Raw genomic sequence first — 142649 nt, 5'->3', positions numbered from 1 at the left:
TAGTGCTAGTAGTCGTAAATTCTCTTGCATTTTCTAGTAGCCAGTTATATCTACTGCATATAATGATAGCTTTTCCTATTCCTCTCTAATTCCTTCCTCCTTTCCTTTCTTCTAGAAAAAAAAACCTTAGCCACTAAAGTTAACAGAGTTTAATTGAGCAAAGTTTAATTGAGCTTGCAAATGGGGCAGCCTCCCGAGCCAGAACAGGCTCAGAGACTCTGGCACAGCCACGTGGTGGAAGACAATTTAAGGACAGGAAAAGGAAAGTGACATACAGAAAACAGAAGTGAGGTACAGAAATAGCCACCTTGGTTACAGCTCGGCATCTGCCTTATTTGAACATGGTTTGAAGAGTTGGCCACCTTTGATCGGCCAAAACTCAGTGACTGGCACGAGAGTAGGCTATGGTCTGCTTACAACTCCATTTAGGTTATAGTCACCAGGTACAGAGAAACCTTTGGGCTGAACTTAAAACATGTAAGGAGCAGCTTGAGGCTAAACTTGATTTAACCCTTCCTTCCTCCTTTCCTTTCTTTCTCTTTCTTTCTTTCTCTCTCTCTTCCTTTCTTTCTCTTTCTTTCTTTCTTTCTTTCCTTCTTTTCTTTTCTTTCCCTCTCTCTCACCTTCCTTCCTTCTCTCTTTCTCTCTTTCTTTCCCTTCTTTCCTTCCCTCCTTTCCCTCCCTCCCTTCCTTCCTTCCTCTCCTCCAGTTTTTCTCTTTTCTTTCTTTCTTTTCTTTCCCTTCTTTCTTTTTCTTTCCTTTCTTTCCCTTTTCTTTCTTTCTTTTCTTTCCTTCTTTCTTTCTCTCTCTCTCTCTTTCCTTCTTTCCTTCTTTCTTTCTTTCCCTCCCTCCCACCCTCTCTCTCTCCTTTCTTCCTTCTCTTTCTTTCTTTGCCTTCCTTCCTTTCTTCCTTTCCCTCCCTCCCTGCCTCCCTTGCTTCCTTCCCTCCAGTTTCTTTTCTTTCTTTCTTTCTTTATTGCTTGCTTGCTTGCTAGAATCTAGCACAATATTGACCAGAACTGGTAATAGAGAGCATCTGTAAAGATAGTTTATAAAATTAATAGACTTTTGCATTGCTATGATAAATGCTACTTGGTCTTAAGTTTTTTAAATATATACTGCTGGATCTAGTTTGCTGATATTTTATTTATGTATATAAATAAAATATTTGCATCTAAGTTCATAATTGAGATTAGTATCTAACTTACACTGCTTTCATTTGGTTTTGGTGTTCAGACCCAAAATGCTTCAACTTTCTTTTCTAGTCTATGTAACTGTTTGCATAAGATAAGCATTCTTTGAATTCTTGATAAAAGAAAAAAAATTCTATAAATTTGGGCTTAGTATCTTTTTAGGCTGTAAGGAGGTATTTGATGCAGATTCAATTTCTTTAGTGGTTGCATTGATTTATTCAGGCTTTTACTTTCTTCTTGAGTTAATTCTGGTGATTTGGTTTTTTTTTTAGAAGTGTACACATTTTGTGCAAGTTTTAAAATGTACAAATATAAAGTCATGTATATATTTTGTTAAAATGTTTAATCTCTCTTTTTATCTTCCTTATTATTCTTATGTAGTTTGTGCCTTTCCTCTTGTTTCTTTGGTCAGTCTTGATGGGAAATTATCTATTTTATGCTTTTTGTTTGTTTTAAGAACCAGTTTGATTGATTCTCTTTATTGTTTTGTAGGTTTCCATTACATTTACTAACTTGTATAGGTAACTCTATTAATTGTTTCCTTACAAAGTACTTACATACTTTGTAACATGTTATGTAATCAATTTTAATATATGTTACATATATCCTTTAAAAGATTGTAGATTGCCATTTTATTCTTATATGGAGTTCTTTATCCCTGCTTATGCCTTTTCCTTTAAAATCTAATAGGGGAGAAAAAGTAATATATTTTTCTCACCCATCGCTAGGTTCACAGCCCAAACCCCTATAACGAAAGACAGATGTAAGAAGAGAAAAGCATACAAAATTATTTAGTGTCATACAAAATTATTTATGTCACATGAGTGCCTTCAGAAATAAAGACCCACAGAAGCAGGGAAATGGTGTATTTTTTGTTTCGTTTTGTTTAGAGATGATGTCTTGCACTGTCGCTCAGGCTGGAGTGCATTGGTGCCATCATAGCCCACTGCAGCCTCAGCCTCAAATGCTGGGGCTCAAGTGATCCATCTCAGCTTACCCAGTAGCTAGGACCACAGGCATGCACCAGCACACCCAACTTTTTTTTTTTTTCTTTTTTCTGTAGAGACGGGATTTCACTATATTGCCCAGGCTAGTTTCAAACTCCGGGGCTCAAGCAATCCTCCTGCCTCATCCTCCCAAAGTGCTGGGATTACAAGTGTGAGGCACCATGCCTGGCTGAAACTGTGTATTTCTATAAACAGTTGTGGAAAACTATGACAGGGGACAAACGGGGTTTGATCTAATGGTAATACAGTGAACGTTTATGAAGTTTTTTAATACGTTTAATGAAGGTTAAGGGAGCTTAGCCAGACCTGTTTGTTCAGATCCTTCTTGGCATCTCTGTGTCTTCCTTCCTTTCTTCCGGGTAGAGGAGGACTCCTCTGGGATGAGGGTCTTATGACCTATTCCAGGAGAGAAGGAAGGAGGAAGCTCAGAGAGCGAACGTCCTGCTTCTGCGAGATTCTCAATTTCCTTCAGCTTAAAATACTCAGTATGCCAGTGTGTCCTATTCTGGGGCAGCATATTCTGAGCCCTGGGATTTTATTTGTCTAATTTTCATATGACTACAGCAGCTTTCTTTAGGTTATTGCTCACAAACACATTACCTGGGCTTACATCTTTTAAACAGCATATGGCTGGATTTTGTTTTTGTATTCAATCTGATCATTCCTATCTTTTGTATGTGATTTACATTTTTTTGTGGTTGCTAATACATTTGGGATTTCTGTAGTTCATCTTTTGTTTTCTGACTGAATTTTTTCTTCATTCCCTTTTTCTCTCCTCTTCTACTTTCTGTTGAAGTAATAACATTTTTGCATTCCCTTTTCTCCCTTCTCCTGCTTTGGAGCTTTATATGTTTCAATTCCTTTAGAGATGGTCCTTCTTTAATATGCTTAAGTCACCACAAATTTTCTTTAAACTATTAAGAAAATCTGGCTGGGTGTGGTGGCTCACGCCTGTAATCCCAGCACTTTGGGAGGCCAAGGCGGGCAGATCAGCTGAGGTCAGGAGTTTGAGACCAGCCTGGCCAACATGGTGAACCCCATCTCTACTAAAAATACAAAAATTAGCCAGGCGTGGTGGCACGCACCTGTAATCCCAGCTACTCAGGAGGCTGAGGCAGGAGAATCCCTTGAATCTGGGAGGTGGAGGTTGCAGTGAGCCAAGATCGCACCACCGCACTCCAGCCTGGGCAACAAAAGTGAAACTCCATCTCAAAAAAAAAAAAAAAAAAGAGAAAAGATTAAGAAAATCAGCATTTCTATTCTCCTTCTCAAGAAGACACTCTTAGCCACGCCTCTGCAGACCTCCTACTGCTACTGTCCCCTGACGCTTAGGTTTAACCATTTTTAACACACTAAAAAGGTGTGTGTGCCAAGTTCATATGGAACCAAAAAAGAGCCCGCATTGCCAAGTCAATCCTAAGCCAAAAGAACAAAGCTGGAGGCATCACGCTACCTGACTTCAAACTATACTACAAGTCTACAGTAACCAAAACATCATGGTACTGGTACCAAAACAGAGATATAGATCAATGGAACAGAACAGAGCCATCAGAAATAACGCCACATATCTACAACTATCTGATCTTTGACAAACCTGAGAAAAACAAGAAATGGGGAAAGGATTCCCTATTTAATAAATGGTGCTGGGAAAACTGGCTAGCCATATGGAGAAAGCTGAAACTGGATCCCTTCCTTACACCTTATACAAAAATCAATTCAAGATGGATTGAAGACTTAAACGTTAGACCTAAAACCATAAAAACCCTAGAAGAAAACCTAGGCATTACCATTCAGGACATAGGCACGGGCAAGGACTTCATGTCTAAAACACCAAAAGCAATGGCAACAAAAGCCAAAATTGACAAATGGGATCTAATTAAACTAAAGAGCTTCTGCACAGCAAAAGAAACTACCATCAGAGTGAACAGGCAACCTACAAAATGGGAGAAAATTTTCGCAACCTACTCATCTGACAAAGGTCTAATATCCAGAATCTACAAAGAGCTCAAACAAACTTACAAGAAAAAACCAAACAACCCCATCAAAAAGTGGGCAAAGGACATGAACAGACACTTCTCAAAAGAAGACATTTATGCAGCCAAAAAACACATGAAAAAATGCTCACCATCACTGGCCATCAGAGAAGTGCAAATCAAAACCACAATGAGATACCATCTCACACCAGTTAGAATGGCAATCATTAAAAAGTCAGGAAACAACAGGTGCTGCAGAGGATGTGGAGAAATAGGAACACTTTTACACTGTTGGTGGGACTGTAAACTAGTTCAACCATTGTGGAAGTCAGTGTGGCGATTCCTCAGGGATCTAGAACTAGAAATTCCATTTGATCCAGCCATCCCATTACTGGGTATATACCCAAAGGACTATAAATCATGCTGCTATAAAGACACATGCACACGTATGTTTATTGCCGCATTATTCACAATAGCAAAGACTTGGAACCAACCCAAATGTCCATCAATGATAGACTGGATTAAGAAAATGTGGCACATATACACCATGGAATACTATGCAGCCATAAAAAATGATGAGTTCATGTCCTTTGTAGGGACATGGATGAAATTGGAAATCATCATTCTCAGTAAACTATCGCAAGAACAAAAAACCAAACACCGCATATTCTCACTCATAGGTGGGAATTGAACAATGAGAACACATGGACACAGGAAGGGGAACATCACACTTCGGGGACTGTTGTGGGGTGGGGGGAGGGGGGAGGGATAGCACTGGGAGATATACCTAATGCTAGATGACGAGGTAGTGGGTGCAGCGCACCAGCATGGCACATGTATACATATGTAACTAACCTGCACATTGCGCACATGTACCATAAAAGCTAAAGTATAATAATAATAATAATAATAATAATAAAAATATTTTAAAAAAAGGTGTGTTTGGGGGGGTGGGGAGTGGGCGGGTGAGTGGGTGTATTCGTTTTGTTTTTCCTATTGCTTCTGCAATAAATTATTACAGATGGAGTGAGCTAAACAATACAGACTTATTATCTTATAGTGTTGCAGGTCAGAAGTCTGACATGGGTCTTGCTGGGCCCAAACCAAGATGCCAAAGGGGTTATGTTTCTTTCCAGAGATTCCAAAGGGGACCCTGTTTCCTTGTCTTTTCCATCTTCTAGAGGCTGCCCCATCCTCTTTCCTCAAAGCCAGCCGCATCGTGTGTCTCTGACCATTCTTCCATAGTCACACCTCTCTTCTCCTGACCCTGGAAAGGTTAATTTCTGATTATGTTAGACTCACCTGGAAACCCCAGAATATTCTCCTGTCTCAAAATTCTTAATCACATTTGCAAAGTGCTTTTTGCTAAGTAAGGGAACATACTCACAGGTTTTGGGATTTAGGGCCTGGACATCTTTTGGGGGCCGTTTTTCTGCTTACTACTCCTTCTGCCAACAGGAAATTTAATTTCCCATTATTTTATCCGTTTCTATGTTTACCTTCATTTCTTCAATCACTGGTCTTTTCCTAGCTTTCTTTCTCTTTTTTTTTTTTTTTTTTTTTTTTTTTTGAGACGAAGTCTTGCTCTCTCGCCTGGGCTGGAGTGCAGTGGCATGATCTCCACTTACTGCAACCTCTGCCTCTCAGGTTCAAGCGATTCTCCTGCCTCAGCTTCCTGAGTAGCTGGGATTACAGGCATGCACCACAATGCCCAGCTAATTTTTTATTTTTAGTAGAGACAGAGTTTCACTGTGTTGGCCAGGCTGGTCTCGAACTCCTGATCTCAGGTGATCTGGCTACCTCGGCCACCCAGAGTGCTGCGATTACAGGCATGGGCCACTGCGCTCAGCCCTTCCTAGTTTCAATTTGCTTCTTACTCAAGGACTTATACTAATATCCCTTTAATGGGAGACAGTGAGTGGGAAAACCACTAATTTTTTATTATCTGAAAATATTTTTATTTCCACTCCACTCTTGAATCAACTATTGCTGGGTGTAAGATTCCACTGGGTGGGTTTTTTTGCTCAGTGCTTTGAAGCTCTTCCTCTTTCCAGGGTCTGCTTCTGGTGATCCAAGTTCACTGACTGCTATCGTTTGTTCCTAAATCCATCTGTTCCCTCTGGTGGTCTTGGGATTTCCCCACTGTCCTTAATGTTCTGAAGAATCGCTGCAGCATCCCTCATCAGACCTCGATTTTTTTCAGGTGGTTAGCACTTGGAGGCCCCTTGGGTGTCACAGACAGAGCGAAAGCCCTCACTGATGGACTGTGAGGACAGTGACAACGTGGCCTGGGTGGATCACCCCCGCTTGCTTTGAATATGAAATTGTTTTACTTGATAGGTAAGTGATTTTTAACCCTGGGAAAGTCTTTGAAGAAACATAGAAATTATAGGTGAATTTACCATGAAATCAATGAAGTTGAAGCTTCAGGCCCTTTAACAGTGTGTGCCCCTCCTGAGTCCCTGGAGCTCGCTTCATAGTCATGAATGTGTTTTCTTTCTCTTAAAGAGAGCCCCTAAATTGTACAAGCTGCAGGCCCCGAAAAGGGTGAATTTTATCAAATCCCCAACAAAGACAATGAAAAATCAAGAGAACCAACGCTTAAAAAATTAAGTTAAGGAATAACCTGTGTAGATTAGGGGTTTAAAATGTTTGTAATATTTAAGACAGTTTGGACTACTTGAGAATATAGCAAATTGGACTTGTGATTGCAATTTAGTGTGTTTTTGAGGCATTAATTTAGATCTTTGCTATCAAGCTGAAAACATACCTCTTCTGTTTCTCGAAACAATACTAAACTATTTAAGACAGCTTACAAATAACTATATTTATAAATGAATGCTATTAAAATTACACATGTACTTGAAAAAGTTTTGTTAGACAACTGAAGTACTTAAAATGAAACTAAAAATATTTAAAAATGATAAATGCAATTCAAAATATTTGAGAACATTTAATAAACAAAAATTGTAAAGCCCCTTTTCTGAGTGATTATCAAAATTCTCCAGATTTCTAAGTAGAACAAGAGGAGTTAAACACAAAAGCCTAAGGAAAAACCATGTTTTAAAATTTGTAGCTATTGAAACATCAAATATATTTTTTTAAAAAGTCATTGCAAATCATCTTTCCTATGCATAAAAGATACTCCGGGGCATCATGAAATCCAAACAGAGAAATAGAAGTTATCTCTGTGAGTGGACTTCACATACCTATTTTAAAGTCTATGTCAGATTTTCCGTAAAATTAATTTTCCTAGAAAGAATGCCTATTTTTTTTTTTTAATTGAAGTCAAGCATGGTGGCTCATGCCTGTAATCCCTGCACTTTGGGAGGCTGAAGTGTGAGGACTGCTTGAGCCTAAGGGTTTGAGACTAGCTTGGGCAACATAGTGAGACCTCATTTCTATAAAAAAATAAAAAATTGGCCAGGTGCGGTGGCTCACGCCTGTAATCCCAGCACGTTGGGAGGCCAAGGTGGGCAGATCATGAGGTCAAAAGATGGAGACCATCCTGGCCAACATGGTGAAACCCTGTCTCTACTACAAATACAAAAATTTGTATGTGTATTGAGGCAGGAGGATCCCTTGAGCCAAGGGGTTGGAATCCAGCCTAGGCAATATAGTGATTATTTGTTTATTTATTGAGATGGAGTCTCACTCGTTGCTAGGCTGGAGTGCAGTGGCGCGATCTCAGCTCACTGCAACCTCTGCCTCCTGGGTTCAAGCAATTCTCCTGCCTCAGCCTCCCGAGTAGCTGGGACTATAGGTGCGTGCCACCACACCCAGCTAAGATGCATATTCTAATGATGGCTTTTCTCATCTGTGCCCTGCATTGGCATTTATTCTGGAGTTGTGGTGCCCCACCCCATTTGAGGAGTGCCATCTCCTTATGCAATTTCTTTTCTCTCTGTGGATTTCCGTGGCTGCCTCCTCCTGCCTGCTGGTCTCTGTCCAGGACCAGGTCTCACCGTGACATTCGCAAGCCCTGCCTAGAAGTCAGCGGAGTGTCCCTGGCCCAGCATCTCAGTTTTTCCCATCCTGCTGAGACACCTTCTTGTCCCCAGGCCTGCTTGGGACCAGTTTGCTACAAACATTTCAGGAGGGAGGTCTGCAGCAGTCTTATTTCAACCTGCACTCCCAGAGTCTGATTCTGACCCTGACTCCTTGTCTCTCTGGAAGCCCTCTTGGCCCCATGACCCCTAGACCCAAACCATGCAGGACCCCTGGAGCAGGAGCCCTTCTTCAGCTGGTGGCTGCAATGTCCCTCGCTGCTGCTGCTAAGCGTTTCTGTTCCATTTCTGCCCCACAAAATGTGTCCCTCTGGATTTTCGGTAGTGTTTTTTTTTTTTTTTCTGGCTTGCATTGTATTCATTGGACAGTGCTTATCTAGGCAATGGAAGTAAAACTAATAAAAGTTTAATAAAGGGCTAATAAAATGTTCCCAGTGGGCTGATCGCTAGCAAGGTGGCAGACAGAAAACCGAGTGAGGAATTCTCTTCTCGTTGTGTCCACAGCAGATGAGAAATTGCATGCTAAATGCCTTGGTAACAACCAGATCTGTTTTCCAGTCTGTGTCTTCTTGTTTTCTCTTTATATAGTTTATCTATCTGTGTGTTTTGAGGCAAACAAATATGTGAAGCACCAGTCATAGTACCAGATTTTAAACTATTTCCAAACATATCTGTTCAGTTATTATCAGAAAACAATTCAGAACGCTCATGGGGAAGGAGGGACATTCCCAGCCTTGCTCTCATTTGGTCCCCAGCAGCAGTGGCCTCCTGGGCCCAACTCTGCCATGCAGGATTTTCCCAAGTTCCCAGGCCCCCACCTGTATGGAGCGGCAATAACAAATCCCACAGGTGGGGAGCTTCAACGTACGTGTATTGGTTCAAAGTCCTGGAGGCTGAAAATCCGAGATGAAGTTATTGTCAGGGCTGGTTCCTCTGAATCCTCTCTCCTCGGCTTGCAGATGGCGTCTCCTCCCTGTGTCCTCACAGGGTCATCCCTCTGTGTGCATCTGTGTCCTCATCTCCTCGTCTTACAGGACATCGTCAGATTGGACCAGGCCCACCCTAATGCCGTCATTTGAGCTTAATCACCTCCACAAAGACCCTGTTTCCAAATAAGGTCACATTCTGAGGTATGGGGTTAGGACTTCAACATATGGATTTTGGGGGCCACAATTTAGCCCAAGCACCCCCTTCACCTTGTTTTCCTCCTGTCCCTCCTTAGAGCTTTCTGCTGTGCCCCAGGGAACTGCATGGGGCTCTTGTCTCCAGCTTCATTTCCTGGGAGATCTCAGCCAGCATTACGGCATTAAATACTGTCTTGATACCCACATGGGAAAGACTCCTGTGTTCCTGCCCCCAGCCCGGGCCTCTCTGCAACTCCAGACTTGGATATTCAGTTGCCTCCTTGATGTCTCCCTTTGGGAATCCAGAATTCATATCAGATCTAACTTGTCTGAACCCCAGTGATCATTTCACCACCAATTTACCCCTGTCTGCTCCACCCTTCCTGGACTAGAAACACCAAATGCTGTCTCTTCACTAATAAGGAGAGAAAGGCAATGAGCTACCTGTGCCTCTTCTGAACTAATCAAATGAGGTGGCTGACAAGTAAAGACACGGAAAGGAAGAGAAAGGGTGGGGACCATGCACTGGTGCAGAGCGGGTGGGCTGCGCTGGCCTTGGTCTCCTCCTCCCGCTTCACCTGCAGAAGCAGAGACAGATGGGCTTGCAGGGGTCCAGGTTGCAGGAGTCCAGGTAAAGGGCCCGCCCAGGTCTCACTGGCTTGGGAACAATGGGTTCAGACCTCCCAAGCACTGCAGAGAAGCTAGGTTGGTTCCAGAACTTTCCTGTCGAGCTCAAATGGGAGATTTCCTGGAAAGCTGGAGCCTAGAAGTCCTGGGAGAAAGCTGCATGGCTGTGGCATTTTGCGAATATTGCAAGAGTAAGCTATTTTCATGGCAATCCTGAGGATGGCTGTCTGTTTCTGTTCATGCTCTCTCTCCTCTCTGGGTGTCCTGGCCGTAGTGCAGTGGTCTCAGGCACACTGGCGCGGTGCTAAGGGAGTGGGAGGTGCACCGAAGTTGGGACCAGTGATTAGTTCTTATGTTGTCAGCAGTCATGTGCAGGTAATTTGTGGTTAACTCTGAGCCGTGGGAATGGCTTCTAGGAATACACGTAACACACACAGTGACTGCTGGGTGGCAAAGTGCAGGGCCAGGTGTCTCCCCACCACAGAGGTACAGTATGCCCCATGGTGCCCAGCACTTTCAGTTTTCGGGAAACAGAGCAGAGAAGGGAGTTTTAGAATTCCAGAGCCAGAAGCTACCATGTCAAGAGAAGGCTGAAGTAACCTTCCAAGTGCTCAGCAGGAATGCTATTTTTATAATTATTGTCCTAAGAAGTAAGCAAAGAGTATGCACCTCAAAGCTGTAGTTTAAAAGGAATTATAAAATTAATAAAATTATTATATTATTTTTGTGGATTTGTGATATTATGATACTGTTAGCTTTTTAGAATTTGTAATCCATTATATTTTCATTTCTCATTTTAAACAAATATGATCTGCTTTGGATCTGCTCTTATATTTATAATTTTGTATACTATTCCTTAGGGAAGTTCCCCAACATTGTATAAGCTTCATCCTCTACAAAACTAGCATGGGCCCCTTGTAGGCTCCTTGCAAATATGCCGCATCCTCCCTCCAGCAGCTCTGAGCGCCCAGAGTTTGTGCAGAGTGGGTGCGTCTTGCTAGTGTTGACACAGAGAATGAGCCGGAATGAGCCAAGACCAGAGAAAACCCGGCCCACCCAGCCAGCTGTGGACTACTTTGGTGCTTCCTTCTCTCTTCAAAGCATTCTCAGATCTATTATTTCATGTGGCCACTGGCTGGGCAGATCACCAAATCCCCACGTTACAGAGGTGAGGCTGAGGCTGAGGGCTCGGTGGCTGGCAGACAGCCATCTCGCTGGAAACCGGGGGCCTGGACCTGAATGCAAACATCCTGGGCTCTGGTCCCTGCCTGGATGTGCACATGAGTCCATATAACGCCCGGCGAGGCTGGCATTTCTGGTGGCAGCCGAGATGTGCCTAAGGAAACATTCTCTCCTCCAGGCCCAGAGGCTGATGCAGCTCCGATGGGTGCATCTGGTCCAACTGGAAAAACCAGCAAGCCAATCCCCCGGGGTGACCGCAGGCTGACCAGGGACGAGAAGTATTTTCAGATGCAAGTAGTGAGAAAAGTAGCAGAAAAAAATGCTGAATCGTTCAGCAAGTGGACAAATCATTGCAATCCCAGCTGGCAGAATGACAGAAGCGGATCCTGGGGCCAGTACGGGGCCATCACCTCGACCCCCAGGGCAGTGGATGCACAGCATGCAGGCACGAGCAGAGGACAGGTCAGGACTCACTTCCATCTCTGTGCTGCCACTTCCTCACTGAGTCCCCTGTTCCTGCCAGCTCTCCCAGCTTCTCAGCTTGCCCCTGGCTACCAACCCAGCTCCCACGTGGGACAGGGAATGCTCTTCCAACAGCCTTACCCCGGCCAGTGCTGCCTTCTGGACCCAAAAATAAAGCTGGAGTTTTGGGAACCGCCCCCCCACCATACTGGGTTGTCTGGGTACAGATGGATCGCCCCTAGGGTTCATGCCCGGGCACAAGTCTGCTGGCACCCACTCAGGGTGGCACTGGCCTGGCTGGTGCCTTCTCCGCATCCCTACCCACCTTGACTGCACTGTCCCTGGCTACACAGTGTTCAGCCTGACTATACTGAAGGTAGACACAGCCCCGTCCCCCTCCCCTCTCCAAATCCAGCCCAGCCCCCAAATACCAGGCAACATTGAACAACAAGCTCAGACCCTGTGCTTCCTCTGGAAAACAGGGCCACTAACCCCACCTCCCAGTGTTATTCCAAGGATGGAATGAGAGAATATTCAGGAAGCATTTATCAAAATACTGGATCCATGACACATCACTTAAAATCAAACCTATTTGATTACAGTTCTGTTATGAATGATGAAAATTTTAAATTGGAATATTTATTGTAATTACTTTTTATAGTAGGCTTCACAGGTTCTACATATCAAAAATATTGACCATAAACTGTCTCTTCTATGGCTTTGCTCCTGTTGCTCTGGGTGTCTTTTATTGATTGCCACAAAACCAGAGCGGATGTGGCACCATGAAATCCACTCACACTCCCAACTCCTCCCAATAAAATGGTACTCAGCTAATAATGTCTTTCTTAGGGAAGTTATATGACTCTAGAATTTGTAAAAACAATAGTGCATGTAGTTCTTCTGTCATTTTCTCTTTATTGAATTTCAGGACAGGGAAGGCATTTTCCATATACAGATCAAGCTATCGCCGGGTGGGGGTCCAGCTCCATGTCTCCATCATCGATGCCATGGGTGAAATTATGAGTTTAAAACTTATTTATTTATTTATTTATTTATTTATTTTTATTTATTTTTGAGAGAGTCTCTGTCACCCAGGCTGGAGTGCGATGGCATGATCTCGGCTCACTGCAACCTCGGCATCCTGGGCTCAAGTGATTCTCCTGCCTCAGCCTCCCGAGTAGCTGGAATTACAGGCATACACCACCACGTCTGGCTAATTTTTGAATTTTTAGTAGAGACAGGGTTTTACCATGTTGGCCAGGCTTTTCTTGATCTTCTGACCTCAAATGATCCACCCACCTTGGCCTCCCAAAGTGCTGGGATTACAGGCGTGAGCCACCGTGTCTGGCCAATGAGTCTAAAATTTAGAAACAGGGCTGGGTGCAGTGGCTCACACCTGTAATCCCAGCACTTTGGGAAGCCGAGGCAGGAGGATTGTTTGAGCCCAGGAGTTCAAGAACAGCCTGAGCAACATAGCAAGACCCCGTCTCTACAAAAAATAATTTTTAAAAACCTAGCTGGGTGTGGTGGTGCGTGCCCATAGTCCCAGCTACTCAGGAGGCTGAGGTGGGAGGATCACTTAAGCCCAGGAGTTCGAGGCTGCAGTGAGCTATGATCGTTCCACTGCACCTAGCCTGGGTGGACAGAGCAAGACTCTGTCTCTAAAAAGACACAAAGATTTAGGAAAAAAAGACAGACAAAAATGCTCAGGATCGAGCCACAGGCTTGTTTCCTAAGTCCTGGCCCTTGGCATTTTAATTCCTCCAACTGGTTCCATTGTCTCCCACCCCTTGGTTTTACATCAAGCTATCATCACGGGTATTCTCTAAAAGTAGAAACACTTTTTCTTCGTCTCTTTATCTTGGGGTTGACCTGAGGTCTGAAAAACACACGTGAAAGAATTTTGACCATTGTTAGATGCTGCCCAAGTATGACAAGGAGAGGCTGTGCTTCCTCAGAATCCAGCGAGCACCATGCTGTTGCCTTAGGTACCTCATGGCTTTCATCTTTTCAATCAACCTACAGCATAGACAGTCTTTGTCCCATCTCATGGATGAGGTAACCGAGGCTTAGGGAATTTAAGCAACTTTTCTAGATTACACATCTCAGGAATGACGGTTCTAAGGGTTAAGACCACTTGCCTGATGTCAAAATCAATGTTGTAACCAACTTGAGCAGAACACACTGGTCAGCCAGTCCCTCTTTATAGAGCACATAATTGTCCTAAGCACAGAGTGAATTCCTGGAATCAAGAGGTGTCAAGGGGGTTATAGTGTCTGGACTCCAGGAGCTTTTATCCTCAACAAAACTGTCTCCCAAATGAAGAACTGTGGCGTTGATTACCAGAAATCCTCCTGGTCGCTGACTGCATTTCTCTCTGCTCTCCTACTGTCTTACACCCCAGCAGCCAGCACTGTCCCTGCTACCGAACTGGGAGTGCCCTGATGGATTCTGCTCCCCATCCCTTCTCCAAGCATCCTTCAGGTGCTGTCCTCCGCCCCTCACCCCCACCATGCCCAGCAGCCCCCTCCAGCTGGTCACAGCCACCCCCACATGCCAGCCAGCCGCCTGGCCAGGTGATGCCTGTCTGGTTGCTTCTCACTGCTCCCATGCAGCATCGGAAAGGGAGATCCCTTTGGCTTTCACTAACTTGTGAAATAAATGCAAGAGTGCTCAGGACTTGTGGATGTGGACCCGTTGACTCTTTGCCCTTGGGGTGGGATCTATATTCTCTCCCTTTTAAGCTTCATGCTGAGGGCGGTGCAGGGGCAGCAGGCTGAGGGAGAAGTGGGGAGCTTTGTCAGAAAATTGCCTACGACCCAGAATTCCAGCTTACAATCACAGCATCAGTATAAGAGCCACGAAGCAAAAGACGGGGCTCGAATACATCATTTCTTTTCTGGTGGTTTTTTTTTTTTTATTAAAAGTAATACAAGAAATCCAGGAAGGGCCAAGTGCAGTGGCTCATGCCTGTAATCCCAGCACCTTGGGAGGCCAAGCTGGGTGGATCACCTGAGGTCAGGAGTTCGAGACAAGCCTGGCCAACATGGCGAAACCCCATCTCTACTAAAAATACAAAAATTAGCCGGATGTGGTGGCACACGCCTGTAATTCCAGCTATTCAGGAGGCTGAGGCAGGAGAATTGCTTGAGTCTGGGAGATGGAGGTTGTAGTGAGCTGAGATAGTGCCATTACACTGCAGCCTGGCCGACAGAGCGAGACTCTGTCTCAAAAACAAAAAGACAAAACAAAACAGAAATTCAGGAAGACAGTAAGCTCTGGGTGCATGCACTATGCAAAAATAAAATAAAATAAAATAAACCGTAATGTTTAGAAGCAGAGGCAGATTCCAGGGTCTTTCCTAATGAAAGAGGTGATATTTTTTCCCTGATGGTGGAGAAGATACTGAGGAAATGACCAAGACTTTCTTCCCTGGTGGCCGCATGGACACCCTCTTTATTTTTCACCTCTGGATTAAGAGTGGCAGGGCCTAGACTCCAGGATGCCTACAGCTTCCTAGCAACAGCAGGAGAGGAAGACAGATATCTCTGGGGGATGTCACTCCCCAGGCGCCCCAGGAGTTTGTCCATGAATGTGCACCCCTCAGAGAGGTTCTCTCCAAATCTAGGTGGGGTTCTGAGAAGCCCAGGACCCCTCCCTGCATTTCAGTGGACTCAGTAGCTGTCACTGGAGTCCCTGTCTTACCTTAAAGTCATGTTTCCAAACCATTTCAGCCTTGGACATCGGGCTCTGTGTCCAGGTCTAAGAAGAGAAGGAGCCAATAGCCAGTGGTGTAAGGTTATTTTTACAGCCAATCTAACTCAGATGACTTAAGAAAGGAAATGCACCATTAAATTATAAACTCTTCATCTTTGGTGAACTAAGGACTAAACTCTGATTTCTTATCTTGCCCAAATTCCTATCTAAGGGGTCTGGGAAGTCATTTCCTACAAACCGTAAATTTTTGTCGGATGGGTTTTATTTAACCCTATATATCGTGACTGACTTTCCAATCTGACTCTGGCATAACATTATGTGACAAATAAGAAAATCAAAGTATTTTACCCTGAAACGTGTTTCTTTGCCATATTTTGAAATGCCCTGCAAAGATGTCCTTTGTGGGAGAAAATTTGTGTCTGTAAATAATCTCTATTAACACAGCTAGATCTTTTTTCTTCCAGGCCCTCCCAGTCCTGAAGAGATTAAGAGCCTAGCACCTTTTAAAGGTCTGAACAGGAAGCATTTTGCATCGATTGTCTCTAAGGGCAGCCACTATGAGACTTTGGAAGAACCTTGGTCTCCACAGTCCTTTATCTTAACCTGAGCATTTCCTTTCTATGGATCCCAGGTCTTTAGACAAACACAACCAGTTGTCAACCAGAAAATGTTTAATTTGGCCGGGTGCAATGGCTCACACCTGTCATCCCAGCACTTTGGGAGGCCAAGGCGGGCGGATCACCTGAGGTCAGGAGTTTGAGACCAGCCTGACCAACATGGAGAAATCCCATCTCTACTAAAAGCACAAAATTAGCCCGGCGTGGTGGTGCATGCCTGCAATCCCAGCTACACGGGAGGCTGAGGCAGGAGAATCGCTTGAACCTGGGAGGCGGAGGTTGCCGTGAGCTGAGATCACGCCATTGCACTCCAGCCTAGGCAACAAGAGCAAAACTCCATCTCAAAAAAAAAAAGAAGTGTAAATTCACCTATAGCCTGGAAGCACCCTCCACCCATCCTCCACCCCACCAACTTTGAGTTGTCCCGCCTTTCTAGACCAAACCAATGTATTTCTTAAATGCATTTGATTGATGTCTCATGCCTCCCTAAAATGTATAAAACCAGGCTGCACCCCAACCAGCTTGGACACATGTTCTCAGGACCTCCTGAGGGCTGTGTCATGGGCCATGGTCACTCAGGTTTGGCTCAGGATAAAATTCTTCAAATATTTTATAGCGTTTCACTTTTTTTGTTGACACATGGCTGTGTTTTTATGTATTTATCAACAATGGAAGCAAAAGAAGAGGGTACAGGGGGCTCACAGACCGTCTCACAGTGGGTGACCTTCAGGTAGAGGCACCTAGGGCGCGTGTGTAGGGAGGGGTGGCCTGGGCCCGCCCCCTAGGTGAGGCTCTCATAGACAACAGGGAGATGCCCCCCAGAAGTCACAATGCAGAGCTGCTCCTCACTCTTCCAGGCTGAGATCTGACTCCTCAGCCCACCAGGGGCAAAAAGAGGACAGTCTCACGGTCCCCAAGCCCAGAGACCACTGGGAGGGGAGCAAGTGGGGTCTGGACCACCGACCTTAGCTTCACCTCAAGAACACCTGCCTCGCTGGAGGCAAGGTCTGGAAATTTGCATTTTTTTTTAAAGTCTGGCTTTCTCAATAACTCTTATATGGAATGACAATTGAGAATCACTGGAGATATTACCTATACACCCCCAACACACACACATACACACGCACACACACACATGCATACACCCACACATGTGATTGTTCTGACCAGAACCTTGAGCATTCTGTCCCTTATATGAGGTGCTTCTGTCTCCAATCACAGCCACCCTGGCCAGGAGACCCCTGCTTCCCATCTGGGTCCCCTTTCCCTCACTGACAGCAGGCCCGGCTAGCACTGATCCCCGTGATGGCATTTTCTAAACTCCTGTGGCCAGCCAACCCTGCTCGTCCATGGTACATTCTTCTGTTTTTGTTTGTGTGTTTAGTTGTATGCTTACTTTCGATCCATGAAGATAAGATCTCATTGGCATTAAGCTATTTTTATCTTTTAAACATGACCTTGAATACCTACACTCTGATCCTGCATGAGCTGCCTTTGCAGTTTTATTGTCAGAAAGCAATTATGTCATTACTTTCAACTTTTGGGGCAACAGCCTTGTCAGTCACTTCATCTAGAACAACAACACTTTATTATTATTATTAATTCTGTTATTTTGCTTAATCTCATGCTATAGGCAAGATCATGGCCTATGATCCTGCCCGGTCCTATGCTGTGATTTTATATGTGGTTTTGTATGTGCCCAGTTATTTTTGGATATTAATTTATGTATTTTTCTTTTGTTTTTCCCTTTTCTCTCCCTCAGGCAGACTGGAGCTGGCTGTGGACTTTATTTCTCAGGAGAAGGAGGCGGGAGCTGGACAGAGTGATGCGTGCGTCTTTCCGGCTTTTCCTTGGCCACCTGGATGGCATGGGAGCTGGGAGGCAGAGTTCTGCTGAGCTGTAGGACCGAAGGCCACTGGCTCCCCTGCATCTGCGGACTGAGACGCCCACCTGCTGAGACCCAGCCTCTGCGTGCTTAGGGGTCCCCTGCTACAGGGCATTGAGGTGAGGTCCACTTTTGCCCAGTGTGAGAGTGCTGCTTTCAGAGCTTTGAGAAGGCTGTTATCATTTGTTTCTTTTTGAACTTGCCACCTCCCCACTTAGAGAATATTTCTGGGGACAGAGTTTCGTAACTCCTGCCGCATAGTTGGTGCCTGCTCTCGACTACATTAAATCTATCTTCAGGGCCCCTCCTGCAAAAAAATAATGCTTTTATTTCTCACATCCCTGGCAACACTGGGTTTATTTTTATTTATCGTTACTGTCTCAAGTACATGGGATTTTAATACTTTAATATCGTCCTCATTCCTTTTCTTCCACGTCTGTGCCGTGCACTTTTTTCAGGTGAACGGAAATCATTTTCACAGCTTCTTGCTGATTCATGTCTTTCCTGGAATCCCCCCGTTCTGCCTCTGTTCACTGGCCGACCCTCCCTCCCTGAGGAGCTCCCCTGGGCCCCGGCTCTAAGTAGCACTTCCCTGCTGGCGCCCCCCAAGTTCACATCTCCATCCCCTCAACTCCAACTGCCTGCCACCACCTGCTCTTCCTGGTTTAATTAGCACCTCAGGTTGAACATGTCCAAGGCCAAGTTCTTGATGTCATTTTGCACATCCGCTTTCCCCATCTCCATTGGTGGCGGCTCCATTCCTTCAGTTGTTCAGACTAAAATCCCTGGGGGTTACCTCTGACTGCCCAGTTCCCCTCAGTCCCCACATTCCATTTGCTAGTCCTCCATTCCCACCCCCCGCTCTAGGATGTCTTGAGCACTATTGAACAAGCCTTTTGCTCGGACCTCCCTTCCTTGGCACTACTCCTAGCACGTCGTTTGTAACACAGCAGATAGGCTGGGCAAGGTGGCTCAGGCCTGTAATCCCAGCACTTTGGAAGGCCAAGGTGGGCGGATCACTTAAGGTCAGGTGTTCAAGACCAGCCTGGCCAACATGGTGAAACCATCTCTACTAAAAAAAAAGTAACACAGCAAAGAGCAGACTGTTTCTTCTGAAGTGTTAACCAGGATATGTAATTTTTCTGGTCCCAGTCATCCAGAATACAATTCTGAATCCTTCCTGCAGTGTTCAGGGTCTTCCATAATGCACTCTCATCGCCCTCCTGAAAGCTCCTCCCCTAGCAGAGGCACCTGCTGCTTCTCCTGCGCATGGACACCCTCCCAGACTCCTGCCGGAGATGGAGCCCCTTCGATGGTCAGGCTGGCCTCTTATCCTGGCTTTACTTTTTTTTTTTTTTTTTTTTTTTTTAGCACTGGCACTGCACATTCATTATGTGTTAGTTTCTGCCTTCCCTGCTGGGACACAAGCTGCAGGAAGCTGCATGTTCTGCTCTCTTTGAACTTCCCAGCACAGGTGGGCAGTAAATGTGTGCAGCCATCCTGCAGAGCAGATGCAGGGGTGCAGGTGTGGGGCCTCCATCGTTTTCCTTACTGTTTCTTTTCTTTTTCTTTTTCTTTTTTTTTTTTGAGACAGTCTTTCTCCATCAGCCAGGCTGGAGTGCAATGATATGATCTCGGCTCACTGCAACCTCTGCTTCCCGGGTTCAAGTGATTCTCCTGCCTCAGCCTCCCGAGTAGCTGGGATTACAAGCGCCTGCCACCACACCCAGATAATTTTTGTATTTTTAGTAGAGATGGGGTTTCACCATGTTGGCCAGGCTGGTCTCGAACTCCTGATCTCAGGTGATCCACCAACCTCGGCCTCTCAAGGTGCTGGGATTACAGGCATGAGCCACTGCGCCCAGCGTTTTTCTCATTGTTTCTAAGCTAGGGAAGTTAGGAAGTGGAGAGGGTGCACAGAGGGAAGCCAAGATGGTTCATGTGCTTGGCGGCAGCTTCTGACCTCCATTCTGCGGGGAGACGGGGTCTCTGGAACTTGCTGCTGGGCATCAGGGGTTGACCAGACCCCAGCATCTCCTGGAACAGCCTAGGAGAGTGGAATTTCAGTTGCCTGCAGGGCTGCCACTCAGATGCCCGTAGGGCTGGGGAGCTCCTTCCTGCTCCTCTAAAAGGTGGCCCAGTGAGCCAGGTCTTCCATGTTTTAAAGAGAAGCTGGAAAGCTGAATTTTATGTGAAGTCTCCTAGTTTTAAGATGTCAGTTCAAATGTTTGTAAACTTCTGTGTTTCTAGTAAGACACATTGTACCTGGTTTGGCCCACTACAATCAACTGACAGCTTTGTTCTGGATCAATCTAAAGTTGATTGATGCATTTTTAAAAGCTGATGCTTTTATTTCTGGCCTCCAGCTGTATATGTAAGTCAAAGAACAATTAAGATACAAAACTGTGATTCAGTGTTACAACCCATGTAGAAGAGAGTTCAGCCTTAAGGTTTAATTTCCTTCATCTTACAAAATAGAGCATGGACAGATAATCTCACCATGAGTTTGTTCAACATTTTCTTATGAATATGAATACATCATCCTTTCCATAAGACATTTTAAGGCATCTGCAGGAAAATATCATGTTAAATATACATATCCTTCATGACTACAAATGTGAAAGTCATCCCTACATTTGTACAGTATACAACCTGAACAACTACATGTGGCAACCCTAGATATGGGTGTCTCTGTCCAGCCCAGTCCAGCCCTAGACTGCTTTGCAAGTTGCATGAATTCTCTGCTTCTTGGAAAATATACCTTGTATTTGTCTAGCTCTTTGTAGTTCACGAGTCTCTCTCTATTCATTGGTTAATTTAATTCTTCATCACCCGGAAGTATGTTATTATGCCTATTTTGTGGATAAAGCAACTAATTCTCAGGGAAGCTGAGCAATTTGTGTATGAGATTACGGAAGTGGTTACAGGTACAGTGAAGGGCAAATCTGTGCTCTGATCTAAGGGGTCCCTGGAGCTGATATGCTCCACCCTGCATGATTTGGTGCATCTTCCTTATCCTTTGGGCAGGTGGGTATCCTCACCCCTACCCCAGCACCTACAGTCCACCCAGGGGGTAAGCTCCAGTCCCTCCCAGTGTGCTGCCTAGGGTGACCAGGAATCAGTGTTCCAGTGAGCAGTTAAATGCCTGGCTGAGCCAACTCACAGGTGCTGAGCACAGGTGCTTTCACCTTCCACGTGCATCTCACACAGGGGGCTGGGTGACACCCAGGAGGCGAGCATAATCACTACACACATGCCTGTGACCTCCTGTCACCTGTGACAACCTCATCACCTAAAAGCTCTAACTCAACCTTGTGCAGGAATCTTGAAATTCTTGACCATTTTTTTAGGATCTCAGATATTAAAACAATTTTCAAACTGCCATTAGCCTAAGGGTTTGCAGGTGATTTTTGAAGGACAGAGTAGGTAAAGAAGGAAGTAGCTTCCCCACACCCCGCTTTCTTTTTATAGTAGAATTCTTTACTATTTTACAGCAGACATTTTGTTCCCGTGATTGGAAGACCTTTACAACCAGGAACATAGCCAGTTTTATTTTCTTTGTTAGTTTTATTGAGTAGTTTATCACTGTATATTTACATATGACATTGGTTATTGGCAGACATAGGCTCTCCAGATCCCTAAGACACCAACAAAAAACGAGCTTATTAGTCACAGTGATAAGCGAAGCCACACAGTGCCTGGGAGGCAGGAGGGCGAGGTTGGAACCCCCTGAAGATTGGAGTTGGGATAAGGTGGAACATTCCCTGTCGAGGGGTCGAGGGGTTGAGGGGTTAATGAGGAGTGGGTGTGGACCATGTTACACCAGCCCAAGCTTGGTGGAAACAGCCAGGCAAGGGGTTTAAGTGAGAGATTCAAAGAATCTTAGAGCACAAAGTTGCTGCTTTCCATTGAAGAGCTGATGGGTCTTTCTGGAGGTTTCCATGAGAAATTTGCCCCATTCCATTTACTGGGGCTGGAGTCTCCTGGAATGACTGCCAGTCACGTGAATGGAAACAGTGAAAGAGCAAAGTCTCTCCTTAATTACACAGGGAGCTGTTTGGGGTGTGGGGCACAGGTGGTTTAAGCGTTCATTTCTGTTTTTTTTTTTTTTTTTGAGACAGAGTCTCACTCTGTCACCCAGGCTAGAGTGCAGTGGCACAATCTCTGCTCACTGCAACCTCTGCCTGCAAGGTTTAAGGATTCTCCTCCCTCAGCCTCCCGAGTAGCTGGGATTACAGGTGTGTACCACCACGCTTGGCTAATTTTTGTATTTTTAGTAGACAGGGTGTCACCATGTTGGCCAGGCTGGTCTCAAGCTCCTGACCTCAAGTGATCAACCCACTTTGCCCCCCCCCAAGTGTTAGGATTACAGGCTTGAGCCACTGCACCTGGCCAAAGTTCTTGTTTCTTAAAGGACAGATTCGCTAAAGCATCTACAGTTTCCAAAAACCAGTGGGAAAAATGGGCACTTGTGTATTTGAATCTTTAACTATATATTTACAAATATAAATATATATTTAACTATATTTATATTTATGTATACATACTGTGTATATGCCTGTTTGTACACATATGTATACACATGCATACACACATACACATATATGTGCATAGATAATTAAGTTGTTCTCAGCATGTTATATATCCCAAAATCTGGAAGCCGAGGTGCTCAAGTAGGATGAACTATGTTGCTCCTTGATCAGTTGGTTTGCTTCCTGACTGGATGTTGGGAGTGATAACAGCAGGCTCACAGTGTAGTGCTTCTCTGTCCCTGAAGAAATGAAAGAGGAGTGACCTAGCCATCTGCGACGGGCAGCCACCCCAGGGTCGCTCCTGTTCAGCGCGGAAGCCTGTCACCCCCATCCCTATGGATCTGTGTGTTTCACGGACTCTTTGCTTAGTCCCTCTTTAGCTACACTTCTTGTTTGTTTCTCTGCAAACACAGAGATTCAAGGCTTTTATGAACCTTCCTTTGGGCCAGCCATTTTCAGGAAAAAAAAACAAACAAACAGAAAACAGGTGCAGTTCCCTAAGTGGACTCTCTGACTGGGCAGCGGGGTTTTGGGACTGGGAGGAGATGGAAGGGGCCGGGGGTGGGTAAGTGCAGCAGGAGAAGCAGTGCCTGGCCGTCAAGGCTTTAGGAGCCCCAGAGTAACCCAGAGCCTCAAAGGCGTTTAAGCGTGAGCACCGCGGGAGCATCCGTGGACTGCCCGGTTGGCTTAACCTATTTTTTTTTTTTTTTTTTTTTTGAGATGGAGTCTTGCTCTGTTGCCCAGGCTGGAGTGCAGTGACAGAATCTCGGCTCACTGCAAGCTCCGCCTCCCGGGTTCAGGCCATTCTCCTGCCTCAGCCTCCTGAGTAGCTGGGACTACAGGCGCCGCCACCACGCCTGGCTAATTTTTTGTATTTTTAGTAGAGATGGGGTTTCACCATGTTGGCCAGGATGGTCTCAATCTCCTGACCTCGTGATCCTCCTGCCTCGGCCTCCCAAAGTGCTAGGATTACAAGTGTGAGCCACCATGCCCAGCTGGCTTAACCTATTTTTAAAAAGTTACTTGCCTGTATTTTAGCTAGAAAAAAGAAATGTACAAGGATCAAAAAGCATATTTTATGATTATAAAGACTTGTGAATGGCCGGGCGCAGTGGCTCACGCCTGTAATCCCAGCACTTTGGGAGGCCGAGGCGGGAGGATCACGAGGAGATGGAGACCATCCTGGCTAACACGGTGAAACCCCGTCTATACTAAAAATACAAAAAATTAGCCTGGCGTGGTGGTGGGCGCCTGTAGTCCCAGCTACTCGGGAGGCTGAGGCAGGAGAATGGCGTGAACCCCGGAGGCAGAGGTTGCAGTGAGCCAAGATCGCGCCACTGCAGTGCAGCCTGTGCCACAGACCAAGACTCTGTCTCAAAAAAAAAAAAAAAGACTTGTGAACAAAACCTTGAATTTTAGATCTTTAAAAACTTATTCTAAGTGGAATAATGTTTCTCACTTTTCTCCTTTTCAAAGCAATGAAAAAAAAATATGATCCAGATTATCTTCACCCCTGAAGAGACTCCTCTTTGTTGGGTGGGAGTGGAGGAGGGCAAAGGCCCAGCCTTAGGAGAGGGCTTCAGTGAGGCCCATTCTATCAGAGCCACCTTTCTGGAAATAAAATTGCATTTGGCAACAGATATACTTTATTTTCTCTTGACACACAGTAGGTAATGTGTTCTGAAACACATAATAAAAACTGTACTACTCATTTAGAAAGAAATTTTAGTAAAATGTTAAAAGTATAGGAGAGGTAGATTATTTTCTATGCAAATGAAGCTTTAAAACCAGTTTCCTGGGCTTCCAACCACACTGACGTCTTATCCCCCAGAACATAGGCATGTGCCCCTTCCTACTGTGGACCTGGCTGGGGTGGGCAGAAGATGGGACGGGGCAGGAGAAATCAGAGGTGCACGTTCAATGTCCATACATTGAGGAAAGAAGTCACTCCCCTCTTGAACCCTTGCAGGATGCCCTTGCCCTGAGGTCAAACTAAGCTCTTTGGATGAGTCTGCGATGCCTCCAGGGTCTCATCTATCCCTGCCTCCTCCTCAAACAGCAGGGACTTTCAAATCTTTGAAAGCAGCAGCCTCTATTTTGCAGATGAAATCTTGCACACCCTCTTCAAAATGGGCCCCAGCCGAGGTGGATAACAGACGGTGTTCAGACTGCTGGTGCCTGCCCTCCCTCAGCCTCCACCCTGGCCATCCCCTCCCCACTGCTGTGGGACTGCCCTGCCCCACGCCACAGGCAGAGCTAGGTACCAGGGCTCCTGTCCTGGGGAGGGAGAAGCGGCTCCTCCAAGCTCCTTCTGCCCCACACTGGAGCCTCTGGCTTCCTTTCCTCATCCCTTCCTACTGCAGGGAACTCCCAGGCCGTGGAGAACTCCCAAGGGACAAGATGATGACAAAGACGCTCTGCTTGATTTGACCCAGCAATCCCATTACTGGGTATATACCCAAAGGAATATCAGTCATTCTATTACAAAGATACATGCACTTGTACATTCATTGCAGCAGTATTCACAATAGCAAAGACATGGAATCAACCCAAATGCCCATCAATGACAGACTGGATAAAGAAAATGTGACACATATACACCATGGAATACTATGCAGCCATAAAAAGGAACAAGATCATGTCCTTTGCAGGGACATGGATGGAGCTGGAAGCCATTATCCTCAGCAAACTAATGCAGGAACAGAAAACCAAATACTGCATGTTCTCACTTATAAGTGGGAGCTGAACAATGAGAACACATGGACACAGGGAGAGGAACAACACACACTGGGGCCTGTTGTGAGGTGGGATGCGGGGAGGGAGAGCATCAGGATAAATAGCTAATGCATGTTGGGCTTAATACCTAGGTGGTAGGTTGACAGGTGCAGCAAACCACCATGACACATTTACCTGTGTAACAAACCTGCACATCCTGCACAGGTACCCCAGAACTTAAAATAAAAATTAAAATTAAAAAAAAAAAAGATTCTCTGCTTGATGGAACTTTAGTCAAGCTCCTGAGCATTTTTAGGGCCCATATGTGCATTTCTTTCTAAAATCCAACTCCAGCAAAGAACCCTGCTAAGTCAGTTTGATGAGAACTCCACCCTTGATATCTGATGGGGTTCTTCACCCTCCACCATCCCCCGGATGATGTTTGATCACCCCAGCCTGTCCTCAGCAAGGGCAGTTTAACCAGAATCTCTCTCACCCCTGATGTTTCCCCTTAGTGATTTTCTATCCACGGACCCCACTCTGCTCCTGGGCTATCAGTTCCCACTTGCCAGTGCTGTAGAGTGGAGCCCAATCTCTCCCACCCCAGAAAGTCCCATTGCCATGGTGCCTGTACCTATTGCAATGGTCCTGGATGGTCTGCCTTTCCATCTTTAACAAGGGTCTTTGAATAACTTTTTCAACCATGGAAAGCAGGTGCTGCCTTTCTGGGAAGGATTTGGGGCAGTGATCTTACCTTGTAGGCCTTTTTTAAAAAAGCCTTGTGATACTTCACCCATCTTTGACATATATAGCCTTTCATTCAAAATGGTGCTTTTTCAAAAAGCCCAGGATGTGAGCTTGAAATGTAATTCTGGAAGCTGACCTTTAATGAAGTTTGTTTAATCATAAACTCTTATTGTTGGAGCTAGTGCTGCGTCTATTAAAAGCTTTAAAGGGTACGGCAGGTACTCATATCTTATTAGCATCTGCACTTCACCAGGTGGTCATTTGTTGTCTAAAAATGTTGACATTCAACAATGTAATGAAAATGTTGGTCCTGGATGATAAAAAAACTTTTTCACGCAGCAAGGCAGAGGACAGTGCACTCCATTGTGGGGCCCAGGTCTCCCTGCACCACTGACTAGGGCAGAGGTGAGGAAGTGGTGGGCCACACGTCAGCCCGGAAGACGTGGTTTTTCCCAGGCACTTCAGAGGCTCTTTTCAATGTTTGCAATTGTGGGGGCTCAGAATTCGCCAGGATTTAACAGGACTGGAGGAGAGCAAATTCACTAGGATTTAATAGGACTGGAGGAGACCAGAATTCTCCAGGATTTAATAGGACTGGAGGAGACCAGAATGGGCTCCCCAGAGGCCTCAAATCCCTATTCCTTTCTGTCACTCAGAGTGACATATAAGCCTCCTCCCCACCTTTTTCACGGGGGAAGTTCTTATTGCAATGATCCTGTGTCTCCCCATCATTGTAAATGGGCTGTGTTTGGACCAGTTAGAGTTATGACAGAGGCCCCAGAGCCACCTCCAGAAGACCTGCCTACCCAGCGAGAGGATTCTCAGCAGCTGGTGCCCCATCCTAGACACAGGGGGTCCCTGTGGAGTGGACAGCAGTGAGGTGGGAGGAGAAGGAGGCCTACAGAGAGGGGAGCAGGAGACGAAGCAGACCGGGTGTCTCACCCTCAGCTGCTGCTGAACTCCCCATACTCTCCCAAACACCCTTCCCCCTGCAACTGCCTCCCTCTGGGTTCTGGAGCTAAGAGAGCCTGCAGGACTTGGGGCCCCTGGGGACCGAATGGGAGCAGAACAGCCTCACCAACAGGGTTCCCTTCCCAAATCCTGTCCCCAGGAACCCCAGCTCCTGATTCCAACTCAGCTGCCCATCTCCTAGGGGCTGTGTGGTACAGCCAAGTCAATTGCCCTTTCTGAACCCCAGCATTCTCAGCTGCAAAATGGGGAAATCAGCATATCCATCTTGTACTGAGGTAATGTAAACTCAAGTGTGGTGACTGGCAAAGCAAATAGTCAGTAAAAGGTAATTGTTTTTATAGCATACACAGTGAGCCTTGGGGCTGAGCCTTATAACATGCTTCAATCATGAAAAACAACAAATATTAAACAACCTTTTCCTTGTTTGAACAACTGGCATCTGGAATTCATCTGAAGAATTTGCTGAAAGCTTGGTGGTTGTATGAAGAGAGCCATGAAAGTCTTTGCTATGGTATGAATGTGTCCCCCCAAAAGCATGTTTTGGAAACTTAATCCCTGATGGAACAATACTGGGAGATGGGGCCTAATGGGAAGTGTTTAAGTCATGATGCTTAATTCTTAGGAATGGATTAATGATTAGAGGGCTTGAGGGTTTGAGGCTATGTATTCCAGCTCTTGCTGTCTTGCCATGTGATGTCTTCTGTCATGTTATGATGCAGCAAGAAGACCCTCGCCAGATGCAGCCCCTTGATCTTGGACTTCCCAGCCTCTAGAACCATGAGCCAAATAAACTTCTATTGTTAATAAATTACCCAGTCTGTGGTATTCTGTAACAGCAGCACGAAACAGACTAAGACAGTTGTTATGTTTTTCTAAACAAGGGACCTCATTCATCCCTTGAGGACATGGCCAAAGGTCCTCAGCACACCAGAGATTTGCTTCACCTGGGTCTTAAAAGTGCTGATCATTCCATCTATAGCATTCTACACATCCTGTCTTTACAAGGAACTCGTGAATTCTCTGTTTTGCCTTCTGACTACGAGTACTTGTGGGAATCTTAGAGCTGGTTCACATCGAAACTAAAGTACAGACACTGGGACAAACACTGGGACAAATATTGTTTTATTGCTGACATCATGAATAGCTGCATTATTCCTTTTCAGGTACACACATTTTAAAATCCATTAATGATGAATCAAATGTCACTTTTCTTTTTCTTTTTTTTTTTTTTTGAGGCAGAGTTTCACTCTTGTTGCCCAGGTTGGAGTGGAATGTTGTGATCTCGGCTCACTGCAACCTTCCGCCTCCTGGGTTCAAGCGATTCTCCAGCCTCAGCCTCCCAAGTAGCTGGGATTACAGGCACCCATCACCATGACCAGTTAATTTTTTGTATTTTTAGTAGAGACAGGGTTTCACTATGTTGGCCAGGCTGGTCTCGAACTCCTGACCTCAGGCAATCCACCCGTCTTGGCCTCCCAAAGTGCTGGGATTACAGGCGTGAGCCACTGTGCCTGGCCAAATGTCACTTTTCGAATTAGGAAATATTTCATACATACAAGAACATGTATGTGTATATATATATAAAATACAAAAAAGGAATGAAGAAAAAAATGAAGTGAACACCTATGTATTTACCTAGGTTCTCATCTAGGTTAAGAAACAGATTATTGCCAATACTATTTTGCCCAGTTCCCCAGTTTGTACCCCCACGCCCATTGAATCTCCATTCATTCCCACTAGGGGAAATCACCCTACTGAATTTTGTGTTTATTAATTTCTTTCCCTTTTTCATAGATTTAGTATCTAGGCATATATTTCTAACTATACATAATTTAGCTTTGGTTGTTTATGAGCTTTATGCAAATGAGATCTGCAACTGGCTTTCTTGCCTAGTACTTTGCTTCTGAGAGTTATCCGTGATGGATACAATGGCAGTTCACCATCTTTCATTGTTGGAGGGCATTGCGTCACATGCATACACCACCGCATGTTTATCTTTCCTCTTGTCAGTGGGAACTGACAGAATTTCCTATCAGTATTTGTTTTCTTTTCCTCCAGGTTTTGCAGTAGAAATCGTGCTTCTCTGAACATGTGAAGGTTTTTGGTATGTTGCAAGAGTTTCTTTAGGGCGCATACTTAGCAGCGGGATTTCCAGGTGAAAGATTTTCATATCTTCAACATTACAGCATGATGCTGAAAAGGTTTTCAAAGTGGTTGTACCAATTTATATGCTCATCTCATTCCCTCTGCCCCCAGCAGATCCCCAATTTTGGCCATACATAATATTGAGCAATTTTAATTTTTGCCAGTCTGGTGTGTATAAAATGGTAACTCATTTCTAAAATTTTGGTAAAATATACATAACATAAAATTTATGCTTTTACCATTTTTCAGTGTACAGGTGAGTGGCATTAAGTACATTCACACTGTCAAGCAATCATCACCACCATCTATTTTCAGAATGTTCTCATCTTCCCAAACTGAAATTCTCTACCCATTAAACACTAACTCCCAACCCTCCACCTTCTCCCCTTAGTCCCTGGCACCTGCCATTCTACTTTCTGTCTTTATGACTACTTTGGACTTCTCTAGGGACCTCATATCAGTGGAATCATACAGTACATGTCTTTTTGTGACTGGCATATTTCACTGAGCATAGTGTCCTCAAGGTTCCTCCATGCTGAGCACTCATTTGGTTTTGTGTTCCACTTGCTATAATGATGTGGTGTGTGTGTGCGTGTGTGTGTGTGTGTGTGTGTGTGTGTGTGTGTGCTTAAAAGGGATTGCTTAGAGGATTTGGCCTTCTGGGTCAAACTGTGGGATCTGACTAAGTGGTCTCTCAATGGCTCTTGTCTTTGCATCTGATGCTGGGACTTGAAGTCCACAAGGCAAGCATTTGGGAAGGGAAGGATGTTATAAAATGAGGAAGAACAAGGACAAGCTGGAACCAATGAGCATGAGCTGAAGGCCACAAGGCCAGACCATTGCCTATAGCAGTGACAAGAGGGTCAAGCTGGGGCTGGGGCATGGGCTCATCGTCTTGAACATACACACCTGGCCCTGGAATCAGACGAGCTGATGGAAGATCCAGGGGAAGGCAGAGCAGTTGCAGATTTAGGCATTCTTCTTTGCTTTATTTTGCTTGGTTTCATTGAATCATCTCTTCCTCGCTCCTCTCATCCCATTTTTTAATTATTTGGGTATGGATGCTAATATATATATATATATATATATATATATATATATATATATATATATATGCTTCAAATCCTAAAGGCTTGTGCTACAATTCACCTCCAGGGCCTGCAAACAGCTCCATATCACATCTCTCTCTGTCACTGAAACTTCAAGCACTATTGGATCTGCTGGGTCCTATGGCCCAGGTGTCAGAGCAGCTTGCACAGCAGCCTGACCTGTTGTAGAGGCTTCTCCTGTTCTGGGGCCCACTCAAAACTAGCATCTTTTCAGGTCACTCAGTAAGTGGCCCAGTGTAACACATCCAATTCAAACTCCTGACCTCAAGTGATCCTACCTCAGCCTCCCAAGTAGCTGGCATTACTGGTGAGAGTCACCATGCCTGGCTATTTTTGTTCTTTTGTAATTACGCTTTTAGTAAGCATGCTCAACAAAGCCTAAAGTTAATAGTAAGTCTTTTTTCCACTAGAAGAATACAGTGATTAAAAGGCTTTAATTGTGTTCGCTTTAATTGTGTTCATCGCACTACTGGCTTTCATGGTATGGTTTTCCAATACTTCAGTTCTATCTTTGTGTTGTTGTTGTTGTTGCTCTTTTACAAGTTAAATGTTACTACTGGAGTTGCTCTATGCTGTAAATATTAGCTTAGATTTACCTACATTGTCAGGATTTTATTGGTTCACCGTCTTCTTTTGCATGTCAGACTTTCTCCTGGGATTATTTTCCTACTTCCTGAGCAATATCCTTTAGAAGTTTTTTTGTTGTGGTCAACACTGTTTTGTTTTGCCCATAAATGTATTTTCCCTCTCTCAAAGGATATTTTGCAGGATAGAAAATTCTATGTAGCCTGGTGTGGTGGCTTACGCCTGTAATCCAAACATTTGAGAGGCTGAGGTGGGCAGGTCATGGAGGTCAGGAGTTTGAGACCAGCCTGGCCAATATGGTGAAACCCTGTCTCTACTAAAAATACAAAAATAAGCCGGGTGTGGTGGCAGGCACCTGTAATCTCAGCTACTAAGGAGGCTGAGGCAGGAGAACCCCTTGAACCCAGGAGGCAGAGGCTGCAGTGAGCTGAGATCGATCCAATGCACTTGAGCCTGGGTGACAGAGTGAGACTCTGTCTCAAAAAAAAAAAAAATTCTATGTTGACAGTCACTTTTCCCCAAGACTTTAAGTATTTTATTCCACTATATTCTAGCTCCGATCTGGATGTTGTCTTTTGTTTTATAATGCTTTTTATTTCTATTTATTTATTTATTTTAAGATGGAGTCTCGCCTTGTTGCCCAGGATGGAGTGCAGTGGCATGATCTCAGCTCATTGCAGCCTCCGCCTCCCAGGTTCAAGTGATTCTTGTGCCTCAGCCTCCTGAGTAGCTGGGATTACAGGTGTGCACCATCATGCCAGGCCCATAATGCTTTTTAGGTCTTCTCTTCACTTCAGGGATTCTGAAATTTCACTAGGATGTGTTTCTACAGGTTCCTCTTTTTTTCTGCTTGGGATTTGTTGTGCTTCAATAATCTCAGACTTTCTGACTTTTATCAATTTTGGAAAATTCCTGATTATTTATTATTTTAAATATTGATTCTGCCCTATTATCTCAATTATCACTTTCCAAAAAACGAATCAGACACATTTTAGATTTTTTTACTCTATTTTCTATACCACTTAGCTTTTTCTCATATTAAAAAAAAAAAAAAAAACTTTGTCTTCCTAGGTGAATTTTGAATAATTTCTTCTGGTCTATATTCCATGTCACTGATTCCATCTTCAGCTATCGAAAACTTTCAGCTTTTTACTTCTAGAAGTCCTCTTTAGTTTTTTTCTCTGCAATTCTGCCAGGTAATTTTAAACAATCCTGATTCCCCTGAGGACCCATCCTACCACCCTTTGCTTAGACCTGTAACTAAACTCAAGTTATAACAGGCTCCTAAAGGTGAGGTCCAAAGTGTGACCCATAAAGAAATGTGCTGCATTCCAAAAGAACTACTTGAGTTTTCTAATTTATACAAACAGGAATCCAGGGAACATGTGTGGAAATGGATATTAAAGGTATGGATAATGGTGGAAGGAACACAACTTTGGATCAAACCAAATTCATTGAAATGGGCTTGCTAAGCAGGGACTCTGCATTGAATGTTGCAGCTCAGGGAGTTAGAAAGGGCTCTAACAGTTTGGTAGGTTGACTGAAACATGGATCAAAAGGTGACCCACAGCCAGTGAATTGGAAATGCCGGACTTGCCTTGGTTTAACATAGACAAAAGGATTCAAATACTCAGGAAGATTGAAATGTGAGGGTGGATTTGTTATTTAAGACCTGCTTATCCACACTGGGAGGTGCCAGTATATCTTACTTTTCACTAGTACTTTGATAAATAAGTTTGTAAGAGGAGCCTCAGCATCGTTAAAGAGCTCTGTGATTACTCTTTGGTCTAGGCCAGACTTTACAGTGAGAAATGCAATCACTAAATTGGGAAATGTCAATGCAGTAAGAGTAGTTGGATCCCAAGGTGGTGGGGGCCAAGTGGAAGCACTCAACTGCCAAAGGCAAGGTGGGCATGGTCACTCTAATGGACAGTGGGTATAAAACAAAAATCAGAATAGTCTGACTCATGTGGATCTATGGCATCAACTATTCATGGTGTTCTGAGACATGAACTGGATGGGAAGCCTACTAAACCCTTACTTGATTTGTATGAGCAGAAAAGTTCTAGGGTAAATGAGCAGGCCTAACCTGAATCATCAAAACGGAGACTCATGCCCCTCAATTAATTCCCAGGCTTGAGCCAGTTTACAACACAGAACCCTTTGAGTGAAGGGGAGACAGGGTCCCCTTGAAGAAGGATCCCAGGACACTACCGAAAATGGATCCTGTTAGTCTTTCTCCCATCCTTTCCCAAAGGAAAGGGACCTCTGGCCTTTTACCAGAGCGACTCTGCATTGTGGGAAAGGAAAGAATCAGACCTTCTGGGGATGACTGGACACTGCCTCTGAACTGGCATTGATTCCAGGAGACTAAAAATGTCAGAGTGGCCCTTCAGTCAGAGAGTAGGGGCTTATGGAGGACAGGTGATGAATGGAGTTTTAGCTCACGTCCAACTTACAGTGGGTCCATTGGTCCCCAAACACATCCTATGGTTATTTCCTGGTTCCAGATGCATAATTGGAATAGATATCCACAGCAGCTGGCAGAATCCTCACTTGGGTCCTTGACTCGTGGAATGAGGGCCATCATAGTTGGAAACACCAAGTGGAAGTCACCAGAACTGCTTCTACCTAGGAAAATAGTAAATCAAAAACAATATTGCACCCCTGCAGGGATTACAGAGATTAATGCCACCATCAAGAATCTGAAAGACACAGGTGTGGTGATTCCCACCACATCCCCATTCAACTCTCCTGTGTGGCCTTTGCAGAAGACAGATGGATCTTGGAAAATGACAGTGGATTACTGTAGGCTCAACCAGCTGGTGACTCCAATTGCAGCTGCTGTATCAGTTTGAGCCAATGAACACATCTTCCGGCACCTGGCATGCTGCTATTCACCTGGCAAACACCATTTTCTTATCCATGAGACCCACCAGAAGCAGTTGGCTTTCAGCTGGCAAGGCTGGCAATACACTTTCACTGTCCTACCTCAAGGGTCTATCATCTCTCCAGTCCTATGCCGTGATTTTGTTTGCAGGGAACTTCATTGCATTTCTTTTCCACAAGGTATTGCAATGGTGTATTACCCTGGTGACATTATGGTGATTGGCCCTAGTGAGTGAGAAGTAGCAACTACTCTAGATTTATTGGTAAGATGTTTGCATGTCAGAGGGTGGGAAATAAATCTGGAAAATTTCAGGGGCCTTCTACCTTAGTGAAATTTCTAGGGGTCCAGTGGTGTGGGGCCTACTGAGTTGCCTTTTCTAAGGTGAAGGGTAAGTTGCTGCATCCGGCCCCTCCTGCAACCAAAACAGAGGCACAATGCTTAGAGGGCGTCTTTGGATTTTGGAGGCAACAAAGTTGGATGTGTTACTCTGGGCTACTTACTGAGTGACCTGAAAACATGCTAGTTTTGAGTGGGCCCCAGAACAGGAGAAGGCTCTACAACAGGCCAGGCTGCTGTGCAAGCTGCTCTGAACCTGGGCCATAGGACCCAGCAGATCCAATACTGCTTGAAGTTTCAGTGACAGAGAGAGATGTGATATGGAGCTGTTTGCATGCCCTGGAGGTGAATTGTAGCACAGGCCCTTAGGATTTGAAGCAAAGCCCTGCCATCCTCCACAGATAAATAGTTTCCTTTTGAGAAATAGCTCTTTACCAGCTACCAGGCCTTAGTAGAGATGGAAGACTTGACGATGGGCCAACAAGTTACCATGTGACCTGAGCTCCCGTCATGGACTGGATGTTACCTACCCCACCACATCATAAAGCTGAGGATGCACAGCAGCACTCCATCATCAAATGGAAGCGTCTATACGTGGTCAGGCCTGATGAGGTCCTGAAAGCTTAAGTAGATTACATAAAGAAGTGAGCCAATGTTCATGGTATCCCCTCCTGCTACACTGCCTTCTCTTCCCCTGCCTGCACCCATGGCCACATGGGAAGTTCCCTATGATCAGGTGACAGAGAAAGAGAAGACCCAGGCCTGGTTTACAGATGGTTCAGCACCATGTGCTGGCACCACCCAGAAGTGCCCAGCTGCAACACCACAGCCCTTTTCTGGGACCCAGAAGGGTGGTGGTGAAGGAAAATCTTCCCAGCAGGTAGAACGTAGGACAGTGCACCTGCTTGTGCACTTTGCTTCAAAGGAGAAATGGCCAGACATGCAATTATATATGGACTCATGGGCTGTAATCAATGTTGTGGCTGGATAGTCAGGGACTTGGAAGAAACATGATAGGAAAATTGGTGATAAAGTTGGGACAGAGGTATGTAGGTAGACCTCTCTGAGTGGGCAAAGGATGTGAGGATATTTCTGTCCCATGTGAATGGCCACCAAAGGATGACCTCATCAGGAGAGGACTTTTTTTTTTTTTTTTTTTTTGAGATGGAGTCTCGCTCTGTCACCCAGGCTGGAGTGCAGTGGCATGATCTCAGCTCACTGCAACCTCCACCTTGCAGGTTCAAGTGATTCTCCTGGCTCAGCCTCCCAAGTAGCTGGGATTACAGGTGCATGCCACCATGCCTGGCTAATTTTTGTATTTTTAGTAGAGACGGGGTTTCACCATGTCAGTCAAGCTGGTCTTGAACTCCTGACCTTGTGATCCACCCGCCTCAGACTCCCAAAGTGCTGGGATTACAGGTGTGAGCCACCGCACCTGGCCAGGAGAGGACTTTAGTCATCAAGTGGGGCCGGGCGCGGAGGCTCACAACTGTAATCCTAGCACTTTGGGAGGCCAAGATGGGTAGATTGCCTGAGCTCAGGAGTTCAAGACCAGCCTTGGTAACACAGTGAAACTCCGTCTCTACTATAATACAAAAAATTAGCTGAGAATGGCGGCAGGTGCCCGTAATCCCAGCTACTCAGGAGGCTGAGACAGGAGAATCGCTTGAACCCGGGAGGCGGAGGTTGCAGTGAGCCGAGATTGTGCCACTGCACTCCAGCCTAGGTGACAGAGTGAGACTCCATCTCCAAAATAATAATAATAATAATAATAATATTAATCAAGTGGCTAGGATGACCCATTCTGTAGATACCAGTCAGCCTTTCCCCAGCCACTCCTGTCATCACCCAATGGGCTCGTGGACAAAGTGGCCTCGGTGGCAGGGCTGGAGATTATGCATGGGCTCGGCAACATGGACTCCTACTGAACAAGGCCAAACTGTCTACAGCCACAACTGAGTGCCCATCTGCCAGCAGGAGAGACCAGCACCAAGGCTCTGATATGGCACGGTTCCCCAGGATGATCAGGCAGCAACCTGGTGTCAGGTGGATTACATTGGACCGCTTTCAGTATGGAAGGGGCAGCATTTTGTCCTTACTGGAATAGACAGTCTGGATACAGATTTGTCTTCCCTGCACACAGTGCTTCTGGTGGAACTCACAGAATGCCTCATCCACCATCATGGTATTCCACCCAGCATTGCTTTTGACCAAGGAACTGACTTGTCAAAGAAGCGTGGCAATGGGCTTATGCTCACAGAATCGACTGATCTTCCCATATTCCCCACCCCCATGAAGCAGCTGACTTGATAGAATAGTGGAATCGCCTTTTGAAGACGCAGTTACAGTGCTGGCTAGGGGACAATGCTCTGCAGGCTGGGACAAGGTTCTCCAGAAAGCTGTATATGCTCCAAATCAGCATCCAATATGCAGTGCTGTTTCTCCCATAGCCAGGATTCACCGGTCCAGGAATCAAGGGATGGAAATGGGAGTGGCACCACGCACTATTACTCCAAGTGGCCCACTAGCAAAATTTTCGCTTGCTGTTTCTGTGACTTTACGCTCTGCTGACCTAGAGGTCTTAGTTCCAGAGGGAGGAATGCTGCCACCAGGAGACACAACAATGATTCCATTAAACTAGAATTTACGACTGCCACCTGGCCATGCTGAGTTCCACATGCCTCTGAATCAACAGGCAAAGAGAGAGTTATGCATTGGCTGGGGAGACCGATCTGGACTACTAAGGAGAAGCTATAGACTACTACTACTCCACCAGGAAAGTAAGGAAGAGTGTGTCTGGAATACAACGATTCCTTAGGGCATCTTTTAGTTTTACCATGCTTGTGATTAAGGTCAATGGAAAACTACAACACAATCCAGGCAGGGCTATTAATGGCCCAGACCCTTGAGGAATGAAGGTTTGTATCACTCCATCAGGTTAAGAACCATGACCAGCTGCCATGCTTCCCGAAGGCAGAGGGAACACAGAGTGAGTAGTGGAAGAAGACAGTTACAAACACCAGCTATTGCCCATGCAACCTGTTATAAAGCCTTAGATTGTCACGAGTATTTTCTCATTACTTTTTCTAAATACATTTGTGCACATACTTGTATATACAGTATATATCTGTTTTCTTTTCTCTCATGTTCCTTTATTATATAACTTAAGGTGTATTGACTTTATATCATTGTATTAAGTATTGTTAATTTTACATTATGGTATTTAAGTTATGGAATACCAAGGAGAAGTATAAACACTTGAGAATTTTACATCCACTTCTGGGGAAGGGCTTAGTGCATTTTTTGGTTGTATGCAGAAGAGTTTTATCACATTAGGCAAAATTATTATTTTGCTATTGTCTTTAGAGATAAAGTATGGTGTAAGGAGATGTGTGGGTGCGAAGTTGACAAGGGGTCAACTTATGGCGGTATATATATATGTGTATATTCATGCTTAGATAAAACTAAGGTCACATTCTGTCATACAAGCTGGAGTACAGTGGCACAATCAAAGCTCACTGCAGCCTCAAACTCCTGGGCTCAACTGATCCTCTCACTTCAGCCTCCCAAGTAGCTTGGGCTACGGGTGCACACCACCACACTTGGCTAATTTTTAATAAACTTTTTGTAGAGGCAGGATCTTGCTGTGGTGTCCAGTCTAGTCTCAAACTCCTGGGCTCAAGAGATCCTCGCACCTCAGCCTTCTAAGTGGTGGGTTTACAGGTGGGAGCCACTGCATCCAGCCGTGGTTAATTTTATGTGTGAAGCTGACTTGGTCATGGGATGCCCAGGTAACTGGTTAAACATTATTTCTGGGTGTCTGCATGTGAGGGTGTTTTTGGAAGAGATTAATGTTTGAAAAGACTGTGTAATGATGATTGCCTTCAATTTGGGCAATCTGTTGAGAGCCTGAATAGAACAGAAAAGGGGAGGAAGGTTGAATTTGCTCTCTGCCTGACTGTGTGAGCTGGACTTTGATCCTCTCCTGCCCTCAGCACTCCTGGTTCTCAGGCCTTCCGACCTGGACTGGAATCTGTTCCATCTACTCTCTAGTTCTCTGGCCCTCAGGACTTTGAAAGCTACAACACCAGCTTTCCTGGATCTCCAGTCTGTAGATGGCAGATTGTAGAGCTTCTCACCCTCCATAATTGTATGAGTCAATTTCTTATAATAAATTTTTATATATATTATAAATAATATGTATTACATTATTATATATAATAAATAATATTTATTACATATAAGCTATGTATAATATATAATGCCTGTATTATATTATGCATATAAATATGCATGTTTATGTATATATTTGTATGTATTTATTTATAATATATAAGATATTTAGAATATTTATAAATAATATATAGAAATATAGATGTGTGTATACACATGTGTGTGCATATACATGTGTGTGTATATATTTGTATTTCTCCTATTGTTTCTGTTTCTCTGGAGAACCCTGATTATTAATATAAAAGCAAAAATAAATGGTGAATGAACAACCACTACAAGAGGCCTGAGTCTGCGGCAGCACTTACTCCCTGGTTTCTGTGTGGAATTAGCAGGCACCAAACACACTGTCAAGACAGAAATAAGTGCCGCGGAAAGACAACTGGACCTGACCTGTGTGCTGGAGAGGGTCTTTGGGGGTCTCCCACTGGGGCAGCCTGGAGCACAGGGCAGTGTGGGGGATGGGGAGGGCTGGGGCATATTGGGGACAATCCCTGTTGTGGGTGCCACCAGCAGACCATAAAAGATGCCAAAGGAGGGAGTGAGAGGGAAGGGTTTACTAGGAAAGTCCTGCCCCACAGGAGACTTCCGGGAGAGCTTCCCAGGAAGGGAGCAGTGAGCCAAGGCAGGCTGGGATGGGACTGAATGAGGCTTTTTTCTGCTTTCACCTCATTTCAAAGCAAATCATGTTGATTTGTATATTATGCAGGGGAGGAGAAAACATGCTTCCCCTCTACCCTTCTAGTTCCTTCAGCTAGTCTACAAATTAAATTGACATCAAATAGATGAACAGGAGAAAAGCTGTTTTAATGTATGTACTCACAGATGGGAATCCCACAAGAATATGAGACCTAAAGAACAGGCCAGGTGATTGAGGGGTCCAGTGCGGGGGCTCACACCTGTAATCCCAGCACTTTGGGAGGCCAAGGCAGGTGGATCGCTTGAGCCGAGATTGGAGACCAGCCTGGGCAACATAAGGAGACCCCCATCCCTACAAAAAATTAAATTAGCTGGGCGTGGTGGCACACGCCTCTAGTCCCAGCTACTCGGGAGGCTGAGGTGGGAGGATTACTTGTGCCCTGGGAGGTTGAAGCTGCCATGAGCCATGATTGAGTCACTCCAACCTGGGCAACACAGTGAGACCCCTTCTGGCGGGCGGGCGGGGGGGGAGCAAGGTGTAGCAGCCCGATGATTGAGGCTTATTTGTCACTCTGAGTGACAGAAAGAAATGGGGGTTTGAGGCTTCTGAGGAGCGGTGGAGGAGTGAAGGGAGCGTGAGGAGAGGAGGTGTCTGGTGAACGCAGGTTGCCATGTGAGGCAGATAAAAGTTTCCCAGGTGATAAAAGTCGTCCGGGAACAGCTCTCTTCCTGGTACAGATATGTTGACTAACAAACGTTTCCTTTATAGGTGCAAATTTCCTTTACAAAAGGGCAGTTGCTCAGAGGTACTCCGGTGTCTGCAGTTTCTCAACATAATCAGTTCCAAATCAACAATGTGCCAAAGAGGACTATTTTGGGGTAGCAGATTCTGGTCTCCTCCAGTCCTACTTGGGGTGGCGAATTCTGGTCTCCTACGGTCCTATTAAATTCTGGTGAATTCTGAGCCCCCACAATTGCAAACATTGGAAAGAACCTCTGAAGTGCCCGGGAACAGCCACGTCTTCCTGGCTGAGGTGTGTCCCACCGCTTCCTCACTCCCGCCCTGGCTGGTGGTACCGAGAGACCTGAGACCATCCTGGGGAGCCCTTTCCACAGGACGCTGGTGGGGGCCAAGAAAGGCCAGCCTAGGCGGACTGGGGAGGGTCTTGAGCGCCCGGCGCTGTGTCCCCGCCACTCGTGCTTGGGCCAGCGGTTCCCCAAGGCCGACTCCTGGGTCCTTGCACAGAAGCCACAGTGGGTTCCCCGGAGGCCAAGACGGGGCCGGCCGCCTGCAGGAGCTCGTGAGGTAGCAGCTCCGGGGGCTCACCCAGGACTCGAGGAGCGCTCCCCAGAATCCCCTTCCTTAACCCAAACTCGAGCCCTCGGGCAGCGCTGCGCCGCGGACCGGAGAGGGGCAGGCTGGCCGCTGGGGCCCGGCCCGGGAAGCGCCCCAGAGTCCCTTGTGGGTTCCGCCGCAGCCGGGGTTGAGCCAGGCAGGGAACCAGTCCCGGGCTCCCCTTGGGAAACGCCTCCTCCCACCGCCCCCGCCCCCGCCCGCCCAGGGTGACCCGCGACCCGCTTGGGGGTGTCGCCCTGGGCCCTGGGACACCGCCTCCTGAGATTAAAGCGAGAGCCAGGGCCGGCCGGGCCGAGTAGGCGCGAGCTAAGCAGGAGGCGGAGGACGAGGGCGAGGGGCGGGGAGCGCCGCCTGGAGCGCGGCAGGTGAGCGGCGCCGGTACCAGGGTCCCGGCTTGGGGTCCGGGCTGGGGAGGGGAACCTGGGCGCCTGGGACCCACCGATGCCCCCTGCCCCGCCCGGAGGTGAAAGCGGGTGTGAGGAGCGCGGCGCGGCAGGTGAGTGCGCCCGAGGGTCGAGCGCTGGGGCCAGCCGGGCAGGGCGCCTTCCGGGGGTGCTGGGAGAGTGCTGGGCTCCTGGGACCCCTTGCGCACTGCGGAGAGCCCTGGCCGCCCCTGTTGGCTTGGCGTCGCGACGTTGGGGCAGGTGGTCCTGCGAGTCCCTAGCCAGTTGGTGGAAGAGAGTCCCCCGGGGTCCCCGAAGCTGGCTCCTAGTCCGCCTGCCCTCCACGGCCCCTGCCTGGGAGCACCGGTGCGCCTTTTCTCTTTGGGGACGAGGACTGGGAGTGCTGTCGGTTGGCTTCTTTGTTTGGGGGAAATCTCTGCAGTCCCGCAGTGTTACCTGAACTCCTTCTGCTTCTTGGTTCCCTAAGAGGTAGGGAGAAACTGGAAACTCGCTGAGATGCCGGGAACGATACGGGCGGCGCGGCGGGGACCGCTGGGCCAGGCTCCTGGAGGGCCCCCGGGCGAGGTGCAAACGTCCCGTCAGTCCCGGGGAGGGACTGCTCGCGACTCAGGCCCCGTTGCGGCGACCCGCTGGCGGCGATCAGGGCCGGGGCCGCCTGGACACCCGGCACCGGCAGGAACCCGCCCGGGAGGAGCCGGTCTGGCTCCTCCACTTGCGCTCGGTGCCGGGTTGGGGGGAAGGCGGGGCACCTGGGCGCTTCGGTCCACCTCATCCTGTCCTGCCCGGCTCGGCACAGTGGCACCCTGAGTGGTCAGGTGCTCCAGTCTGGCAGTGGGCGCTCTGCTCGAGCACGGGTCCAGCTGAAAAACTGCCCCACGTCCAGAAAGTTTGTGCGCCGAGAGCCCTGAGCCCTTGTGGCAGAGGAGGGCCTTCGCCCGCTCCGCCGTAGGGCACAGCGCGGTGGCCCTGAATCCTGTTCAGAACGCCCTAGTGGCAGGCCTGGTCACGAGGAATCCTGGTGGCTTGTTTGGGAAGGAAAGGATAGCACGGCGGCCCAAGGTGAGCCCTGTGGGCAGGGAGCACCCAGGGCTCGGCTTCGAGGCTGCGCAGCCCTCCCCTCCGTGCGAACCTGTGCAGTGGTCCCGTGGGAAAGATGAGCGCATCGCGCCCAAGGCAATGCCTGACCTCACGGAGCTCCCAGCCGCGAGAACCTCCCGAATCATGGAAAATTACAAAGGCTACGCAGCCCAGTTACAAGGCGTTTGGAAAACCTAAAGTGAGACTAAGGTTGTTGACCTGTCCCAGGAGATCTGGGAAGGTACTCCAGGAAGTGGGGATGGAGCCAGCCTCCCCTGCAGGAAGGATGGGGGTTGGGAGAGTGGCAGGGAGAGTTTACCAGCGCAAAGGGCCTTGGGGACGCAAGTATCTAAGTCAGTCCTGGCTCCTTAGCTGCTGCTGTGAAGGGAGGGCCTGGTGGGCCAGGTAACCAGGAGCTCCCCCAGAAAGTCACTGGAGGTTGCTCAGGACTTCCCCACCTTTACTGAGTGCTTTTGAAGAAGTGGGACCTGCCCTGCTCTGCTGCAGAACTACTGGACAGATGAGATTAGAATGAAACCTAGCAACACCCTCAGATAAGGACACACTAGGCTGGAGAGTTCGGGGTGCATCCTACCGGCTGAGACCTCTGCCTGGAGACGGCCATCTACACCTCGGCCTCTGGTTATTTTTAATTATCAACTGGTGAGCTGGCTGGGCTTTTATTCTCTGCTTGGACATTTGTTTGGTCCCCAGCAGCTTCCCTTATTCCCACCAGCCAAGGACAACCTTCTGACAACAAGCTTGTGCTGTTGCTGGAGCCTCAGGCAGGGCCTCCCATGTTGCTAGGTGCTGGCCTGCCTGGCACCGTTGGCCGCTGTATCTTGAACTCAAGTCACCTTAATTGTAGGAGTATATCTGGCTGCACTGGCATTATAATAATAACCACAGACATTGATGTGGCACTTTTTTCAGCCAGGCATCATTGCAAACCCTTTATAATATACTTAACTCAATTGTAAGGAAACTGGGGAAGAAAGGTTGGGTAGCTTGTCCAAGGTCTTGTAACCTGTAAGGGGCAGAACTGGGGATAAACATGGCCTGTCTGGCTCCATAGGTCAGTGCTTCCAGTGTCGGGCTCTGAGTTGGAGACACAGGATGCTTAGAAGGGGCTTTAGTGACAATCGGCACTGTATCGATTGCTTTTGCTCCTTCCCTGGGTTCTCCCTCCAGGATGTTGGAAAGTTACCAGCAAGTGGAGGAAAGGAGGGAAGGAAGCTGGAAACAAGGCGCCCAGAATCCTGATTGAAAAGGGCTTGTTCCTGGCCCAGGCTCTGGTTCTCCCTGACCTGAAAGAGTGCAGCTCCTGCCCACAGCCCCACCTGGGCTCCGTGCTGCCCCCTCTAGCAGTATGACATGGCCAGAGTGCCTGGAACTCTGAAAGGGGACCTGCGGAGGGCTGACCTCCTAGGCCATGGAGGCATTGAGTGACAAGACTCTGGTGCAAATGTCCCGTAGGTGAAAAGGTAGATGCATGCAGTACCTTATGCCAGTAACCACCACCACCATCATCATCATTGGAGTGTGTTGTCCCCCTACCAGGAAATGTAAACCAGAAGTCTGGCTGATAACTCTTATTCTTTTCCACCTGAATCTGTGGCAAGATTCCCTATGGGATCTTCGTAATAATATGGGATCATTGCCTTGGTCCCAATTATTGCATCAGACTCTGAGAATGGGGCCCAGGCATCTTATTTATTTATTTTTTTTCTAAGCCCTTTTGAAAATTCTGGGTTTGGGGAGCACTGATCAGATCTAAGCCTTGGACATTGAGGTAGAAAGGAAAGGTGAATGGTCAAGGGAGTGCTTGTTCGGTTTTGGTTGCTGAAGACTTGGAAGGTGGCCTTGCTAATGGGGAGAGTGAGGCCAGGGAGAGCTCCCTGCGGGGAGCCAGAGAGCCCAGGAGCATTGAAGGCCCAGGTGCATTTCTGCTCTCTGGTCCCTCCTGCTCTGCACTCCCTGAGTGTCCCTCATCCCACAGTCACCAGGTCTTTGCTACTCTTCCCCACCCCTCCTTACTTTCCAGGACACCTGCCAGGGGATCCTCCAATATGGGATACACTGCGTGGCCTCAGGATTGGGGTGCAGGAGCATTATGTTGAGAGCTGAGGCCTGTAAGGAGTCAGCCTTTGTGGGGCCCCTCCTGGCCCTAAGGGTGATTTGGGAAGCCCTGACTTGCAAGCACCAGGGGTATGGGCCTGGGTGTGAAGGAGGGGGCTTATGATGTCCCCATGGCCATTCACCACCCTGGCCCCACCTAGCCTGTGGACACCTAAGGAGGAGGAAAAGGGGGATCTGTGACAGGGTAGCAGCTTGGTTGAGCACACAGGCAGCTCTTCAGGATGACCTAGAACAGAGGCTGGGCTCCAGGAGGAGGCAGAGCCTGACCTGGGACTTGGTTATTCCTAGTCGCTGAGCAATGGTCGGGAGAGAGGAACTGAATGAGTGGAAATGCGCTGGTTGGGAGTCGAGGCTGGTTTTCCGGCAGGGGTGTGGGTAGTTACTTTTGTTGTAAACAGAGTGAAGTTTGAGAGGGCAGGAAACTCAAAGATAGGCTTTTCATCCTCCTGGACGTGAGTCCGGGAGAGGGAGGTGAGGGCTCTGACATCTACGTGTGGACAGCACTGATCCATTGGGCATCCATGGCAGGAGGGCAGGAGGAGTTTAGGGCACAGGGTTGTGGCAAGAAAGCAGGAAGTGTTTGAAGGGCACCTTGGCTTGTGGTTGTGGCAGCAGAAGTCTGGAAGTTCACTCAAGGGCAGACCAGGTGGAAAAATCGGGGCTGTCAAGTGGGACTCAGAATGAGAGGCTGTGACGATTGGATTTGTTAGAAAAATATTTTCAAGTGAGGTCTGACTTGGCAGATGGAACTAAGCTGAGGCTTTTTATTATTGCTTGTTTGTACGAGGTGCACAATGCAGTGTCAAATTCCCTTTAAGGCCATTGCTTTCCAAGGGGCTGTCCTGGCAGGGCACTCAGCTTGACCCCACTGCAGTATAGCCCAGGGGTCATGGGAGACCATGCTTTCTAGGGATGATGGGCTTGGAGTTCTTTGTGCAAGATTCTGATAACAGAGAATTTGCTGACATTTTCAAGTTCACTGGTAATGATGCATTTATAAGGAGTTGGGAGTAATATTGAAAGATCACCATGTCTGGTCTTGATGCTCAAGCCTAATTCTGTTCTGGAATATGTTGGAGAAATGATCCTCCAGTCTTGAAACATACATTTTTAGGTTTGAGGAATCTGGTACATTCTAAGGTAGCTCCAGGCCATATGTGAACTTTCTAATTGTTGGAATCTTGATTTCCCCAGATAGAATCCAAGCCTGCTCTTCTGGAAATTCTGATCATGATTCTGGTATTGTCCTTTGGATGTATGCAAAATAAATAGAATTCCTTTTCCATGTAGCCGGCTTTTAGGTGTTGGAAGATAAACCTTATCTGCCATCATTATGTTATTATTGAGTGCTCATGATGGGTTGGGCGCTGAGCTACGGCCTTGCTTTCTCACTTAATCCCTGCAACAACCCTATTTCTGTATCATCCCCATTTTACAGATTGACTTGGACAAGTTCTTTAAACCTTAGCCAGTGGCTTGTGTGTGGTGTTGAAGTCTCCGCCTGGAGTGACTTGAGGGCCTCTGCCGCCCTCCTGCCTGTCATGCCAAGTTGCACTCAGCTTGGGGCACCTGGACTCCTGGGAGGTCACCCACTGTCCTGACTTGGGCTGCTGGTGTTGTCTGGGTGTGGGCATCTCATCGCCCTCTGCTAAATTTCATCTTACTCATTTGGCCTTTGGAACTCAAAAAATATATTTTTTTTCCTGCAAATTGCATTGTATTTCAAATTTACATTTCCGATCATCTGCTGTTGGTATATAAAAACACATAAATTTTTATATTGATCTTGTATCCCTCAACTTTGCCAAACATGCTTATTAATTTTTTCCCCAATAGTTTTTGGGGTACAGGTGGTAATGAGTCGTTTACAGGAAAAGAAACTTGGATGATGCAGGCAATACCTCTCCTGAGGTGATCTTTCTGTTTCTCGCTCAACCTTTCTCTCTCAGTAGAACTCTTGTGCCAATCATTGTGTATGCAATTTACCTGATTATACATAAACAAGTTTCTGCTGAACAGCCACTGAAATCCACTGTTGGCTAACTTTCATTTAGTCATGCATTCTATCCTTAAGAGGATAGAACATCTCGTTGTATAATGTGATGTTAGTGCGGTTATTTTGGCATAAAGGGCTCTTTTTGATGATTTGGTCATTGGCTGGGATGTGTCCGTGGATGGTGGTAGTGCTGTCTGGAGTTTGAAGAAGGGGCACTGAGTCTGAGGCTGTCTGTTCCCTCTCACACCTCCAGCAACTCGAACTGTACCAGTCACACATGGGGGCTTCGAGAAGGAGCAGGTGTGTGCACAGTGGTGCACAGTGAGGTCAGTGGAGACTTCATTGCAGAGAATACCCCTGGATCTTGGGTGGGAGTCAGTGTCTACGAGCCTAACTTCATTCGCGTTGGCTTGGTTGTTTGGAAAGTAAGTCTCCAGTAAACGTGTCCTGAGATCTCCAGAGGAGAGAAACTAGGAGAAAAGATTCTTGTTTTGGCAGTAACTTCATCGCGTCATGGGATGCGGATACGATGCCACAGCATCGTCCTGCTGCATGGTGGTCAGGCAGGTGACTCATGGGCTGACTCAGCTCTCAGTCCAGGATGGACCAAAACAGTGCGAGGACAGCTGCGTGCCATTGTGAGATTCAAGTGGCTGACACTGTCTGTATTGAAGGAGGAGCTCCCTGCCAGCCAGGAATGGAGACTGAGTGCCATCCACTGTTGCTCTTTTGCACTTAAAGGAAAATTTCCCCGAGTGCTCATGATGGTTGGCTTTCCAGAATTGAGAGACATCATCCCGGTCCTTTAAATGACAGGAGCAAGCATTCGCTAAACAGCATTGTCTCTCGCCATCTACGTTACATCTTGCTCCTTTCAGAAACGAGTTAATGAGATGTACAAGCTTGTGTGAATGAGGAAATGCCTGTTTTGAAGATGAACAGGACTGAGTGTGATTCCCTGGTCTTTTTGGGACAGCAGTGCTTCCCCTTGCAGATCTAATGTCAGAGCGGGACATTCCCCCCCTTGTTTTATTTTCAGCTGGAGAATGTTTTTGTTGTTGTTGTTGTTGTTGTTTGTTTTTGTTTGTTTTTGTTTTTGTTTTTTTGAGACAGAGTCTCTCTCTGTCACCCAGGCTGGAATGCAGTGGCCTAATCTTGGCTGACTGCAACCTCTGCCTCCCAGGTTCAAGTGATTCTCCTGCCTCAGCCTCCCAAGTAGCTGGGACTACAAGCACCCGCCACCACACCCAGCTACTTTTTGTATTTTTAGTAGAGATGGGGTTTCACCATGTTGGCCAGGCCGGTCTTGAACTCCTGACCTCAGGTGATCTGCCCGCCTTGACCTCCTAAAGTGCTGGGATTATAGGCGTGAGCCACCGCGCCCGGCCCAGCTGGAGAATGTTATTGGCAGCATCACTCTGGTCTTCCATTCCAAAGTCCGTGGTAGCTGATTTGGGCACACTGAATATTTTTGTTTATCATGTTCTGATTGCTGGAAGAGATAGGATTATCCTGTGACTGCCTCTGGGTCCCGTGGCTTTTATTTGACAATTAATGGTGGTGGCTCCCGGTGCTCCTTCCCTGGCTTCCTTGTCAGGGATCGTGAGTGAATAGCAAGTGTGGGTTTTGAGTATTGATTCTTCACTCCTTTCAGAGGGCTTCTGAGCTGGGAGAGCCGCCAGTGGGATCAGATTTTCACTTCCTGAAACTTCAACCAAACCTGTAACTGGGGAGATACGAGAGCCGAGAAACCAGAGGCGTGAGAATGTGTTTGGTTAGGCAGGACTCTTTGAAAGCAATCTTAGACGGTACTGAGTTCTTTGCTGCTTATGAGACAAGAATGCGGGATTTATTGTGTTGTCAGGCCTGAGGATCCTCTCTCTTCACAAAGCAGACATAGGCAAGGTTTATTAAGATGTGACTAAAGGCTAAAACGTTTTCGATACATTTTAAATGGTGATCCTTCCCACCTGTATATTAGTCACTTTCCTTTCCTCATACCCAGGAAGGTGTGAACTTTAGTTTTAATCCTAGAAAAAATCCCAAAGCTATGACATGACCTGGTTCTTATATTTTTATCTGTACGTGAAGAGTAAATAAATGATCAGTGTATGTTTGTCGTAACCTGTTTGGTGAGGTTTCTCGAGACTAAAAAGCCATATACTCATTTTCATTCATGGCAGGCTGTTGGGGTTTTATAGTTTAATGATTCAGCAACTAGTTCTGCTTAGGACACAGGAAAGCAATGGTGTGCTGAAGTTGGCCCCACTCTACTTGGCTCCGTGGTGGGCTTCATGTTGGTAGCCTGGGAATACTTACCGAAGGCAAACCTGCAAATCAAGACAGCCCTCTTTTCCTTCAGCAGGTCGTTAAATGTTTATCAGCTTTATAATTCCTCTTATTTAACGGAAAGTTATATAGCATTCATTTTATGCTAAGCATGAAGCACTTCATTAGTATTAACTCACTGAATGCCCTGGAGGTAGGTGTTACTACTATCTGCATTTGCAGATGGGGAAACTGAGGCACAGAACCTTTGATAGCTTCCTCCAGGTCATGGATAGTGAGCGGCTGTGCCTGAGTTTGGATCTAGAGTCTAGTCTCAGAGGTCAGGGGCTGAACCACTGCCCAGTGCTGCCTGCTGCTGTTTGAGCACCTGCTTTGTGCCAGCAGGTGGGAAATATCCTTCTGTGGGCATGTCACAGGCAGTGGACCCTGGTCTGGCCAGCTCCAAAGCCCAGAGCCTCCTCCAGGTTCTTGTTCCCTCATTGGGAACACGGTCTTGTGGATGGATAATCTTGAACCCCGTTTCTTAAAATATTCTTTGGTCATTTAAAGCCAAGTGGGAAGCGGTGGAAAAAAGCCCTTTATTTGCTCAAGAAGTGCATGTTAAAGAAAAAAAATCGTCCAACGACACTTGTTAAAGATGGTGAGGTGAACTTTATTCAGGACCACGGAGACAGGTACAGGGACCACAGCCAGCAGATTTTGCAGTGGGAAAAAGAGACTGGGATCCACTTGAGTACAGTATGGGCAAGTGGGAGTTAATTTATAACCAAGGATCAGGGTGGGGTTGGTGGGTAGAAAAATCACTAAGAGAAAACATCAAGGGTAAGGGGGATTCTGGCTAAACCAACCAAACAGGATTCTTGCTGAAGACAGGCTGGGTGATCAGACATCACCTGTGGCACGGTGGAGGCTGAGGAACCCGATCAGATATCCAGAGTGATCAGATACCGAGGGTGGGAGGTTCTGGCTAAGCTGACTGAGCAAGGTTTTTTGCTAAAACCGGATTTTACAAGGAAATGCACAGATGGCCTAGAAAGTTCAGGATCTGGATATAAGTTTGATCAAGCAAAGAATCTTTGTCCATGGAGAATGATGTCAGAATGTGGCTTTACTATAAAGCATTTCGTGTTGATGGTATCTCTATCTATCATTGTTAACTGTTCACAAAGGACAACAAACGAAATGGCCCACAGCTTTCTTTTCATTACTGCTAATCTTAGCAATAGTCAAAATGGTTGGCTCTGAATTTCTTTCTTTTTTGGGTTTGGGGTAGAAAATTGAGTGACTGTGGACGTGTTTTATGGATTATTTTAAATGTATGTATCTATTAAAAATTGAGAGGGCCCACATGGCCTGCTTTAAAAAGTCAACCATGAGCTGTATCTGGTGCTGAGCCCTGGACCACCCGCTGGGCGGTGGGTGGCTACTGGCAGTGCCTGTGGACGTTCTCGGGGAAAGACGGTCTGATTACACCCGCTCTTCCTCAGTTCCTGGTACTGTGAGGCACTCCTTCCCCACTCTCCGGGAACCCTCAGCTTAACACAATGGTGGTGATTGCCTTGTCCGTTTTCCCATGAGGACCCTGAGATTTCAACAAGGTTCAGTAACTCACCCATCAACACTTCCAGGGAGCTGTGTTGCCAGGAACTGGCCCAGGTCTTTCCCTCCTGGGCCTATCTTGTCCTTAACCTCTGCCGACCTTGATGGGTTTAGTTACCTTGTTGTGTTTCTTCAGTGTTTTATCCCATGCAGTCTCCCTTGAGTAGATGTTCCGTATAGGGGATATCACAGCTGCCTGGTTAGAACTGGGTTAATTCCAGCAGGATGCCTGGGCTTAGTGGCAGTGGAGTTGTGGGTGGCCTTGAGCCCCAGGCAGTCCCCTGAGAGCCCTTCCCGATGGATGTTTGAGTCACTGAGTGTGTTCCTTCTTCTTTCTGGTCAGGCTGTCCTGGCCGCAGCACTTACAATTGCACCCCATCCTCCTACCCACTCTGATCTCAGAGGAGAGTGCTTCTGCTGTAACCTCTAAGGTATAAGTGGGTCCCAAAGTCCTTAAATATGGAGGGATGTGGGGAAGCAGTGGTGAAGAGGCAGGCCAAAGGTCAGCAGGCAACACTGGTCTTTGTTGTAGGTAACCTTCATCTAGAGATTCTTCTAGTTCTTTCCAGATTTATCTTCTAAAAACTAACTAAATATTACAGTCCTGTAATTCTTTCTTCTAGGTCATATTGAACATTCCAGATACCTATCATTACTCGATGCTGTTGATAAAAGCAAGATGGCTTTGAACTCAGTAAGTGGTTAATTATTACCTTCCTGACCTTTTCTTTGTTCCTTTGTCATTCTGTTACTCCCAACATTGTTTGGGGTCAGCAATTGCAAGGGCTATTTGTAGGGAATGCTGGGCCACGCTGATGCTGTTCAAGGCACCCTCTAGAAAGAGTGAGTCAGGTGCGCAGCCACACAGCTGCCCAGGTGAGTCGCAAAAGCCATGGCTGTTGGGTAGACGTGGGTGATATGCATTCTCACCTTGACTTCGTCCCTTCCTGCTTTGCAGGGCAGGGGGCAGGGACAAGGAGTGGGGACAGATGAGGCAGGATGGCGATAACAGGGGTATGTCCCAGGGAAGAGACTCACGTGGGATCCCTTCGATGCCCAACTGAAGGACTAGGAAAAGTCATAACTGCATGAGGCATGGGCCAGCCCTCCCTCTCCCTGGAGCCCACTCCCTTTGGAGACAAATGTGGCTAATCTCTGCTCCCCATTGTAACTGACCCATTTGCCTTACTCCTAAAATAAATGCATTTAGTAAAGAGTTTTAAACACTTCCTAGATTCTATATCTGGAAAATATACCTTGTTTTCCCCTTTATTTGTTACTGATATTCATTTTTTACTGGGTCTGTGTTTAATTTCAAGTCCACTGCTCAGGAATTTTCAGGGACAAACCTGCTTGCTAGTGGATGGCAAGTTCTTAGATGGCTGAGATTGCAGCCTCTGGCTCCCTCATTTAGATGAGAGATTACCTTGTGTTTTCCCTCCGTGTGCTGCTCTGGTTCAGAGTTGTAATCTTCGGACTTTTGAAGGATAGCATTAGTGAGCTATTAAGTGGGGGTGAACTCTGCGGGCCTTGTTTGGCTCATTCCATTATAATCAACTTCCCTGGAGGCCTCATTTAAAGTTCTAAGAGCTATGCTGCCTCTGCTCAGAACATCTGTCCGTTGAGTACAAACTTGCTGTCATTCTCTGAGGTCAATAAGAGACAAGGGGCAGGCTGGGCACGGTGGCTCATGCCTGTCATCCAGCACTTTGGGAGGCCGAGGCAGGCAGATCACCTGAGGTTGGGAGTTCAAGACCAGCCTGACCAACATGGAGAAACCCTGTCTCTACTAAAAATACAAAAATTAGCCAGGTGTGCTGGCGCATGCCTGTAATCCCAGCTACTCAGGCGGCTGAGGCAGGAGAATCACTTGAACCTGGGAGGCAGAGGTTGCGGTGAGCCAGGATCGCGCCATTGCACTCCAGCCTGGGAAACAAGAGGGAAACACTGTCTCAAAGAAAAAAAAAAAAAAAGAGAGAGAGACAAGGGGGAGAAATTAATGAATAGGAAAAAGTTTTGCATGGGGGCCCTTAGATACAGATAAGAGGAAAAACATGGCCTCCCAGAATGGCCCAGCCAACAGGTAACCAGGTAGAGCTGAAAGAAGGGGAAGATGTGGGCTGGTGGGGCCCAGAGTGGCCTGTTTGGGGCGAGTCTTGACAGGGTAGGCCTTGGGAAGGCAATTTTTAAGTAGGCTGAGGAAGGGAGGTGGGCATTCTAAGAAGATAGGCACCAGCTGAAGGACAGAGCTGAGAATGAAATGCTACTTCTAGGCAGTTCCTTTCACATTTATGTATGGCCACACTCTGACCCAGAAATTTCATTTAAAGGGATGTAGCTACACCTTTCTATCCTCTGCACAAAAATGCATGTAATGTGTAAGAACGTTTATTGCAGCAGAGCTGCTAACAGCCCATGTTGTGAACCACTCAAATTTCCATTAATAAGAGATGGTGAGTGAATGACGATACATTCCTTATATGAGAGAAGAGGATGTAGAAGAGGTATTTGCAGGATAACACAGAGACTATGCTCCTTCAGGCACATTTCTTCACTCAGTTTTTTTCTCTGCAAAATGGTTGTATTAATTCATACCTGTGCCAGTCTTGCTGGCAGCGGGAGGGATTATGGTGAGTGATCAAGGAGATTATGAGTACAGGAGCGTGGCAGCAGCTGAGTTCTCCAATGTCAGCTATTATTCTTCTCATTATAATTATGGTATTGCTAGTTTATAATTTTCTATATCAATATTCAAGGAAAAGACTGGAGGAACTAAAAGTATAGGATTTTGGCTTAATGGATTCTAACTCCAGACCTCTACACAACTTTTTAAAATTATGACTATATTTTACTAAATCCCAATGTCTGCCACTTTTTTTTTTATTTTAAAGAATATATAGCCCATTGGGCAAACTTGGGTTTGCACGCTTGGCTTTTCAGCAGATGCGAAAGCCCTGGGGTGGTTTTGCCCTGGCTTGTGTGGTTCTCGAGTTTGAGTCTGTATGTCTCGAGTGGGTCAGGGGCCCCAGAGCTTTGCTGCCATTGATTTCTCCCCAACAGCAAACAAAGCCTCACAATGACCTCAATTTTCCTTCTTTCTTTCTTTTGAAGGACCCATTTTTCATGGTACTTGTCTTGACTGTTTTCATAGTGTTTTTTTTTTTTTTGAGACGGGAGTTTCGCTCTTGTCGCCCAGGCTGGAGTGTAGTGGCGCGATCTCCATTCACTGCAACTTCCGCCTCCCGGGTTCAAGCAATTCTCCCACCTCGGTCTCCCAAGTAGCTGGAACTATAGGCGTGCACCACCATATCCGGCTAATTTTTTGTATTTTTAGTAAAGATGGGGTTTCACCATGTTGGCCAGGCTGGTCTCGAACTCCTGACCTCAGGTGATCCACCTGCTTTAGCCACCCAAAGTGCTGGGATTATGAGTGACCCACCGCGCCCAGCCAAATCTGTATTTTTGTATGTAGAGGGAAATAATTTTCTCAACTGTAATCGTGAATAAATATTGTATTAAATTTTCATGAAGGAACTCCTGTTTAATAAATGGACATGTAAGAAAAAAAGAATGAATAGTAAAACCAAACCAAAACAGAAAACTTTGGTAATTGAAAGTTCTGGTTAGTTTTTATTCTAAATAAATTCAATGTTTGACATAGTTGTAGACACCTAGGGAGAATCTGTAGTACCTTTTCTTTTCTTTTACTTTTTTTTTTTTTTTTGAGACAGAGTCTTGCTCTGTCGCCAGGCTGGAGTACAGTGGTGCGATCTCGGCTCACTGCAATCTCTCCCTCCCAGGTTCAAGCCATTGTCCTGCCTCAGCCTCCCGAGTAGCGGGGATTATAGGCGCCCGCCACAATACCCAGCTAATTTTTGTATTTTTAGTAAAGACAGGGATTCACCATGTTGGCCAGGATGGTCTCGATCTCCTGACCTCATGATCCGCCCGCCTCGGCCTCCCAAAGTGCTGGGATTACAGGCATGAGCCACCACACCCAGCCTTGTAGTACCTTTTTAATATCTTGTCACTTTCTTATTAATCTCTAACTGTACAAGTTGTATAGACAGGATGCATATTTCACAAAATAAAATAAAAACATTATCAATTTAAAAGATCATTGGTATAGCTGTGATATGATGTGATAGTTTGTATGTAGCCCTTTAGTGCAAATAAGAGTTTTATATTATTCGTCTTCTTTTCAATTGTTTAGGGGTCACCGCCAGCTATTGGACCTTACTATGAAAATCATGGATACCAACCGGAAAACCCCTACCCCGCACAGCCCACTGTGGCCCCCAGTGTCTACGAGGTGCATCCGGCTCAGTACTACCCGTCCCCCGTGCCCCAGTACGCCCCGAGGGTCCTGACGCAGGCTTCCAACCCCGTCGTCCACACGCAGCCCAAATCCCCATTGGGGACAGTGTGCACCTCAAGTAGGATTCTCTTTGTGTTTATTTCCTATAATAAGCCCGGGGTCCTGAGTCTGCCTCCACAGTGGGCTCTCTGCTCCCACCACCACTGTCACCAGCTCTCCTGGTCTGACCCTTCGTTTCCATCTGCCGGAGCCAGCCTGTCTTCATGCCTTTCCACTCTCTTCCTGCTGGGTCACAGCTGTCGCCGCCAGGCCTAGCCTCTTGCCTAGGGCCTGCAGAGACCTCCGTCTTCTGTTAACTTCTCCTGTACAGCTTTGCCTGTTCTACTCAGCGTAGGCTTTCGAGATCACCTTCTCTGGGTTTCTTGGCTGTGTGGTTTATTGATAGCTGTTCTTGAATAAATGGTAAGCTTCCAAGAGCAGAAATCAACTATCTTACCTTTCTTTGTCATATAGTCCCCTGGATATGACAGGTCATGTTTAAGATGCTCTCTGTTACTTTGTGTTTAGTGGATGACCTGGCTGGTGCGGTTGTCGCACAGAAGTGTCTGAGCTGTCTCAGTGGGCTTCAGGGTCCTGCAGGTGGCCGGAGCAAGAGAGTGAGCGTGGGAGGACTGGAGGTTAAATTTTATTTGCTGTCACTTCAGTCCCTCCTCTTCCTCATCCTTCCATTCATCTCCTTTCTTTGCCATTTCATTTGGTCTCATGTCTTTCCAGTCCGCCCCCTCTTGCACTGCCTCCCAGCTGTTAATTCAGGCTAGTTTCAGTGCTAAGAATTGCCCAGGTGGAACCCGCACAGCAGTGGCTATGCCAAAGATCTTTTACATTGATCTTTTAATTGATAGTGTTTTTATTTTATTTTGTGAAATGTGCATCCTGTCTCTACAACTTGTACAGTTAGAGATTCGTCAGAATGTGAATTTCCATGTGTTCACATCACATAATCAGTCTTCAACGTGATTAATGCCAGTGCTCTGTGAAGCCCTGTCTGTCCCCACTTCTCCTCTGCTCAGGACAAGTGCTGTCGCTCCTGTGTTTCTACCCCCCCTCTCACCCCCTCACCTTTCACAAATGGCTCCTCCACCCTGTTCCTCTCCGGCCACCTCCTGTCTCTAAGTTTTCTACCCCTTCATGAGCCTTCCTTCCTTTCTCTCCCTTCTCTCTTTGTCTCTTTCCCTCCTTCCGATGCTCCCCACCAAGCAGATACCTGTGTTTGCACTGATGTTCTTCTGGGGGTGGTTGGGTAGGTCAAGGCCAGTGGTTCTCAATCAGGACAATTTGGATTCCCAGAGACAATTGGCAGTGTCTGGAGACAGTGTGGATTGTTACAAGTGGGGAGGGGGTGCTGCTCCGAGGTAGGCACCGGGGATGCTGCTCAACCTCCTGCAAGGCACAAGACAGCCCCCCGACAGCAAAGAATCCTCCGGGCAAAATATCGCTTAGTGTGGAGGTTGGGAACTCCTGGTCTTTGTCCATTGTGGGGATGGAAGGCAGCCAGGGTGAAAGGGTTAAGGAACTGTCTGTGTGAGCTACCCCCCTAAGAAATGGCAGTGAAGGTCTTCTCCTGAAGTCAGCATCTCCAGACGGTGGTGTTCCCACCAGTGACGGCCAAACCCAGGAAGGCAAACGAACCCCTGGCCCACCTGATGGACACATTTCCACGTTTCCCGGGAAAGACTAGATGATGACAGAGTTGGACGGGGATATATCAGTCCCTTATCAGTTGCTTTTATAAGGGAAGACTATGAACCTACATGTATGATTTTTGCATTATAAAACTCGTAGACTCAAAAATAATTTAGTAATTTAATTGAACTTACCCTGGTACTATTTTTAATAAAACACTGTCGGCATCTAATATATAGAAATGTATACATTTTGAAAGTGTAATGTTTGGCTTTGAAACTCTTCTCCCAGTTATTGAGTAGCACCAATTCAGAAGCACCCATCAGGAGTATAAGGAATTTTTCCAGACTTAATGTATTTATTTGCTTTAGCTACAGCCGTAGAAGGTTGATGATTGAATAGGAGCGAATACGCAGCTTAAAGCTTAGGCTTTGGAGAATCGAAGGTCCATAGTCCTCCAAATGTGCATGTGAAACAAGCAGTTAAACATGAGAAACCATAAGGCTGAGTTGACAAACTTAAGTTGGTCACGACTGAGGGAAATGGATAGTGGGTTGTGTGTGCATGGTTTTTTTGTTGTTTGTTTGTTTGTTTTTTGAGACGGAGTCTCGCTCTGTCGCCCAGGCTGGAGTGCAGTGGCACGATCTCAGCTCACTGCAACCTCTGCCTCTCAGGTTCAAGCAATTCTCCTGCCTCAGCCTCCTGAGTAGCTAGAACTACGGATGCGCCACTGCGACTGGCTAATTTTTGTATTTTTAGTAGAGACGGGGTTTTGCCATGTTGGCCAGGCTGGTCTCGAACTCCTGACATCAGGTGATCCGCCTGCCTTGGCCTCCCAAAGTGCTGGGATCCACTCCCAAAGGGCATAGGTGGCATGAGCCACCGTGCCCGGCCAGTGAGTTGTAATTAAACTGTGCAACAGCAGCTGTGACAAGCCAAGACCCAGTGGTGTCTGTACTGACCACGCGCTGACTAGAGACGCCTGTCCAGCAAAGTAAACTTAGGGCTTCCCGCTTTATACACGCTCCTGGTGAGACCTGTACAGATCGGCACATGCTCAGTGTGAGGTTCAGGATACCTAATTGAATAGCCCTCATCTCAGCAGACCAGTCATTTTATCTTGGATAAAACGGCACTCGGGAAGCCATTGATGGAGGAAAGTGTCCTTGGTAATGGGCCAGAGAGGCCATCTGGAATTTCTCTCATGAACTACCTTGGCCCCAGCTTGCCTGCATCATATATAATCATTGCAGCCAAGTTATGAGAACATTGTGTGCCTGGGCATGGCCCTCAGACCAGTGGTGCTAGCCTCATCTGTGAGACTGTTGGAAATTCAGATTCAGGTCGGGTGCAGTGACTCACACCTGTTATCCCAGCACTTTGAGAGACTGAGGCGAGTGGATCACTTGGGCCCAGGAGTTCGAGACCAGCCTGGGAAATATGGTGAAACCTCATCTACCAAAAATGAGCCAGGCATGGTGGTGCACATCTGTGGTCCCAGCTACTCGAGAGGTTGAAGCGGAAGGATGGCTTGAGCCCAGGAGGTGGAGGCTGCAGTGAGCCATGATTGTGCCACTGCATTCCAGCCTGGGCAACAGGCAAGACCCTGTCTCAAAAAAAATGCAACGCAGATTCATGCCCGACCCCCAACTGAAATAGAATCTCTGGTGATGGGAACCACCACATTCCCCAGGTAATTCTTAAGACTGTAACAGTTTGAGAGTGATGGTAGAATTATCAGAATGTTGTCACAAAGAGAGAGGCATGGCATTGAGCCCTCAGCAGATGGGTCAGCTCTGAGCTTATTGACCTGGCAGACCTCCGGAGGCACAGGTGTGGCCAGGTGGGCAGTTTCAGGCTGCCAAGCCGCCTCTCCAGCCTGTGAGGGTCTGTTCAAATGCCTTTTCCTCCCCTCTCCTCCACCTCTGCACCTTTCTTCAGGGAAAGCTCCCAGGAGCTCCTGGACCTGGGGCTGCTGGGCATCACTGGGGTGATGGGGATGGATGCCCTCCCTCCTAGCCCATGAGCTGGCTGAGCCCAGCGTCTGACTCTGCCATGCCTCTCTGGTGCCTGTAGCTATCTTCTGAACTCTGTGTGACTTTTGGCTTACCCTCTGACCAATAATGCTATGTCTCACTAGGGAAAATCAGTGACCTTTCCCAAATTCATTTTTTTCTGAAATGTGCCTTTCCTCTGAGTTTGGTATTTCTGCCCTTGGACCAAAAGGCCTGTGCTGGCGCTGTCCAGCAGGACTTAGGGACGCCATGGGAAGGTTCTACAGCTGCACTGTCTGACATGGTAGCCACCGGCCTCATGTGATGACTGAGCACTTGAATTTACATCATTTTACTTAATTCTATGGAACATTAATTAAATAGCCACATGTGGCTTTGGCGGATGTCCGAATGGGACAGTAGCATCCATTCGCTAAACAGCCTTGGGTAAGACAATTTATTCTGCTTTGAGTACTGGTAACAGAGTAATGATAGTTTTCAGGACAGTATTATTATTTTGCTTATGCTTGTAATTACCAAGATGAGGTCTTAGTTCTTTTTTTTTTTTTTTACATTAATCATCTGCCTATTTTAAGACCCTCTTTTAGCATACCATCCTTTTTTTTTTTTTTTTTTTGACAGAGTTTTTGCTCTGTCGCCCAGGCTGGAGTGCAATGGTGTGATCTTGGCTCCTTGCAACCTCTGCCTGCTGGGTTCAAGTGATTCTCCTGCCTCAGCCTCCCAAGTAGCTAGGATTACAGGCACCTGCCACCACGCCTAGCTAATTTTTGTATTTTTAGTAGAGATGAGGTTTCACCATGTTGGCCAGACTGGTCTTGAACTCTTGATCTCAGGTGATCCACCCACCTCAGCCTCTCAAAGCGTTAGGATTACTGGCGTGAACCACCGTGCCCAGCGAAGCATACCACACTTTTTAAAAGAGCCTAACCTCCGTGTACTTTGCTGAAGATCACAGCTTCCTCCTGTTGGTCTCCAAATTGCATAAGGTTTAGTGTTATGGAAGAAGTAGGATCGTCCATGATATTTCTTAAAATTAAAAGTCACATTTTTAAGTGTATATGAAATAATTATTTCTTAATATGGTGTACTATAAAAATAATAGATAACATTTGAGAGCATGACTTCTAAACAACTCTGATCTGAACGTTGCACTCTCCTCCTTCTTCCAGAGACTAAGAAAGCACTGTGCATCACCTTGACCCTGGGGACCTTCCTCGTGGGAGCTGCGCTGGCCGCTGGCCTACTCTGGAAGTTCAGTGAGTGCAGGGAGCCTCGGTCCCACCATGTGCTCCTGCAGTCCCCAGTGCTCTGAGCCAGACCCTGCTCTCTGGGCTACTGAGACCTCTGGAGGCCCTCCGTGAGGTTCCTGTCTTACATAACGAGGCTGTCTCTCTTCCCTTCTCTTGTTTAGCTATGAGATTGACACATCATGGGGAAAGCATTTAGAATGTAGCCAGTGCTTTGGGGTGCTTTGTGCCACCCAGCACTGTGAGCACAGTTTCTTCTACCTTGGGGGCCACACCCAGTTACCTGTATCTCACTGTACAGCAGTGGCTGTTGGGGACCAGGCCCGCCCCTCCCCGTCCCACCTCCTGCAACTGCAGCCTGAGCCTTCCCATCAGCCTGGGGTGGTGCAGACCCACGTGCCATTGTGGATCCTTGAAGTTACCTGTGTGGCAGAGAGGACGTGTGAGTGCCGTCCAAACCCAAACACTGAGAGGGTCCTTCCCATTGCCCCCACGGAAGTAAGGTGCCCCAGTGCCAATTCCACTTATACGTGCTGGTGGCAAGGACACTTCTCCTCCTTATTAAAGTGGAGGATTGGCTCATGCCTGTTATCCCAGCACTTTAAAAGGCTAAGGCAGGTGGACCACCTGAGGTCAGGAGTTCGAGACCACCAGCCTGGCCAACATGTTGAAACTCCATCTCTACTAAAAATACAAAAAATTAGCCAGGCGTGGTGGCGCACACCTGTAATCCCAGCTACTTAGGAGGCTGGGGCAGGAGAATCACTTGAACCCAGGAGTTGGAGGTTGCAATGAGCCAAGATTGTGCCCCTGCACTCCAGCCTGGGTGACAGAATGAGACTTCATCTCAAAAACAAAACAAAACAAAACAAAACAAAACAAACACAGTGGGGCCAGGAGTTGGAGGCTGCAGAGAGCTACAGTAATGCCACCGTGTTCCTCACTCCATGAGGCTCATTTGGTTTCTCAGCCTGATGGGCACCTCTCTTCTGTTTTCTTGGCAAGTGGGCAGCAAGTGCTCCGACTCTGGGATAGAGTGCAACTCCTCAGGTACCTGCATCAGCCCCTCTAACTGGTGCGATGGCGTGTCACACTGCCCCGGCGGGGAGGACGAGAATCGGTGTGGTGAGTCAGCCTTGGCCTTGGGAAGGAACTGCTCTGCTCACCTTAGAGACAGCAGCCGGGTCCAGGGGCCTTTGGGTGACTGGGCCTTGCCTGCGTCCAGTACGCTGACACATGATGTCATTGAATCCCTGCTCCAGGCTAAGCCCTGGGGCTCAGAGAGGTTGTGTTTCCAGCCCAACCTCGCCCAGCAGGTGGGAGGGAGATGACAGGGCCACCGAGGACTGTGTCATTGGAACCACACGTGCTCTGAACTGCCACAGGAAGTCAGTTAAGATGAGCAAGCTGTTTATAAAGTTGGAGATGCAGGCCAGGAACGGTGGCTCATGCCTGTAATGCCAGCACTTTGGGAGGCCGAGGCAGGTGGATCACGTGAGGTCAGGAGTTTGAGACCAGCCTGACCAATATGGTGAAACCCTATCTCCACTAAAAATACAAAAATTAGCCAGGCACGGTGGCGGGTGCCTGTAATCCCAGCTACTCAGGAGGCTGAGGCAGGACAATCACTTGAACCTGGGAGGCGGAGGTTGCAGTGAGCTGAGATCACACCACTGCATTCCAGCCTGGGAGACAGAGCTGTCTCAAAAAATTAATTAATTAATTAATGAAAAACAAAATTGGAGATGCACTATGTTATTTCCAAAACAAGCTGCCTTTAAAGGTCTATCTGTTGTTACAGAGTGGGCTCATCTGTTTCATTTTATTTTCTGTGGTTTATCTATTTATTTATTTTAATGAACTAGGAAGCATTGCTCCTATTTATGGCATACCATATGATGTTTGGATACGTGTATGCCTGTGGCATGGCTAAGTCAAGTTAGAACATGGGCCTTACCTCATATATGTGTCTTATTAAGAACACATAAAACCTACTCTCGTAGTGATTTTCAAATATGCAACATATAGTTTATTAACTGCAGTCACTATGATGTACAATAGATCTCTCGAACTTATTCCTCCTGTCTAACTAAGATTTTGTGACCTTTGACCAACATCTCCCCAGTGTTGTCACCCCCCACCCCCAGCCTCTGGTAGCTGCCTTTCTACTCTCTGCTTCTGTGAGTTTGAGGTTTTTACATTCCACATGTAAGTGGCTTCATGCAGTGTTTGTATCTCTGTGTCTGGCTTGTTCACTTAGCATAATGTCCTCCAGCTTCATCTATGTTGTTGGAAATGACAGGATTTCCTTCTTTCTTGTGGCTGAATAGTATTGCATTGTGCATACACTCCACATTTTCCTTATCCCTTCATTCACTGATGGACACTTAGGTTGAGAAAAATGCCGCAGTGAGCGTGGGCGTGCAGGTCCCTCTTCAACACACGGATTTCCTTTCCTTTGGATATAAACCCAGCAGTGAGATTGCTGGATCCCCTGGCAGTTCTGTTTCTAACTTTTTGAGGAAACGCCATACTGTTTTCCACAATGGCCGTAGCAACTTCCACTCCCTCCCCCAGGGTGCAAAGGCTCCATTTCTCTTCTACACACTCACCAACTCCTGTTATTTTCCATCTTTTTGATAGTAGCCATTTGAAGAGGTATGAAATGATATACCTCATTGTGGTTTCATTTGCATTTTTATTTGTATTTTTCATGAATTTTTGAGGGTGATTTCAAGGGCAGTTAGTAGCTGGAACAGGGAAACGAGCCTGAGTATGAGGGTTGTGCTAATCATCCCCCTCCTGCCAGCTGCGTATGGAACGGGGCTCTGCAGCTGGCATGGAGCTGGCTCGTTTCTCCTTAAGAGCTGCCTTTTACTTTCTTCCTCTTCCTTTAAAACTTATTTCCCGGCCGGGCACGGTGGCTCACGCCTATAATCTCAGCACTTTGGGAGGCCGAGGTGGGCAGATCACGAGGTCAGGAATTCCAGACCAGCCTGGCCAACATGGTGAAACCCCGTCTCTACTAAAAATACAAAAATTAAACAGATGTGGTGGTGCGGGCCTGTAGTCCCAGCTACTCGGGAGGCTGAGGCAGGAGAATCGCTTGAACCTGGGAGGAGGGGGTTGCAGTGAGCCAAGATTGCGCCACTGCACAATCTGCCTGGGTGACAGAGCGAGACTCCACCTCAAAAAAAAAAGTTTTTCCCAAGCACAGCCATGTATTCCAGGCTTGCGGATCAGCATTGGTGGTGGTGTGTGCTCTCATATCTTAGTTCCCGCTAAGCATAATCTGACATGTTTACACTAGAACCATTTTTTTTTTTCTAGAAATAGAAATTTCAGAATTGTGGAGTCAGAGGACTTACCAGAAATCTCTTAGGTAGTTCTCCTCCCCTCCCTCAAGTGCAGTCCTAACCTCCTGGAGTTTTCTGTAGAAACCACAAGCCTCAGAGCTGGCTGAGAATTCTAGACAAAGAGTTTTCCGTGCTAAAGTAATCCCCCCTCTCCTAAGGGCCATCCTTGGTGGGGACTGGTTTCCTGTTACGCCCTCACTGTCAGTCCTGGCTGTGGAATTTCCTGGTGAGGAGCACTGGCCCGTGGATCTCGGCCCTTGTGCCGGCCTTGAGCAGGCCCAAGTGTTCCGTGTTCCTGATACCTTTCCTCCAGCACAGCCTTGCTTCTCAGAAAAGGATTAGCACTTGAAAATGATGCATTTGCTGATTAAACATAGTTCTTTTGCTTTATTTAGTTTCTTAAATAAAGTGGGGAGTTTTTGAGATTGAGTAGCGTGAGGTTAAGATAGCACGTGGAATGGCTTTTTCTTTTCTTTCTTTTTTTTTTTTTCCTGGAGACAGGGTTTCACTCTGTTGCCCAGGCTGGAGTACAGAGGCATGATCACGGCTCACTGCAACTTCGACCTCCTGGGGTTAAGCGATCCCCCAGCCTCAGCTCCCCCAAGTGGCTGGGACTACAGGTGCTCGCCACCATGCCTGGCTAATTTTTATATTTTTTGTAGAAATGGGGTTTCGTCGATGTTGTCCAGGCTGGTCTCGAACTCCTGACCTCAAGCAATTCTCCCGCCTCAGCCTCCCAGACTGCCGGGATTACAGGCATGAACCACCGCGCCTGGCCTGGAATGGCTTTTGATGTTCTCCTATGTGCACATGTGGGTGAATAAACACCAGCAAAGTCCTTATGTTACCTGAAGAGTTGCTCTCTTTTTAATATTTAAGTCGTATTTATTAAAATACTTTAATAGTTGTACACTATTAAAGTATTATTAGGTCAAAATCAAGGAAGTACAAAAGGGTATGCAGTGGAAAATCTCTTCTTCCTTGCTCTGCTTACTTACCTACCCCCCCTTCCCCCCCATACACCCCAGACACACTCACACACACACACACATACACGCATCACTCACATACATGCCCACCTGCTTACCAGCCAATCACATTTCTTGGGGCAACTCATCTGAGTTGCTTCTCTTTCCAGAGAGTTTTTGCATAAAGAAGCACATGTATTTCTGCGTTACCGTGACCCTATTTCCCAGTGGTTCCTACCAGTTGACTGTCCTGCACTGGATACCATCCTGGACAGCATTCTGTAGGGAAATGAGCCCCGTGTTTTTCCCACCACGGCACAGTTGGTCCTTTGCATGGATGCACCATTATTGCCCCTGTCTCTTCTTGGTGGATCTTAAGGTTTTTTCCACCTTTTGCTGCAACACACACTGCTCCAAGTGTGTGAGCATATCAGTAGGAAACGCTTCCAGGATTAGAGTTGCTAGGTCAGAGGGTGTGTGGATCTGTAACCTGAGAGACCTAGACCGGCTTCAGTTTGGTTTTATCCAGTTTCCATATTGATTATTCGTATAAAACGAAACAGATAAACATAACGCTGTGCATGTATTCTCTCTTAGACTGGAACAGGCATAGGGTGCACTTTTAATTTGTCCATTTCATAGAGTAGAAATTGTTTTTGCTGAAATGCACACCTTAGGATGCTGAAGAATATGACCCGTCCCATGGAAAACATTCAAAAATGTGTGTAGCGCTTTCTTCCCAAGGGTGTGTGTGTGCATATTTTAACATTAATTCACTTTCTACTTCTGTTGCTATCCTTTCTGTGAGTCTTTCTCAGAATCTCAGAAAAGAAACTAAATTGTTCACTCTAGTTAACAATGCTGTACTCTATACCTGGAATTTGCTAAAAGGGCAGATTTTAAGTATTCTCACCACAGAAAAGAGAAAAGAAAATGGTAATTATGTGAGGTGGTGGACGTGTTAACTAGCTTTATTACGGTGAGCATTTCACAGCGGATATCCAGTCATCATGCTGTACACATTAAACATGTACAATTGGGTTTTTTTGAGACAAGGTCTCCTTCTGTCACCCAGTCTGGAGTGCAGTGGCTCAGTCATGGCTCATTGCAGCCTCGACCTCCTGGGCTCAGTCCATCCTTCCCCCTCAGCCTCCTGAAAAGCTGGGGCCACAGGCATGTACCATCATGCCAGGCTAATGCATATGTATTTATATTTTTTGGTGGAGATGGGGTCTTGCCATGTTGCCCAGGCTGGTCTCGAACTCTGGGCTCAAGTGATCCTCCCGCCTTGCCCTTCCAAAGTGCCGAGATTACGGGCATGAGCCACAGCACTGGGCCTACATGTAAAATTTTTATTTGTCAACTATACTTTGACAAAGCTGAGAAAAAAAATCCTAATATTTAAAAAAAAAAAAAGGACTAGCTTGAGACCTTTTCCAGCTCTCTGGCTTATCAGCTGCCATCTCTTCCGGATGCAGATAGCTGGAAGGGAAAGAAAATCCCTAAAATTACCCACAAGCCAAGAATGAAGTGTCTCCTTTTGAGCCACAGTGGCAGTTTTGTTTTTAATCACAGAAGTGTATTTCGAGCCAGGTGTGCTGGCTCAGGCCTGCAATCCCCGCACTTTGGGAGGCCGAGGCGGGGGGGTGGGGGGATCCCCTGAGGTCAGGAGCTCGAGACCAGCCTGACCAACATGGAGAAACCCCGTCTCTACTAAAAATACAAAATTAGCCGGCGTGGTGGTGCACGCCTGTAATCCCAGCTACTCAGGAGGCTGAGTCAGGAGAATCTTTTGAACCCAGGAGGTGGAGGTTGCGGTGAGCTGAGATCGTGCCATTGCACTCCAGGCTGGGCAACAAGAAAAAAAAAAAAAGAAGAAGAAGTGTATTTCATTTCAGTTACTTTTAAAAAAATGAACAGACTTTATTTTTTAGAGTGGTTTTAGGTTTACAGAAAATGAAACAGACAGTGCAGCGAGCTCCTTGTACTCCTCCCCAGCACACAGTTGCCCTGTTATGAACATCCCACATCAGTGCTGTGCGTTCATTAACACCGATGAACCTGATGCATACATTATGACGAACTCAAGTCCTGGACTTCACCCTTTCTCTTGTACAGTTCTGTGGGATTTGACAAATGCATAATGCTGTACAGCCACAATGATAGTACCGTCCAGAGTAGTTCTCCTGCCCTAGAACCTCTTGGGCTGCACCTGTTTCTCTCTCCCCACTCACCCCAGCTATCTGATCTTTTTAGTGCCTCCAAAGTTTTGGCCTTTTCAGGATGTTGTAGCGCTGGAATCACGGAGTATGTAGCCTTCACCACATACACCTTCCTTCACTTTGTTGGCTTCCTTCACTTAGTAATATGCATTCAAGTTTCCTCCATACGTTTTCATGGCTTGATAGCTCATTTCTTTTTAGCACCAAATAATATTCCGTCGTCCAGATGTAGCACAAGGTTTATCCATTCACGTAACCTGTGACCGACTCGCAGGTAGGATGCGGAATCACTCACCACAGAGGCATTAGACAATAATCAGACCCAAGTCATTTCATGGGGGAACAAGCCCACAGGTACCGGACTGTCCAGTGAGTCAGGGCCACTCGTAGGAAGTAAGAAGAGAGGCTAGAGCACAGCCAGGTCCTCACTTTATACTTTAAGCCCATGTATATTTCTCCTAAACCACACAGCATTGTTTCCATGCTTTCAGCTTTGCATGAATAACGTGATACTGAACGCATCATTTAGCACTTGCTCTCTTTCCCGCAGCGCTGTTTTCAAGCTTCTTCCTGTTCATGATGCTCTGCTTAACCCTTTAGCTGCATGGGATTCTGTTCTGTGAATACGCCCACCCCACATATTATCCTGCCCAGCGAAAAGTCCCCAAAACTCTGGATGGTAGTTACCTCTAGGGAGGGAGAGAAGAGATTGGGAATAGGGAGCGACTTCAACAGTGTTTATAATGTTTTGTTTCTTTAAATAAAATAGCTGAGATCATTTCAGCAGAATGTTGATTTAGAGTCTCCTGGACAATAAAAAAAACCTTTTATCTTATAATATATATATTTATTTATTTATTGAGACAGAGTTTTGCTCTGTCATCCAGGCTGGAGTGGAGTGGTGTGATCTCAGCTCACTGCAACCTTTACCTCCTGGGTTCAAGCAATTCCCCTGCCTCAGCCTCCCAAGTAGCTGAGATTACAGGTGCGTGCCACCACACCTGGCTAATTTTTGCATTTTAGTAGAGATGGAGTTTCTCCATGTTGGCCAGGCTGGTCTCAAACTCCTGACCTCAGGTGATCTGCCCGCCTCAGCCTCCCAAAGTACTGGTATTACAGGCATGAGCCACCATGCCTGGCCTATCTTATTTATTTTTAAAAACAGCTTATTGAGATCTAATTTATGTACCATAAAATTCAAATATATAATTCAGTGCTTTTATATATAAAACATATATATATAATAGCTTATTGAGATATAATTTTTTATATAAAACAGCTTATTGATATGTAATGTATGTACCATAAAATTTAAATATGTAATTCACTGGCTTTTATATATTCACGAATATGTGCAACTATCACCACAGACAATTTTAGCATATTTTCATCAGCTCATAAAGAAACCCCAAGCCCTTGAACTATCACCCCATATCCCTCCTCCCAGCCCATCCCTCCTACTCCTAAGCAACCACTAATCTACTTAGTGTCTATAGATTTCCTACTCTAGGCATTCCATGTGAGCGGGATCATGTAATATGTGGGCTCACGCAATATGAGCGGCATTCCATGTAAGTGGGCTCATGCAGTATGTCTGGCTCCTTTCACTGAGCACAAGGTCTTCAGCACTTATCCAGGTTGCAGCCTGTGTCTGAATTTCATTCCCTCTTCTGGCTGAATCGTATTCCATTGTGTATCTTGGACATATCCTATTCTGCTCACCCAGCCGTTGGTGGGTGTTTGGAGTGTTTTCGCCTTTCGGCTGTTTTAAGAGGGCTGCAGTGAACATATGTGCAAGTTTTAGACCCAGTGCTTGTTTTCAATTCTCTTATGTAGAGAGCACTTTTTAGCAGAAAAAGAATAAATGTGTGGCCTCCCTTTGTGTGCAGTCAGTGCCTCGAGAAGAGTAAACTCTGTGCTGTCACCTCTGGAGCCACGGGGAGCACGGGGCTCGGGTAGTAGCTAGGACGATACGAGTTGGGACAAGGCCAGGTGCAATGGCTCACGCCTGTAATTCCAACACTTTGGGAGACTGAGGCAGGGGGATCACCTGAGGTCAGGAGTTCGAGACCAGCCTGGCCAACATGGTGAAACCCCATCTCTAATAAAATAGAAAAATTAGCTGGACGGGGTGGTGGAAGCCTGTAATCCCAGGTACTTGGGAGGCTAAGGCAGGAGAATCGCTTGAACCTGGGAGGCGGAGGCTGCAGTGAGTGGAGATCAGACCACTGCACTTCAGCCTAGGTGACAGAGCGAGACTCCGTCTCAAAAAAAAAATGAAAGAAACTCATGGATAATCCTCCTTCTCGTGCAGTTCGCCTCTATGGACCAAACTTCATCCTTCAGGTGTACTCATCTCAGAGGAAGTCCTGGCACCCTGTGTGCCAAGATGACTGGAACGAGAACTACGGGCGGGCAGCCTGCAGGGACATGGGCTATAAGTGAGTACAGGGCAGCACCCGCCGAGTGACAGGAACAGACAGCAGAAACAGGAGAAGACCCTCTCTTTGCCTCCCTGTGAAAGCACCGGCACATGAGTGCTGGGGACAATTGTCACCTTCCAAAAGCTGAGCCCTATAACCAGCAGGTGGAACTTGTCCTGCTAGGGCTGTGCCCAGCACATGGACCTTGGCTCACTGCCACCCTACTCTGCCTTCTCCTTGGCCTCTATAGACTCCTGATTGCTCGGGAGTGCCCAGTGCTGTGGCCATGCGGTCAAAGGGGCAGGCTGAGGGCATTAGGTGCCTCTTTTTCCAAGGTGCCTCTCAGCCAGGGTCCATTCACCTCCCTGGGTAGAGGTTGGGCCAGAACAGCCGGCGAGGAGGGTTGGGCTGGGGAGAGCAGCAGAGACAAACCCTGTGCCAGTTTCACTGCATTCGGGAGCCGTGGAAGCCTTTTGAGCTGGGGAGAGAATCAATCAATCAGATCGATACTTAAAAAATGTCATTCCTGCTCGTAGCTCTGAGGGAAGGTGGGAAGGCTTAAGGGAGTGTGTGTCCTCTGCCAGTGATTCCTAACAGGGGTGGGAGGGGGTTGGATACCACTTATCAGCACTGCCTGGGGAGAGGCAGCCGCCCTCAGGCATCGGGGGAGAGAGTGGTAGGGTGCTACTGCCACTTCGTTTTCCATGGGAGGGTCCCCAGGTGATTTTTATGCAACTTTAGGATATTCAATATGCCAGTTTTCAGAATGAATTACCACTCGATGAGAAAGTTGGCATCTTAGCTAGTCACTGTGGCATCCCTAAACAGCAGGGGTGAATTACACAGCAAAGCCCCCATCACAGTCCAGGAACCTGGTGGAATTGATAACTGGGGCCATTTTAACATCTGTACCTTTTATTAGGTTAAATGTATGTATGATTATAGAATCCTATGTCCTTCTCATAGTTTCTTGATCCTAACGGATAAGAAACACGACCAATGAAGGAATTTTATCTGACACTTTAGGGTTATTGAATCGAAAAATCGTTACAATATTATAGCACTTGGTTAGAACGTGTGTTTTTTTTTCCTAAATACTAAGGTTTTTCCCTCTTATTCTGAATGTCATATGAGAGGTATTATGACATAGTATAGGATTTATATTTGCTTATGCCTTAACCATTATCATAAATAAGGTTTTCTGTCTTTTTTAGGGATAATTTTTACTCTAGCCAAGGAATAGAGGATGACAGCGGAGCCACCAGCTTTATGAAACTGAACACAAGTGCCGGCAATGTCGATATCTATAAAAAACTGTACCACAGGTATGCAGTGATTTCTTCTTTGAAAAATTTTGGAATGAAATCAACTAGGAGGCACCATGGGGAATCGCTGTCCTGAGTCTGATTTCTCTGAGCTGCAATACTCAGTCTGGATGGATTTTGCATTGGGAGGAGATCAGAGTCTGACCAGGCCTAGTTACTCTAAGCAGCCCTTGGTTTATTCATAGGAAGTGGCCGAGGTTTCTCTGCTATTTCATTTTCAGCCTCTACCGTCTGCCCTTGTTGGTAGCGGCTCACACTGCAACATTGACATTCAACTCTATTTAGTTTTCTTTCCTCTTCAGACATTTAGAGATGTACCTATTGTGTCAGGGCGTGGTTCTAGGAATCCAAGATAATATCTCAGTGTCCCAGCCGGGGTGACTGGCTCATCCGAGTTTGCCAGGTACTTCACTGGCTTGAGCAAGGAAAGTCCTGCTCCATTCCAGGCAGCTGGGCTGGCTGGTCTCCTTAGCCCCAACCCTGGGACAGCAGTGCCAGAGGGTGCTCTGTGAGGGATGGGCAGCATTCTGGCGGCCTGGGAACGAGTCGTGATGTGTCCAGGGGATAGAAGTGGGCACAAGCCACAGGTCACGTGATGAGTGGCTGACCTGGCTGGGAGGACAGAAGAGGGGATGGACTTAAGCTATTCCTTTTGCTTTGCACACATTTAGGATGTTTGCAGTCTTGCTATGATTGTTGCTGTTATGCGAGTGTTTTCTGACGTGAAAGATACACAGTGTCCTTTGCGCATGAGCTCTCCTTGCCTCCCAGGTCCCCAGGGCTTATGCCTGGTGTCTAGGCATCACCTCCCTGCCCGCCAGGTGCCAGGTGCTGTGTTTCGGGGGAGGATGAACTAATCACCCCGTGCCACCTTTCCTCTGAGCGGGAGCCTGGGGCAGGTTTGCATTCCTGGTGGCCGCTGGCAGAGGTGTCTGGGGGCCTGACTTCCACTGCAGCCTGCTTTCCTGGGGAATGTGGCAGGGCAAGCCCAGTGGGGAGGGCTGTGCACGGCCAGGTGCACCCATCAAAACAGCAGGGCTGCGGTTTGTCCCTGTGGAGAAGCTAAACACAGCTGCCTGGGCGCTTTGTAAATGCTGAGTGGTTCTTTGTCTTCCTGGGTTACACACGGAATCAGGGAGCCAAGTCCAGCCGGGCAGGGGCGGGGGGAGGGGAGGAGGTGCTGCGATCCGTTGGCAAGAGCCTTGGGAACTCACAAGGAGGCTGGAGGGCTTGGAAGAAAGAAGAGAAGGCCATTGTCTGGTAGGCTCTGTTCTGCCTCAGTGGTGAGGGGCGGGGAGGCGCACCTCTTTTCCTCTTTCTGGGCAGCAGTTGCCCTTTGATGCCTGAGTTCTTGGCTTGTTTTCTGTCGGGCTTCTGTGAATAACCACATGGGCCCTGGCGCTGTGACCACACAGGGCTATCCCTACCGACCTTAGGATTCTTAGGAAATGTCTTCTCTTAAAGGGGACATGTCTTCGCTTGGCCGTGTCAGTGCCCCAGAGCCAGAGTCCACCTGGAATGCACCTGCAGTCACTGGGAACCTGGGGGGTGTGCCTCAGTAAGAGGGTGTCAGGAAGGACCTATTATTGTAGGGCCTGGGCTCCTGCAAGGTGGTTTGGGGGCGGTTGGAGGAAGCAGAGATTTGCTCTGGATTGGATGCTGCCAGGAAGCAGGGGTAATTCTGTGAGGCTGCTTTATTATTTTTTTTCTAGGAGGAGGTTGGAATGAGGCTAGGCTAAAGCTATGATTGATAAAGAAACGTCCATCACTCAAGTTAGCCAGGACAGGAGGAGACATCAGGTCGTGATTTTGTGGTTGTGACCACAAGGTTCCTGTTCTGTCTGTTCAGACATCATTTCAGAGGAGGCTCCTTGTGTCTTGCCCTATCTTGGGCATGGAGGGACCTAGTCCGATATTGATGCTCAGTGAAATCATTCAGGTTCCGCAGAGCACATGGCACAGCTGTCGGGGCGGGCCAGCTCTGCATGCCAGGGGCTGCGTCTTTCCTTCTCAGCATAGCCTGGGAAATTCACTGCAGGACAAAATGCACCGATTACTTTCTCTTCATCCATAACCTGGGATGTTTGACTCCCAAATGAGTAACTTTTACGTTTCTTCTAATCCTAGGGAAATTATTGGTTATATTGCTTTCAACACTACATAATTTAAAGCAGTCATAGGAGCCCAGAGGTTTCCAAATGGCTTCCTTACAAAATTAGAAGATGATTTTAAATTCCAAGAGGAAAAAGAAAAACTAGCGTTATTGTATGCTTACCCTCACAACCACCCTAGGAGCTGGTACAATTTTAAGAGAGGTTAAGTAACTTGCCCAAGGTCACACCGTGGGGATGTGAGCCGTGTACCTTGGCTCAGTGTCTGGTCTTTGCCACTGTCTCTATATGGATTTACTTACCTTATTGGAGTTGTAAGTAGCAGACCCTTCTATGTCTCAGAAGACAGGAGAGGGAACATCGGAAGAAATGACTGATTTCTAAGCATGTGAGAGGCAGGTGACTCCTCACTATCGTGACGAGAATTTCCCCTGTTCTTTTTGTAGTGATGCCTGTTCTTCAAAAGCAGTGGTTTCTTTACGCTGTATAGGTAAGTTCATCTAGAGTCCCCCTTTTGATACTTCTAACTAGGAAAAGCTCTCTACTTTCAGAACAGTACTCCCTGTGTCTCTGGGGGCGTGGGAAGGAAGAAGGTGGAGTCACGGGTTGGGATGTGCCCAGCGGCATCTTGCTCTTTCCAAGGAGCTCCTGGTTTAGATTTCCAAGGCCTGTAGACACCTTCAGCCTTGGGTCCAAGGGATACCCCCTGAGATCAGGCATGCTCAGGAAGCTGACAAAGCCCTACGCTTTATGCCACCCATGAGCTGGAGGTCCGGCAGGTCTCTTTCTCCAGAAAGCAAAGGGGGGTGGCGTTAGTGAGCCCTGGCAGCCACCCAACGTGGACCAGGAGCATCTGCAGGGCTGTGGTCCAGCGCCACGGTGTGGCCACCAGGCGCTTATCAGCCAGTGGGACCCGGAAGGAGGGACAAACCCGGAGAACAACAGCGCTCTTGCCTCTTCTCTCCTGAATTTTGGACGGTGGCTTAGACTTGGGTGTCCCCATCTCTGTGTTTGGAGTGCTTACAGTTTCCAAACTGTTTGCAAATGTGGAAACCACCGTCCCTCTCCTCCGGGATGGCCCAGTGCTGTCGTGGGGCCGTGGTCCTGAGCTCAGCTTTTCATTTGAAGAGGTGGAAGGCGCTGACACAGTCACATCCCGGCAGGGCTGGCTCAGGTCTTCTTTGGGTCCTGAGTGGGGGTCCAGCATAGCCCCAAGGGCGCGTGGCACCCACCCTGCCCTCTGCCCATGCACTCACCTCCTGGTGGAGAAGGCAGAAGGCCTCGCTCACCCCTCACCCTCTCACTCACTCCCTACTCACCCCCTCAACCTCTCATTCACTGCTCACCCCCTCACCCCCTCACTCACCCCCGATCCCCTAGCCCCTCACTCACCCCCTCACTCCCTCAACCCTCAGTCACCTCCTCACTCACCTCCTCACCTCCTCACTCACCCCCTCATCCCTCCCTCACCCCACCCCGTCACCTCCTCACTCACCTCCTCACCCCCTCACTCACCCTTCACCCCCTCACTCACCACCTCACCTCCTCACTCACCCCCTACTCAACCCCTCATTCACCCCTCACCCCCTCACTCAGCCCCGCACCCCCTCACTCACCCCTTCATCCCCTCACCCACCTGCTCACCTCCTCACTCAACCCCTCACCCCCTCACTCATCCCTCACTCCCTCACTCACCCCCTCACCCCCTCACTCACCCCTTCACCTCCTCACTCACCCCCTCACCCCCTCACTCACACCTTCACCTCTTCACCCCCTCACCCCCTCAACCCCTCACTCACCCCCTCACCCCCTCGCTCACACCTTCACCTCCTCACTCACCCCCTCACCCCCTCACTCACACCTTCACCTCCTCACCCCCTCACCCCCTCGCTCACACCTTCACCTCCTCACTCACCCCCTCACCCCCTCACTCACACCTTCACCTCCTCACCCCCTCAACCCCTCACTCACCCCCTCACTCAGCCCTTCACCCCCTCACTCACCCCTTCATCCCCTCACCCACCTGCTCACCTCCTCACTCAACCCCTCACCCCCTCACTCATCCCTCACCCCCTCACTCACCCTCTCACCCCCTCACTCACCCCTTTACCCCCTCACCCACCCACTTACCTCCACTCACTCCCTCACCCCCCACTCACCCCCACACCCCCTCACTCACCCCTTCACCCCCTCATTCACCCTCTCACCTCCTCACTCAACCCCTCACTCCCTCACTCATCCCTCAGTCCCTCACTCACCCCTTCACCCCCTCACTCACACCTTCACCTCCTCACTCACCCCCTCACACCCTCAACCCCTCACTCACACCCTCACTCACCCCTTCACCCCTCACTCACCCCCTCACTCACCCCTTCACCCCCTCAGTCATCCCTTCACCCCCTCGCTCACCCCTTCACCCTCTAAATCACTCCCTCATCCCCTCACTTACCCCCTCACTCACGCTTTCACCCCCTCACCCACCACCTCACCCACCCCTCACCCAACCCCTCACTCACCTCCTCACTCCTCACTCACCCCCTCACCCCCTCACTCACCCCTCACCCCCTCACTCACCTACTCACCTCCTCACTCACCCCTTCACCCCCTCACTCACCCCTTCGCCTTGTCACTCAACCCTTTGCCTCCTCACTCACCCCCTCACCTCCTCACTCACCCCCTCACCTCCTCACTCACCCCCTCACCTCCTCACTCACCCCCTCACCTCCTCACTCACCCCCTCACCTCCTCACTCACCCCCTCACCTCCTCACTCACGCCCTCACCTCCTCACTCACCCCCTCACCTCCTCACTCACCCCCTCACCTCCTCACTCACCCCCTCACCTCCTCACTCACCCCCTCACCTCCTCACTCACCCCCTCACCTCCTCACTCACCCCCTCACCTCCTCACTCACGCCTTCACCTCCTCACTCACCCCCTCACCTCCTCACTCACGCCCTCACCTCCTCACTCACCTCCTCACCCCCTCACTCACCCTTTCACTTCCTCGCTCATCCCCTCACTTACCCCCTCACTTCGTCAATCACCCCCTCACTCACCCCCTTACTCCCTCACTTACCTCCTCACCCCCAACTCACCCCCTCACCCCTCACTCACCCCTCTCACCTCCTCACTCACCCCCTCACCTCCTCACTTATCCCTTCACCCCCTCAATTACCCCCTCACCCCCTCAATTACTCCCTCATCTTTTCAATTACCCACTCACCCCCTCACCTCCTCACTCACCTCCTCACTCAGTCACCCCCTCACTCACTCACCCCTTCACCCTCTCACTCACCTCCTCGTCTCCTCACCCCCTCACTCACTTCCAGCCCTGCGCCTCCCATCTTCCTTTTCTTTGTGTGAGAATCTGGGGTCCCTGAGTGGTGTCAGTCCCTCCAAGACTCAAGGAGTCCCCAGGGCCTCGTTATCCAGAACACCCCCACCTGGGTCCCGGGAGACCCCATGGGATCACAGGAGTGTTCATGGAAGTGGTCCATCCTGGGTCTGGGTGGGCTGGAGGGGCATCCTCCCTCCCCCAAGCAAGAGGAAACCCCCAGGAGCCTCCGGAGTCTATCCCTGGCAGTGGTGCCCCACCCTGTCCTTGCAGCCTGGGAGACCCTTGCAGCTGGGTAGCTGGACGGCTTCTGCTGGTCTCACCCCACTGGCCTGTTTGTCGTCCTCAGCCTGCGGGGTCAACTTGAACTCAAGACGCCAGAGCAGGATCGTGGGTGGCCAGAGTGCGCTCCCGGGGGCCTGGCCCTGGCAAGTCAGCCTGCACGTCCAGAACGTCCACGTGTGCGGAGGCTCCATCATCACCCGCGAGTGGATCGTGACAGCCGCCCACTGCGTGGAAAAGTATGCCAGGGGCGGGGCGGGCCGGGTGGGGGCTCCAGGCTGGCCTACAGCCACCCTGTGACCTTGACCAGGGTCTCAACCCTTGCAGCCCCGGCGTCCTTGTGTTTAAATGGGGAGAGTATTGCACCTGCTTCCTAGGGTTATGAGGCACCAAGTGCGCTCATGCCAGGCGGCGCATGGCTGTATACACTGAGTGTCCCCTGCACGCGGGGCACAGGGTGCAGGTGGAACATTCTCCACGATGTCGCCATGACCAGCGTTCCTTCCAGCCACTGTCCTCTGAGCTCTGTCCTGCCCTTAAGCAAAGCCCCCGCCCCCTGAGGTATCCTGTCTCCGGGACGCTAGTCCCAGGAGAGGGCACACTCAGACAGGCTTCAGGCTGCCCTGCTGGAAGGCCCCTGGGGTTAAGTGTTCTTGGCCACAGCATTGCTTATGCAGAGGGTTAGGTAGGGGTGAGGCTAGCTGTGACAGTGTTAGCATTTATGGAAGCTACCACCCCCTCCCCTTTTCCTTAAACACATAGTGCTTTTGGTCACATGCTGCTTTGGAGGAGGCCTCACTTGGCAGATGTATTTTTCTGCCTTAGAGAGAGGCTGAACTGGGTTTGACTCTTGGCCCAGCCCTCTCTGGCTGCGTGCCCTTAGACGATTCACACAACGTCTCTGATCCATGGCGTGTACAACTATAAGATGAGCATGCCCTTCTCCTCTCGGGTTGTTATGAAGGTCAAGGAAGCAAGGGCTGTTACCCAACGGTGCTCCCTTCTCTCCCCCTCTTCACACCCCCAGGTACTCTGGGCCCTCTAGGAACTGGGTTTCTCTCAAGGGCTGTTACCCAAGGGTGCTCCCTTCTCTCCCCCTCTTCACACCCCCGGGTGCTCTGGGCCCACTAGGAGCTGGGATTCTCATAAGAGGGAAACTCCTGGATAAAGGAAATGGTTTGATTGATATTGGACTTCAAGTCTGTTCATCAGTATCCATTTATTAAGCACCTACCCTGTGCCAGGAAATGCTTTGGCGTACAAAGGAAAATAAGGACCAGTCCTGCTAGAAATGGCCTTTAAACCTCAGGGAGGGATATCGGCCCATTGTGGGTGCTGCAGATTCCTTGAAGGTGATGCAAGAGCCAGAAAGAGGGACCATGTGAGGAGCTGAGGCAGGGAGTCTGGGTGAGGGGAACGTGGGGGAGGAGGGGAACGTGGGGGAGAAGGGGAGGCTGAGCCCCTCTTCCACTATCTCCCTGTGTGGTTTTTGGTGAACCATCCCGCCTCTGGGTGTCTTGCCTCCAGCTTCTGATATTGGAAGTTCATCCACCGAGAGCTCTGTGTTTATGGCTCTGAGATACTGAGTCCTTCTTCTCTCCCAGACCTCTTAACAATCCATGGCATTGGACGGCATTTGCGGGGATTTTGAGACAATCTTTCATGTTCTATGAAAGTGGACACCGAGTAGAAAAAGTGATTTCTCATCCAAATTATGACTCCAAGACCAAGAACAATGACATTGCGCTGATGAAGCTGCAGACGCCTCTGACTTTCAATGGTACGTGTGGCTCAGGCTTGGCAAGCAAGTTGGCAGAATCTTAAAGAGATGTTGATTGGAAATGACACTTGTGCTATGCCAAATGGAAGGGAGGAATTTGCGTTGAGCAAGGGTAGCGTGCAGCTGGTGGCCAATGGGAGAGGCTCACAGAGGCTAAGAGCACCTGCCGCATTTTGGAGGAGGCAGCAGCCACCACGTCTCTTCTGTACTGTACTGAGTGGTGGTGATTGAAGCCAGGCATGGAAAAGGCTAGAACAGGGCTTTCCCACTGCAGCACTCTTGACATCTGGGGCGGTTCTCTGTTGTAGGGCTCTCTTGTGCCTTGTAGAATGTTTAGCAGCGTCCCCAGCCTCTACTCACTGGAGGCCAGTAGCTACCAAGCTGTGACAACCAATGTTGTCTGCTGACATTGCCAAACATCCGCTTTGAGGCAAAGTCACTTCCAGTTGAGAACTACTGGCCTAAAACGTGTAAAGATCCTTGATTTTTAAAGATACATTCTAAAACCAAGTTGCTTAATTCAGGACAAACATGCTTTCTCTTAGCCTCTTATTCGGTCCCACTCTGGTCCATCCAAGGGTCTGGAATGTTCTAGCCCCATGTGGATACAGAAGAAGCAAAACCTCAGCCCTCCCTACAGCATGTCTGTATTCACATTGGGAAATGGTTCACATATAGAAGAGCGAATGCATGAGCAACGGCGTGGTGCCTCTTGGGCGAAAGCTGACTCAATCGGCTTTTTGGCTGTGCCTCCTGTGTGTCTTTCCCATCTTGGTCACCTGGAGATATGTAATTTTAGAAGCAGAGCTAGCAAATAATTCCTCTTATAAGCAGAGCTAGCAAATAATTCTACCTATAAGTAGCATAACTTCTTGCCTGCCAGAAGGAGGGGTCTGGCAGGGGGAGAAAATGAGAATGTGGGACTTGTTGGGTTGCAGGGTCCTCTGGGCACGGTGGCCGGGGTGCCAGGCCCAGCGGCCTGCGTGTGGGAAGGCCAGGTGGAGACATAGCCCGAGGCCTTAGGTGATACCAGCCTGGCTCACTGTGTTTTCTCTTCTTGAAACAGACTTAGTGAAACCAGTGTGTCTGCCCAACCCAGGCATGATGCTGGAGCCAGAACAGCCCTGCTGGATTTCCGGGTGGGGGGCCACCGAGGAGAAAGGTGAGGCTCCTGGGCACACAGGACTGCAGGGCCCACAGATGGAGCATTGGGTTCGGAAGTGGGAGGTCCAGGTTTTAATCCCAGTTCTACTACTCAATGATTGGATGACTTTAGTTGATTCCCCCAGTCCTTGTGGCTCAGTTTCTCCATCTGCTAAATAGGAGAAATCCTGCCCAGCCTACCTAATACACCGTGTTTTTATTACAACCACACAGAGCAGCATGTGGAATGGCTTTTGAAGTATCTGGGCCATACGAGTTTAGAGGTGCAGGATCTCCTGTGTTGCACTCATTGTGAGTTTAGAGCTGCCCTGGAGATCCCACCAAGGCCTGCATGGCTGAGTGACCGGGGACTTGGTGAGGACGGGCATCCTAGACCCGTGGTGGCCACATCTAAGCCTGTCCTCTGCCCTGATAACCAGAGAGAGGCTCTCTCCGCCCCCTTCAGTTGCAATCTGCATTTCTCTCTGACAGTCTTTCAAATGAAGGGAGCCTGGCTGCTTCATTTTTATGGAGGGTTGGAAGTGCTTAGTGGCAGGCACAAAGGTTCATTTTACATATTGTTTATATCCTTCTCAAAAGCAACTAGGCCATACAGACAACAAATCCTTTCAAACAAGGCGAAAAGTACAAAGGTTGGGTGATTTGTGGGGAGTGTCAGGGAAGGTAGTGGAGGGCATCCTGGCTCCTCATCAGCAGAAACTTACTACAGTGGAGCTACAGGCTGGGCAAAAGACCTCATGGAATCCAAGATGAAGGGAATATCGACAAATACTTGTGCGCACCTTCACCTATATCAGGCTGGGTGCTACTCAGGTGCCGGGAATGCAGAAGTGAACAGAGTAAGACAAACGTCTCTGCTGTCAGGAGCTTTACCTCTCTTGTGGATGTGGGTGGTGGGGGCGGGGCAGGTGTGGTCAGACAGATGGGAGACAAAAAACTGAGTGAGGTACTTCCAAATATCTGAGGGTGGGGATCGCAAGGTCCCGGCTACTTTGAAGGGGTGGTCAGGAAAGGCTTCTCGGAAGAGGTGGCATTTGAGCTGAGACTCAAATGGCAGAAATGTGTACACATCAAAAAGGCTAGTGCATGTTCCTTAAGGTGTGGTCAAGGGGCCAAGGAGGTGGGCTGGGGCCAGATTGCATAGGTCCTTGTGGGTTATGGTGAAGACACCAGCTTCTCGTCTGCTTGAGGTAGGGAGATCGTGAGCCGGAGAGTGCCATGATCTGGCGGCTGTGTGGGGAGTGGGGATGAATGGATGGAGACGAGGATGATGGTGACAAGTCCATTGCTGTGGTTCCCTGAGACAGGAAGGCAGCTCATAACAGAGTGCGGGTGTGGATGTGGAGAGATGAGGGTACATTTGGGCTAGAGCCACCAGACTTACTGATGGGTTGCATGTCTGTGGGAGAGAGAGTGAGAAGTCAGGGACGATGGCTTTCCACTCTGCGGCTGAAGCCCCCAGGTGGCGGGTGGTGCCATTTTTCAAGCCAAGAAATATTGGTTGGTGAGAATTTGGGGTGGGAGAAGGTGTGATGGAGGGTTCTGGTTTTGCACGTTAAGCCCACGGTGCCCAGAAGACACCCGAGGGGAGGCAGCAAAGCGAGAGTGGGAAACGCAGAGGTGGCAAGTGCAGGCCGTGTCTTGAGAAGCTCTAATGTGCAGGGGAGCCGAGAAGCAGGCGGCCTAGGGAGGGTCACGTGTGCTCCAGAAGAGTGTGTGCACGCCAGAGGGGAAACAAGAGCCTGTGTGTCCTGGGTAGTGTTCAGTGAGGAGTGGGAAATTGGTTCAGCAGAACCAAGCCGTTGGGTGAATAAGAGGTGGATTCCACGGCACTGATAGAGCCCTATAGTTTCAGAGCTGGGAAGTTCTTTCCCTGAAGCTGAACTCCAGAGCTGCATTCAGCACAGGCACTGCCAGTTATAAGGAGAATCCAGGTTTCCCAGGAGAGGGCTTGCTTCTGGGATGAGCTGACAGGGGCAGGGCTGGAGAAGAGGGCAGTGACCATCTGTGTAGTGTGTGTGGAGGTCTCAGGGAGGGAAGTGTGCTCTCCCTGCAAGAGCTGCTGGCAACACTGGGAGCTCAACAAGTCTCCCTGTCCTTAGGGAAGACCTCAGATGTGCTGAACGAGGCCATGGTGCCTCTCATTGAGACACAGAGATGCAACAGCAGATATGTCTATGACAACCTGATCACACCAGCCATGATCTGTGCCGGCTTCCTGCAGGGGACCGTCGATTCTTGCCAGGTAATTCAACATTTTTATTCTACCTTTGACCCTTACCAGATCCTACTGAACCCCCCATGAGAGAGAGGGCATTCTTGGGGTCAGCAGAGCCTCCTCAGTGACACGGAGCCAGCTCGGGACAGTCATGGGAAGTGATGGCCACAAACAGTGCGGACGCTTCTGGTGGCAGAAGCAAGTACAATCAACAAATCACACACGCCCTCTGAAAAACTGGTATTTGGTAAAAGTGCCAGTGGAACAGAAACAAGTATTTAGACTATTTTAAATTATGAACGGCAATTTATTTAGTAACTATTAGCTTGAACAGATTAAAATTCAGGATGGGGGCTGTCTCTTTGGGGGTTACATCTCTGTTACCATCACCCCTTGATGGTGGAGATTCGAAGCCCACACAGTCACTTGTAACTCACACTGCGACACCCCCCCCCATCCCGCCCCACCTCTTCTAGGCCTGGTCAGTGGTGTGCTGCAGATTGTGACTTGATTTTCTGCTCTCTGTACCTTGCTGTGTCCCACAGGGTGACAGTGGAGGGCCTCTGGTCACTTGGAAGGACAATGTCTGGTGGCTGATCGGGGATACAAGCTGGGGTTCTGGCTGTGCCAAAGCTTACAGACCAGGAGTGTACGGGAATGTGACGGTATTCACGGACTGGATTTATCGACAAATGAGGGTAACTATCCTGTCCTCCTTCTGACTGTCTTCTCCGATTCCTCGAGCCAAAGCCAGACATCTGTTAGGCGTGGTCCTGCTGCTGGAAGCTGACTGCTGACCACTGGTCAGCATGAAGCAAACCCTGCTTCCTCCAGCCACAGCCCCATCCCCTCGGTGTCCACCCATTGCCCATTGCCCATTGCCTCTCACTGGCTTCACTTGCATATTTCCCCTGGTGCTTGGATGAAAAGCGCTGGGGCTCGGCTTGTGTGAAATTCCTTGGTGCTCTGCCTACCACACTTAGTTCTGGCTCAGCTGACTCAGCTGTTCCACCCAAGCCACCTCACATCAAACTTTTTTTTTTTCGAGATGGAGTCTCACTCTGTCGCCCAGGCTGGAGTGCAGTGGCATGATCTCGACTCACTGCAACCTTTGCCTCCTGGGTTCAAGCGATTCTCCTGCCTCAGCCTCCCAAGTAGCTGGGATTACAGGCACGTGCCACCACACCCAGCTACTTTTTGTATTTTTAGTAGAGATGGGGTTTCTCTATGTTGGCCAGGCTTGTCTCGAAGCCCTGACCTCAGGTTATCCACCCACCTTAGCCTCCCAAAGTGCTGGGATTACAAGCCTGAACCACCGTGCCCAGCCTCACATGAAACTTTTGATTCATAGAGAGCAGACGGAAGAGCCGACTGTGCCCATCCTTTTCTGGGGCTATCGAGTGGCCCCTGGGCAGCCCCCAAGGTTAGGAAGTGCAGGAGCAGCCAGGGTCCTCTGATGCCCCAGACTCAAGCACGAGGGAAGGTCTCAGGGGTTCCCTGTGAGCCTCGTGGACATCTCTGCTTAGCAGAGCCCTGGCTTTGGGCATTGTCCGGATAGGGGGAGAGAACCAGATCTTCTCATCTCCAGGACCTCAGACCTATAGTTTTCTCAGATTTCTATGCTTTCTGGGGCTGGGCTACTAGCAGAAGAAAGCACTGTATTCTGTCTTCTCTCAAGTATCCCAGATGCCCAGTCTGTTGAAGGAGGAGCAGAACCAGGGGGCCTTTCCTGCTAAGGCCCGACCTGTGTCTCCTTCAAATGACACGCAGGACTCAGGGCCTTCCCATGACCATGGGGCCCAGCTGGGCCTTGCCTGGCACAGGGCCCAGTGCTGGAAACAGATGACCCCAGGAGGAGGAGGCAGGGCAGGAGGGAAGCTGGCAGGGCTGGGACGGTCAGCCAGGCTGAGGGGCGGACTCGCGCCAGGATGGAGCTAGCAAATGAGCCGGGTGTGTTTGGCGGCTGCAGGTGGGTCCTCGTGGCTGTGCAGGGAGGGAAGGGTTGTGTGGCAGGAGAGCAGCCGGGAGAGGCCCAGACTCTGGTGAAGAGATGCCCCTCGTGCCGGCCTCCACATCCGCTGCCCGCTCCTCCTGGAGCTCCTGCCCCGCCATGCTCAGCCTGACTCTGACCAACACGTTGGAGAGAAAAATGATCCCTTTGTGCTATTAAGCTTGCTTATTTGGTTTCTAAGTGCTTCATGCGAACCTAGAGGAAAAAACTATTTTCCACCTTTGTCTTCAGAAAATAACACACTTATTTTTCTTCCTATTTGAACAGGCAGATGGCTAATCCACATGGTCTTTGTCCTTGACGTCGTTCTACAAGAAAACAAAGGGGCTGGTTTTGCTTCCCCGTGCATGATTTACTCTTAGAGATGATTCAGAGGTCACTTCCTTTTATTAAACAGTGAACTTGTCTGGCTTTGGCACTCTCTGCCGTTCTGTGCAGGCTGCAGTGGCTGCCCTGCCCAGCCTGCTCTCCCTAACCCCTTATCCACAAGGGGTGATGGCCGGCTGGTTGCGGGCACTGGCGGTCAAGTGTGGAGGAGAGGGGTGGAGACTGCCCCATTGACAGCTTCCTTCTGAGTCCTTTCCAGGGGCCAATTTTGGATGAGCATGGAGCTGTCGCCTCTCAGCTGCTGGACGGCTTGAGATGAAAAAGGAGAGACATGGAAAGGGAGACAGCCAGGTGGCACCTGCAGCGGCTGCCCTCTGGGGCTACTTGGTAGTGTCCCCAGCCTAGCTCCCTACAAGGGGCTTTTGCTGCTTGGTTCTTAGAGCCTTAGCAGCCCTGGATGGTGGCCAGAAATAAAGGGACCAGCCCTTCATGGGTGGTGACGTGGTAGTCACTTGTAAGGGGAACAGAAACATTTTTGTTCTTATGGGGTGAGAATATAGACAGTGCCCTTGGTGCGAGGGAAGAAATTGCAAAGGAAGTTGCCCTGAGCACACCTGGTGACCTGCACATCAGGTGGGACTCCTGGGAGGGAGACTCAGCCTTCCTCCTCATCCTCCCCGACCTTGCTCCCAGCACCCTGGAGAGTGCACATGCCCCTTGGTCCTGGCAGGGCGCCAAGTCTGGCACCATGTTGGCCTCTTCAGGCCTGCTAGTCACTGGAAATTGAGGTCCATGGGGGAAATCAAGGATGCTCAGTTTAAGGTACACTGTTTCCATGTTATGTTTCTACACATTGCTACCTCAGTGCTCCTGGAATCTTAGCTTTTGATGTCTCCAAGTAGTCCATCTTCATTTAACTCTTTGAAACTGTATCATCTTTGCCAAGTAAGAGTGGTGGCCTATTTGAGCTACTTTGACAAAATGACTGGCTCCTAACTTAACGTTCTATAAATGAATGTGCTGAAGGAAAGTGCCCATGGCGGCAGTGAAGAAGAGAAAGATGTGTTTTGTTTTGGACTCTCTGTGGTCCCTTCCAATGCTGTGGGTTTCCAACCAGGGGAAGGGTCCCTTTTGCATTGCCAAGTGCCATAACCATGAGCACTGCTCTACCACGGTTCTGCCTCCTAGCCAAGCAGGCTGGTTTGCAAGAATGAAATGAATGATTCTACTGCTAGGACTTAACCTTGAAATGGAAAGTCATGCAATCCTATTTGCAGGATCCATCTGTGCGCATGCCTCTGTAGAGAGCAGCATTCCCAGGGACCTTGGAAACAGTTGGCACTGTAAGGTGCCTGCTCCCCAAGACACATCCTAAAAGGTGTTGTAATGGTGAAAACGTCTTCCTTCTTTATCACCCCTTTTTATTTATGTGAACAATTGTTTGTCTTTTTTTGTCTTTTTTAAACTGTAAAGTTCAATTGTGAGAATGAATATCATGCAAATAAATTATGCAATTTTTTTTCAAAGTAATTACTGCATCTTTGAAGTTCTGCCTGGTGAGTAGGACCAGCCTCCATTTCCTTGTAAGGGGGTGATGTTGAGGCTGCTGGTCAGGGGACCAAAGGTGAGGCAAGGCCAGACTTGGTGCTCCTCTGGTTGGTGCCCTCAGTTCCTGCAGCCTGTCCTGTTGGAGAGGTCCCATGGATGACTCCTTATTATCATTCTATTAGTCTGTTTCCATACTCCTAATAAAGACATACCCAAGACTGCAATTTACAAAAGAAAGAAGTTTATTGGATTTACAATTCCACATGGCTGGGGAGGCCTCACAATCATGGCAGAAAGCAAGGAGGAGCAAATCACATCTTACATGGATGGCAGCAGGCAAAGAGAGAGTTTGTGCACGGAAACTCCCATTTTTTAAACCATCAGATCTTGTGAGACCCAGTCACTATCACAAGAACAGCACGAGAAAGACCCGCCTCCATGATTCAATCATCTCCTATCAGGTCCCTCCCACAACACATGGGAATTATGGGAGCTACAAGATGAGATTTGGGTGGGGACACAGAGCCAAACCATATCATTCTGCCCCTGCACCCCCCAAATCTCGTATCTTTACATTTCAAAACCAATCAGGCCTTCCCAACAGTCCCCCAAAATCTTAACTCATTCCAGCATTAAGTCAAAAGTCCACAGTCCAAAGTCTCATCCAACACAAGGCAAGTCTCTTCCACCTATGAGCCTGTGAAATCAAGAGCAAGTTAATTACTTCCTAGATACAATGGGGGTACAGGCATTGGGTGAATACAGCCATTCCAAATGGGAGAAATTGGCCAAAATAAAGGGGCTGCAGGCCCCTTAAAAGTCCAAAATCCAGCAGGGCACTCAAATCTTAAAGCACCAAAATGACCTCCTTTGACTCCATCTGTCATATCCAGGTCACGCTGATGCAAGAGGTGGGTTCCCATGGTCTTGGGCAGCTCCACCTCTGTGACTTTGCAAGGTATAGCCTCCTTCCTGGCTGCATCATGGGCTGGTGTTGAGTGTCTGCAGCTTTTCCAGGCACATGGTGCAAGCTGTTGGTGGATCTACCATTCTTGGGTCTGGAGGATGGTGGCCCTCTTCTCACAGCTCCACTAGGCAGTGCCCCAGTAGGGACTGTGTAGGGGCTCCAACCCCACACTTCCCTTCTGCACTGCCCTAAGCAGAGGTTCTCCATAAGGGCCCCACCCTGCAGCAAACTTCTGCCTGGGCATCCATGCGTTTCCATACATCTTCTGAAATCTAGGCAGAAGTTCCCAAACCTCAATCCTTGACTTCTGTGCACTGGCAGGCTCAACATCACATGGAAGCTGCCAAGGCTTAAGGCTTGCAACCTCTGAAGCCACAGCCCAAGCTCTATGTTGGCCCCTTTCAGTCATGGCTGGAATGGCTAGGATGCAGGGCATCAAGTCCCTAGGCTGCACACAGCACAAAGACCCTGGGCCTGGCCCATGAAACCACTTTTTCTTCCTAGGCCTCTGGGCCTGTGATGGGAGGGGCTTCCTTGAAAACCTCTGACATGCCCTGGAGACACTTTCTCCATTGTCTTGGGGATTAACATTCAGCTCCTCATTACTTATGCAAATTTCTGCAGCTGACTTGAATTTCTACTCAGAAAATGGGATTTTCTTTTCTATTGCATTGTCAGGCTGCAAATTTTCCAAACTTTTATGCTGTTTCCCTTTTGAAACTGAATGCCTTTAATAGCACCCAAGTCTCTGCTTGAATGATTTGCTGCTTAGAAATGTCTTACGCCAAATACCCTAAATCATCTCTCTGAAGTTCAAAGTTCCACAAACCTCTAGGGCAGGGGCAAAATGCCACCAGTCTCTTTGCTAAAACATAACAAGAGTCATCTTTGCTCCAGTTACCAACAAGTTCCTCATCTCTATCAGAGCACCTCAGCCCGAATTTCATTGTCCATATCATTATCAGCATTTTTATCAAAGCCATTCAAAAGGCTGGGCATGGTGGCTCACTCCTGTACTCCCAGCATTTTGGGAGGCCAAGGCAGGCAGATCACCTGAGGTCAAAAGTTCAAGACCAGCCTGGCCAACATGGTGAATAAACCCCATCTCTACAAAAATACAAAAAGTAGCCAGGCATGATGGTAGGTGCCCATAATCTACTGTAAGCTACTCAGGAGGCTGAGGCAGGAGAATCGCTTGAACCAGGGAAGTGGAGGTTCCAGTGAGCTGAGATTATGCCAGTGCACTCCAGCCTAGGCTAACAGAACGAGACTCTATCAAAAAAAAAATAATAATAATAAATAAAAGGACATTCAACAAGTCTCTAGGGAGTTCTAAACTTGCCCACATTTTCCTGTTTTCTTCTGAGCCCTCCAGACTGTTCCAACCTCTGCCTGTTACCCAGTTCCAAAGTTGCTTCCACATTTTCAGGTATCTTTACAGCAGTGCCCCACTCTACTGTTACCAATTTACTGTATTAGTCCGTTTCTGTGCTGCTGATAAAGACATACCCGAGACTGGGCAATTTACAAAAGAAAGAGGTTTATTGAACTTGCAGTTTCACATGGCTGGGGAGGCCTCACAATCATGGTGGAAGGCAAGGAGGAGCAAGCCACATCTCACATGGATGGCACCAGGCAAAGAGAGAGCTTGTGCAGAGAAAATCCCTTTTTTAAAACCATCAGATCTTGTGAGACCCATTCACTATCACAAGAACAACACAGGAGAGATCTGTCCCCATGATTTAATCATCTGTCACCAGCTGCCTTCCACAACACATGGGAATTATGGGAGCTACAAGATGAGATCTGGGTGGGACACAGAGCCAAACCATTATCAATTATCATTATTTTTTGAGACAGAGTCTCACTCTGTCACCCAGGCTGGAGTGCAGTGACACAATCTCAGTTCACAGCAACCTCCACCTCCTGGGTTCAAGCTATTCTCATGCCTTAGCCTCCCAAGTAGTTGGGATTACAGGCGTGAACCGCCATGCCTGGCTAAATTTTGTATTTTTAGTAGAGATGGGTTTTCCCCATGTTGACCAGGCTGGTCTCTAACTCCCGGCCTCAAGTTATCTTGGCCTCCCAAAGTGCTGGGATTACAGGTGTGTGCCACCACACCCAGCCCCTTGAATGACTTCTGAGTAGGCATTGTCTGGGGCTGAAGTGTTGGGGATGGCCTTGCCTTAAACTCAGGTGCCTCGTGTGTTCCCGCTTTTTCTTCTGGTTCTCCCATGGCTACCTGAAACAGCTCCAATCCCATTTTCCCTTCAGGCCAAGACTATCACCCCAGAGCCTGACTCCGTAAAGAGCCACACCCACCCCTGACTGGAGTTCAACCCCAGGCACAGCCCTCTGCTGCTCTGGACACGAAGGGAGCATGGTGTATTAAGATGGCTCAGCATGAGCCACAGCTCACATTCCTGGTGCACTTGGTGTTTTAAGACAAATGCTGGAATTTGTGCTACTTCTAAAGTACCATTGAAAAAATTCACTAATGCAGCAGCTTACTCCTTTTAAACGTGCTTACCCCATAAATAAGATAGATATTTGTTGGGCATATACAATAAGCTAGATATTTGTTGGGATATATTTGGCTAGATGGCTTGTTGGAGCCATCCTCTTTGCTGAGATTGAAGAGGCTGATTTTATAGTCGCCTAAAAATCTCACTGAACTACTTGGACAGTCAGATCTTTTATTTTACCTTGGATGAAAATGAAAGTGGGATCTGACCATTTGAAATCAAGGACTGTGTCCCTTTTGTTGCTTTTACTGCTACCTGGAGGAGGATTTGCCACTCGGATTGGATTCTCTTCCTCTGAAACAAAAACTGTTGTTTGGGGGACCTTTCTGGTTGGCTGGTTGCTTTTGTCTTTGCTTTTTGCTTGAGAAGGGTAGTAAGAGAGGCATGTGCTCCTGAGCATCTTAGAAGATAGTTACAAGTTGATATAGTCTGGCTGTGTCCCCACCCAAATCTCATCTTGAATTGTAGCTCCCATAATTCCCACATGTTGTGGGAAGGTCCTGGTGGGAGATAATTGACTCATGGGGGCAGTTTCCCCCATATTGTTCTCATGGTAGTGAATGAGGCTCACAAGATCTGATCATTTTATAAGGAGTTTCCCCTTTTGCTTGGCTCTCATTCTCTCTTCCCTGCCACCATGTAAGATGTGCCTCTTTCCTTCTGCCATGATTGTGAGGCCTTCTCAGCCACGTGGAACTGTGAGTCCATTAAAACTCTTTTTCTTTATAAGTTACCCAGTCTTGGGTATGTCTTGATCAGCAGCATGAAAACTAATACACAAGTCCTGAATGTCATTCAAACAAGGCTCACACCCAGCACCCCCAAGTCTCCACTCCTCCCACAGCATTTATTAAGCACCTGCAGCATGACAGACCCTGGGTTCCAGAAAACCGGGGCTTTCTGCTTCGGTTTGTTCAATACGCTCCTGGCCCTGTCATTGCTCTGCTCCTAATTCAACCCATCCTATGGGGTCCCCTGAGCCCCAGATGTGCCTGGAGTGAAGGTCACTTAGCAGACATCATTATATTCCTGTCTGTTCTACACAGGCCAATGGACCATTGAGCCAGTGCTTACGTTGCTGATGGTGAGTGTCCAGGTTCTTGGTGTCTTGAACAAAGAATTAGGCAGAATGCACAAACAAAGCAAGAAAAGAATGAAGCAACAAAAGCAAAGATGTATTGAAAATGAAAGTACACACCACAGGGTGGGAGCGGGCCCAAGCCTAGGGGCTCAATGGCCCCATTACAGTTTTTTGGGGGTTTAAATACCCTCTAGAGGTTTCCATTGGTTACTTTGGGGGCCCTATGTAAATGAAGAGGATAAAGTAAAGTTACAAAGTCATTTACTCGGCATACGCCCTGTGAAGGGGATAGTTCCTGTTAGTGTTGAAGTGTGACTCAGCCTTACGTTCCTGCCTCCAGACCCGATTTTCCTGCCTCACTTACAGGGCAGGCCACAGAAGCCAGAGACAGGCTCTGATCCCGGCGCTGCCCGTCATGGGTGGGAATGGAGGGGTGGGTAGGGAGGGGGCAGTTCCATTGCTTGCCTGAGCCCAGGGCCCCTCTAAGTGCAGGAAGGAGTCACACAAAGTGGTCTCCAGGGCTCTTTCCAAGTTCTGGCCACTGGCGCCACTCCCCTCTCCGCTCTCGATGACTAGTTAGGACAGGCCTGGGGGATCACCACACATGTTCATTTTGGCTGAAAGGAATGTCCTTGCGGGCACCTTGGAGCATCCCCAGCAGGTTCACCCCCCCCTGGGGAAATTGAAATTGCTGTTCTCTGGGACACATACTGTAAACTTTCTTCCTCCATCCTCTCTGGTTATCACTAGCAAAATTCTAACAACAGGAAAATAGAATCCCGTGCAACGCTTTGACACCTCTGACTCTGTCTCCTGTGCAGCAGAAACTTAAGGCGGATGGAAGACTGACTTGGGTGGTGGTGGAAGGAAGGGATATCTTGTAGTGGAGAAGTTTCCCAGGCCTGCCACGAGAGGGCACCCGCCTCATTGAAGGGCCAGCCCGTCTGACGCACCAACACAGCCAGAGGACCTGGGCCATGCCCACTGCGAGAACGCGTGCCTAGTATTGAATTAAGAATGCTTGGATCCGCCCAGCCTTACTCTTGCAAACCTGTGTGTGTGTTGGTGTCGTCTCTCCCTCAAGCATGAGTCAAACTGATCAGCCTCTGCTAACAGTAGATCGCGTCAACCTGCCGGTGCACTTAAGCACCTGGGGGAGCCATAAAGGTACTGCCCAGCGGCAGCTGCTGACCTGGGCTTGTGAAATGCCCACTGCTCTCCAGACATCCTCTCTTATAAATGAATTCTCAAACTTCCCGAAGAATTGAGAATTATACAGTCCCAAGAGTCAGAAGAGATCTGGGATGGGGGTGCGGTCCAGAGGGGAGAGGATGGTGTTGCTGGTCCAGCCCCCACCCCCAACCTGACAAGAAGCTGTGCAGCTTGGCCTGATGCCCCCACTGCCTGGGACCTCACAGCTCTTGAGGAAGCCATGCCATCCGGGGGCCCCTCTGTAGAAAGTACCCCCATTCCCCACACTGATCATCTAGAATGTACCTCCCCAGAGGATGTCGCATCTTGGTGCTCACACTTCATCTCTCTAGTTGCCTCCTGGCCTTCTCTTCCCTAGGCGTGGGGAATCCTGATCCTTCAACTCTCCCCTTGAGGGACAGAGTGTCCGGTCCTCTCCTGCCCCATCCATCTAGTCCACTGTTCAATTTCCTGCCCTTGAGCCTGCCCTGGCCTCATGGTGAGGAGGCCCAGCAGCAGCACTGATTGGGAGCCACGGTTCTCAGAGTCAGGGCGTAGGAGTGTGGCTCGAGCCTCCCCCCAGCAGGCTAGACCAAAGAGAACTTCAGTAGGGTTCTCCTCCAAGGTTAGTGTTCTGCCTTCTCTGCTTCCTAGACCACTCCCCCAGCCACAGCCTCTGCAGGTAAAGTCTCACTGGGAAACCTTTTTTTTTTTCTGAGATGGAGTCTTGCTCTGTAGCCCAGGCTGGAGTGCAGTGGCACAGTATGGGCTCACTGCAACCTCCACCTCCCGAGTTCAAGCAATTCTTCTGTCTCAGCCTCCCGAGTAGCTGGGACTACAGGCACATGCCACCACACGTAGCTAATTTTTGTATTTTTAGTAGAGACGGGGTTTCACCATATTGGTCAGGCTGGTCCCGAACTCCTGACCTCAGGTGGTCCACCCACCTCGGCCTCCCAGTGCTGGGATTACAGCGTGAGCCACCGCACCTGGCCTGGCAACCACTTCTTGACGGGGCCTTGTGCTTTTCAACTCCATGCCAGGTACCCAGTGACTCAACAAATTGGACATTTGATCAATGCACATTATTAAGAGTTAGCACCGCTGGCTTCATATTCTGTTTCATTTTTTAAAGTGTGTTCCCCCATTTCCCTCCAGTCTCTAGGAAATCATCAGACCCTGTTCTTTTGCTTGTTCCTACCTGGCCCCGCCACAGAGGGCAGCTTTAGCGCCGACTGCTCCACTGCACCCTACCTGCTAGTTTCAGGCTTCTCGCCAAAATACAAAACATGGCAGAACAGTGCCTGCTAGAAATGAGTTTATTACAAACAGAGGAGACAGGGCTCTGACAGGACTCACACACATGGCACTCATGCCCCTAAAACACTGGGTTTGTGAAGGGACCTTATAAAAACCAGGAAATAAGCTGTGATGCTCAGCATGTGTCTGTTTCTAAGAATACAGAGAAGGGGAGAGCTGCAAGGCAGAGCGATTCTGAGGGCTGAAAATCCCTTTCCCGGTACGAAGACAGCATCCTTCATCCCTGCCAGCTCATGTGCATCTGAGGGTGGGGCTCTGTCTTCATGCTGGAAACCAAATGGCTCTCACAGCTTCTTGCTAAATCGCCATGGCTAATGGATAAGCAGAGACTGACTATCAAGTCTGACTACTGAGCACTCAAGTAGTCTGTCCAGTGGCTACCCGGGAACGGGGGCAGACGGTGTGAGTGCACGTCTACGGGGCTGGACAGAGAGCTTGGTTAACCGGGGAACTGGGCGAGCCGGCGCCGAGCCTGCGTCAGCCGTGCAAGCCGCTCCTTCAGGAACTTCCGCTTGTCGCTGGTGTCGCTCCGCTCCTTCAGGAGCCAGCTGTAGGTGTCCTTGTCCTGCAGGAGCTGCAGCATGGCCTTCTGAAGCTGCTGGCCGTACGTCTGGAGCATGAAGAACTGGATGATCAAAGGGATGTGGCTGGAGATGCGCTTGCTGGCCTCCTGGAAGGAAAGAACAGTTCACGGGAGGATGGAGGGGACACTGTGAGGAGGGGACTCTGACCTCACCATGTGCACATGAGGGGATCCAGATTCTCAATGAGGGAGACCCTCGCAGGGCAAGGACCTTCCCCTGGGTTTCAAACCCATCAGTCTCCTCCATGGTGGTGGCAGAGAGGAACTATGCACAGTGCAGAGAATGTCCCAGCTATGAGTCATATTCCCACCTGCTTTTCCTGACCATTAAATGGGTAGCTCTGATGGAAGAGGGCAAAATATGCTCTATAAAGGTAGGCAGGCAGACAGTGCAAAAACTGCATTTCCAGACCAGCCTGGTCAATGTGGGGAAACCGCGTCTCTACTAAAAATACAAAAAGTAGCCAGGTGTGGTGGCATGAGCCTGTAGTTCAGCTAATTGGGAGGCTGAGGCAGGAGAATCACTTGATCCTCAGAGGTGGAGGCTGCAGTGAGCCGAGATTGCACCACGGCACTCCAGCCTGGGCGACAGAGCAAGACTCCATCTCAAAAAAAAAAAAAGAAAAAAACTGCATTTCCAAATTATTTACAAGCCTGCCAAAGAGATTTGAAGGTTTCTTTTTCTTTTTAATCAACACTCAAATGACTCAGAAGAAAAGACATTGGGCTTTCAAAAGCCACAAAATGGAGCTGTCCGAGTTACGCGCATGTAGACATTTTCTACCACTTCCTTTCTCCCTCCCCAGGTCCCACCTATTAGCAAAACTTTTTCTTTCCCAGGATGGGTGGATCTCTCAGGAAGTTGCAGTGTACTGGTCCCTCAGCAAGGTTCTGGTATCTTCTCTATGAAACAGGGCTAATGTGAGGCACTGGTCTCATGGGGTTCTTAAAAAGCTTAAAGGGGTTAAAAGATGCAAGTTTAGAAAGATGCCAGGCATGTAATAAGCACTCAGTATTGGTGAGACTGAGGCAGAACTCCCGATCCGTGTTCTGTGACCAGAGTGACCGAGAGGCAGGGTAGTCACCACCTGGACATGGGGGGAAGGAGACAGGACCAGGCCGAAGGCAGGCATTCAGGGCAATGCTAGAGCCCCAGACGGGGGCAGACAGTGTGAGTACTCACCAGGAGAACTGATGAGAATCAGCTGCAAAACTGCTGCAAACAGTAAGAGTCAGCAGGGGTGTGAGGTGTGGCACTGATACATCTAAAGCTCATATACCAAAATCGCATCTACCACCACCAAACAGGAGACATAGAGGGAGAAAAACCCCTTTACAGTACACAACAACGAGAACATGTAGGCATAAATCTCAGAGATGTGCACCTTATACAAAGAAAACTTTAAAATACTCCTAAGGCCCCGGCAAAAGGAAGCGTTAAAAACGGAAAGACTTGGGAGGCTGAGGCAGGTGGATCACGAGGTCAGGAGATTGAGACCATCCTGGCTAACACGGTGAAACCCAGTCTCTACTAAAAATACAAAAAAATTAGCCGGGCGTGTTGGCGGGTACCTGTAGTCCCAGCTACTCAGGAGGCTGAGGCAGGAGAATGCGCGAACCTGGGAGACGGAGCTTGCAGTGAGCCAAGATCGGGCCACTGCACTCCAGCCTGGGCGACAGAGCGAGACTCCATCTCAAAAACAAAAACAACAACAACAACAACAACAAAAACCGGAAAGACTAGGGCCGGGCATGGTGGCTCACACCTGTAATCCCAGCATTTTGGGAGGCTGAGGCAGGTGAATCACTTGAGGTCAGGAGTTCGAGATCAGCCTGGCCAATATGGTGAAACCCCATCTCTACAATAAAACCACCATCACCACCACCACCACAACAAAACTTAGCAGGGCATGGTGGTGTGCAACTGTAGTCCCAGCTACTTGGGAGGCTGAGGCTGGAGAATTGCTGGAACCTGGGAAATGGGGGTTGCAGTGAGCTGAGATCGAGCCACTGCACTCCAGACTGGGCAACAGAGCAAGACTCTGTCTCAAAAAAAAAAAAAAAAAAAAAAAAAAATTCAATAAAAAACCGGAAAGACTGAAGATGTTCTTAGAAAAAGACATGGTGTCAGCACGACATCAGCTCTCCCCACAGAGGGCTATTCAGTGAATGTAAACCCAGTACCTACAGCAGCAGTTCTCCTCGTTCATGAGAAACTGGATACACTAATTCTGAAATTCATATTGAAACTGTACAAACACAAAGAGGCAGAACATCTCTACATAAAAACAAGTGGGAACTCAGATAACTGGACACCCATGTTCTTAGCAGCACTGTTTACAACAGCCAAAAGGTGAACAAGCCAAGTATCCACAGATAAAATAAATGGGTAAAAATAATGTGGTAGATCTATCAACGAAACAGTATTCTGCCTTCATTAAAAAGGAATGAACCTGTAATCCCAGCACTTTGGGAGGCTGAGGTGAGAGGACTGCTTGAGCCATCAAAGTTGAGTTCAAAGACCAACCTGAGCAACACAAGGACACCCCGTCTCTACAAAAAATTAAAAAATTACCCGGGTGTGGTGGTGCACGCCTATGGTCCCAGCTACTTGGGCGGCGGAGGTTGGAGGATGGCTTCAGCCTGGGAGATTGAGGTAGCAGTGACCTAGGATCACACCACTGCACTCAAGCCTGGACAATAACAGCGAGGCCCTGTCTCTAAAAATAATAATACACTTTGGAAGGCCTAGGTGGGCAGATTATTTGAAGTCAGGAATTTGAGAACAGCTTGGCCAACATGGTGAAACCCCATCTCTATAAAAAATACAAAAATTGGCCAGGTGTGGTAGCACACGCCTGTAATCTCAGCTACTCGGGAGGCTGAGGCAGGAGAATTGTTTGAACCCTGGCAGGGGGAGGCTGCAGTGAGCTATCACACCATTGTGCTCCAGGCTGGGTGACAGAGCAAGACTCTGTCTCATAATAATAAATAAATAGGCGTGGAACTCTGACACTTGCTACCACCTGGATGAGGACATCATGCCACATGAAGTAAGCCAGTCACAACTCCTATGAGGTACTTAGGTTAGTTGAATTCACAGAGACAGACAGTAGGATGGTAGCTGTCAGGGACTCAGGGGCGGGGAATGGGGAATGTGTTTAATGGGGACAGAGTTTCAGCGTGGGAAGGTGATAGGGTCCTGGAGGTGGCTGCTGGTGATGCTGGCACAATATGAATGTACTTAATGCCACTGAGCTATGTACCCCAAAATGGTTAAGATGGCAAAATAGACATGATGAATATTTCTGCACAATTTAAAGAAAGAAAAAGTGAGGGTGATGTGGGGGTGCTGGCTGCACTAGATGGTAAAACATAAGAGAGTGATGTACCAGTGTGACCTTGGTGACACTGACGGATGAAAAGAAGGAAAACAGGGCTGAAGACAGGATGCAGACAGGACCCAACGCAGAGGGGAAGTGAGTGCCTGAGCGGGCATGTGGAGTACCAGCGGGAACTAGACGACCCTTCCAGGATGGGACTGGGACCTCTGCTGCCATCTGGATCCTGCCTTATTCTTGACATCAAAGAACTCCAAATGGACCAAAGGTACCATGTAACAGTTAAAATAAGAAATTACTTAAAGAAAATATTGTCCACCTCATTTATCATCTCAGGGAGACAAAGTCCTTTTAAAGTATGGCAAAAACCACTGAGGTCCAAATCCAACTCGAGTTTTCTGCTCTAGAAAACTTGAGCATAGTCTAAAACAACCATAGACAAAAATGACAAAGCAAATGACAAAATGCAGATCGTCTGCATCAGAAATTGCAGAGGTCTACTATCTCACCGAGAAGCTCCTCCTGGATGAACTGTTTGCTGAGCAAGAAATAGAAATAACCCTCAACACACAAAAAGATGCCCCACCTTGTTGTCATAAGAGAATGCCAATTAAAATTGTAATGAGATGTCATTTTCACCTATTAGGCTGTCAAAAAACCCCAACAAGGCCGGGCAGGGTGGCTCATGCCTGTAAACCCAGCACTTTGGTAGACCGAGGTGGATGGATCACAAGGTCAGGCGTTCAAGACCAGCCTGGCCAATATGGTGAAACCCCGTCTCTACTGAAAAAACAAAAATTAGCTGAGTGTGGTGGCACGTGCCTGTAGTCCCAGCTACTCAGGAGGCTGAGGCAGGAGAATCGCTTGATCTCAGGAGGCAGAGGTTGCAGTGAGCTGAGATTGCACCACTGCACTCCAGCCTGGGTGACAGAGTGAGACTCTGTCACCAAAAAAAAAAAAAAAAAAAAAAAACCAACAACAGACTAAACTGGCCAGTGTGGATGGAGCAGGCCTTCTCTGGGTCATCTTTACCAGTCTAAGACAAGCCATCCTTTCCTCAGATGGTGGTCTGTTTCATGTGTCAGCTTGGCTAGGCTCGAGTCCCCAGTGATTCCATCAAACACGAATCTAGGTATTGCTGCAGAGGTATTCTGTAGATGTGGGTAACATGTGTAACCCACTGACTTTAAGTGAAGGAGACCATTCTCAATGATGTGGATGGGCCTCATCCAATCGGTTGAGGGTCTTAAGAAGAAAAATGAGGTTTCCCTAAAACGAAAAAATTCTGCCTGTGGACTCAGCCTTAGCTCCTGCTGTAATTTCTGGCCTGCTCTCCCTGCTGGCCTGCCCTGGGATTTTGGACTTGCCAGCTCCCAAAATGGCAGAAGCTAATTCCTTGAAATATATATATATTTCTTTCTTTCCTTCTGTTTTTTCTTTGTTTGTTTGTTTTTGTTGTTGTTGTTGTTGTTTTTTGAGATGGAGTCTCGCTCTGTCACCCAGGCTGGAGTGCAGTGGTGTGATCTTGGCTCACTGCAACCTCTGCCTCCCAGGTTCAAGCAATTCTCATGTCTCAGCTTCCCAAGTAGCTGGGACTATAGGCATGGGCCACCATGCCCAGCTAATTTTTTTGTATTTTTAGTAGAGATCGGGTTTCGCCATGTTGGCCAGGCTGGTCTCAAACTCCTGGCCTCAAGAGATCCACCCACCTCAGCCTTCCAGAGTACTGGGATTACAGGCATGAGCCACCATGCCTGACTGAAATATATTTCTTTACATACATATATCTGTGGTTCTGTTTCCCTGCACAATCCTAATATACCAGGAATCTCATTTCTGGGAATTGATGCTTCCAGATACATGATATACAAACAAGCCTATTCACAGCAACACGCCTGCATTAGCAAAAGACTGCGAACAAACTGTCCGCTTAAAGGGAGCTGGCTCAATATACCACATCCATAAAATGGGATACTCAGCAGCCATTGAAAAGAACAAGGCAGGCCCATCAGAACTGAGGCAGAACAATCTCCCAGGTACAGCAAAAGAGGCAGGGTACAGAGCAGCACCTCCACTCCTCTGCTAACCTTTGTGTAAAAACCATTATAAAATGTATATGCATGGGAGCTTTTGAGTGCATGAATCAGCCTCGGAGGACAGAAATGAACCTGGAGAAGGGCTGCTTCTGTCCGGGGAGCTGCTTGGCTCAGAGATTCCTTTGTCATTGTCACTCATCCTATTGTTGGGATTCTGTGCATGTGTATGCCTCACCTACTCTCAAGGTAACTGTTCATTGTAGGAGGCAGTGGAAGCAGCAGACAGGTGTGAGCTTGGCTGTAGGAGAAGCTGATGTGCATGCCTGTCTTCCCCTTAACTGGCTTCACTCACGTGCGTGCAGCTCCCAGTGTCTGGAGGTATCGATGTTGACCCTTGGTTTAGAGCCTTGCTGCTCAAAGTGTGGCCTCCATCCAGTAGTATGGCGACCCCTGAGAGCCCGTTAGAAATGCAGAGGCCGGGCATGGTGGCTCACGCCTGTAATCTCAGCACTTTGGGAGGCCGAGGCAGGCAGATCACTTGAGGTCAGTAGTTCAAGACCAGCCTGGCCAACATGGTGAAACTCTGTCTCTACTAAAAATAGAAAAAATAGCTAGTCATGGTGGCAAGGTGCCTGTAATCCCAGCTACTTGGGAGGCTGAGGCAGGTGAATCGCTTGAACCCAGGATGTAGAGGTTGCAGTGAGCTGAGATTGTGCCACTGTACTCCAGCCTGGGTAATGGAGTGAGACTCGGTTTCAAAAAAAAAAAAAAAAGGCAGAATCTCAGCCTCATCCTGACCCGCAATCAGCATCTGCATTTCCACAAGATTCCAGGAGGCCTCTGTGCTGGGTGCAGTTTGAGAGGCACTGCTTTAAAGCATCCAAATAGTAAGGCAATGGGGACATCTGATAAACCGAGAGATTACAATTTGCTTTACCTCCTCAGGTGTTTACACATCCAAAGGGCTCTACCTGAGTTGTGCCTGTGTTCACTGCCTCCTTCCCTAGGGTGAATTAGATGGTACTTCAGGTTATCTGAATCGTGCAGTATCAACCAAAGCATGTGTCTACAAGATAGCTTCCATTTAGTCTGCTACCATTGCATTCCAATGCTGCACTAAGGAACTTGTTGTAAACCAGAAATAAAATCCTATGCCTTCCAGCCAACTCAACAGACCCCCTCTTGGCCAAGTGGACCCCAGAGAAACCAGAAAATCTGAATTCCTGGCCGTAACAGGAAGAGAAGCCAGGCTCTTTTGGAGTTTAGGTTGAAATTGAGATCATAAGACTGGCCAAAAAGACTCTGTGGTAGTAAGATACCATATTATAAAGTCATGCGAGGCAGGGGTTAAGTCACACACACCCCATAAACCATAAAATCTCCTTGGATGAGTTTTCATGAACTCAGTGTAAAGTGGCTTACTTTCCAGTCCGACTCTAGTATAGCGTCACAAGACAGATTGCAGACCCTAAAGAACATACAAATATTTTACCTAAAAATATATTTTTTGGACATATTTTGAAATGGCTGTAACAGGACCAACAGATCGAAATGGCCCTGCCATGTTCTGTGGGGGGGAATTCACACCTGTAGAGAATCTCCATTAATGCAGTCAGACCTCTCCCCTTCTAGGCCTTCCCTGAATCTAGGAGAGATTAACTGAGAGCCTGCTGCCTCTAAGGCCTGAAAAGAAACATTTACCATTTATTCTCTCTGAAGGCTGCTACCCAGAGTCTTCATCTACATACCTTTGGCCTCTAACACTGCCCTTAACTCAGGCATTTCTTTCTATTGATGTCAAGTCTGTAGACAAAGTTTAACTCTTTCAAGCAATTGCCAACCGGAAAATCTCTGAACTCACCTACGACCGGTAAGCTCCCCTCCTTCAAGGTGTCCTGCCTCTTTAGGGAGGGCAAGTACACCTCCCATGTATGGATTTATGATTTTACCTACAATTTCTGCCTCCCTAAAATGTATAAAATCAAACTGCATCCCGACAGCCTCAGGCACACTTCCTCAGGACCTCCTGAGACTGTTCCCAGAGCCATGGTCCCTCATATTTGACTCAGAATAAACCTCTTTCAAATATTTTAACAGAGTTTGGCTTTTCCATTACCAATCCATTATCATCATCCACACTCATCTCCTGGAGTATGCACTAGAAATCTATGAGGAGACACCATTTTACAAAGAAAGCTGAGGCTCAGAGAGGTTAAGTAACTTGGCCAGAGCTAGACAGCCATCAAAACCAGATGTCAGTGGCTCTAAAGCCACCATCTCTCTGTCTGAGGTTGAGCTGCCTCTATGGAGGCGATATGGTTTGGCTCTGTGTCCCCACCCAAATCTCATCTTGAATTGTACTCCCATAATTCCCACATGTTGTGGGAGGGACTCAGGGGGAGATAATTGAATCATGGGGGCAGTTTCTCCAATACTGTTCTCGTGGTAGTGAGTAAGTCTCATGAGATCTGACGGTTTGATAAGGGGAAACCCCTTTCACTTGGCTGTCATTCTTTCTCTTGCCGCCGCCGCCAGGTAAGAAGTGCCCTTTGCCTTCTGTCATGATGGTAGAAGGCCTCCCCAGCCACGTGGAACTGTAAATCCGTTAAACCTCTTTCTTTTGTAAATTGCCCAGTCTCAGGTATGTCTTTATCAGCAGCATGAAAATGGACTAATACAGGAGGCTAACAAGGAGGTAAACGACAGAGCTGACCAACGTCACCTACAGAGAGAGCAAGACTAAAGAGAGAGGCGTTCAGAAGAAAAGGAAAGAATGGAAGCTGCCATCCTGAACCACGCGAAGACGTACCTGGTGATAGGCCATCAGGTGCTGAAAGATCTCCTCCATGGAAGAGTCTGTTGCCGAGCTGGACTGGAAAGCCCCAAAATCCCAGGATTTCTTCTTCTTTTCTTCTTCCAGCTCCTTCTCTCTGACCTTCTGCAACGCACCCCTGTATACCTGGTCCTGGCAGTAGACAATCTGCTCCATCTGGAAGTGGAGGCGGATCAGCTTCTCACCTTCTCTCTCTTGTTCCGCTCTAATGTCTTCGATTTTGGACTACAGTAAAAAAAAAAAAAAAAAAAAAAAAAAAATACACAACTCAGTTTCCCTCAAGACACAAATTCCTGAGTCACAGGAAAATAGGTAAGAAGTCCGTAAATACCAGGTTACCCAATGTGAGTGAAACGGCACGTTTCCCGGAACGCCCTCTGGGCAGCGCCCTGGTGTTTCTAAGGCAGGTTTCTAGCCCTGGCTGAGGGTCAGAGCTTCCCAGGAGGCTTGAGCCACAGATGGGCCGGACCCCCATCCCGGGGCCTGGGGACTTGCACAGGCTTGCTTTCAGGCCCCGTAACTCAGCTTCTTTCCTTTCTCTTTTAAGGGCTTCTATATCTGATGGCGAGGATTGTCATATCCATCGGATAATCCACAGGGATGAGCAGGGGAGCCATGTTTAAGTCAGACAAATTCTGTTTTACGTTTCCGGGGTTTAGAGAAACTGGTTGCCAAAACCTGAGGAGGAGAAACTTCACCCCTGGACCCTCCAGGCCTTGATGAGAGGCACAGTGCACAGTGGCAGGTGCATCCTAAACATCTTACTCCACGTCCATCTCGACCTTCTGAGGAAGGCCTTATTAGTCTTATTTTATGAATGAGGAGTCAGGGGCACAGGCTGGAAGTGGCACATCCCAAGGCCTCCAGCTGGTGAATCATGGGGCCAGGCTCCTCATCTGTGCTGGGGATGCCTGTTTCTAAGAGTGGCTAAGTCTGGTCTCTTGGCCCAGTCTGTCCCCCAGGCTCATTTCCTGTAGGCTCTTTCCTCACTCTGGATGGAAAGATTTTTTTTTTTTTTTTTTTGAGACAGGCTCTCGCTCCATCGCCTAGGCTAGAGTGCAGTGGTGCAATCTTGGCTCACTGCAACTTCTGCCTCCTGGGCTCAATCAATTCTAAAGTGTCAGCCTCCCAAGTAGCTGGGACTACAGGCATGCACCACCATGTCCAGCTACTTTTTTGCATTTTTAGTAGAGATGGGGTTTTGCCATGTTGGCCAGGCTGGTCTCAAACTCCTGGCTTTAAGTCATCTACCGGCCTCAGCCTCCCAAAGTGCTGGGATTACAGGCTCATCGTGCCCACTCGGGCCAGAAAGATTCTATTTTTATATGTAGTTTCCTCAGTGAGTTTCTGGATTTGGAGCCATTGCCCTTAGATGTGATAATCTTCTCCACTAACTGTGGATCTCTTGTTCTATGCGTTTAAGCACTCCCTCCTTTATTGCTTTTAACCAGACATCACCAGTAACATCAGAAGAAGCACTAGTGAGTGATGTTATTTGCTGCTCTAAATGTATACAATAAAGTTGAAATAATCCTTATCCAAGAAATCTGTTTTCTAATGTCAAGCTTATTATTATTTTTTTTTAATAACACATGGTTGGTTTTACCTTGGCGGTTCTGTGGAGGTTAAAAAATTCTTCAAAATTTTTTATCGAAACATCTGTGAAAGCAAGCCGGACCATATCTAATCAAAGAGAGAAAAATAGTTCAATATTGGTAGGATCATTCGTTCTCTTCCTAAGATGCAAAAAAAATATGAGGATCAAATGGTATGAAGTAAAGTTTCCCCTCTCGCCGCTCCCTTCTTCTCTTTACCATGAAAAAGGAAGGCGTGCTCTTTTTGCTTAATAACTTGCTAGAAGAATCTTAAAAGCAAATGACCCCTGGCATACGTTTATTTGATATTTAAACTTTTTATCCTAAATAGTTGCAAAGAATGTAATTTCTGTTAAATTATAAATATTAATATTTTATAATACAACTCTTAATAAAAAGTCAAATCACTCTTAAATATATCAATGGAATTTGAGTATCTACATTATCCATTTGAAAAAAATACAAGAACAAGCTCTTATTTAGATTTAAAAATTTATATTATTTATCTTTTATTTTTGAAATTCATTTCTATTCTACTTCCTCACAGAATTTTACTGTAATACAATGTATAATATCTTTATGATTGAAAACCTCTTATTGATCTCCATGTCATACATTTCAGAAAAAGAAATAGGTATATCTATATTGATTTTTATGACTATCAGGCTCTAAGTATTACAAACTTTCCTCTGGAATGAGTTAAGAGTCTACAATGGACCAAAACAACATGATTGCAGGTTTTGGTATATGATTACTAGGGCTAAAAGGCCAATTTTACTGGAAATACACCTCTGAATGAGCTGTTCTGAGGCGATCTCCAGCTCCTTAGTTCATGGATCCATGAGTGATTATTAATTACTGCTAAGATGAGGCAGCTGAAGTATAAGTAAGGATGCTGTCAGTCAAGGAGAAGATGAAGAAAAGAGATTCAATAACATCTGGAAAATCAAGAAAGCAAAGCATTTCAAGAAGGGAGTGGATCCACAGTAGGATCTAGTTTCCTACCTATCCGTGACACACCTCGATTCCTACAGCACCCTAAAAGGCTCCAAACACGTCTACACGTGCAGTTATGGGACCATTGGCTTTACTCCTCGGAGATTTCAAATAAACAGCCTATTTTGAGTGTGAAGTCAGCATAGCAGTGGAGCAGGGTGGAGGTGTGGTGTGATAGGAAAAATATAAATATTTTGTCTTTGTCCCCAGTTCCTAACACAGAGCCCCTACATCTCTTGGAATGTCCGGCCTTAGGAGTATCTCGTGTTTTTAAGAGATGATGCCTGGTGGGCCCCTACATAGCTTCAGGATTGGGGCCGGGCACTAGAAAGACCAAGCCTTGGCTAGAAACTTAGAACTTCCAGCTCCACAGAGGAAGGAGGGCCTGGAGATTGAGTCAATCCTCCATCACACCTTCATGATGAAGCCTCCATAAAACCTTCTCAGCGGTGGGGTTCTAAGAGCTCCCTGGCTGATGACCACATCCCTGTGCCATGAGGATGGTGCCCCCAATGCCGTGGGGACAGAAGCTTCTGTGTTCAGGCCCCTGCTATGTGCCTCTCCAATAGCTTCATTTGTGCCCCTTATCAAATCCTTTCTAATAGACCAGTAAATGTCAGTGAAGTGTGTTCCAGAGTTCTTGGTTGACCTGAGGAATGGGTTGCAAGAACCTTGATTTATAAACAGTCCGTCAGAAGAATGGGAGACCTGGGACTTGTGACCAGCATTTGTAGTTGGGGCCACTGTTGTGGAACTGAGCCCTTAAGCTATGGGGTCCACACTGACTCAGGGTAGTTAGTGTCAGAATTGAATCGAATTGTTGAACACCAACTTGGCATCTGGAGAATGAGAGATTTGCTCGTTGGTGTGGGATGCGCCCCAGGAGGAAAGTGCTGAAGTTTGGTGCTGGCTTTGGTTCGAACCTTTCCCTTCTTTAGAAATCAATGCTCAGAAGTGAAACTGAGCACTCACCCGTCACGGTGTGTAGCATATCCACAGCCGGCTCTTCCAGCGCCTTGATTTGCTGTTTCACGATTGTCTCAAATGTCCTGTAATTCACAAAGCCTGGCAGCTCTCTACCACGATACTGATTTTCAAATTTCTGGATTTTTCTACTCAAAATTTTATGGCCTATAGCAGGAAAAAAAAAAAAAACCTCTAAATTATTTTACAAAAATAATCTTGCACATTTTTCTAAACACAATACCGTTCTAAATTTTCTGAAAATATAAATGGCAAGAAAAAGTGGTATCAAATCAAATCTAACTGGTAAACTAAAAATATCCAGGGATTGCACACACACACACACACACACACACAGACACACACAAGCCAGATCTCAAGATAATTTTCCTTAGTCATCTCAGGAAGGGGAGTGCAGAGCCAGGTACGATGCCAGGAACCCACACCTGCAGAAACTTCGAGTAAGACCCTTTTTGTTCATTTGTTTGTTTGTTTGTGACGGAGTCTCGCTCTCTCACCCAGGCTGGAGTGCAGTGGTGTGATCTCAGCTCACTGCAAGCTCCACCTCCCGGGTTCACGCCATTCTCCTGCCTCAGTCTCCCAAGTAGCTGGGACTACAGGTGCCTGCCACCATGCCCGGCTAATTTTTTTGTATTTTTAGTAGACACAGGGTTTCACTGTGTTAGTCAGGATGGTCTCGATCTCCTGACCTCATGATCTGCCTGCCTCAGCCTCCCAAAGTGCTGGGATTACAGGCGTGAGCCACTGTGCCCGGCCAAGACCCCTTCTTAAAAACGTACTCGAGTATGAAGTTTTGTGAATCCAATTTTAGTTTTACCAAAGAAATTGTACCATAATACATTCCTTGCCCTCAACTGCACGCCCATTAGAAATGAGCATGAACACTTTCTGAAATTAACAGTACATCACATATTCATATGTCGAAAGTGTTGCCACGTGTAGAAAGTGTTTACAAGTCAAATGGGATAACAGAGTAAACCAGGCACATCAACTTGTATGAATGTGATACAGTAGCACTGTTCACTGTGTAAGATGCTGCATTTTTCTTTAAACTTTTGGAATTATTTGTACTCCCAACAGCCCACACTATAGAGAGTTAGCCCCATCAGAAATTCAGAGGGTTTGAGATCCTTTTTGAATGGTAATCTAGAACACTTTTTTTAGTCAGGAAATATTTTCCCATATTTTCTAACTGAGATGTCATTTACATAGTATAAAATTCACTCTATTAAAAATATATGGTTCAGACCAGGCACAGTGGCTCACGCCCGTAATCCCAGCACTCTGGGAGGCTGAGGCCGGTGGATCACCTGAGGTCAGGAGGTCGAGACCAGCCTGGCCAACGTGGTGAAACCCCATCTCTACTAAAAATACAAAAATTAGCCAGGTGCCTGTAATCCCAGCTACTAGGGAGGTGGAGGCTTAAGCAGGAGAATCGCTTGAATCTGGGAGGCAGAGGGTGCAGTAAGCCGAGACTGAGCCACTGCATCCCAGCCTGGGCAACAGAGTGAGATCCTGTCTCCAGAGAAAAAGAAAAAAAAAGTGTATGGGTGAGTGAATTTTAGTATATTCACAAAGTTGTGCAACCATCCCCAGACATAACTCCCAAACCCCATACCCATCACCCATCAGTGATCACTTCCCACTTTTCCCTCCCCAGCCCCTGGCAGCCACTATTCTGCTTTCTGCCTGCCTGGGTTTGCCCGTTCTAGCCATTTTCTATCAATGGAATCATAGACCGTGTGGCCTTTGTGTCTGGCTTCTTTCACTCAGCATGACATTTTCAAGGTTCATCCATGGGGTGCTGTGGACCAGCACTCTGTGCCTGTCTGTGGCTGGAAATATTCCAGGGCTTGGTATTATGGGCTGAGTTTGAGTTGTGACCTCTTCAAATTCCTACGTTGAAGTCCTAACCCTCAGAAACTCAGAATCTGACTGTGTTTGGAGACAGGCAAAGAGGTAATTAAATTGAAATCAGGTCACTAGGGTGGGCTCTCATCCCATCTGCCTAGTGTCCTTGTAGGAGGAGATGAGGACACACACACAGAGGGACAACCACACGGGGACCCAGCGAGAAGACGCCATCTGCAAGGCAAGGAGAGAGGCCTTAGAAGGAACCAACTCTACGAACACCTTGAGCTTGGACTTCCAGCCTCGAGAACTGTAAGAAAATAAATTTCTACTGTTTAAGCCCCCCCAAGTCTGTGGTACTTTGTTATGACAGCCAAAGCCAACTGCTACACAGACACACGACAGTTGGCTTATCGATTCATCAGTGGATGGTCATTTGGGTTCAGTGATATAGAAGAGAGCAAATGTGGCTTTAGTTGTCACTAGCTCGTTATCCTGACCGTCCTCCCCAACTGCCCCACTCTTCTCTGTCTTAAGCCAACATATCAGGTTTACTACGCTATTGACTCATTGCTATGATCTACATGTTGGTGTCCCCTAAAAATTCCTATGTTGAAACTTAATCCCCAGTGTGATGGTATCAGCAGAGGAGACCTTTAGGAAGGACTGGGTTATGAGCACTCTGCCCTCATGAATGGGATTCCAGGCATACCTTGTTTTATTGCACTTCACAGATACCGTATTTTTTACAAATTGAAGGTCTGTGGCAATCCCATGTCAAGCAAATCAGCACCATTTTTTTCCAGTAGCACATGCTCACTTTTTGTTTCTGTATCAGCCATTTTTTAGCAATAAGGTGTTTTAAACTAAGGTACATACATATTTTTAGGCCTAATGCTATTACATACTTAATAGACTGCAGTACGGCATAAATGAACTGTTTATGCACCAGGAACCGAAAAGTTTATGTGACTTGCATTATTGCAATATTCGTTTTGTCTGGAACTGAACCCACAATATCTCTGAGGTATGCCTGTGGTACCCCTGTAAAAAAGAGGTCCGAGGAAGCTTGTTCGTCCCTTATCCCATGAGAGGACACAGCTAGAAGGTGCCATCTTTGAAGCAGAGAAAAAGCTCTCACCAGACACCAAATTTCCTGATTCCTTAAGAACAGATTTCTCGCCTCCAGAACAATGAGCAATAAGTTTCTACTGTTTATAAATGACCCAGTCTCAGGTATTCGGTTGTAGCAGCCCAAAAGAAGGGACTAAGACACTCACCTTCTTGAAAATTGTTTTCAATTATTATACTCCATTTGTGGAACTCGTGTCGGAGTCTGGTAAACAGCCGAATGTCTTCCTCCCCTACAGTTTCCTCTCCTTGTATGAGAGCAGTGATGTCCTGATTAAAGGCATTAATTTTCTGTCAAGAAGAAAAACATCAGTATAAGTGGATAGAATTCAAATCTAAGTGTCAAGGTCATTTGGAGGCCGTGCCTATGTGAAGGGTGGAGAGTCATTCTTTGCTTTCTTATGGGACACTGTGGATCACGAGAAAGAAGAGGTTTTGGCACCAGAAAATCCTATCCCACCCCTTACTGCCTTAGGGTTCTGGGTGATGCTCATGGCAGAGTGGGCACAATGCAGCCTGAGCATCCCTCGCTGCTGACTCCACCCTGCACTCCCTGCCCTGCCTCCCTCAGCCCTGTCCACCCTTTGAGTGCTATGGGCCAGATGTCTTTGGATCAGCCTTGGGGGAGTGAAGAAGGAAGTGCATAAGGCCCAGGGTCCCTTTTTTGACCATGACATGTGCTTCTCCAGCTCCATGCAGCTGGCAACACTCACATCTATCAGGAAGAACATTTTTTCATTTTCATCTTCTGGTACGTCGACACCATACTTTTGTAGCTCCTCTGTTATTCTCTGGTGACTCTCCTTGATTTGATTTTCTAACAGGGGCAGAGATTTCTGAGGAAAATGGAGAGAAAATAATGGAAATGTATAAAGATGAACAAAGAATGAGAAGGAGGTCCCGGGCCTCCCTCTGCAGAGGAGCTGTGTGGGCCATTTGACTTCCTGGCTTTAGCTTTTCCAGACCCGGGGTGGGGGGGCCGGGGGGCACACACTAGGGGCACTGTTTTCTGCCCAGGTCTTCCCCTTTCCCCACTCCTGCGACAGCAGCCTCATGAGCAGCACTGAGGCACCCATTGTGCATGGGTCCTGGGCCCTGGTAGAGTGACCCAGGAGCAGTTCCTCTGTGGTCATATTAGGTAAACTCTCCAGAGGGAGACTGGAGAGATCCACTTGTCTAGTAAGTTCTGAAAAAGTGGCATTTGGAGCAATTTGAGATTCAACAACTTTTATGTTGTTTGCAATCAATAAAAAGTGATCAGAGACTTCTGTTTTTAACAGTACGGTTGACGCCACGTGCTGGCTCACCCTTCCATGGCAAACATCTAAAAATGCCGGCTGACATGCGAAAGCCGCACCTTTAAATGTATCGGTGGACTCACAAGTTAGGGAGGGGTAGTCAGAGGCCAGCCTCAGTAACAGTGGCCAGGCAGGGGCTCAAGGAGAAGGCAGCAATGGAGCCTGGCTCAGCCACAAGGGCATCTGTCTAGGTAAGAAAACTCGAACGGGAACCATGAGCCTGACTTGGTGCAGAGGCAAAAAAATCAATCCCTATGGGCTTGCTCGAGGTGGGGAATCTAATAAGGAAGCATCCTCTTTCTGCATACAGTGGGACCCCAAAGAGCTCTGCGCTCATCACGGCAGCTGGAAACAATCCCGTTCTACACCCGCATTCCTGGGGACCACGTGGAAGACCTTGCACTCTGGTGCTGAGTTGAAAATTTGAAAAAGGCCAGTCTGGCCAACATGGCGAAACCCTGTCTCTACTAAAAATACAAAAATTAGCCAGGCATGGTGGTGTGCACCTGTAATCCCAGCTACTAAGGAGGCTGAGGTAGGAGAATTGCTTGAACTCAGGAGGCAGAGGTTGCAGTGAGCCGAGATCACGCCACTGCACTTCAGCCTGGGTAACAGAGTGAGACTCTGTCTCAAAAAAAAAAAGAAAAGAAAGAAAATTTGAAAAAGGAAGAGACTACATTCAGGCAGATTTTTAAAAAGAACCACAGAGAGCTTTTACAAAGCTTTTAGAAGTTAAAAAATACATTCATTAGAATGACTAAGACATTATAATAGTGGTTGTCAATGAGAAAGGAAGAGTTAGTAGCTTGTGCATAAGATTTTAATTTTTATTTTGGCCCAGTAGATACAGTCTATCAGCATCCCCCCAGACTGTGGTCCCCTGAAAAGCAATATCCACATTGTCTGGGGACTTGCTGGAAATGCAGAATTCTAGGTCCCACTCCAGACCCACAGAATCTGAATCTGCATCTTAACAAGATCCTCAGAAGATCTGTGTGTACAGTGATGTTTAAGAAGCCAGCAAGATTCAGCTCTGTGTTCGTAGTATTCTTTTTAGAGAACCCACAGCTCTACCCGTGCTTACACAGATGTGTGTGATGAGCTCGCTGGTAAGTTTTTCTGCCAGGCAGGGAACTGTGGCCTTTCCTTCCTCCAGCAGATCCCTAGAAGAGAACACAGGACCGATTTCCACCTTGATGTAGCCAGAACACGCATGTCTGCCTTTTTGCTGTTGGCAAAAGTCAAGGCAAATTTCAGTTGCTTACAACTGGATGGAATGTCTTGCAATTGGTACCCAGCAAATACTCAGAATTGGATTGAATAGGATTATGACTGAATTTTAGCAATCTAGGATATTTAAACAATGATATGGAATGAGCCCTTCCAGCTGATATAATAAATGTGTATCATGGTGTTTGACTATAGACTTGGTCATCACAAAAATACACAGACAGGTATAGATATGTTTTTATAACACATACCCCCTTCTATGTGTAATATGTGTAGGTAATCATAATGGATACAGACATATCTTCATACGAATACATTGAAGCATATTGAGATAAATGGGTAGCAGAACACTGAGGAGAAGAGACACAAGATATCTTGTCCAAGATAAAAACTTAAATCATGGGCTGTCTGGAGGAAGGAAGTCAAGCATCTTCTCACTCGATCCAAATTCGTGCTCACAGAGTGAGTTATTACAGGGTTTCCCACATTTTATAGGACATTTTAAGATAAAGGCAGCAGTGAAGCATGAGTTTCTGTGCCTTTTTGTGAGAGTATACTCATACCTAAGCTTCAGTTTCTCTGTCAATTTTTCTAAATTGTGGTAAAATACATATAACATAAAATTGACCATTTAACCATCTTTAAGAGTACACTTGAGTGGCATTAAGTACGTTCACGCTATTATGCAACCATCACCACTGTCTGTCTTCAGAACTTTTCATATTCCCAAACTGAAACAATGGCCCCATTAAACACTACCTGCCCATTCTTTCTCTTCCAGCCCCTGGCACCCATCGTTCTTTCTGTCTCTATGAATCTGACTACTCCAGGGACCTCAGCTAAGTGGAATCAGACAGTATCCGTCCTCTTATGACTGGGTTCTTTCACTTAGTAGAATGTTCCCAAGCTTCATCCAGGTTGTAGCATGTGTCAGAATGTCCTTTCTAAGGCTGAAAGTATTCCATGTTTTTGTACAGACCACATTGCTTTCTGCATCCATCCATCAATGGACACTGAGTCATCTCATCTTCTGGCAATTGTGAATGTGCAGAACAGCATGTAAGTTTCCATTTGATGTTCCTGGAATTCTGAGTAATGGCTCTCTGTAGGCTTCTGGGAGAACTGAATGCAAGAATGTTTACAACTCTACATAGTCTCATCATTTTAAATCTTACCAATTTATCAAGTCTTTTCCTTTTAAAAAATGTCACTTTTGGTAGGAGGGATAGAAAATTCTTATAAACTATTCACCTACCTTTTCTTCTGGGATGCTTATTGCTTCCTTTTAATATCTAACTTTAAACTTTAACTATTTTGGTATAATGAGGTAAGTAAGGGCAGTATTTTAATTTTTCCCCAAATATTAATTATCTCAACACCATTAATAGATACTCAAGCTGATATAGTCCACTATTTGATTTGAAATGCTGCATTTATCATGTGTCAAATATATATATCTGGGTCTATTTCTGGGATTTCTACTTTTTTCCTATTCTCTTCTATTTATGTTTTTATAAAATATGGTTCCAGCACCATGCTATGTAAATTATTGTACATTGTTCTCTCCCTATTTTGATTGGTTTTTAGTTTTTTTTTTTTTTTCTTGCAGTATTTTGTAATCCCCTTCCTATTTTTCTAGCTAAATTCCATAGTCCTTGTTGGGGAACAAGCATAGTCACACACACACACAGACACACACACACTCCACACATCTGTGGGATGGCCGCCACTGTCCCCAGGAAGGCCTAACATCCTGGGCTTGGACTGATCCATGATGAAACCCAGGCAAGCGCACCTGAAATATGGGTGGTCCTCAAAGAAGATCTTCTCTCTCTGCAGGGCTTCGGACAGGCTCAGCTGGTCCTGGATCTCCTGCTGGCCCCGGCACTTGACGATCATGTAGCCCTTCTTCAGGTGGAACACGAGGTTCCGCACCACATCCACAACCTTGTCTTCAGTTCCTTTGTCCACCAGATCAGGCTTCGTCAAGATTCCTGCGAGCCAGATGTATTTGGGGAGAGAACGTGCCCAGTCACGAGGCAGAGGTGAACGAACAACCGCTCACGCCCCCGGCCTCCCAAGGTTTCCTCCCATCCTTGCTTGAGGACAGGCCATGGCCCCTGCAGAACCATGGGGCCAGTGGCGCCCCACTCCAGAAAAGAACTCCACGACGAGCCGCGTGAAGGCGGGGATGCCTCCCAGAACAGCGTGTGGCTCTCCCCAAGCTCCTTCACCTGGGTCCACTGTAGAACACGCCACGTTTTGTTTATCCCTTGAGTTATGGAAATCCCATCTCAAATGCATTCTTAATGAGTACCATGTGCCTCCTGAGTTTGCCCTGCTTCCGAGCCCACTGTGCCTTTCTGAGCAAGTAGATGAGGCTTACAAGGCAACCCATCCAGCGAGAGTCAAAAGCAGCTCATTTCACTTGGCCTTGGTGGGCACCAAACCTGCTCCCTTAGCAGGTCTTAGTGGAGGCAGGTCCCCACTGAGCAAAGCCCATGGAGACTGGAGGGATGCTTGCCCACTGGCAGACCACTGAGCACAGGCGGGCTCCCCCATTCTCATTGAGCACAGTGGGGCTCCTCCACTCTCACTGAGCACAAGCGGGCTCCCCATTCTCACCAAGCACAGGGGGGCTCCCCCATTCTCACTGAGCACAGGAGGGCTCCCCATTCTCACCGAGCACAGGGGGGCTCCCACATTCTCACCGAGCACAGGCAGGCTCCCCATTCTCACCGAGCACAGGCGGGCTCCCCCATTCTCATTGAGCACAGTGGGGCTCCCCCACTCTCACCGAGCACAGGCAGGCTCCCCCATTTTCACCGAGCACAGTGGGGCTCCCCCATTCTCACCGATGGTCCTGTCTCCCTCGGGGTCCACCTCCTGGGCCATGCTCAGAGCCTCTGTGGTGGCGATGTCCACATTACTGGGGACCACCACCAGGCTGATCGTTTCCTGCCTCTGGATGTACTTCTTGATGAGTGTCTTGATCTGTAAGGAAATGAGAGGAGGTGACTCGTGAGTACGGCAAAGGCAAGTGAGAGGTGAGGCAGGTCCTGACCTTGCACTTGCTTCAGGCCCTAAGAGTCCCAGGCGTATTTCCCCCAAAAGAAGTAACTTTGGAGAAATGAACCCACAAATGCAACCCTGGAGGTACCTACCAAGCTGGAATTATGAGAAAATAAATTATCTGCAGCAGACACAGAGCTATAGGCTCAGGGAAAACCATGAGGTTTCAGATAATTAACCCCATAGACCTCAGATCTGATGGTCACAATGAAAAATGGTGGCCAAAAAACACCACTTCACCCCTAAATCTTTAATCTGTAAAGTAAGATTCACTGATACTAAAATATCATTATACCTATTTCTTTCTTGCTTGTTTTGTTTTGTTTTTTGTTTTGAGACAGATTCTTGCTCTGTTGCCCAGGCTGGAGTGCAGTGGCACAATCATGGCTCATCGCAGCCTCCCTGGTTCAAGCAATCCTCCCAGTAGCTGACAGGTGCACGCCACCATACCTGGCTAATTTTTTAACCTTTCTTTTATAGAGAAGGGGGTCTCACTATGTTGCTCAGGTTTCTGTCAAACTCTTGGGCTCAAGGAATCCTCCTGCCTCAGCCTCCCAAAGTGCTGGGATTATAGGAGTGAGCCACTGTGTGTGGTCCATTATACTTATTTTTAATGCTCTCTTCCCACATAAGACCCCTTCCTAATACACAGCACTTTAGATATGCTGCAAAATGTATATAACCAAAAACGAGTCATTGCATAAAACATAAAACAAATACATAGAACACATTTCCAACTGTGCCCGCTGGCCTCACTTTCTCCAAAGAAGCTTCCATTCAACTTGACGGAAGAGACTGTGACCAACGGGCTCTCTAAATTCCCCACTCACACCTCCAAATACTAACTCCAAAACTCAGCTCTGGACTCAACGGTTACTCTGATACAGTACCCCCTTTCTCCTCCCACCCCTCCCACAACCCCATCCCCACACCATGGCCAAGGTCAGAATGGGTCTGAAGTCTGACCTTATACCCAATGTCAGCAGGCTGATTGCCCACAGCCACTCTGGTTATCCCGGGAAGGTCTATTAGAGTCAGATCCGGGACATCTCGGGAGCTGATCTCCAGGGTGATTAGCTCATGACTGATTCCCATTCCTTCCCCGGCGATGGTATTCTGGGCTAGAGAAGAGACGGGGAAAATCAAACCCAAACAGAGCTTAGGATGAAAGGATCTCGTGATGGTGAATACTCTGAAAGCATCTTCTCCTCTCTGCGAGTCACGGAGAAAAGCATATTTGGAGCAGATTCAATTTTCTGTGATTGGGATGAAAGAGATCTCAAAGGATAACTCAGTATTTTCCCTGCTGTTGGCCAGCATGGTGTGTAAAGAGACCTTGTGAGAACATCACCATGAGTGACACCCACTTAGACCAGTCCAAAGGTGGGTGGAGGCAAGAAGTTCTTCCTGGTAGCATTTGTAAATCCTTCTCATTGATGTCAGTAGGAAATTAGCAACCAAGCAAAATAGAAACAAATAAAAATATATGGAAATGCCTAAAATATAAACTGGAAAATTATATGGGGGGAAATGTGCTTATTTTAGCTAAGATAAGCACTGGCTGTTAACATCCCATTAAGAGATTTTATTTTGCTCCTTCCTCCTTAATGAATTTTAGGATATTGAATTTGTTTCATCAAATTGTTGGCTAACACCACTTTACTCTTTTCTACATCTAGAATGCCTTTTTGGGATGTTTGATATCAATTTAGAAATTAGGAAATAACAGTGGTTATGGTCCACTAATTGTTCCCCCAATATCCGTGTACCTGCCATGTGGTCATGAGATCAGGTTCTGGCCAATGGGCCATGTGAAAATGTTATGCGCAACTTCCAGAAAGTGTGCTTACGAAGGCAGAGAGATGCCCCTTGCCATGGTCCAGCTGGCTTCAAAGTGGACTTGCTGACTAAGTCACAGGGGGGCCTTGGAAACAGAGGCCATACCCAATGAAGAAATGGGATAAGAATAAGTCTTGGTTCCTGACACTGGAATCCCCAATCAGCTCTGGTCTGCCCCGCTTCAGACTTATATGAGAGGGATAGAAAGCTTCTACATTGTTTAGACCACTGTGTTAGCAACTTGCTGGCACAATGGCATCCACATTCTCTTCCATCCCTGTATGCACACTACTTTACAGGGTGCATTTGTCACTTCCATGGAGAGAAAGAATCGCTCCCTTGAAATTGGGCTTGGCCACGTGACTTTCTCTGGCTAAGGGGATGTTACACAGTGTGACACCAGGAGAGATTGAAAGGTGTTAGATGTCGGGTCTTGCCCTCTCTTGCTGCTGGGAACCCCTCCACCCACATTAAGAAGTCCAGCTTAGCCTTCTGGAGGGTGAGAGACCACACAGACAGAAGGCCTGGTCACTCCAGCCAAGGGCCATCCTGGACCATCAGCCCCAGCCCAGCTAGCCCAGAGAAGAACTGCCCAGCTGGTCCATCAAATCATGAGAAATAAAAGTGGTTAAGCCATTAGTTTTAAGATGGGTTTGTTACACAGCAAGGGCTAAGGCACACAGTTATTTTGAGTTTTCTGCTGCAGGCAGCCAACCTAATTCCAACTAATTCAAAATCCTGGTTTGTCAATAACATTATTTATCTTTCTATAAACAGTCAACAAATGTGATTAATGCTCCATCCTTACAAATGCTAAACTCTTCCTACTGCTGGGCATCAGTTCATGTCTCTTTAGTACCTTCCCAGTGTGAATGAAATTTAATCATGTGACATGCTAGAAAAACATGAAGGTCGACAGGAAGATGTTATCCATGCATCTCACAGAGGCTGTTTTTTGTCATCTACTCTGCCCTGTCTACACTGCTGGTGTCATTTCCCCTTGCAGACACTTAAAATTGATCCTTATGGTTTGCATTTATGGAGGCCTGCCATGAATTAGCCTAAGCTGGGATTATGCAAACACAGCCACTCCCCTTTCTCAGAAAAGGGTGCTGGTTCTGAGTGGGGTTCAGTGACGATCCTGTCTACAACGTGGAGTTCCTTGTACAAAGGAACAGGGGGAGGAGCTCCCTCACCCCCATATCTGGCTCCTCTTCCCGCCAGATCTAAGTAGGGAAGCCCTTGAATAAGGGACAGATCGTCCATATTTGGGGACTTTTTAAAATTCACATTATTCTAGATACTTACATAATAAGCAATACATGTGTTTTTGAGACAGGGTCTCACTGTTGTCAGGCTAGAGTGCCGTGGCAAGATCACGGCTCACTGCAGCCTTGACTTCCCAGGCTCAAGCAACTCTCCCACCTCAGCCTCCTGAATAGCTGGGACCACAGATGCATGCCACCCTGCCCAGCTATTTTAATTTTTTTTTAAGAGATGGGGTCTCACTATGTTGCCCTGGCTGGTCTTGAACTCCTAGGCTCAAGCAATCCCCCCGTGTCAGCCTCCCAAAGAGCTGGGATTACAGGCACAAGCCACTGTGCCCGGCCAGAAATAAATTATTGCTATCAGATGCTGATATCCAAGCGTGCTGGTCATAATGAGGTAAAAGAAGTAGAAGGAACCAGGGCCTGATGTGCAGGAGAAAGGGGTCCTAACAGCACAGGCCCAGGGAGGTGGGAATATGAACAGTTACAAACAGACCCCATGCATGTCAGAAGGCTTGACCAGGCATCCAAACAGGGGATACTCACCTTTATTAATTTCCTTTTCTACCTCTGAAGCATCCGAAATCTCAATCTCGTAGTCCTGGTAACTGACCTTGCCTCTCCACTTATCTTCGTTCACAAGTTTCTTCAGTTTCAGCACCAGCGGGCATCTGGTCACGATCCCTAGGAGGCCACGCCCACATCAGTGCTCCACTTTGCTCTTAAAAGACCTACATAGCGCCTTAGGCCCATGGTTCTCAAACTTTTATACAATCATCTGGGGAGACATTTAAAACTGGAAACTTTCTGGTCTTACCCTCTGATATGCGGGGACATCGCACTGTGTCTGGGTGACCTCAAGAACATGCATTCTGAATATGTAACCCAGGTGAGTTTTTGCTTACTAACGCTTGAAAGCCACCACTTTCGGCTTCCTGCCTCATCCCAGTGTTCTGCCATCAGCTCAGGTGGCAGACCACATCGGGAAACCCCTGAAACTCATCCAAACATCTTCCATTATCCTCCCAACATACACACTCTACCCCCATTAGGAAAGCATCCTGCTGCTACCAGGCCACCTTACAACTGTCCTCCTACTGTAAACTCCTTCCATATTCTACCTACCATGCCTGACCTGTATTGCAAGACCCATCCCAGGCCTGAACTCTTTGAGCCCTCATTGATATAGTTCTGAACTGGGGGACCCAAATGCGTTTATTCAGATCCTTCTCAAACTGTAGATTACATATGACTTACGTGAAAAAAATGTGCAATGAGACAGCGTTATGAAATGGTGTTCCCTCCAAATTCCTATGTTGAAGCCCTAACCCCTAATGGGACTATATTTGAAGACAAGGCCTTTAAAGAGGTAATTAAGGTTAAATGAGGTCATTAGGGTGGGCCCTAATCCAATATGACTGATGCCCTTATGAAGAAGAGGAAGAGACAGCAGAGATGCTTGTGTGCAGAAGGAAGGCCGCATGGGGGAGCCGTGAGGAGGTGGCCATCTGCAAGCCATGGAGAAAGGCCTCAGGAGAAGCTAAACCCTGATGTTGGACTTCCAGTCTCCAGAACTGTGAGAAAATAAACTTTTGTTGCATAAGCCACCCCGTCTGTGGTATTTTGTTATGGCAGCCTGAGCAGACTAACACAGAATGTAAGTTCTTACCGCTGCCTCTGGGAAGGGCAACTCCTGACAGTGCCTCCAACACAGAGCTCTTGCCCGAGCTCTGGTCCCCGATGACGGCGATGGCTGGCAGGGCCAGGTCCTGCTCCACACCCAGAGCCCGCAAGGAGTCAATGAGGTCGATGCAGGGGCGCACCTTCTCCTCGTACTGGCTGCACAGATTGTTCTCAGCCACCTGGAGGAAGCAAAAATGGAGAATTCTTCATGGCCTGCAGATCATGCTCATGATATGGTTTGGTTCTGTGTCTCTATCCAAATCTCATCTCCAGTTGTAATCTCCATAATCCCTACGTGTCGAGGGAGAGAGCAGGTGGAGGTAATCGGATTCTGGCGGAGGTTTTCCCCATGCTGTTCTCATGATAGTGAGTTTTCATGAGGTCTGATGGTTTTATAAGTGTTTGGCAAGTTCCTCCTTCAGTCATTCTCTCTCCTGCCGCCTTGTGAAGAGATGCCTTCCTCCATGATTGTAAGATTCCTGAGGCCTCCCTAGCCATGTGGACTGTGAGTCAATTAAACCTCTTTTTTTTAAATAAATTACCCAGTTTCAGGCAGTTCTTTATAGCAGTGTGAGAACGAACCAATACACTTCATTAAAGACGGCCAACTTCAATAAGTCTAATACACAGGTTACTGGAATCCCCAAAAGAGAATGGGAGACAGAAAAAAATATTTGAAGAAATAATACATACAATTCCCTCAAACTTAATGAAAACCATAAACCCAAAGATCCCAGAAACTCAACAGACATTAAGCACAGCAAACATAAACATCATCAAGCCTAACATGATCAAATTGCTCAAAACCAGTAATAAAGAGAAAATGTTAGGAGCAGCCAGAGAATGATATAGTGTGAGCAGAGGAACACAAATGAGAAATCTGCTGTCAATCTTATCAGAAGCAATAATAAGTGAGAAGACAGTGAAGCAGTATTTTTAAAGTACTGAAAAACACCATCAATCTAGAATTCCATACCCAGCAAAAATATCCTTTAAAAATGAAGGCAAAACAAAGACTTTTTTAGCCATTCGAAAGCTTAACTAATTCATTACCAGCAGACCTGCACTACAGGAAATGTTAAAGAAGTTCTTCAGGTAGAAGGAAAATGATATTGAATGGAAATCTGGATCTATACAAAGGAGTCTATACTAGAAGGGGCAACTACTACACTTTTTCGTATTCCTTTGCTCTCTTTATTTAAAAGATAATTGAATGTTTGAACATCAATAATAACAATGTATTCTGGGGTTTATGATGTATGTAAAAGATGCATGATAGAAATAGCATGAAGGCTCAGAGTAGAGAGATGGAAGTACACTATTCTAAGGTTCTCGCACTATACATGAAGTGACAGACTATCACTTGAAGGTTGACTTATTAAGTTAAAGATATATACTAAAAACACCAAGAGTTATGCTTAATAAGACAACAAAGGAGACATGATGGAATCATAAAAAATAATCCAAAAGAAGGCAGAAAAAGATGAAAGGGGGAATGAAGAACAGATGGGACAAATAGAAAACAAATAGCAAGATGATATTCTCAAACCTAATTATATTACCAGTCACATTAAATAGAAATGATCTAAATATTCTTAGTCAAAATGACTTCGAAAAAGAAGAACAAAGTCAGAGGACTAGCATTACCTAATTTCCATAATTACTATAAAACTAAAATAATCAAAATAGTGAAGTACTTGCATAAAAACAGAGAAAGCAGCAGACTTCACACTCGGTCCTGCCCACCTACCAGCAGCTGGGTGCAATTTTCCGAATGTGGGCTGACTGGGGTTCAGGAAGAAAATATGAGAAAATCATTTTGTCTTTTACCTCTTTCTAATGACTATTTTTGTGCATGCTTCATCATAGACATACGTTTTTACTAGAATAGCTTCTTTATAACAGGACAAGAAGCTATTCATATTTGGGGTTAGATGATTCTTTGTTGCAGGGGCTACCCTACACATTGTAGGAGGTTTAGCCAAATACCTGGCCTCTATTCACTATTCACCCTGAGTTGTGGCAACCAAGATGTCTCTAGACCTGGCCACAAGTTCCAGGGAGCAAAATGGGCCCTGACTGAGAAAGAACCACAGCCTTACCAAATGCACGAATACAATTGGTAGCCTCAGTCTTAGTTCACCTTATAACTTTTTGTTTGTTTTCATTTATTTATACTATCTATTTACAAAAGTGTGTCAAACATAATAAAGCAAATATGCATGTACCAACCACTTGGGTTAAGAACACAAACACTCCCAGTACTTAGGACATTGCACACACCTCCCTGGGTCAACTCCTTCACCTCCAGAGGGTCCCTCTATCCTGAGGCTTGCAATCATCACATCCTTGCCTTTCTTTATAGTTTTGCCACCTATATGTTTTTCCCACAATGGTATATTGCCTTCCTGTTTACTACTAGTAGCACCTCCACCCACGGTGAGCTAAGGCAACGAGTCTACACATGGTTGTAAGTTGGCAAGTAGAGGGTCAGGATCTGCGTCCTGGCACAGGAGAGGCGAGAGAGCAGGCATCTCTGGGCAGCAGTAGCACCGCTGTAGAAAAGGGCAGCCTCGAATGGGCATGGCTCATGTCACATGGATAGCAACTTTCAGAGAACAACTTACCGAGCCCAGATTTTTCTGGGCCACGTTAGCATCTCCATTCAGTAATACAGGGTGGGAGGCAGCAGCTGGATCAGCTTTTGCGATGTCCACTTCGGAAAGAACCATCTTCCTTCTTTGTAAGGTAAGCTTAAAATAAAGCAGATGCCTATTGAACAGATAAGCAGCTGGGTACATTCAACCATGGAACCAAACCCACTACCAGAAGGGAAGGCCCGTGGAGGTGGGGACTCTGACTAGTTGTTCATGGTGATGTCCCCAGAGCGTAGAAGAGTGCCTGGGACACAATGTGTGCTCACTGGCTCTTTATTCACGGAAAGAGAAACAGAGTGACCCAAAGAAGCCAAGGTCAGATGAAGACAAACGCTGCCTCCCTGCTCAAGGCACTTCAAGAATATCCCTCTAGGCCGGGCCCCAGGGCTCACGCCTGTAATCTCAGCACTTTGGGAGGCCGAGGCAGGTGGATCATGAGGTCAGGAGTTCAATACCATCCTGGCCAAGACAGTAAAACTTGTCTCTACCAAAAATACAAAAAAATTAGCCAGGCATGGTGGCGGGCACCTGTAATCCCAACTACTCGGGAGGCTGAGGCAAAGAATTGCTTGAACCTGGCAGGCAGAGTATGCAGTTAGCTGAGATCACGCCACTGCACCCCAGTCTGGGCGACAGAGCAAGACTCTGTCTCAAAAAAAAATAGAAGATGCCTCTGTTCCCCAAAATATTTTCTAAAACTATCTCCTGTCATAATTTTAGGTTGAACTTCAAAAACGTTTTCAGTATAAATTTGAATAGTTGCAAAGGATACAACTTCTGATGCAATTGTAATACAATTAAAAAGTTTACATTTAAAGGCCGGGCGCAGTAGCTCATGCCTGTATCCCAGCACTTTGGGAGACCAAGGCAAGTGGATCACCTGAGGTCAGGAGTTTGAAGCGAGCTTGGCCAACACAGTGAAACCCCATCTCTACTAAAGATACAAAAATTAGCTGGAAGTGGTGGTATGTGTCTGTAGTCCCAGCTACTTGGGAGGCTGAGGCAGGAGAATCACTTGAACCTGGGAGGTGAAGGTTGCAGTGAGCCGAGATCGCACCACTGCATTCCAGCCTGGGCAACAGAGCGAGACTCCGTCTTAAAAACAACAACAAACAAAAACTTTACATTTAAAAATAAAATTGTTATAGAACTGTTTCCAATGTAGCCAAGAGAATCCAAATATTATGGTAATTTGATACCCAAACCTTTAGTTTAAAAAAGCTCTAAATCTTTTATGCTCTTTCTTTTGATCATCAATTTCATATTTTCATTCTTTTACTCCCACAAATGGGGGAAATGAAGTATCATTCATTTTGCTCTTGAAAGCATGTAACTGACTGCCTTATACTTGTCTGCATTACAAATACACATGTATGTATTTGAAATTCATTTTTAAAATGTTGTAGGACAAGTGCCTAAATATGAAATTTTACAGTGTGTAATAATCTTGGATAAAAGTAACTGAAAATCTTTCTCCTATGACTCAAAATAAATGTTAAAGAAAATAGCATGCACCAACTTACCTCCAATATATGTTCCTTCAAATAAAAGTAACGTCAACAAGTGAAATGGTATCACAGAGCTGTTCTCCCGCACCTCCTTGAAATCAAGCAAAGTGTACAAGTAAGATCCAAACCCGGAGAACACCCGAGAGTATCCACCCACCCAGTCCCATTCCCAAGGCTGAGAATGGTGCGAGTGCAGGAGGGGTGTGCTCTGAAGCCGATTCTGATTTCCCAGAATCCTTTTCCTATGCTTTGACTATTTTAATAGATGAATAAAGCACAGAGCTTTGCTGCAAATCTGCTGCCTGGATCAATAATATGTAAGGATGCTCTCCTTGCTTCTCCTTGCAGGAATCTCCCCCAAGAGCCACGTGATATTTGTCAGTACCACGAGGGTTGAAGGGACAGGTTGTTAAAACAAAACTCATCACCCCTGCCTGTCGCCCTGCTCTGTAACATATCTAGCTGCACACCTGAGCCAATGCCATTTCTCCTGTCACACTGGAGTTCACAGAAACGCCCATGTCAGGAAGGCCGGGAAGCACTGCCATGGGTTCATACTGCCTTGGCTAAAAGTACACGTCCCCGACACCAATACTTAAAACTATCCTTTTCTGTCTCCCGTCCCCGGGTTTATACACTTCCAGGGCAGGCACCCTTGCTTGATTTGGAAGGGAAGAAACGGATGTATTCCTTTTTTTTTTTGAGACAGAGTCTCACTTTGTCACCAGGCTGGAGTGCAGTGGCGCGATCTTGGCTCACTGCAACCTCCACCTCCCGGGTTCAAGCAATTCTCCTGCCTCAGCTTCCCAAGTAGCTGGGACTACCGGTGCATGCCACCAGACCCGGCTAATTTTTTGTATTTTTTTAGTAGAGATGGGGTCGCACAGTGTTAGCCAGGATGGTCTCAATCTCCTGACCTCATAATCCGCCCACCTCTTTTGTCAGGTAGGAGTGGGATGTTTATAAAAGGTAATCCATTGTAAACGGTACTTATGGAGTCTGACAATCTGGGAATTTATTCCCTAAAACTCCCATGCCTTTGGAAAGACCTCATGTGCCCAGGGCATCCCAGGCTCGATATCAAAGACCACCACTTCATTTGCCTCTCAGGAGTACCAGTCTTCTGGGCTATGGTTGCCTCAGTTGGCCTTTCTGCAGCCAGATAAGGAGCATCATTGAGATCAGGACTTGTACCTCATGACCACAGGTTCCACTCAATCAGCTGAAACAGGACTTGGTGAGTAGATTCCTTTCCCTAATTTGCTTCATAAAATGAGATCCTCTGAAAGCTAAACCTTATGGGTTTTGTCTGTAAACCATAAACGTTTGTATCTTTCCCTGATCATTTGGAACATCAGTTTGGATTTCAGGGGCAGAGCAATCTCGGGAGTTCAAACCGGTTTCTTATTCCTCCATGGAACTTGGCATCCAGCTGCAGTTTTCAAACTGAACTGAGTGCAGGCACCAGTTCCGGCCTTGGAAGAGCCAAGAGGTGGCGACTCCTAGCTCTCCATCCCAAATTGCTCCTAAAATGTCTTGGCTGCACCCTGTGTTTGGAGAGGAGGCTGCAGGGTTCCAGCCCTCCAGTCACTCGCTACTGCACAGCCCCACTGGTCAGAGCCTGAGGTGTTAGGTGGGCATGGATAGGGTTATGCACCAGGCTCTTCTCACATCCTGAGCAACTGCCCCTGTGCAGGGGCTTCCTTCCGTCCCCGCCCAGGGCAGGTTTGTGCCCATGATATATAATAATGACTTGTGACCCTAATGTCTCAAAATGGAGGCACTCATATTAGGTGGCATTAAGCCCATAGTAAGTTTTTTTCTTTAGAAACAATAAACATACGTGTTTCTCACTTTCGCTCATAGTAAAGGGGTTTTTCTTCAAAGTGGTAAGCATGTGTGTGGTAGACTAAGGGGATGAGGGAACACTTGCTGTGGCCCAATGCCACCAGAGACCCCGGTGGATAAGGACCCAGTGGCACGCACACCTGTGGAGGATCGCAAAAGCGACAAGGGACTGGCAATGTCTGAAGCGTTTTTGGAATCTTGGCAGTGAGATTTCTGAAAGCTTCTTCCTGACTTTGGCAGCTGGGCAGCCCAGGACGAGGCCCCTGGAGAAACAGATTTCCCTCTACCACCCAGCACTAGAGAGGGAATTCTGGACTCCCTGGAGTGGCTGTCAGTGGGCTGGCCTCCAGAGCCTCCACTGTGGGTCCTTACCCTAATCACTCCCTTTAATCATTGTACTGTGAATGCTCAATTGTGTGTGTGACTCTCTCACAATAAATCCTGAATTTGAGAATCACTCATTGCCTGCTGGGTCATCCTGAAACCTTTTGGGAAAGTGAAAGTTAGCACACAGGTGGAGGAAACCCGGTTAACATAACAACTAAAATGAACCTGACTGGGTGCAGTGGCTCGTGCCTGTAATCCCAGGGAAGCCAAGGTGGGTGGATCACTTGAGGCCAGGAATTTGAAACCAGCCTGGCCAACATGGTGAAATGCTGTCTCTACTAAACACATACAAATTAGCCAGGTGTGGTGATGTGTGCCTGTAATCCCAGCTACTCAGGAGACTGAGGCACCAGAATCGCTTGAACCTGGGAGGCGGGGGTTGCAGTGAGCTGAGATGGCACCACTGCACTCCAGCCTGGGCGACAGAGTGAGACCTTATCTCAAAAAAAAGAAAGAAAGAACAAAATGAACCAAACGGCCCACTTAATTTCGGCTGTACCTTGGAATGGTGGCTGGATGGCGGTGTTCTCCACTCCAGATTTCAGGGAGTGGGAGTTTTCATGTAGCCTCCGACCCAGAACCGATCTCCCAGCAGCGTGGCAACAGAATTCCTGCAGTGAGGGTAAAGGTGGCATCCAGGGTTGTCAGGGGGGTTCTCTCCTTGTGGTGAAGCTTCCTCAGCTCAGACCCCATAGAGGAGCAGGGATGGAAGGTAGGATTCAGCCCCCTTCCTCTCCCAAAACCCCTAATAAGGACCACCTACTGCCTACGTTCTAGGAAATGCCTAAGATGGAAGAGGCTACACTTTCCCAACATAATCCAGTCTAGTTTTTTCTTTTTTTATATTCTTTTAAGTTCTGGGGCACATGTGCAGAACGTGCAGGTTTGTTACATACGTATACATGTGCCAATCCAGTCTAGCTTTAAAACTAACTCTTGCAGGACTGACATTCACCTTTTCTTCTGAAAGCGTTCTTCCCCCCAAACCCCGCTGGCATTTAAATTTGTTATGAATAAAAGAGAGAATATCTTGCACTTTAGATCAAATGCACTGCTACCTACCAAAGCCCCTGAGCTGGGTGAGCAGGTGGGCGGCAAGGGCGCGAGGGAGGCGTGTCCACTGCGACGCTGGGATTCCTGGCCAGCAACTGCAGTCCAAGGCTGAAAGATGACACAGCCATTTTAGGAGCCCTTTGGGACTGACACCGGGGGTGGAGGTAGAGGCGTGGTTAGCATCACTGGACTCTACTTCCCAATAACAAACGTGATTTAAAATTTGACCAATAACTTGGGCCATCCCAATTGCCCCGCTCGGCAGTCACCCGCTGTGAGTGTTGGTGGGGTGGGAGCGCAGGTCTCAGCTGTGCCCGGGTTCCTTCTGCCACCCCCGGGACTGTCCTGCCTCCCTTCGTCCACCGCACCCACTCCACGATCCCGGCCAACTACGATGGAGCCTGAGGGTGCGTCAGCCCCACGCGCCGCGGAAGCCCCAGGCATGGCATCCACCGGGGCGGTGGTGGGGAACAGCGGGCAGGGGTCTTCACGCACATGCCCCATCTCGGCCCAGCTCGGAACCCCCTTTATTCAGCAGGATCGGCGAGAACTCCTTGAACCTTCCCTCCCCGGCGACCTCCGCACTCTGACTTGGGTTTGCTTTCGCGCGTTTGCAGGAAATAGAAGTCGACGGAAAGCGGTGGTCGGCGTTCGGGTGGGCTCGCGGCCAGCGCAGCCGTGGACGTGAAACTTTCCCGGCGCCCTTCCCCGCTTACTAGAGTCCCTCGGAGACCTCCCCCGAGCCCCGTCCCCCACCCCTCCCCAACCTCTCCTGCAGGAAGGCCGCGGGTTAGGGAGATGTTTCTGATGAGTCATCAGAAGCCTGGGCGGCCTGGTGGGAATCAGAATCAGGCGTGCTCGGAGCCCGCCCATCAGCGCCCTTGCTATGATGATGATGATGATTACTGTTAGTTACTAGCAGCCGAGAAGGTGCCCCCGCCGTGCCCGTGCTCCGGAGCGCTAGTCTCCGCCACGAACGCCGCTCTCCCAATGCCCTTCTCCGCGCTCCTAGCGCGGTTACTGGGCGCTGCCCCCAGAAGCGACACTCACCGGTCCCTGCGCAGTGCGGGAGTGCAGCCTCCGCTATCGCTCGGCTGCTTTTACCCCGCGCCCAGCTCCGCCCCGCGCCGCGAAGAAATGAAACTCACAGACCCTGTGCTGAGGGCGGCTCCGGGCGCAGAAACGAAACCTAGCTCCTGGCCCCGCACCGGCAGCAGGTTCCTCCCGGGAACTTGCGGGAGACGCAGGTTCTCGGGCCCGAACCCAGGCCTGCTGAATCAGAGGCTCGTTTCATCAGGCCCATCTGAGGATCGGGGTGCTCCGGAGGCTCCCTAATGGCCCGGAGTCATCCAAGCCTGCACGTATCCTTGAAGCTAGGCATGCCCTTCCCCCCGTCGGTTTTGAAAACAGATGCATTGGTACTTGGGGGTCTTCAATTCCCTCCCAGGGCTCACTGGGATGATCCCAGCACCAGCAGGGACTCCCAGGCATTGTGTGCCAATGGCTGCAGAGCCCCTCTTGTCCCGAACTCCGTCCAGCACTCCCACCCCTAACCAGGCACACCCATATCATCTTCCTCCTTTCCCGTTTCCCCTTGCCTCCTTCTAGGCCTCCCTGGAGTCTGGCTCATCTGGTCTCTCTCCAGGGTGGAAAAGGGTGTGTGGAAGGAAAATAAAATAAAATAAATAAAATAGTAATAATAAAGCTTAAAATAATAAACATAACATAGGTAATAGTTAACATTTAGTATAAGCTATTTAGAAGTAACACAGGCTAAAATTTTAAGCAGCCTCTCCCAGCATTGTAACAAGTTGCAGATGCAAGCTTATCTCGAAAGCTTATCACCTGCCTCCGGACCCCAGCCTCCAACCTTAGTCCAGCTTGGAGGATGACTAGTCAATATAACTAAATCGCCAGTTTCCTCAGAATTGTCACGGGTTAAGTAATTTACTGTCTTTGTCTGAAACCTGTATCCTACCTTGTTTTTCCCGTCTCAAAGGACATATAAGCAAGCTGCTTTCTTTGCTGGGGTTGGCAGGCATTTTGGGCATGAGCCTGCTGTTGGCCCGAATTAAAAGTTCTGTTTTGGTCTCCAAAGGTCTCTGTCTTCCTTGGCTAGAGTTTTACTGCAAAGGTGAAAGGGGTTGGGGAGGGCTGAGTCAAGCAGACCCATGGGTGGCCCTCCCTTTGGGAGCTCCCATTCCCGGCTAACTGGATGTGAGTGGGAGATGGTATTTCCCTTCGGGAGCGGTTGGCACCCCACCTCCATTCTCCTTAGCTCAGCTCACAGTCCCTTACAAGCCCCCGCTAAAGACTTCCATGATTAGGAAGGGTCACCCCCAACCAACCCCAAGGCCCAGAACCTGCCCCAGCTTTATGAAGGGGTGGGTTGCCCCTCCACACCTGTGGGTGTTTCTCGTTAGGCAGAATGAGAGACTTGGAAAAGAAAAAGACACAAAGTGTAGAGAAAGAAATAAGGGGACCCAGGGGACCAGCGTTCAGCCTATGGAGGATCCCGCCAGCCTCTGAGTTCCCTTAGTATTTATTGATCATTCTTGGGTGCTTCTCGGAGAAGGGGATGTGGCAGGGTCATAGGATAATAGTGGAGAGAAGGTCAGCAGATAAACACGTGAACAAAGGTCTCTGCATCATAGACAAGGTAAAGAATTAAGTGCTGTGCTTTAGATATGCATACACATAAACATCTCAGTGCCTTACAGAGCAGTATTGTTGCCCGCATGTCCCACCTCCAGCCCTAAGGCGGTTTTCCCCTATCTCAGCAGATGGAACATACAATTGCGTTTTATACGGAGACATTCCATTGCCCAGGGACCGGCAGGAGACAGATGCCTTCCTCTTGTCTCAACTGCAAAGAGGCGTTCCTTCCTCTTTTACTAATCCTCCTCAGCACAGACCCTTTACAGGTGTTGGGCTAGGAGACGGTCAGGTCTTTCCCTTCCCACGAGGCCATATTTCAGACTATCACATGGGGAGAAACCTTGGACAATACCTGGCTTTCCTAGGCAGAGGTCCCTGCGGCCTTCCGCAGTGTTTGTGTCCCTGGGTACTTGAGATTAAGGAGTGGTGATGACTCTTAACAAGCGTGCTGCCTTCAAGCATCTGTTTAACAAAGCACATCTTGCACAGCCCTTAATCCATTTAACCCTGAGTTGACACAGCACATGTTTCAGAGAGCACGGGGTTGGGGGTAAGATTATAGATTAACAGCATCCCAAGGCAGAAGAATTTTTCTTAGTACAGAACAAAATGGAGCCTCCTATGTCTACTTCTTTCTACACAGACACAGTAACAATCTGATCTCTCTTTCTTTTCCCCACAGCTTTAGGTCCTGGGGTCAGGGGAAACCTGGATGGAATCAAATTCAATACTGCTGCACCTACAAGAGAGGGAGGAGTCCCCCAGCCAGCTCCCTGTGCTGAAGTCTATTTTGCTTTGCAGGATCCACTCCTAGGGCTGGGCAACCCCATCCAAGGGGCTCTTCATCCAAGGGGTTCATCCAAGGGGAACACAAGTTCTCCCAGAAATTAGCAATGACCTCATTTCAACACACACACACACACACACACACACACACACTCAACCCCTCTGGGCCTGTTATTTCCTAGTCAAGAACCCAGGCAACAGCACATCCTGGGGGGCTGTGAGCAGGCTGGGCTGATGCTTTCTGAAGCAGGAACAGTGCCTTGGGAACACAGGGTAGGTGTGTGCGAGCTGGCACTCATGTGAACAGAGACTTCACTCTGGGTGATGCTGCTACTGCTTCTAACAGCGAGAGGCTTCCCTAAGGGCCCTTGTTCACAAACAAAATCAGAAAGAGCTGCGGGCAACTGATAACCAGATAGAGGCACAGCCTCAGCCAGGGCAGGACTCGGAAGGGCAGTAAGGCGCCCTGCCCAGGAAACACAGCACACACAGCTCACTCCCAGTTGGTGCAATGCCTCCTTAAGTTTTAACGCCCTAGGCACTTCCCTTGCCCACTGCAGTCCCTCCCTGGCCTTAGATCTGGGTGCTTCATTGCCTCTAATATGCATATGATATGGCAGGGCCCTGGGGAGTATGGGTGGTTGTTTTGGGGTGTAATTCAGCAGTCATACAATAACAGCTCATGTCTACTGAGCATGTAAAGTATGTGTTAGGTGTCAGTGAGAGACAGGACTAGCTGGATTTCCTAGGCCGACTAAGAATCCCTAAGCCTAGCTGGGAAGGTGACCACATCCACCTTTAAACACAGGGCTTGCAACTTAGCTCACACCCGACCAATCAGGTAGTAAAGAGAGCTCACTAAAATACTAATTAGGCAAAAACAGGAAGTAAAGAAATAGCCAATCATCTATTGCCTGAGAGCACAGGGGGAGGGACAGTGATCGAGATATAAACTCAGGCATTCGAGCCAGCAATGGCAACCCCCTTTGGGTTCCTTCCCTTTGTACGGGACTTCTGTTTTCACTCTATTAAATCTTGCAACTGCATACTCTTCTGGTCCGTGTTTGTTATGGCTGGAGCTGAGCTTTCACTTGCCATTCACCACTGCCATTTGCTGTCTGCTGCTGTTTGCCGCCATCACAGACCCGCCACTGATTTCCACCCCTTTGGATCCGGCAGGGTGTCCACTGTGCTCCTGATCCAGTGAGGCACCCATTGCTGCTCCCAATCGGGCTAAAGGCTTACCATTGTTCCTGCATGGCTAAGTGCCTGGGTTCGTCCTAATCGAGAACACTCACCACATGCCCCAAGATTCCATTCCTTGGAATCTGTGAGGCCAAGAACCCCAGGTCAGAGAACAAGAAGCTTGCCGCCATCTTGGAAGTGGCCTGCCACCATCTTGGGAGCTCTAAAAACAAGGACCGCTTGGTAACATCAGCTAGAGGGACTCGTGTGCAATCACTCACCTTAACAGCCACCCTCCCAGAGGAGTAGGATTATCACACCATGTTCTCCATGAGAAGACTGAGGCTTAAGGAGCTGGGTTCCACATTGGTAGAGCTATGGTTCCAATCCAGGTGATTATTCTCCAAACCTGCGCTCTTCAGCACCTCCTCGCTATGCTTAAATCAAGAGGCAGCTTCTGTACTTAGGAAGCTCACAACCTCCCACCTGAATTGCAGAGGATGTGCGCTCTATTAAACAAACAGCAGTTACTCTTTTTTTTTTTCCTACCAGTTAAGTTCCACACTCTTATACTTTGAGAATGGCCTTCTCTTCTTCCAGGCAACTTCTGATCCAGTCTCAGTCCGTCCATTGCCATCCCTGAACTCAGCACCCAGGTCACACTCAGAGGCTTTGTTGATGCCCGTCCCTCTGCCAGGCTGCCCTCTGTCCACAGGCTCAAAGGGAAATTCATCTCCCCTGCCTGAAGTAAAGGAGTAAGAGAATGGCTACTCCACAGAGCAACCCTGAAGGCTGCTGGTCGCCCATTTTTATGGTTATTCTTGATGATATGCTAAACAAGGGGTGGATTATTCATGTGTCCCCTTTTTAGACCATATAGGTAACTTCCTGACGTTGCCATGGCATTTGTAAACTGTCATGGCACTGGTGGGAGTGCAAAAATGAGGACAACCACAGGTCATTCTCGTGGCCATCTTGGTTGTGGTGAGTTTTGACCAGCTTCCTTATTGCAACCTGTTTTATGAGCAAGGTCTTTATGACCTTTATGACCTTGTGCTGACCTCCTATCTCACCCTGTGATTTAGAATGCCTTACCCGTCTGGGAATGCAGCCCAGTAGGTATCAGCCTCGTTTTACCAGCTCCTATTTAAGATGGAGTTGCTGTGGCATGCACCTGGTGTGGAGTTGCTCTGGATGTGCCTCTGACAACAGGGATCTGTTTGGGAAAAAGCATGGCAGGGTTGATGGCTCAGTTCCCAGGCTTGATGTTTCCCTTGGCATAAGGAGTTTGGGGGTCCTGAGATATTTTCTTTTGCACACCTGTCCTCCTCCAGGCCAGGTGGACTTAGGTGCCTGACACCACAGGCTCCTGGGCGGGCAGGGCCCAGTGGAGCCTGGCCTTGTGGCACTGGCCTGGCCTCTGCTACCAGGCTGAGGACCGGGTCAACCGGCAGCCCCAGGCCCACGCTGGGTGCCGCTGCACTTGGGATCCGGGCACAGGGTGGTTCGGTGCTTCTGGGATGAATGAATGGGGAATCGGAAGGCCGGCCCTGGTCCTGCAAAGGCGGGCCTCAGGGTCCTCCACTGGGCTTACTTCTCCCTGCGCTCCCCGCCCCCATCGCGAATTTCCCAGACAATTCAGTTTCGGTTTCATTTCTGCTCCCTGGTTTCCAGAAACGAAAAGTCAAATTGCATGACTTCAGGCTTCAGAATCAAGGGGGCGGGGAAGGGGGCGGGGAAGAAGGGGGCGGTGCCACGACGAGGGGGTGGTGTTACTCACAAACACCACTAGCACCTCCCCCAGCCTGGACCCGGTTCTGCTGGGCCGGGGAGGCGGGTGGTCGCGGAACGGCGGAGCATCCCACAACCTGCTCATCCTCCCGGCTGCATTTCCTGCAAGCCCGTCCGCCTGCCCGCGCCCGCGCCCCCGCCCCCGCCCCCAGCCTTGCCCGCTTTGTCCTGCCTGGGCGCACAGGGACTGGTTTCCTTTGCCTCGTTTCGTTTCCTCTTCTGTGAGTGTGGTATAGACCCGTGCTTCTCAAAGGGTGGTTCCTGAAACAGCAGCATTGGCTTCACCTGGGAAATTATTAGAAATGAAGGGTCCGGGGCCATCCCAAGACCCCTGCATTAGCACCTTTATTTTAAGGGCCTTCCTTAGGTGATCCCTTGGCAACTGGGCACGAGAGCGCTGGAGTCTGACGTGGTTGCTCTTGGCCCTCAAGGTCAAGGCCGGACTTTTCCTTCATGTCTACCTGGGGCCCACCAGAGAGCCCTGCGGGGAGGAGCAGAAGCTGAAATCCTTTGTTACTGGTGAGCTCTGGAGAGCCGAGCTGGGGGCTGCAGGACCTGGGTTCAGGCATTGTGTACAGGTGGCCCAGCCACTGAAGGAAAGCAAAATATTTTACCCCCCAAATCTTTTTTTTTTTTCTGAGATGGAGTGTCACTGTTGTCATCCAGGCTGGAGTGCAGTGGGGCAATCTCGGCTCACTGCAACCTTTACCTCCTGGGTTCAAGCGGTTCTCCTGCCTCAGCCTTCTGAGTAGCTGGGACTACAGGCATGCGCCACCATGCCCGTCTAGTTTTTGTATTTTTAGTAGATACAAGGTTTCACCATGATGGCCAGGCTGGTCTCGAACTCCTGACTTCAGGTGATCCACACGCCTCGGCCTCCTAAAGTGCTGGGATTACAGGCATGAGCCACCGTGCCCGGCCCAAAATCTATTTCTTTCGCATAGTTTGAGATGGCTGCTCAGAAAGCCAGCCCACAAAAGCACCCCCGTGGAACTGTCTTACCCAGGGAAGACTTGCATCTTAGAGGGTCTGCACTGAGGCGGTCAGGCTTGCTTGCTTTTCTTTCCCTTGTCCGAATCTAGGAAGGGAGAACTGAAAGCCTGACACTTTTAAAGGTCTGACAGAGGCCGAGTGCAGTGGCTCACACCTGGAATCCCAGCACTTTGGGAGGCCGAGGTGGGCAGATCACGAGGTCAGGAGTTTGACACCAGTCTGGCCAACATAGTGAAACCCCGTCTCTACTAAAAATACAAAAAATTAGCCGGGTGTGCACCCCTAATCCCAGCTACTCAGGAGGCTGAGGCAGGAGAATCACATGAACCAGGGAGGCAGAGGCTGCAGTGAGCTGAGATCGCATTGCACTCAAGCCTGGGTGACAGTGCGAGACTCCGTCTCAAAAAAAAAAAAAAAAAAGGTCTGTTAGAAACAGTCACCATCTATTCTCCCTGAGGGCTGTTCCTTGGTAGGTTTCTCTTAGGTAACAAGACCACCTCTGCCAGCCAGGCCTCCTCTTCTCCCTCTCCCATAGACTCTTTTGCCACCATCCAAGCCCCCATTCTTTTTGTTTGTTTGTTTTGTTTTGTTTTAAGGATTTTTTTTAAACTTATTTCAGGTTCAGGGGCACATATGAATGTTTGTTACATTGGTAAACTCGTGTAAGCAGGTTTGTTATACATAGTATTTCATCGGCCAGGTATAAAGCGCTCCTCTTCCCACTCCCACCTTCCACCCTCAAGCAGACTCCAGTGTCTGCTGTTCCCTTCGTGTTCATAAGTTCTCATTTCGCTCCCACTGAAGTGAGACTGTGTCTGGAGTTTGTTCCTTCCAGTGGGTTCGTGGTCTCGCTGACTTCAAGAATGGAGCCGCGGACGTTCGTGGTGAGTGTTATAGCTCTTAAAGATGGCACAGACCCAAAGAGTGAGTAGCAGCGAGATTTGTTGTGAACAGCAGAAGAACAATACTTCCACAGCATGGAAGGGTACCCAGTGGGTTGCCTCTGCTGGCTAGGGGGTGGCCAGCTTTTATTCCCTTATTTGTCCCTGCCCATGTCCTGCTGATTGGTCCGTTTTACAGAGCACTGATTAATCCATTTTACAAACCTCTAGCTAGCTACAGAGCACTGATTGGTGCATTTTATTTTTACAGAACACTGATTGGTGAATTTTACAAACCTCTAGCTAGCTACAGAGTGCTGATTGGTGCGTTTCTACAGAGCACTGATTGGTGCATTTTACAAACCTCTTGTAAGACAGAAAAGTTCTCCAAGTCCCCACTCAACTCAGGAGGTCCAGCTGGATTCACCTCTCAAGACCACGCAGTATTTGGTTTTCTGTTCCTGCCTTGCTTTCAAGCTACCATTCTTTCTGTAACCTCAAGATGGTGTGTAAGCTTCTGCACCCCGTGGCTGGATATGTGGGTGGCACGGCAAGGTGGAGATAATGGATCCGTGGTTCTCCCCTGTGAGCAGGTCAGTAAATGGTATGCCTTTTCTCCAATTCATCTGCCTTCTGTGTGCTGATTTTTCATGACTCTTCAGAGGGTGAAGGGGGAGTTTTCCCTTGGCCCCTACCCCATCAGCACTGGTGTTTACAATACTGGGAAAAGTCTGGTGGCCCTTCCCAAATCATTTTTTTCCCAGACAGGGCCAGCTGTCCACTGGCATTCACACACAGGAAAGAAATAGTGCATTGTGGTAAATCCCATTACATGGGGATTCCCTGAGCAAAACATCCCCTCTCTTGCCCTCCTTTTCTCCCTCTGTCTCCTCCCTTCTTCGCCTCTTCCCTTTCTTTCTCCACAAACACGACTGGGCCCCATGCTGGCTTCTATGCTGGATGTTTGTGATATGCAAATGAGTAAGACAAAGCCACTGCCCCTAAGGAGACAGGTGGGGGGTACAGGTGAGCAAGGAAGGAGTGAGTTACTAGCAGCTGGAGCTAAGTGCCACTCTTGGGGCTCATTCCAGAAGCTGGAAGCCCAGGAGAGAGACTTTGAGGGGGTCGTCGGAGCAGTGGCCAAGAGGAAAGTATTCAGGAAGGACTCATGGAGGAAGCGAATAGCCCACTTCAAAAGCTCATTTTCCATTTCCCGATACACAGGAGTTATGGTGAAACGTAGAACATGTTAATGCTTTCCTTGAGCTGGGCTTCCAGCTACTCTGGAGGCCAAGGTGGGAGGACTACCTGAGCCCAGGAGTTCGAGGGTGCAATGAGCTATGTTTTCACCACTGCACTCTAGCTTGGGCTACAGAGTAAGGCCCCAACTTAAAAAAAAATAAAAATAACAAAAACAAACAAAACTTTCCTTGATCCTTGTTTGTGTCACAGATGTGAGGACAGCTAAGCCCTGAAAGCTCAGCTCTGTGCTCTAGATTTCTGTACCCCACAGTGCCAGGGGTGTGCTAGGCACTCAGCACATGATCGAGGGGTGCTCCGGTGAGGTCGAGCATGAGGGCTCACAGTGATGAGAGAATAGCTCAGCTAAGGGTCAGGGTCGTGCCCCCAGGGAGATCCAGAACTGATATTTCAGATTGTGGCCCTCTCTTCTTTATTCCTGCTCCTTCTACCTGAAATATAATTGCCTACAGGTGCCATCCACCTCTCATAATAGAAGCCGGTGCAAGAAGTATTTGGGGCTGGGCCTCCGCCGTTCCTTTCCAGACCCTCTGAGCAGCAAGGGAGCTGTATGGGCAAGTTTGCTATTTCAGAGTGTAGGGAAAAGGAAGAGAGAGCAGACTGTCACTGTGTCTATGTAGAAAGGGAAGACATAAGAGACTCCATTTTGAAAAAGACCTGTACTTTAAACAATTGCTTTGCTGAGATGTTGTTAATTTGTAGCTTTGCCCCAGCCACTTTGACCCAGCAACTTTGACCCAACTTGGAGCTCACAAAAACATGTGTTGTATGAAAAGGTTTAAGAGATCTAGGGCTGTGCAGGACATGCCTTATTAACAAAATGTTTACAAGCAGTATACTTGATAAAAGTCATTGCCATTCTCTAGTCTCAATAAACCAGGGGCACAATGCACTGTGGAAAGCAGCAGGGACCTCTGCCCTTAAAAGCGGGGTATTGTCCAAGGTTTCTCCCCATGTGATAGTCTGAAATATGGCCTCATGGGATGAGAAAGACCTAACTGTCCCCCAGCCCGACACCCGTAAAGGGTCTGTGCTGAGGTGGATTAGTAAAAGAGGAAAGCCTCTTGCAGCTGAGATGGAGGAAGGCCACTGTCTCCTGCCTGCCCCTGGGAACTGAATGTCTCGGTGTAAAACCCGATTGTACATTTGTTCAACTCTGAGATAGGAGAAAAGCTGCCCTGTGGCGGGAGGCGAGACATGTTTGCAGTAATGCTGTCTTGTTATTCTTTACTCCGCTGAGATGTTTGGGTGGAGAGAAACATAAATCTAGCTTACGTGCACGTCCAGTCATAGTACATTCCCTTGAACTTAATTATGATATAGATTCTTTTGCTCACATGTTTTTTGTTGACCTTCTCCTTATTATCATCCTGCTCTCTTACTACATTCCTTTTTGCTGAAATAATGAAAATAATAATCAATAAAAACTGAGGAAACTCAGAGGCTGGTGCCGGTGCAGGTCCTTGGTGTGCTGAGCGCCGGTCCCCTGGGCCCACTATTGTTTCTCTATATTTTGTCTCTGTGTCTTATTTCTTTTCTCAGTCTCTCGTCCCACCCGACTAGAAATACCCACAGGTGTGGAGGGGCAGGCCACCCCTTCACAGACATTCCCCAGTACTAACATGGGTGAATGTCCATAAAGTTTATCCAGTAGAAATTGGGTTTACCTAACCAGCTTCCAAGCAGCCACGATCAGAGGTGCTGCAGGTACAGGTAGCCAGGCAGCCTTTCTCTGTTGTTCTTGAAAAAAAAGAAAAGAACTTGTATCCGAAGAATGAAAGGCTTTTAAAATTATCAGGCCCAGAGACACATTAAAATAAGACAGCAACCACTCCCTACTTCCTGCTTTCAGCTGTGTGTTCATCTCTTGAAACCTCTTACTATTGCCACAGGTATTAATAGCTATGGATTAACCTAATAATGCCACACTGGATGCTGTAACCCACACCCTGTAGCTTAACAATGTATAGTCAATCACTCTGATATGGTTTGGCTCTGGGTCCTCACCCAAATCTCATCTTGTAGCACCCATAATTCACTTATGTTGTGGGAGAGACCCGGTCGGAGATGATTGAATCTTGGCGGCGGGTCTTCCCTGTGCTGTTCTCATGATCGTGAATGGGTCTCACAAGATCTGATGGTTTTAAAAAAGGGAGTTTCTCTGCACAAGCTCTCTCTTTTTTCCTGCTGTCATCCATGTAAGATGTGACTTGCTCCTCCTTGCCTTCCACCATGATTGTGAGGCCTCCTCAGCCATGTGGAACTATAGGTCCAATAAACCTCTTTCTTTTGTAAATTGCCCAGTCTCAGGTATGTCTTTATCAGCAGCATGAAAATGGATTAATATGCACTGATCAATGTTATTTCTGTAAACCAATGAGAATTCCTGACAAACAGCTTTGTATCAGCCCTCTCCTTGTCTCCCCCTTTTGCCTTTAAAAATCCACTTATAAATGCCACTCATCAGAGTGTAGATTCAGGGCAACTTAAATCTGTGCTCCAACATTGCAATCCTCAAGCTTGGCCCAAATGCACTCCCTACTTAGATTAATTTAACCTCAACTTCTTTTATGTATTTATTTTTTATTTCAATAGTTTTTGAGGAACAGGTGTTGTTTGGTTACATTGACAAGTTCTTTAATTGTGATTTCTGGGATTTTGGTGCACCCATCACCCAAGCAGTGTATACTGTACCCAATGTCTAGTCTTTTATCCCTCACCCCACCCTCACCCTTCCCCCTGAGTTCCCAATGTTTATTGTATCATTCTTATGACTTTGCATCCTCATAGCTTTGCTCCCACATATGAGTGAGAATATACAATGTTTGGTTTTTTATTCCCAAGTTACTTCACTTAGAATAATGGTCTCCAACTCCATCCAGGTTGCTGTGAATGCCATTACTTCATTCGTTTTGATGGCTGAGTAGTAGTAGTGGTATTCACATATATATATCACGTTATATATATATACACATATATATCACATTATATACATATATATCACATTTTCTTTATCCACTTGTTTATTGGTGGGCACTTGGGGAATTGTGCTGCTATAAACATGGGTGTGCAAGTGTCTTTTTCATATAATGACTTATTTTCCACTGGCCAAATACCCGCTAGTGGGATTGTTAGATCAAATGATAGATCTACTTTTAGTTATTTAAGGAAACTCTACTGTTTTCCATTGGTTGTACTAGTTTACATTGCCGCCAGCAGTGTAAAAGTGATCCCTTTCACCACATTAATGCCAACATCTATTATTTTTTGATTTTTTGATTGTGGCCCTCCTTGCAGGAGTAAGGTGGTATCCCATTGTGGTTTTGATTTGCATCTTCCTAATAATTAGTGATGTCGAGTTTTTTTTTATATGTTGGCCATTTGTATATCTTCTTTTGAGAATTGTCTATTCACATCCTTAGCCCACTTCATGAGGGAGTATTTGTTTTCTTCTTGCTGATTTGTTTGAGTTCCTTGTAGATTCTGGATATTAGTCCCTTGTTGGCTGCATAGTTTGCAAAATTTTCTCCCACTCTGTAGGCTGTCTATTTACTCTGCTAATTATTTCTTTTGCTGTGTAGAAGCTTTTCAGCTTAATTAAGTCCGATCCATTTGTCTTCATTTTTGTTGCATTTGCTTTTGGGTTCTTTGTCATGAACTCTTTGCCTAAGCCAATGTCTACAAGGGTTTTTCCAATGTTACCTTCTAGAATTTTTATGGTTTTAGGTCCTAGATTTAAGTCTTTGATCCATCTTGAGTTGACTTTTGTATAAGGCAAGATATGAGGATCCAGTTTCATTCTTCTACATGTAGCTTGCCAATTATCCCAGAACCATGTGTTGAATAGGGTGTCCTTTCCCCACTTTATGTTTGTGTTTGCTTTGTCAAAGATCAGTTGGCTGTAAGTATTTGGCTTTATTTCTGGGTTATGTATTCTGTTCCATTGGTCTGTGTGCCTATTTTTATACCAGTACCATGCTGTTTTGGGGACTATAGCCATGTAGTATAGTTTGAAGTTGGGTAATATGATGACTCCAGGTTTATTCTTTTTGCTTAGTCTTGCTTTGGCTATGTGGGCTCCTTTTTTGGTTCCATATGAATGTTAGGATTGTTTTTTCTAGTTCTGTGAAGAATGATGGTGGTATTTTCATGAGAATTGCGTTGAATTTGTAGATTGCTTTTGGCATTGTGGTCATATTCACAATATTGATTCTATCCATCCATGTGCATGGGATATGTTTCCATTTGTTTGTGACATCTATGATTTCTTTCAGCAGGATTTTGCAGTTTTCCTTGTACAGGTCTTTCACTTCCTTGGTTAAGTATATTCCTAAGTTTGTTTGTTCATTTGTTTTTGCAGCTATTGTGAAAGGGGTTGAGTTCTTGATTTCACTCTCAGCTCTCAGCTTGGTCGCTGTTGGTGCATAGAAGTGCTACTGATATGTGTACATTGATTTTGTATCCTGAAACTTTACTGACTTCATTTATCAGATCTAAGAGCTTTTTGGACAAGTATTTTAAGGTTTTCTAGGTATAGAATCATATCATTGGTGAACAGTGACAATTTGACTTACTCTTTACTGATTTGGATGCCTTTTATTTCTTTCTCTTGTCTGATTGCTCTGGCTAGGACTGCCAGTACGATGTTGAATAGATAGAAGTGGTGAAAGTGGGCATCCTTATCTTGCTCCGGTTCTCAGGGGGAGTGCTTTCAACTTTTCCCGATTCAGTATAATGTTGGCTGTGGGTTTGTCATGGATAGCTTTTATTACCTTAAGGTATGTCCTTTCTATGCTGATTTTGCTGAGGGTTTAATCATAAAGGGATGCTGGATTTTGTCAAATGCTTTTTCTGCATCTATTGAGATGCTTATGTGATTTTTGTTTTTAATTCTGTTTATGTGGTGTATCACATTTGTTGACTTGCATATGTTAAAACATCCCTGCATCCATGGTATAAAACCCACTTGACCATGGTGGATTCTTTTCGATATGCTGTTGGATTTGGTTACCTAGTATTTTGTTGAGGATTTTTACATATTTCATCAGGGATATTGGTCTATAGTTTTCTTTTTTTGTTATGTCCTTTCCTAGTTTTGGTATTAGGGTGATACTGGCTTCATAGAATGATTTAGGGGGGATTACCTCTTTCTCTATCTTTTAGAATAGTTTCAAGTTTTTAAATTGCCAAGATTTCAATCTTGCTACTTGTTATTAGTCTGTTCAGAATTTCTATTTCTTCTTGGTTTAATCTAGGAGGGTTGTATATTTCCAGTAATTTATCCATCTCCTCTAAATTTTCTAGTTTGTGTGGATAAAGATGTTCATAGTATCCTTGAATGATCTTTTGTATTTCTGTGCTATTGGTTGTGTTATCTCCTATTTCATTTCTGATTGAGCTTATTTGGATACTCTCTCTTCTTTTCTTGGTTAATCTTGCTAATGGTCTATGAATATTGTTTATCTTTTCAAAGAACCAGCTTTTTGTTTCATTTGTCTTTTGTATTTTTTTGTTTCAATTTCATTTAGTTCTGCTCTGATCTTTATTTCTTTTCTTCTGCTGGGTTGGGTTTGTTTTGTTCTTGTTTCTCTAGTTCCCTGAGGTGTGATTTAAGATTGTCCATTTGTGCTTGTCTATTTTTGATGTAGGTATTTAATGCTATGGACTTTCATCTTAGCACCACTTTTGCTGTATCCCAGAGATTTTGACAGGTTGTGTCACTATTATTATCATTCAGTTCAAAGAATCTTTTAATTACCATCTTGATTTCATGCTGGACCCAACAATCATTCAGGAGCAGATTATTTAATTTCCATGTGTTTGCATGGTTTTGAGAGTTCCTTTTGGAGTTGATTTCCAATTTTATTCCACTGTGGTCTGAGAGAGCGCATGATATAATTCCAGTTTTCTTAAATTTATTGAGACTTGTTTTGTGACTATCATATGGTCTGCCTTGGAGAATGTTGCATGTGCTGATGAATATAATGTATATTGTTGGTTAGAATATTCTGTACATATTTGTTAAGTCCATTTGTTGTAGGGTATAGTTTAAGTAAGTCCATTGTTTCTTTGTTGACTTTCTGTCTTGATGACCTGTCTAGTGCTGTCAGTGGAGTATTGAAATCCCCCACTATTATTGTGTTGCTGTCTATCCTGTTTCTTAGGTCTAGTCATAATTGTTTTATAAATTTGGGAGCTCCAGTGTTAGGTGCATATGTATTTAGGATTGTGATATTTTCCTGTTGGACTAGTCTTTTTATTATTATATAATGTCCCTCTTTTGTCTTTTTTTTTTTTAACTGTTGTTGCTTTAAAATCTGTTTTGTCTGATATAAGAATAGCTACTCCTGCTTGCTTTTGGTGTCTATTTGCATGGAATATCTTTTTCTACCCCTTTACCTTAAGTTTTGTGAGTTTTTATGCATTAGGTGTTTCTCTTGAAGACAGCAGATACTTGGTTGGTGAATTCTTATCCATTCTGCAATTCTGTATCTTTTAAATGAAGCATTTAGGCCATTTACATTCAACATTAGTGTTGAGATGTGAGGTACTATTCTATTTATTGTGCTAGTTGTTGTCTGAATACCTTGTTTTTTTTTTCCATTGTGTTGCTGTTTTATAGGCCATGTGAGATTTATAATTTGAGGAGGTTCTATTTTGGTGTATTTCCATGTTTTGTTTCGAGATTTAGAATTCCTTTTAGTAGTTCTTGTAGTGCCGGCTTGGTAATGGTGAATTCTCTCAGCATTTGTCTGTCTGAAAAAGACTATTTCTCCTTCATTTATGAAGCTTAGTTTTGCTGGATACAAAATTCTTGACTGATAATTATTTTGTTTAAGGAGGCTTAAACAAATTATTAAATTATTTTGTTAAGGTAGGACCCCATTCCTTTCTAGCTTGTAGTGTTTCTGCTGAGAAATCTGCTGTTAATGTGATAGGTTTTTCTTTCAACCTAATGCTTTTGCCTTATACCTCTTAAGATTCTTTCCATTGTCTTAACTTTAGATAACCTGGTGACTCTGTGCCCAGGTGATGATCTATTTGCAACGAATTTCCCAGGTGTTCTTAGAGCTTCTTGTAGTTGGATGTCTAGATCTTTAGCAATGTCAGGTAATTGTTTCTCAATTATTTCCTCAAATAAGTTTTTCAAACTTTTATATTTTTCTTCTTACTCCGGAACACCAATTATTCTTAAGTTTGGTTGTTTAACATAATCCTAAACTTCTCTGAGGCTTTGTTCATTATAATTATTTTTTTCTTTGTCTTTGTTAGATTGGGTTATTTTGAAAGCCTTGTGTTTGAGCTCTGAAGTTCTTTCTTCTGCTTGTTTCATTCAATTGTTGAAACTTTTTCCAGTGTGTTTTCCATTTCTCTTTAAGTGTGTCTTCAATTTTCAGAAGTTGTGATTGTTTTTTATTTATGCTATCTAGTTCTCTGGAGATTTTTTCATTCATATCCTGTATTATTTTGTAAATTTCTTTTAGTTGGTATTTACCTTTCTCGTGCCTCCTTGAGTAGCTTAATAATCAACCTTCTAAATTCTTTTTCTAGGAATTCAGAGATTTTTTCTTTGTTTGGATCCATTGCTGGTAAGCTGGTGTGATCTTTTGAGGGTGTTAAAGAAACTTGTTTTGTCATATTACCAGAATTGTTTTTCTGGTTGCTTCTCATTTGGACAGACTATGTCAGAGGAAAGATCTGGGACTCAAGGGCTGCTGTTTAGATTCTTTTGTCCCACAGGGTGATCCTTTGATGTGGTGCTCTCCCCCTTCTCCTAGGGATGGGACTTCCTGAGAGCTGGACAGCAGTGATGGTTATTGCTCTTCAAGGTCTAGCCACCCAGTGGAGCTACCAGGCTCTGAGCTGGTACTGAGAGTGTCTGAAAAAAGCCCTGTGATGTGATATGTCTTTAGGTCTCTCAGCCGTGGATACCAGCACCTGCCCTGGTGGAGGTAGCAGGGGAGTGAAGTGGACTCTGTGAGTGTCCTTGCTTGTAATTTTGTTTAGTGTGCTGGTTTTCTCAAATGCTGGTTATGCTAGCAGTAAAGTTGTCACGCGGACAGACTCGGGACCTCTGGCTAGCCAGGATATTACAGGCAGTGGAATTAGCTGTTGTTTTCTTTTTCTCTTGGGGCAGGGTTGTTCTGAGTTGCTGTAATGCCTTGAGTGGGTTGGCCTCCAGCCAAGAGGTGGCGCTACAAAGAGGGCAATAGCTGCCATAGTATAGGGAGGATACAAGCTTGCCCTAAGGTTGCCTGGGTAAGTATTTCTGTTTCTTAAGTGATGGGTGGGGCCATAGAGCTCCCACGAGATTGTGTCTTTTGTCTTTGAATACCAGGGCAGGTAGAGAAAGACTATCAGGTGGGGCAGGGTTAGGCATGTCTGAGCTCAGATTCTCCTTGGGCAGAGCTTGTTATGGCTGCTGTGGGTGATGGGATGTGCTTCTCAGGCCTATGGAGATACATTCCCAGGGGGATTATGTCTGCCTCTGCTGTGTCATACAGGACACCAGGAAGGTGAGGGAAAGCTGGCAGTGACAGGCCTCATCCAGCTTCCATGCAGCCAAGAAGGCCAGTCTCACTCCCACCATGCTCCCCCAACATCCAACAGAGCCGAATTTATATCCAGGCCTCTAGTGCACAGGACTGAGATCTTGCCCCAGGTTACAAGCCTCCCTGTTGAGAAAGCAAGCAGGGCTTTCAGGCCACGCCCCTCCCCACCTGTCATGGCTTCTGTGCTCCTACCTGCACTTCCCATTTCCCCTTCTCCCTGCCCTGGATGCTATCCAGGAAAATTCATGATCAGTCAGCATTATTACAAAGTTCAGCTGGAAGTCTCCTCCCCTGTGGCCCTTCCCCACTTCCACTGGCTGCCCTCCCCAGGGACCCCTGTGAGATTAAAGTCAGAAATGGCTTCCCTGGGTTTCCCT

General features: G+C 47.3%; 2 protein-coding genes and 1 non-coding gene across 15 annotated transcripts; 1 reads left to right on the top strand and 2 right to left on the bottom strand.

Moving 5' to 3' along the window:
- Positions 1 to 8603: 8603 nt before the first annotated feature.
- LOC129022750 (small nucleolar RNA SNORA32) lies at positions 8604 to 8724 on the bottom strand. Its single transcript, XR_008496547.1, has one exon. It is a non-coding gene; the product is annotated as a small nucleolar RNA SNORA32 (small nucleolar RNA).
- Positions 8725 to 40332: 31608 nt separating this feature from the next.
- Positions 40333 to 84117, top strand: TMPRSS2 (transmembrane serine protease 2). 3 transcript variants are annotated; one of them, XM_054468931.2, is made up of 14 exons: positions 40333 to 40416; positions 50179 to 50249; positions 53769 to 53991; positions 58741 to 58827; positions 59824 to 59943; positions 67679 to 67805; positions 69002 to 69112; positions 71670 to 71713; positions 74909 to 75080; positions 76446 to 76621; positions 77688 to 77783; positions 79888 to 80030; positions 80549 to 80701; positions 82282 to 84117. In XM_054468931.2, exons 2-14 carry the CDS (start codon positions 50235 to 50237, stop codon positions 82291 to 82293), a joined length of 1479 nt encoding a protein of 492 aa, XP_054324906.1. In that variant the 5' UTR covers positions 40333 to 40416; positions 50179 to 50234; the 3' UTR covers positions 82294 to 84117. The 3 variants fall into 3 exon arrangements, with proteins under 3 accessions (XP_054324906.1, XP_054324908.1, XP_063515699.1); XM_063659629.1 differs by lacking the exon at positions 40333 to 40416 and adding an exon at positions 40449 to 40547 and having other exon boundaries at positions 82282 to 83864; XM_054468933.2 differs by lacking the exon at positions 59824 to 59943 and having other exon boundaries at positions 82282 to 83869.
- Positions 84118 to 90954: 6837 nt separating this feature from the next.
- On the bottom strand, positions 90955 to 125739 carry MX1 (MX dynamin like GTPase 1). 11 transcript variants are annotated; one of them, XM_063659694.1, is made up of 17 exons: positions 125319 to 125739; positions 124176 to 124274; positions 123613 to 123724; positions 120894 to 120969; positions 119341 to 119466; positions 116700 to 116892; positions 115577 to 115714; positions 112890 to 113044; positions 111707 to 111845; positions 110647 to 110845; positions 108706 to 108784; positions 107037 to 107159; positions 106473 to 106614; positions 103330 to 103488; positions 101373 to 101449; positions 99743 to 99991; positions 90955 to 91643 (listed from the first exon to the last, which is right to left on the bottom strand). In XM_063659694.1, the coding sequence occupies exons 5-17, from the start codon at positions 119443 to 119445 to the stop codon at positions 91413 to 91415; spliced, it is 1989 nt and encodes a 662-aa protein (XP_063515764.1). In that variant the 5' UTR covers positions 119446 to 119466; positions 120894 to 120969; positions 123613 to 123724; positions 124176 to 124274; positions 125319 to 125739; the 3' UTR covers positions 90955 to 91412. The 11 variants fall into 11 exon arrangements, with proteins under 11 accessions (XP_063515764.1, XP_054324796.1, XP_063515760.1 ...); XM_054468821.2 differs by having other exon boundaries at positions 125217 to 125559; XM_063659690.1 differs by having other exon boundaries at positions 119341 to 119485; positions 125319 to 125550.
- Positions 125740 to 142649: the final 16910 nt, after the last annotated feature.

This window comes from Pongo pygmaeus, chromosome 22, assembly GCF_028885625.2.
Source record: "Pongo pygmaeus isolate AG05252 chromosome 22, NHGRI_mPonPyg2-v2.0_pri, whole genome shotgun sequence".
NCBI lineage: Eukaryota > Metazoa > Chordata > Mammalia > Primates > Hominidae > Pongo > Pongo pygmaeus.
Note: the sequence above shows the minus strand (reverse complement) of the source record. Positions and strands in the feature narration are given on the sequence as shown.

What these genes read in the sequence shown, in the direction of transcription:
- MX1 (XM_063659694.1), bottom strand. Translation starts at nt 119,445, where the DNA reads ATGGTTCTTTCCGAAGTGGACATCGCAAAAGCTGATCCAGCTGCTGCC. An exon ending in GAGGACCACCCATATTTCAG is followed by an intron (nt 108,785 to 110,646) that starts GTGCGCTTGCCT and finishes GTTCTCTTCTAG; the next exon opens with GGATCTGCTGGAGGAAGGAA. An exon ending in TATGCTACACACCGTGACGG is followed by an intron (nt 101,450 to 103,329) that starts GTGAGTGCTCAG and finishes CTCTTTGATTAG; the next exon opens with ATATGGTCCGGCTTGCTTTC.
- TMPRSS2 (XM_063659629.1), top strand. Translation starts at nt 40,493, where the DNA reads ATGCCCCCTGCCCCGCCCGGAGGTGAAAGCGGGTGTGAGGAGCGCGGC. An exon ending in GGTTTCTTTACGCTGTATAG is followed by an intron (nt 71,714 to 74,908) that starts GTAAGTTCATCT and finishes TGTCGTCCTCAG; the next exon opens with CCTGCGGGGTCAACTTGAAC. An exon ending in GCCGCCCACTGCGTGGAAAA is followed by an intron (nt 75,081 to 76,445) that starts GTATGCCAGGGG and finishes CTTCTCTCCCAG; the next exon opens with ACCTCTTAACAATCCATGGC.